The 104,191-nt window shown below is 30.7% G+C and overlaps 7 protein-coding genes across 12 annotated transcripts; 3 read left to right on the top strand and 4 right to left on the bottom strand.

Moving 5' to 3' along the window:
- The first annotated feature begins 6,270 nt into the window (after window positions 1-6,270).
- On the top strand, window positions 6,271-24,225 carry LOC126836413 (myb-like protein U). The gene is made up of 8 exons (XM_050569770.1): window positions 6,271-7,290; window positions 11,540-11,638; window positions 12,831-12,973; window positions 13,611-13,837; window positions 13,910-14,142; window positions 14,268-14,621; window positions 14,819-21,080; window positions 21,554-24,225. Exons 1-8 carry the CDS (start codon window positions 7,138-7,140, stop codon window positions 22,735-22,737), a joined length of 8,655 nt encoding a protein of 2,884 aa, XP_050425727.1. The 5' UTR covers window positions 6,271-7,137; the 3' UTR covers window positions 22,738-24,225.
- Window positions 24,226-30,010: 5,785 nt separating this feature from the next.
- Window positions 30,011-35,029, top strand: LOC126836464 (myb-like protein D). Of its 3 annotated transcripts, XM_050569916.1 has the most exons (6): window positions 30,012-30,242; window positions 30,307-30,463; window positions 30,627-30,746; window positions 30,810-30,928; window positions 32,666-32,832; window positions 33,119-34,938. In XM_050569916.1, the coding sequence occupies exons 3-6, from the start codon at window positions 30,639-30,641 to the stop codon at window positions 34,849-34,851; spliced, it is 2,127 nt and encodes a 708-aa protein (XP_050425873.1). In that variant the 5' UTR covers window positions 30,012-30,242; window positions 30,307-30,463; window positions 30,627-30,638; the 3' UTR covers window positions 34,852-34,938. The 3 variants fall into 3 exon arrangements, with proteins under 3 accessions (XP_050425874.1, XP_050425872.1, XP_050425873.1); XM_050569917.1 differs by having other exon boundaries at window positions 30,011-30,463; window positions 32,666-32,826; window positions 33,119-35,029; XM_050569915.1 differs by having other exon boundaries at window positions 30,011-30,526.
- Window positions 35,030-37,587: 2,558 nt separating this feature from the next.
- On the bottom strand, window positions 37,588-47,505 carry LOC126836827 (proton channel OtopLc-like). Its single transcript, XM_050570483.1, has 10 exons — window positions 47,327-47,505; window positions 45,039-45,185; window positions 44,152-44,271; window positions 42,283-42,397; window positions 42,109-42,214; window positions 41,814-42,035; window positions 41,452-41,612; window positions 41,018-41,198; window positions 39,512-40,032; window positions 37,588-38,908 (listed from the first exon to the last, which is right to left on the bottom strand). Exons 1-10 carry the CDS (start codon window positions 47,350-47,352, stop codon window positions 38,420-38,422), a joined length of 2,088 nt encoding a protein of 695 aa, XP_050426440.1. The 5' UTR covers window positions 47,353-47,505; the 3' UTR covers window positions 37,588-38,419.
- Window positions 47,506-48,897: 1,392 nt separating this feature from the next.
- On the bottom strand, window positions 48,898-55,752 carry LOC126836828 (cytochrome P450 4g15-like). Its single transcript, XM_050570485.1, has 12 exons — window positions 55,499-55,752; window positions 52,774-52,982; window positions 52,411-52,614; window positions 52,072-52,254; window positions 51,920-51,989; window positions 51,699-51,825; window positions 51,363-51,555; window positions 51,184-51,293; window positions 51,045-51,113; window positions 50,656-50,824; window positions 50,401-50,586; window positions 48,898-49,411 (listed from the first exon to the last, which is right to left on the bottom strand). Exons 2-12 carry the CDS (start codon window positions 52,979-52,981, stop codon window positions 49,233-49,235), a joined length of 1,698 nt encoding a protein of 565 aa, XP_050426442.1. The 5' UTR covers window position 52,982; window positions 55,499-55,752; the 3' UTR covers window positions 48,898-49,232.
- A 6,523-nt stretch (window positions 55,753-62,275) lies between these two features.
- Window positions 62,276-73,537, bottom strand: LOC126836711 (spondin-1-like). Its single transcript, XM_050570320.1, has 11 exons — window positions 73,292-73,537; window positions 71,706-71,979; window positions 71,190-71,334; window positions 70,067-70,273; window positions 69,038-69,161; window positions 68,844-68,974; window positions 64,632-64,860; window positions 64,400-64,571; window positions 63,850-64,072; window positions 63,569-63,779; window positions 62,276-62,794 (listed from the first exon to the last, which is right to left on the bottom strand). Exons 1-11 carry the CDS (start codon window positions 73,476-73,478, stop codon window positions 62,622-62,624), a joined length of 2,076 nt encoding a protein of 691 aa, XP_050426277.1. The 5' UTR covers window positions 73,479-73,537; the 3' UTR covers window positions 62,276-62,621.
- Window positions 73,538-74,831: 1,294 nt separating this feature from the next.
- LOC126836872 (codanin-1) lies at window positions 74,832-83,296 on the bottom strand. Of its 3 annotated transcripts, none has more exons than XM_050570540.1 (16): window positions 83,090-83,296; window positions 80,327-80,474; window positions 80,177-80,250; window positions 79,912-80,099; window positions 79,456-79,817; window positions 79,065-79,373; window positions 78,745-79,003; window positions 78,527-78,675; window positions 77,769-78,063; window positions 77,511-77,707; window positions 77,261-77,446; window positions 76,954-77,188; window positions 76,733-76,896; window positions 75,588-75,753; window positions 75,257-75,513; window positions 74,832-75,180 (listed from the first exon to the last, which is right to left on the bottom strand). In XM_050570540.1, exons 2-16 carry the CDS (start codon window positions 80,441-80,443, stop codon window positions 75,037-75,039), a joined length of 3,102 nt encoding a protein of 1,033 aa, XP_050426497.1. In that variant the 5' UTR covers window positions 80,444-80,474; window positions 83,090-83,296; the 3' UTR covers window positions 74,832-75,036. The 3 variants fall into 3 exon arrangements, with proteins under 3 accessions (XP_050426497.1, XP_050426496.1, XP_050426498.1); XM_050570539.1 differs by lacking the exon at window positions 83,090-83,296 and adding an exon at window positions 81,400-82,122; XM_050570541.1 differs by lacking the exon at window positions 83,090-83,296 and adding an exon at window positions 81,400-82,122 and having other exon boundaries at window positions 79,456-79,808.
- A 982-nt stretch (window positions 83,297-84,278) lies between these two features.
- LOC126836479 (uncharacterized protein KIAA2013 homolog) lies at window positions 84,279-89,361 on the top strand. Of its 2 annotated transcripts, XM_050569943.1 has the most exons (12): window positions 84,279-84,533; window positions 84,622-84,719; window positions 85,250-85,730; window positions 85,791-85,905; window positions 85,973-86,089; window positions 86,157-86,419; window positions 86,493-86,580; window positions 87,553-87,692; window positions 87,766-87,915; window positions 88,002-88,126; window positions 88,315-88,491; window positions 88,918-89,361. In XM_050569943.1, the coding sequence occupies exons 1-12, from the start codon at window positions 84,478-84,480 to the stop codon at window positions 88,959-88,961; spliced, it is 1,854 nt and encodes a 617-aa protein (XP_050425900.1). In that variant the 5' UTR covers window positions 84,279-84,477; the 3' UTR covers window positions 88,962-89,361. The 2 variants fall into 2 exon arrangements, with proteins under 2 accessions (XP_050425900.1, XP_050425901.1); XM_050569944.1 differs by lacking the exon at window positions 88,918-89,361 and having other exon boundaries at window positions 88,315-88,899.
- Window positions 89,362-104,191: the final 14,830 nt, after the last annotated feature.

Here is a 104,191-nt window from a genome sequence, read left to right as displayed (position 1 = left end):
GGCAATCGCAATCAACGTTCAACCTTACCGTGTTAAGAAGATCCAAAACAGTAAACAATTATTACTATCATTATCATCGTTGATAATAATATTATTATGTTTACCGAAAGGCAAACTTGCACTCGGCTTTTATTAGCCTCTCGCGTCAAATTTACTTGGACGATAACGAGTTTTGCGCGCAAACGTTTAAACGTGTACTCGGCAAGAAACTTTGTAGGAAATAGCAGATCTGCCCTATTTAAAATAGCCGTAAATTAACATGCAATATGTATGTATGGAGTGATAAACGCTTAAAAGTTGTCAGGGCAAGGCTGTTGCCGGTCTCCTTCGTCCGCTCAGCCCTTTAAACTTTGTTCAGTGTACAGAATGTCTATACATATATATAATATTATGAATCGTACGATGTTCACCAAACGTACTGTTTATTAGGCCAAAAGTAAAAAAAAACCTTATCTAGAAAATAAATATAATATAATATGTAGATTTTCGAATCACTTTCATTCGATATTTTCACTTGAAAGAAACTAACTAACTAACTTGAACTAAACACAAAAAAATTGTATTTTTTTTATTTTACTATATTTAAGATTTTTTAGACGGTTTGTACTTTTTTCAAGTTAGACCTTATGTATAAATCACGATGCATGGTTCAAAAACTGCTACTTGCCTTTGTTTGTTGCGACTCAGTCGATATGAGATTTCGACTCCGTTCATGTAAAACACAAGTCCAAAATTTGTTTTCTTCCAGATTATTATTATTATTATAAAGAGCAATGTGCAGGGGTGGACTTTTTAAATTTTTGTCTCAATAAAATACCTTATTGGTACAATCTCTGATCTATTGACAGGCAGTAAGAAGAAATCGGTTCAGCGGGTAAGAATACATCGGATGTTTCGGTTATCCGTATGTCTTTGTCGATTAGCTAGCGCTTTAGTTGACCCGTTACAAAGTTAATTTTCAGAACGATAGTCGCCCCTGTGCATTCGAATCATCAGTATTTAGCTTATAGCCAATGGTATGGTTTCATCCGAAAACTATCCTATTAGTATTTCATTATTCTTAAAAGTTTTAAACGTTGATTTAAATAATGGATGTTGCGGATATAAAGGGAAAGGACAAAAACCCACCACAAACTTGACGTGAATATCAATAATGTATCCTTTTTCCCTTAAAGCATTTTCTATTATACCGCTGGACCCGTACAATTCTCAATCAAATCCAATTCTAGTTAAAAGTTTTGTACCCTGGGGCTTTTAACTAACCTTTTCGCTCGGTCTTGTATTCAGTGGGTGAGTCGACTGAAGTCTAGCGTAATGTTCCATTGCCCTTCCTTTTTAGCTACCTACGTGCCTCAGTGTCTGGTATTAGCACTTATTTTGACGCACTATTGAGTTGTATTAATAATGCACCAGTCGGTTTGAAACGATTTCTCAGATTGAATATACTGTACTATGGAAGAAGTTAGATTGTACGTTTCGAACTTTACTTCTTTTGACGTCGAAAATACCGGTATAATTAGTTTCGATAAAGTTGAACTTTTCCAGGACTATGTATTAAATATAAATAAAAACATCTAATTGTAAGATGACGTCAGAGGAGTTAGCGAGGTAAAATTCTACTCGTGACAACAAATTTAATTAACTAAATAATTAGTAATTATTATGCTAACTAAAAATGAAACGAATGACTCCGGTCGATTAAGTTATGCATGACCTAAATATTGTTTAGACAATATTAACATGTTTATTTATTTTTCAGAAAACTGTTTTTTATGATAAGAGTTTTGAGGATTTCTTATTGTTGGTGTATTAATATAACAAATATTTTTTAAAATTTAACTCTCTATTAAAAACTATCTAAACTAACATAGTTTAAAAGTTAAATTGGAATTATTACCTATTGATTTAAAGATTAATGTGTGTATGCTTAGATAATATCTGTGCATTAGCTTGAAAGAGCCTATTTTACTTTTTGTAACATTTAAAAAACAAGCTTTAAAGTTTTGATTTTCTTCAAAGACTATTTTTTTTACAAAACTCTTTATAGTTTTTTAAATTTTTTGTTTTGTCAGTGACATAATTGTACACAATTTAAGAAGTGGACTAACTCGTTTTTGCCAATAATGATTGTCAATAGCCTTTGGCCTTTTCACTCCCGATGTATACAAATATATTATTATATTTTAATATTATTAGGCATAACATTATTATTTTTTGCTGTACAAAATTCTGTTATGTTAAAAAAATAAGTATAATTATATGTAAATTCTTAACTACGGTATTCATATTATACGGTTAGCCTCAAAGAGAAGCTGGAAAGTTTTTGATTTTATAATAGTTTTTTTTTTTTGTGTCTGTCCACGGTATATTTCAGAAACTACTATACCGATTTAATCTATTCCAAAAGGTACTGACGGCGGCCAAGATTAAAAAGTTCACTTTTTTCACCGTCAATAACACAAAACTCGAAAACAAATTTAGCCAGCTCCTCATATTTTATCTATATAACATATAAAACTATATACATGACTATAAAACATTTATTTTAGTATTCAAACATTCAACGATAGCCTTAAACATAATCCCCTATTCTCCTCTCAATAAAAGAGTAATGCTTTTAGGTTTTTATTTTTATTTTATAGGCAAAATTGTAAGAGCTACGAGTTGTCATTTTAAATATCATAATATGTTAAAGCTACAATTTATAATAAAATGTATATAAAAAAGTAAAATAATTTCTTTATTGCTTGTTAATTTTTTTTCTTTTTTTACCAAACCGTTAGAGTTAACGTTTGTTATTCTGTGTAGTCAAGTTTTTATGATTGAAAATTGGGTCTACAACGTTCTTTATTTTATTTTATTACTACTAATGCCTTACTAGGTATTTTAAAAATGTACTTACAAATTTTATATATCCATTTCTGTTCTATAGTCCTATAGACTTGCTACTTAAAGTAATCGGATAAGCGGTTTAAGAGATATCGTGGGTCCAGACGAAGAAATAGTATAAATAAATAAAAACACATCGTTACAAAAACAATACATTCTCAGCACCGCATCGAAGTTAAGATACCTATTGAAAACATATTTAACGATATTTTGAAATTGTTTAAATATTTTATCTGTTCGATTTCTATAGTTTTTTTTTTCATGTTGTAATTTTGGATGTTCAAAGTGCCACCCCTACTGTATATAGATAATATCGTTAAAACATATTACTTTGTAGTAGTTTTGAAAAGGTCAAAGGCTCTCGCAAAGATAGTATTACGAGTGTTTTACTCTTTTGTAGACACAGTAAAATAAAAAAGGAAGAGAAAAAACGGTCGAAATCGGAGAAACCTTAGAGAAAAACGACGAATGGTGGCAATGAAGGGCTGTCGCTGGGTCATTGACAAAGAGGGATGAAAGTCAAAACTTAAACACATAGTTATACTTAAAAATTAAGTATTCGACAAACACCGCCGTACCGTCTTAATTTTATTTTTTTAGATTATTTTGCTACTGCGCAAGACTTTTCGACTACTTAAAAACGAATACTGTGGAAACGGCAAGCCGGAGAGTAAATATCCTTGAGCTTTTGACACACTGCAGGTTGTTTAAAATTATTGTCCTCCCTCCAACACCAGACTGGCCGTTAGTTTTTTTTTTTACATAAAAAGCGGATAGCTATCTAAAACAGCCCCAAAATCCCAGAGGGCGAGTAAACTTTTTCCGTAATGTTAATAATATATTGTATAAATTAAGTCACTTTTTGTTGTACGCCGTTCATTCCACATTGTATCTAAATCTGAATAATACATTTTTTTTTAATATAATTTATATTCTACAATAACTTATCTAATTGTGTACATTAAATTAAAAAAGTCTGTGCCTGTGAAGCAAAATGAGGGTTGTGAAGGGTCGCATTAACGACCACAATTTTAAAAATAAAAATTCTGAAGGAAAAGCATGTTTTTTATTAAATTTATCCTTATTTTACTACCATATAAGAAGAGGTACAAACAGTATCTATTTTAAATTCACTTAATTTTAAAGAATTAGAAATTAGTAAAATTCGGTAGAAACTTAGTAGAATATCAAGTACTTTCAGGTCAATTCGACACAATCCTTTTTTTGAGTTCCTTGTTGAGATAAGTGTTTATGACAACATAAATAAGTTGTCTCTTACAGAAATATAATTGTACTAATGTAAAAAAGGATTCGTATAAGTAGGCTATAAGTTATTTTAAATGAACCGAGATAAAAAAAATAAAGTTATTATTTATTAAAATAAAAATAAAAAACACCTAATAGTAATTTTTAACTGGCATTTAAAAATAAAATGGTTATGTTTTTATTTATGACTTGGTATTTATCAATATCAGTTAGGCTGTATTAAATAGTATATTATTGATGATTTATGAGTTTCTCATAATGTTGTGAGGATAATACGGTTTATAATTTAAAGATATTTAAATAAATATGAATTAAAAAAAAATTAACTTTATCATGTCGAGTACCAAATTAAAAATTGATAAAAATAAGTATTTATGATCTAATCCTTCTAGAGTCATAACTGAAAATGAAAAGATAAATAATTAAACCGTATTTTATTAATAATTGATAAAATACGGGACAATTATTATAATAAGTAGTAAATTGTATATAATACAGGCAAAGTGAAGAGTTTATATTAAATATTAGTTGCATAAATTCCATTCAAAAAATGAGTAAAGATAACTGTGTTGGGATTATATGACATGGCCCAATTAATATAGTATGCTTAAGCTTATACATTTAATTTAATCAAATTAATATGAGTTAATACTCTTGCCGCGAATACAGTTTTTAAGGGGTTACGTATAGGCAATTTTTGTATAATCTTAGTTTTGAGCAAAAATTAAAGTTTTTATATATTAGTATTCAGCAAGTAATACATTGTTTTAGCAGATAGTAAGCCTAAAAGAGTTTTTTAATATTTTGCGAACTTTAGGATAGGTTATAGGTGTATATTCCGCTTAGATAACCGTTATCAATTAATATACATTTTTTTAAGGGGTTTCGTATAGGCATTTTTTCTACAAAAAATTATTTTGAGCTAAAATTGTAATGTGTACATTGTCACGCGAGTTCTAAAACCGCCCAATTCAGTTTTTACCGAGTTTAAATTGATGTATTTTTTGTGGCCGATCGAATGGTAACCATGCCGTGGTGATCGGAGCACTGGAAATGAGAAAAAAAACAACACCGACGCAATATATTTCCTAATGAAATAAATCAGTTTTTTTGTGCCTCATGTAAGTTGGGTAAATTGAGTTAAGTGGTGTTAGAACTCACATGACGATATATTTACACATACTAATGAGAATTTTTTATTGGTAGTTAATTTTATTACAGTCAAATGGTGCGACAACAAGGAAAATACATTTTTTATCTTACCTATTCCATGTTTGTTATTATTCAGTATTTACTCTTTTAAGGGATGAACTGAAACAATAATCAGTTAGAAATAGCCTTTCTCGCCAATGCCTAGCTCTGAGAATATTTTGTAACGCCGAGCATCTAGTCCAGTTTACCCAAACGACTTGTGCCTAAATACGCTGCGTTTAGCTGCTTATTTAATCGCTAACTATATTTTGGGTCTTTTAGTATAATATAAATGCTATTTTACTGTCATAAGTCCAATAGTCTTTGGCTATTTAAAAAAAATTATTCGTTATTATTATCTTTTCTTATTTTTTTTTTAGTAAATACCTAACGTGCATACCGAGGTACTAGGTACATGATATTATATAGGTATATACACGATGTAACACTGACGTTGCACTTTGCACCGACCCGGGAGCAATGCAATACGATATAATATAATATTATTATAGGCACAACACTGCAGCAGGCACCTATGGTATTCTGTGCACTATCAGTGTAACGAGACAGTGTCGCAGTTGTCCCGGGCCGACATTAGACCGCCAAGCGGTCGGTGCTATGGCATGTGCCTAACCAGCCGCCGGCCCGCAAGGGTCGTGTGAGGGTGGGCGCGCCGCCGCCGCCACCTCTGTGACCGTCAGCTGGGGGTTGAACGGCGGCGGCCCGAACAACCGAAGCCCAGGCGACGGCCACACTGCGCCGACGGAATGCAATGCAATATTCTCCACCGCCGATGTGGTCTGTACTGCAAATACCACTTATCGTCCCGTGTGCACTTCCTTTTCATTTTTTTTTTGTTGATTATACAAAAGGTTCTTTTTTCTCCCCGTCACAGTACACACACACACACAGACACACACACACACGCACACACTGCGCGCGTTGTATTATGCACCGCACGTCCTGTTATCTTTATTCGAGAAAATAATAATACTATACATATGTGTATAGGTATAGGTAATGTAATATAATATATTATATCTATCATATCTATCACTCTATGTTGCTACGTACATTACAATATTATTTTGTTTCCTTTTTATAAATTGGTTTTCTTCCCCGTGCCGTTTAATGACGCTGGCGTGTCAATGTTTATTGTGCGTTATTAAAAGCGACGAGAATCTAAAACAAAATCGCCTACTTTAGTATAACATATAAATCATTTATTGTTATTATTGTTATTGTTATCGCGCGCGGTCATGCGTTCGGTTTGTCGTGCGCGGATTATTCGGTGAAAACGTCTTCGGTCGCCCGTTATCGTTTCGTCCGCGGTCGTCGCGATATCCGTCTGTTTTGTTTCCGCGTCGTCGACGTGATAGTATTATAATATATCGTACTGCCGTGTCGACGGTGTTCTCTTCTCGTTGGTGGTAATTATTGTTCGAGTGCTTTCGTTCACCTTATTGTTTTTACAACATACTAATAATATCGGCGTACTAGTACGGTACTATTCGATCATAGTACCTATTGGGTGTGAGTTTCTGCGAGCGCGCGTGATCCTGCGGCGGTGGACTTTGAACCGCCGGACGCCGCAGATGACCACCGTCGTTTGCATAAAAGTGGCCGTAACGTCCGGTTGTCGTCGTCGTAGTCGCAGCAACACCGGCCGCCAGACCGCCGATGCCGCCGCCGCCGTAGTCATGTCGTAGTCGTGCCGCGCCGTATCCCTCGTCCAGACGTGTTTCTGAGTGACGCCTTTTGCCGGGACGATGAAGTGATAAACGCCTTCAAATGGCGTCTTCGTCCAAGCAAAACTCAAAATCGAATCGGCCGCCCAACGGCGGTTCCCTAAAACAACATCAGCAGAAGGATGTCCCAGGTCCACCGAGCTCTTCCTTGTACTGCAACTGTGGCGGCGGAAATTACCTGGGCAACATACGAACGGTGAGTGATTACAAAACATTTGCTTACTACCCGGTCACTGTCAGGCGTACTTTTGACGTGGCGGACTGTTGATAATGTAGTATAACGATTGGGTTACGATATCTTTCGACTTTCAATCGGAAGGTAGTCCGGCCTGAACTATAACTAAAACACCTAACGCTAACGACACAGTTGGATTAGGCGTTTTTTTCCACTTTAGAATTCTAAAATGTAACGCGTTTTTACATTTGAATTGTAGTTAGTTTTTTACACTTGTATTCTTAACATTTTAAGATTCATTCATTTTTTTAAGATTTTATTACAAAAATTCCATTTTAAGTGTTCTGTGGATATTTAAATCTACATTTTTTAAGGCCATTGAAAATCTGTATTTTGTATTATTGTCCTTTTTATATTTTTAAAAATTTTTAATTTCATATAACTAATGGTTCCTAGCTATGTTCTTATCAGGATTACAAAACAATTTGTGTTAGCTTGCTAATAATATAAAAATAAAAAACCTTGTTTTAAACCTTTTATTTTTTACTGAACATGAAAACTAATAACTTTTTTGATAATGCTATTAATAAAAATGTTGTAATAAAACAAATTCTCTGATCCATTATTGTCATTTGGGTGTGAATTCAGTTAAATCATGTTCAGCATTTTCTTGGTCAAATAGGTTAAAGTATTGAAAAATAAAAATGGTTTCTCTTCAATAGTATGATCTTTATACTCTCATTTGCGGTGCTTAAATGTAACATTACAATAATGTATTATTTTAGATTGTTTAGCAAGATGAATTTTGTACTCGATACAATTTTACAGATGAGTTTATTTGAAACTAGTTCATCTGTTCTTCTATTTTATATGAAAAAATACTCAAAAGCATCTACCATTCCCATTCATTGCTCCTTAAATGCTTTTAGGGCACTACAACACAACTAATTTCTATTAGGGTAAAACATTAGGGTACTTTGACGTCTTTCATGGTTATTTGCATAATCTTAAATCACTGTTAACCTATTAGTTATTTGTTTAAATGCAAATGATATGTGTAGATTATTCTGATTTGCCTTATAATTATTAGTTTAAACTTATCAATAACCATTGTTATTTATATATTTTTGTTGTCATGTGTAAAATATCTGAACTGATATATATATATAGTGTATTCTTATATTTTGTACCTGCACTGTGTCTGAATCTCAATACAAATAATAATGTTACCATGATATTGAAATGAAATAGAATTCTTTATTTTATTTGAATTTTACATTTTTGAAAATCCTGTCCAACAAATGTACAAACAATAACTTTACTATGGTCTGTTGTTAGTGCAGATGATAGGTAACATTATTGCCGAAGTGTACTATTTTTTGTGGTTAAAAGTTTTTTCAATATTTCATTATTCTGTAATCATCATCATTTAATATTATTACAGTAACTTTATTGGATATTTTATAGCTTTACTTTCTATCACAAATATAAGTCAATGTAATGTACATTGGTGTATTATATACAGATACTTGACACTATAGGCTTTAACTGAGATTAGAGCATTATTCACTAGTACATGCCATAATACATTGTTATTTTCTTATTAGATAAAAAAAATAACCTGTTGTTTTACTTGAATATTAAATGACATTTTACTTTTACACTACTAGTGTTGCAATAATATTATCTGGCATTTGTGCTTGGAATTTTCCTATTTATTTAAACTGTTCACAACTATTCTAATCATAGGTGTGCATAGTACACAATGTCCATCATGGTTTTTATTTTATTAGTTTTCAAACATATGTTTAATATCACTCTTTAGTTATCAAATTATTATGAGGTAACAACTATTATTCTTTATCATGGACTTACAGGACCTATAATTATCTATTAACCGTAGTATGGAATAAGTTAAAACCGTACTAATTTTTAATGATAATAGGTACTGTTTATTAATTATTTTGTAATTTTATACAGATTTAATAATAAAAAATACGAACTACAATATACTTGCATGTACTTATGCTTATGTATTTAGTGAATTAAAGTTTTTTTTTGGCAACTAGTGCATTAGTCTTTTACCAATTGCTATTTTGGAAAATTAAAAACAACCCTCAGGGCCTTTTAAAGAAAGGAAAAGGCAAAAAAAGTTCTGAATGTAATTTCTAGCGTAATTAATTAGAAAGTGTTATTTACTTAGTTTTGGAAAGAAATTTGATCTCATATTAAATGATATTGTTATGTCAATAATTACATAATTTATAATATATTACATTGATATAGTCATAAAGTTATACATATTTGTCAGTTTTTTTTAGTTTTAAACTTCAATGTAAAGAAAACCTTAGTTATCAGTTGTATTTGTTAAATACTATTTTTAATAATTATGATATATTTTATTATACTGATTTTTTGTGAAATATCAAAAATACCGATAGGTATGATTTTTTATTTATAAATATTCTGTTTTCACATAATATATTATTATGTTTAGGGTGGGGTGTACGTGACATTTTAAATGGAATTGTTATTTTACTTAGTTCTGGTTTTCTCGAGTTTTGGGGAAAATTTTCACGGTTAGCCATCTTTTTTTTTTTGTTATTGATCAACCTATTTTAGGGCCCATTTAATTTAAAGCACACCCCAGTCAATATGTTTCCGTATGCCTATGGTTCTAATTCTTATATTTTCAAAATTCATGTAAATAACACACCAAATTATAAAATGGGTGGTAGGTATTGAAGAAAATATTTAAAATAATTACAATTTACTTCTTAAAATTCTTCTAAGAAAAAAAGAGTACAGAATGTCTCATGGTTTATTTATATATAAATGACTTAGACAATCAAGACTTACATGTTTTGGTAGTTGTTATTTTTTCTTTTAGTTGTCAATTGTATATTTATTATGTTAAAATATAAACTACAGTACATTCTTATTATGTCTGTCATCAATAACTCAATATTTTTTTGTTCCCTTTAAAACTTTCATAACACTCAATGGTTTATTACTTCATTATATTTACTCTTGATAACTCAAGGTAAAATGTTGTGTTTTATGTTATCTTAAATGTTTTATAACATTAATAATACAACATTTAAAACATAAATAATAAGATATAACAGCAAAAATGAAAATAAAAAAACATTTTTTGAATTTAAATGAAACAAAACGCTATAAAAACAACAAAATAATCTATTTTTGTTTAAAAACATAAGATAGGCGACATAATATAGAATATAAAATTTGCTCAAATAAATTTAATGATAACAGCTAAATAATACAATTTGCATATTTTTCCGAATTTAATTCCCAACCCAAACTAATGTGAATTTTTTTTTTACATTAGCAAACTTAGCTTATTCTAATTAAATTTAATATTAAATCAACTCTTTTCTAAAGCTTAACAAAAGTGAATCTAAAAGCTTTGTATATTTGAAAAATATTTGTTTGTAAATTATTGCCTCTCTTAATACTTAGCCACTTGCAAGTCTTTTAATAAAAACCATTATATGTATACAGTAACGTCTTAGTCTTAAACAATTTGCCAATTTTATTCACCTTTTTAAAGAAAAAATTCTGTTACTCAAATTTTTTTAATATTTACTTGTATTTTCCTTGTACTATGACAATGAGAATCTACTGTAAAACAAACTGTCCTGTCGATAAAATATCTTTACTTAATGTGCATTCAAGCGAGTTTAATATAGGCAATAGGTTCACCTGTCTTTTAACATTTATCCTTCTCTAACAAACGTAAGACACTATTACTTTTTACATTATTAAGTTAGCTTGTTTGTTTGTTATAAAATAATTTACCAATATATATATATAGATTATTTTGAGTAATTGTATATTTTATTCTCAATGCTATATTTATCTATTGCTTTATTTGAGTAATCATTAACCATATGTTTATGTTTGAAAGAATTCGAGGATCCTGTAGTAACAATATTATAATATTTATTTTATAAGTGGAATGACAAAGCTTTTTATTGTGTGAATTAATTAGTGATTTAAATTACATTTGATATCGAATTTAAATTTGGCCCAATATCGCTGTAAATATTGGAAATATTGATACAAATTATCATGTATACTATATTATATTACTAAAATAATCTACTTTATATCAATTATTGCTGCAAAATTGATTATACTGTTCAATTGAATTAATTATTACTTTTATTGCTTCTTATTAAATGTGGAACTTGTAATAAAATGATAAAACAATTTGTAAACATTTTGCATTTTTATCCATTTTTAGATCTCTATATACGAATGCCATAGATCATTGGAATGCCTCAAAACTCAAACAAATACACTGATGGTATTTTTATCGCAAACTTACTATAATAAGTTGAAGGTTAGTACATATTTTTTTTGTATGTTTACTGCTTATTAATATAATTAAACAATAATTCAAATTACTGTCTATTCAAGCAATTTATCAACATTCTCTTTACCCATAAATCTCTTGCTGTTAATGTCATTAAAACGGCTTACAGTTTATTAATTTTATTTGACAGTTACTTATTACATCACAAATAAAGTATTCATATTTCATAAAAGCGCTCACTATAAATATCATTAATGTTACTAAACATAATAATTCACTAGTTTAATTTAAATTATTTTAAACTAAGTTTCACTCATTCTAAACGTTCATTTAGGTACTACAGGAGTAATATGCATGAAATATTTCTCCCCTTTTTTACTAATTAATAAGTGTCTTCCTCGGCATATCTCTCCCCTTTATATAATGCATTGCTGTTTTATTGAAAAGTTTATTTTATTGTTTTAAAATACTATTTTATTTTATATTGAGTCATTATATAATTGATTAAATCCAATATTTAAATATGTATTTTTATAAAATGCTGAAATATCAAAAAAATACACTTATAAAAATACATATAAGTACATATTTTATACAGTATATTTTATTTTTACTAATGTCAATTACAATAAAAAGCTATACATAAGAAAAATTCTAGTAACTTTCAAGGTTTAAATGCTTATTCATCAACCAATTATTTCTTTTAATTATATTTAGTCATATTATGTGGAGAAAAAAGGCAAGAATTAAAAATTAATAGCTATGTAAAACTCATTTAAGCTTTCACTTAAAAAACATAAAAATGATGTAAAGAAACAAAACAATTACACCTCATAAAACCACTGAATGAAAAATTGACCCTACCAAAAGCCACTTAATGAAATTACATTCATGTGTTAATACTTACTTGTAAAAGTAAAAAATAGGGAAAATAACCTAAAAAACATTTTTTTTTCATATTTGAACAATAATAGGTACTTAAAAATATTGTTGCATAATATTTATTAATTTTATTATTCTTTTTATTCATTTGGTGGTCAACAATAAAAAAAACAATAAAAAAGTGTTACAGATATATTGGTATAATCGTTCAGTTGTATTTAATGTTTGTCAATAAAATAATTGTAATTAATGAATAAATGTATTTTTGTTAGATTATAAAATATTGAATCATTTTCCAATTGGTTTTTTTTAACATAAAATTATTTTTATATTTTAGGCATTTGAATGTTTGACTAGAGATAAGTCGAAAAAGTATGAAAATAAAGTACTGGAACTAATATCTATATGGGAGAATTGCCGCAATATATTTTTAGATGATCCCTGTGTTGGTACTGATGCTTTTATGCAGCATGCTACTTGGTAAGATAATATTACTGCTTTTTAACTAGTCTAAGTAAAATTTAAATATTATGTAAAACTGTTAGTTATTCTAAATTAAAAAAATCTATTTATTAAAAAACGAATATATTTTAATAAATATAATACGATATCCTAAAGATCCTCAGTACATTTTTACTTTTATTTTTATATATTTTTGGAGCATTGTGGAAAAACTTAGTGTCAATTCATTTTTATTAATACATTTTGGTTAGTGAAAATAATAAAGTTTCCAATAAAGTTGGTTTTGGCATACTTGGACATCACATTTAAGTTATGATTTTTAACTTATATCAACTAATATAATATTAACATAATTTCAAGAAATTTAAACCAACTCCAAAAATATTTACTTTTCTTTAATATTTTTTAGAAACTGTGTTTTTAATTATTTCTTTCAAAAGTTAATTGAACAGAAGTATGGCACCTAAAAATAAATTTATAATAATAATTAATAATGATGATATTAAAAATTATCAGATAATTAAATGTGTTATTTATATTTCACTCTTTTTGTATATAAATTTTATCTAACTCAAATAAAGTTTAATTATTGTGAATGATTTTTAAAATCTTTAATAAATGTTTTTATTAATTTTATTTAAACCTGTTTCTCTAGTGAATCGGCATTATTGTTATTCGAACCAAAATGGGAAGATGTCTACACTAAAACAAAGAAAAACTTCATTGTTGTTTTGAATAAAATTTTGCTTAAATTACAAACTATGAAATACTGCCAGGATGCAACAAAAAATTGTCAGTGGCTGATGTCTTCTATTAATGATCCTTGGACAAACTACCATTTTCAAAGATTACTTTGCCTTGATTCATTGGAACCTGATGAAAGTACAGTGACTTTGTATAACTTAGTGTAAGTTATTAAAAACTAACATTACTCTTTTTGAAAAACATTTTTAGTGGGACGTTATCTAAATTTTGAAAACATCAAATTGTTTGCTCTACGGGTGAGGCTGCTTTGTGAGTCAAAGTGTGAAAAAGAAGCTTTGAAACTATCGTCACTGGCAATGCAGTTCTACAACCGTCAAACTATAAGCAAATTTTATAGCGGACTAAACGATATAGAACTTATTAGAGATATTTATTTTGCATGTCTTCATCGTTTGAACAAAAAGGAAGAACTCGTTAATCAGGTGTGTTTGTGTCAAAATTATTTTTAAATTAAAATAAATTCTATTTAAATTAAAGATATTTTATGTTGTCATATTGTTTTAATACTTATTATTTAAATATAAATATATCTTTATCTGTATTTCAGTTAAAAAAATTCACTCCTAAGGAGGATGGAAAAAACCTTATGGATAGATGTACCAAAAAGATTAAATACTTTGCATTTAAGAAAGAGGCCCAACCGAGAATTTGCCAACATATGGTTTATGTTTGCGAAATGGCTGCATGCATTTTGGTTGCAAAGTCTCTAGCTAATATTGATTATTTGGATGACTTCACTTGTCTTGTAAATAATTGGAGTACTATATTCATTACACTGATGAGGTCAGACTTGAAAACTGAATTAAACGATATATCATTATGCAATGTAATTCGTTACTTTATCAAATTGGCTCCAACAGCAAATCACATATACATATTATGTGATATACTTAAAAACAAAGTAAGTTACAAAATATAGAATAAGTGCTAATAATATTTAACTTTAATATTAGTCTTATGATTTAAAAAATTTGAATGAATTTAAATGAACTGTTTTTTAAGTATAACAAATTAATAATTAATTAATATTAATATTTAATTAACTAACTTTAATGTTAAAATAATAAAAGTTAAATAATTAAATGTTTTTGTTCACAGTTCGGTTCGATGTTACCCCAAGCACTCTACATAGAAATGCACGTTAAAGCGTTAGCTACAAATATAAACGAAAAAGAAAAGTACAAACAGTTAAACGAAAAGGAAAAAGCGTTAGAATCCCTGAAAAGTCTAGTCCAAGGTTATTTGAAGTTGGCTAATTTGCTTGAAAACGACTTGAGTTTATGCTGTGAATGTGTGTTAACGGCATACTCATTGATGCCTTCGAATGATCTTCTGGCCAGAATCGAATATTTGGCCGTTCAAAGTGGTAAATGGTTCCCAGAACATCCAACTAATGTTCCTGAAAATTCCTGTGATAAAAACTCAAAGACGTCGAGAGTGAATCCTAAAGGAGTCAATCGTAATACGTTTGATGTTGTAAATTCTAAATCTAAAAAGTCTGAAGAACCCAAGTCGGTTAAGTGTGCCATTAAAAAGAACAATTCAAAACTGTCTAAGAGAGTTAAAAAACCTCCACTTATATTGTCACAACATTTACACAGCGATTTAATAGCAGTCATAAACAATCCGCGTTATGAACCGTTCAAATGGAAGTTAAAATGGCCTGAGTTAAAGGCTATGTGCAAACAATATTTAGAAGACTTGGATCTTGTGTTGCTGCGTAACACTCAATATCCTAAGTTAAATTTTTTAAAGTTTGAATACGATGACTTCCATGTGCCAAAATTGGAGAACTTACCTGACAACATCGACGTCAAACAAATCTTATACTATGACACAGAATATTTGAGCGACGATGACACGGAATCAATTGAATCGAATAACTCATCGTTGGATTTCTACGTGGACATTGATATTAATGAACCTTTGGACATTGTGACACGAAATAGACGGTCATTGCAAACTTTGAAAAACAATTATGAAGAAAATGACAAATCTGCTGTCAGCTCTCTGTTAAAGAACAACGAATCACCAGATTTCCAAAGCCGATTATCTGATTACAAGTGTGATAATTCCGTTGACTCCATTTTGAAAGAGGAGATAAAAATTAATGCAAAAAAACTGGCTGGCAAACCCAAACTTCCACCTCCAAAAAGCAAAGTGAAAAGAAAAATTACCAAAAGTATTGATGATTTATGGTGCCCGAGGAAAGCGAATAGGAAGAATAGGAACAAAAATTCTTTGATAAGAAAAGTGCCCCAGAATCGTAAAACTACGTCAAGAAAAAGCAGTGACAAAAACATTGACAGTAAATTCAAAGACTCACAGAATAACAATGACATCGTTGACAAACATTCCAAAAAGAAGCATTTAAATCGCATGCTATCAGATAGATTGCCTCATTTAAACTCGTTAGATTACCTTGTACCAGGAAATACAAATCACATAGTCAATGTTGTTCAGATACAAGCCACTGCCAACAGTCTGACCAACGTATCACAATCTCCACAAACGGTACCTATTTCCAACCACTGTTCAACAAACAGTGACACAGAAAAAACAATCAGCAACAGCAACCAAACCAAGTGTACTCGTTCGCTAAACAATTTTGTTTCTGTATGCCAGTCTATAAAATCTCAACCGAACAAGGAGAAGAATTATCAAGGAGAATGTAGTTTTACTGGTAGTATGACGGTGAGCAATTCGGCCACTCAACACGAAATCAATCAACCGGATAAGATTTGCCGTGATGTGCCAATTCAAAATGTAAATTCGGGAACTATTTGTTGGGAAGACCTTCAGCTGCATCAACCCAATGATCCATCCATGAACATAAGTAACACTGTTAACCTTTCGTCATCTTCAAACGTTATAGTTCGAACTTCGGACGTGACATTGCCAATTTTTTCCACCCATACCACTGGTCAACAAATACATACCACCGACTCCAGTGGTAAAAAAACAATTTATTGTATCAAAGCAGGCAACCAATATGTCGACTTGGCTTTAGCTACGGAAAACAAGTCTCTATCGGTCAACAGTAATAATTACTCGATAAATGTGCCAGTCGAAATGGTCCCTACAACAACACAAACAACAGCGGCATCTCTGTACACCATGTCTGCTCAACCACACGTTTCTGTACGAACATCAATTTCATCTCCTATGCTGCGTAGCCTAGTGAATGCACGTTGTCATCCAACAACTATTGCTATGTCATCGGGTAATAATACCCAAGCGTACACATATGTGTCGTCATCAAATTTAAACTCTCCTGGTACGTCCAAGACCAGTGAACCGATAGTCTTGTCTTCGATCATTAACAAAGCTGCTGGTACTTCAGGAATCATAACATCAACACCAGCATCTGTGTATGGAAAACAAACTAAGTCAAACACATCTATTGCTATGGCAGCAGCAGAAAGCGAGAGAGCATTCAATGCTGCCATCTCTAGTATGCAGACCATTAATCCGACAGTATCCAGTCCTAACACTTCGGTAATTTCATTGATGATTGCAGGATCAACTCCAAATCAAATTTTAAAAAGTAACAACTCGTTGTATGTAGTCGCAGCACAAAACCCAGGGATCGCCACACAGCAACGTTCCAGCTTTATTGCACAACATTGTGACAAAACGCTGACACCTCAAATTCTTAGGCTTCAAGACGAACAGAAAAAGAATGACAATTTGAAACTAGTGAGCCAAACTTTTACAGCCACTTCTGAGGCGATACAATTTGTCACAAGTAATACCGAGAGGCTGTTACAGTGCATCGAAAAGAACAGTAATCCTTCGAACCTGACTGATTTATTGCCAAACCCCTCGGAGGGTTCATCAAACATTATTCATCCTGGCGAAAACAAAAAGTCTGCTACCACTAAACGCGGCACTTTGAAAACATACGAAAGTAAAACCAAAGCACTGAAGGAAGCTAATATATCTGATATGTTTGTGTTTGAAAAAGGAACACTTTACGCAGTCCAAGATGAAAGTGTTGGGCAATTAAACAGCTCAAAGTCACAGACAGTCGCTTCAACTAAACCAAGTGTTTCAAATAAAATGGCTCAGAACAAACGTCAAAGAGAAACAATTGAAAAACCAAAAATTTCGCCAAATGCGTCACCAAATGTTACAATTACTGGTTCTATGCTTCCAAGATTCCAACAAGCATTTGGCAAAGCAAAGTTTAGTCACAACTCTGCCGTTATCAATGATAATAAGTTCAGTAACACTTCTGTTATTATTAATGATAAGTTTAGTCACAGCACGTCCAACATTAACGACGACAACAAGTTCAGTAATAGTGCTGCTGTTATTAGCGACAACAAGCTTAGTCACAGTGCAGCTGTTGTCAAAAATAACAAGTTCAGTCACAGCGCTGCTATTGTTAATGATAACAAGTTCAGTCCCAGCGCTGCCCTTATCAATGATAACAAGTTCAGTCACAGTGCAGCTGTTGTCAACGATAACAAGTTCAGTCACAGCCCAGCCATTGTCAACGATAACAAGTTCAGCCACAATTCAGCCGCTGTCGGTGATAATTCAACATTATCTTCTACTAATCTCCAGAATAGCCTGTCTTTGAGTCCAGGGTTGATTGTGAATAAAACTCCATTGCCAGTCGCTCGGGTATATTCAACGTCAAAAGGAGTACAAACAAACACGGATTCTGAGCCATGTATCATTAGCAACATAACACCGCTGAATTCAGTAGCTAACAAAACCCAACGTGTTTCTGTTACAACGAATCAAAATAACATTTTGTCGATTGGTGGCCACAACAAAAGTAACGTCATAATGACTTGCAAAACGTCTTTGCCCATGAAAAGTATTGCTCAGCAGTTGTCGTCGTCCAGTCATCAACATCACAGTGGAAATATCATTGATTCTAATAACATTAAAAAAGAAAACGTAATCACATCCGTCGCAAAAGTTATTACGCCGTTTGCCACGACCATCAGTAATTCATCGGCAGGAACCTCTACTCCAAATGTTGTCTACACCATCCCCATACAAACGGCCAGCGACTTGAAAACTGGTCGAAGCGTAATAAGTTCCATGCAAGGGTTGGCTCACGTGCAGAGACAGTTAAAAGTGTCGCCATCAATAATCCAATCAGTGTTGCGGAAACATCCAAATCTACAGCAGAGTTTTATCCGTCATGGAAAACAAAATATTGAAGTGCAGGCTACGTCGACCGGCGAAAGACTGGTTCCAATGAGCGTTTCAAATCTGTTGAAAACTGCCATTGAAACATCAAATGCTGAAAGTAAAGTGGCCGTAAATTCCAGCAAAAGCAACGTTACCGAAGAAACGATGGAACAAGTTCGGGAATTTGAATCTGTGTTGGAAGAAGTGCGCAAGAAGTCACTGATGAACGAGATGTGCACCAGTGGCAACATGTTAACACAGATAAACCACGATCTACTGCATTCCCCCTCGGAAAATGTGGATTTGATAACAACCGAAAACAGTCAGACCCCAATGTTCTCGTTAAACAAAAACACGTTTTCGTTTCTCAATCAAACTATAGCCAACCAAACCATGATAAAAGAAGAAGACTCAGCTGACACCAACAATTGCGGCGGTGACAGACTTCAAAAAACAACGCCAATAATTGTGCGTAGCGTTACTCCAACATCTTCAACGTCTTCGGCAGCTGTATCTCCGTCATCAAGCAGTAGCACCAACAACACCACCCCAAAACCAGTTGACAGGCTCACGCAGTGTTCTAACCCAATAGCAACCATACCAAAGCCACTTCCACCGGTGGCAGTGATTAAAACACCCAATGATTCTCCAACAACTTCGACCGTAAAGATTCCAGTACTACAAAAACCAATGCCAAAGCTGCAAGAAGACGAACAAACGACACAGCGGATTTACGCCATACTTGACAAGTATGCGGAACAGTTGCGTAATTCGCCAGAGCTAAAAAACAAACCTGCGCCTAGACGCAGAACAAATCCACCTACCAATCCTAGTCCAAATGTCAAACGTAAAAAACCCAGTCAGCTAAACTTGAAAACCTCATCTCAACAAACGTCATGTTCGTCATCCGGTATGGAAATGAGTCCTACTTCTGACATGCAAGCGATCGACAGCGAAGACAGCTCAAACGCCGTTAGTCAGTTTTCACACATTATGGGTTCGCCTTCGAGGCATTCGGATGAACAGAATATGCCGACTGTTATCACTGAAACGCCGACTACAGAAAATAATCCAGTAGTGAACTTAATTGGTGATGCATCTGAGAAACAAGAAATCAAAGTTGAAAGTGATGTAAAACCGACAGTTGTGGCTCAAGCTAATCAAATTGTAGTCAATGCTGGATCCTCAGGACCATTTTTATCCTTACCAGAAGGTAGTACGGGGAACGTAAGATTACTTGTTGCGTCTAGTAAAACATCAAAAATGTACCAGTTGCATTGCCCTGTCGGTGCCCATGGCGGCCCTGTTATCTTCCAACAAATCACAGCGAAAGACCCAAAATCTACCGACCTAAAAATTACAGCTGCCAATATATTGGGACAAAATCTAAGCGAATCCAGTTTGCTATCAGCCTTGACTAACAATACCATACAAAGTAGTACTACTACACCGCTAGGTAATGAAATTTTTCTAAATACATCTCAGAGTTCTTCTTCTAAGAAAAGTAGTAAAGCTGTAGACATAATTTCCACACCGCGATTAGTGAGAAATGAGCTTATTGGTGATATTAAGAAACAAATAAAGCTTCCTGTAACGAAAAAAAGCCAAGGGTCCCAAAGTACGTTTGATGATGACATAGTAAATGCTCAACAGGGAAAACTAAAATCTGAACTGATTGACAGAGTAGCGTTACCAGAAACTCAAAATTTAGCCACTGAAAAAATTGATATTGTTAAAAATGAGGAGGTTGATATTAGCAATGAACAACAACGTCCAGTTAAAAATTCAGACGCTCTTACCACTGGCAATAATGACCAAGAAATGTTTGAAAAAGAAGATGTGCGTATGTCAGCATATTTTTCGGTCAAAACTCCTAATACATGTGCCGCAAACATTCAATATCACATAGGAAGCTCTGTTGAAGTAAAACCGGATGTAAGACAAAGTACTCCTGAAAATCCTTCTACTAATATTTTATTAGAAGATTGTAAAACTGAAGACAAATTGACAATTCAAAAGAATGACAAGCAGCCAATCAAAAACGAAGACAATTCATTAAAGTTAGAACCTGAGATTGATATCATTGATAATTCTAAAGAATTGAAGATTTCCCAAAAAGAAGAAGAAAATAAGCCAAACATAGATCAAATCAACGCTGCGGCCGCTGCAGAAATAATTTCCACTGTTAAAAAATCGAATGATGCCTGTAAGTATTAGTCAAAATGTTTATTAGAAATAACTAATTTGATATGGCTTGTGCAAGATGATTAAAAAATTGATGATTAAAGAATTAAAAAATTAATTAAATACATACATTACCATTTAAGTTTCAAAATTTGCTAACACTCTGAATTATTAATAATATAATATTAATATGTTTTTTTACTCGTAAAACTTTAGGCTATAGCTCCACTTTTTCTCAACTAGTTAAAGTATACATAATATAAATTAATAAACTTAACTGGATTTTAAGGTTTTGTTTCCTTGGTAGTTATGAATAATAAGGTAAAGTTCCAAAATTCAAACTACTATTAAAGTTTTTTAGTTAGGGTATAAATTATGCATTAAAAAAAATACTCTATATTTCTTCTAACTTTTTAGTCACAAACTTTTGAATGCCTTTACTATATAATAGTCATAGAATAATATTTATTAAGTTGTATTATTTTATTTTAACAGATAAGCAAAATAATAAAATTTTACCGAAAGATGACTGGAAAAAGGATGATGAAAATGAAAAATGTTTAAACAATACGGTTTTTGATATGTTGCACTGTCAATCCATCAGCACAAACACAAAAATTGGATCGTTGGCTTTTCGTTTAAAAAATGATGCGTCAGCTGAAAACTGGCATAAATGTTTATCAAAAGTAATACCACCGGGGACAGAAAAAATGTTAGAAGGTGAAAATCTGAAACAACTACAAAGTGTATTCCAGACAGCAAAAATAAAAACCTATAAAGATCTAAAAGTTTTCATGATCGAACAATGTAAAAAAATTGACAATAATGTGGCATCGGCTTTAAAAGAGTATAATCTGTACGATGACATTGAAGATTTAGGTGTCGATAAACCTAGTACGAGCGAATTGTTTCCCGATGTCGCTATATTGAATGATTTCGACAAATCAGTGAGTCCAACCCATAATTTGTCACAAGGAAGTACATCCAAACTGAACGACTCTAGTACTTTACAAGGTAAACGAAAGTCTGTTTTGTCGCATACAACCAATACATTAGACAACGAACAACCGACGAGCAGTGGAAGTAAAAAGAACAGGCAAAGAGTGAGTTTTCTCAAACAAGCTCTAATTAACGAAATGAATCAGGATTCCAGTGATTACGAGCACAAACTGTTATTTGTGAATGGTAACAATAAAACCAGTTTAGTCGTATCTAATCAAAATGATTTGTGCCCTGAATCGCCTTCCAACATCATGATAGCGGATTCTGAGACCTGTATGTCGGAAGATAGTACATCGACAATGAGCAGTGGCACTCCCCATTACAACTTCCGTCGAAGTAAACGTAAAAATGTCGAACAAGATGGTTTTATTGAATCCCAAGTCATTAAACGTATGTACCGAGGTCGTGTAACAGAAGACGAAGACGAACCCACCGCCAAAAATGAACCTCAGAAAAACGATGAGCCGTCTAAAACACAGTCGTCCGGACAAAAGTCAACACCTCAGAAAAAACCAAATAATAACAACAGGCGATTATCGAGTCGACTTAGGAACAGCAATACTACAAAGAAGAAGAAATCGCCTAGTAAATCTCCACAACGTGAAAAGAGCCCACCCCAAAAGCCGGTGACAACAACTCGGACTTCTCTTAGAAGAGTATCAAGGAGAACAATTTAATTTGTTAACGCGCTACCTTACTTGTCTATCATTTCTTAAATATTTTACGTTAAGTTACCATTGCCTCAGTTGGAGGCGTATATTTGTTATCTAGCACAAATGTTTTAAAAACAGTTAACTCTAAAACTGTTGTTTACTAACAATTATGATAATATTATGTACTATATATGTATAGACAATTTAAATCAAAATTTGATTGACACAAAGTATTGCCATTATTTACGCTTATATAAAGGGTTGTGGTTTTTTGTGCAAACTTTGTGTACATCGCAAATGTGCACCATGTACAAGACATTGTGCAATATAAGTCATTATTTATAATTATTTTCGATAAATAAAATTTGAATAGGAACCTTAATAATGTTATAAACCAAATGAGTATACATAAATATAACTGAACGTAAATTTGGTAAAATTAAATTTTATATTAAATCTTCCATGTTTGTAACAGATAAAAAATCTAATGTGTAATTGGAAAATAATAGTAATAATCTTCTTGATGTTCTTTTAAAGTAAACATGTTTACCTTCAATTTTTTTCTTTTTAATAAAGTCTTATATAGTTAAATAGGTCTGTTTTGTGTGTTTTTTTTTTTAATTTTGAAATGTAAATTGTACATTGTACCATGAGTACATCAATGCAATAGATGATAATATTACCATTAGGCACATAACGTGTTTTTTTTTTTAAATTTCAATATGTTCAATTTGAATTAATTGATTTAATATACTGTTGACCTTGTAACACGAATAACTGTTAAAGCAAAATTCAATTTCCAATTTAATGGATAATCAGTTGTTTAAAAGCTATCAAGGCATTTACAAACATTGAAAATAATAACGTAATCCAAGAAAACAGTCGTTTCTTAAACTATTACTCTTAAAGTATATATTCAGTGCTAAGTTTAAAAAAAATGTTTTCCTCTTGTATATGTTTCAGAAATAAGAATTTTGAAAATTTAGACAAATTTACTCAACTAAATATTTTTAATAAGTGATTTGACTCTAAACCTAACTAATATTCAAATCCGTATAAAACATTTTGTATGTATATCTCACATATGCAACAGACAAATACGATACATTTCCCTAGAAAACCGCTTATATGTTACTATTTAATATAAAATTTGATTTTCATTTTTCTTTTAGATTAAATGCTAGTTTAACTACAACATGGTTATAAAACTAAGAGTGGCGAAATGTTGCAATTCGCCAGTTTTTTTTCAACTCATAATTTTAGTTACATTTGTTTGACTTCTTAGTAGAAACAAAGATAGGATATAAATAAGGTTTGTTTTTTTTTTTTTTTGTTAAGAAATGTATGTTGAAAAATAAAATATAACTAGAATAGTTGATAAGTTAGAGATAAAAAACTAGGCTTAAATTTCAAGTCATTAATTAGTAGTGTATTGTAATACTATATAAATGTAAATATTTTTATTTTAATGCAAATTGTACAATTATTGTATAAATTACTTATTACAAGTACTTAAATAATTTTTTTGTCTAATTTGTAAATTTTGTAAAGAACTATCAAATAATTGTAGGTACTAATATTGGCGTTTAGAAAAACGTTAATTCTATTATATAGGATAATTATTTTTTTTTTCAATATTTACCAAAGAATGTAATTACTTACATGCAAATGTTTATTAAAGAGTTAAAATTTAAATGAATTGTAAAAATTACATTTTTAATTGCCAGACTTTGAGTTCAGTATAATAATAATATAATTATTATTATATTTAATTGTTCATAAAAAAAGACTTATTGTTTAAGTAAAACATAACAAAATATTTAAAAAAAAATCCCTTGTCTTTCCAATTTATAATGTAATTTTAATAACTTAATGTATACATAATAAAAGTTTTAAGTATTTATAACAAAATCATGAACTAAGTTTTAAATTAAATAACAAATTTAAATGTATACTTACAGTAAAAACTTTAAAGTAAATATGATTTAGTTAATAAATTTAAGTTGCTCCCACTCATTTATTTGTTAATTAAAAAAATTTAAAACACTTGTAATAGTACTACTAGTTGCTTCAATAATTTTTTTTACTTTTTGAATTTGTACTAAATACTTTCCCTTTTACTTTTAATTGTACACCAAAGATTTGTTCTGCAGTTTTTTCCAGCATACGTAGAAAGTGTTTACCTTTTTTATAAATAATATTATTATATAGCGTCGAATCATTTAAATGACAAGCCAAAGCTTTGTTTGTTTTATTATTTTTATTTTTTTTATTAATAGGTAAACAATTTAGGTTTTTTTTTTTATATAATGTGTTAAAATAAATCTTATTTGCTTCAGTAGATAAGTATTGTGATAGTTTTAAGGTTTAAGCAAATGCTATTCAAGTCAGAACACAAGCTGATTTTTTTTTGTCTTTGATTTGAATACACTAAATTGAATACCTATTGAATTGTTTGTTCTATATTTCTTAGTTCCATCATATACCTAATAATAATTTAATATCTATTATTCATTTTCATATGGTTTTTAATACACTAAAAACTGAATGATTTTTGGTGACTATTAGAAAAAGTGTCATTTTGGACGGTCGATGCTTAAATTATTTGAATTTTTAAAATATATTTTTTATGAATAGCCTGTTTTAAGTCAGAAAATGACAAATATAAGTATAATATATTTTCAATGGTATGGAACTACCATTATTATAAATATGTTTTTTGGAAGAAAACGCTTTTAAATAAACGCTTCGATGCGAATCCGTAGAGAGTAGAAATACAAAAATAGATGCAACCATTACATAAGCTATATAGCTATAATGTACTTAAAATTAATTTTGAGTAGGTAATAGGGAGGATATAATTGGGGCTGTTCTCTCATCTATAATACTTGTGGCCGTTGTTATACAAATATTACCTGTTGACTGTTTTTTCTCCTACACATATAGCCAAGATAACTGCATCTGGTAATATAAAAATTTAACTTAATCTTATTAATTTTTAAACGCCATGTTATACGTATAAATGCATAATTTCAAGACAGATTTTCGATTTTTTAAAGTTAATTTAATATTGCATGGCATAATATATCTATGTGTACACAATGAATTAATTTTATAATAAAAAAATATGAGTAGTTTCATGGAGACTATTGAGATAGGCATAACTTATGTGCCGTAACTATTAATTTTTTTTGTTATTAAAGAGTTATACATAATTGGTAGATTTATAGTATAAACATGTGTATAAACACAGTGGCTAACATTTTTGCCCTCAAAGAAATTAAATATTTTTTATTATAAAAATTTGGTCATTATTTTTAGCTACAAAGATGTACCAGCTACAAGATATTAAAAAATTAAGGTTTAGAAAATGGCACTGACTCAATTTTGAAAAAAGCCGAAAGTAGGTTCCTTATTGCATCCGCATCACATAATATCATAGTGTACCTATTCGTGTAGGAAACCGAAAAACTATCCTCTAGGTAATACAATATGTTCTACTGTGTAGCGTTTTTTTTATTTGCTTGATCCTTGTGTCCTTGTAAGCGTATAATACTATATACATTTTTGAAAATCGTATATTTTTCAGGACACAAGTAGGTATAATATTAACATTTAGCTTTTTTCATAATTATTTCTTGTCATCTATGATCTAAAATCGTTTGTATAATGATTATGATTCTCGTCGGCCTATTCGATATTTTTTCTTGACAGACTTGATAAAAAATTTAATTATCAAGACTATTTTTTTTTATTGGTTTGGCAACGACGAATAGTATTTTTATGATCTATGGCAAGTACCGAGTCAGCGTTTTTCTGTAGTCGCTAGTCTGTACCTGCACGTCATCGGCCATTCTGTTTCTTGTTTTATAATTTCTCGATTTGTGTCAACTTCCTTTTTTCGGAATTCATCGAAATAAGAACATTTATTTCAATAATTACAATGGCACATTAATTAATAAATTATTTTAATATGAATATTCTCACACACAATTTAAAAACCGGAAGAAATAAACAATTTTGATATTTGAGTCATTTAATGTTTGATTCATCGGAGCACCTTTATGTTGACGCAACTTGCAAGTATTACCTACCTATAATTTGCACTACAATTGTATTTAAAAATCAATATTATGTCATAAATTATTTTCAACAGTTATGATAATTATTATTACACCTAGGTATAATTTCATTTTTATTTTTACTCGTACTTAGAAATATTTAGATTTAAAAAGAACTTTGTCAATGGCGTACTTTCTTTTTGGCTTATGCTAGTATTGTACCTATGTAATATATTATACCTTCTTTGGCTTTTAATGCGCATCATGATAGGCTGACAAAGTTACTTAAATAAAACTTAAGTAAATGTGTCGCAAGTCAAGACCAAATATTATGTTTTCATATAGCTATTTTTACAGGCCTCGGTTATCTGTTAATCAATATATTATTTATTAAGATTTTTTTACTGTAATGATGTATTTGTTTTAAATCGATAAACGAAAGAATAAAATATGTAGTTTTTCATTTTTATTTTACTTAAATACAGTAGGTATTATATCATGATCGGGTTTATGTTGTCGCACCGTCTTAAAAATTCCAAAAATTATATACATATTTATTGATTACATATGTCTTAAAAAGTCAACATGTCTTTGAAGTATCCATTATTAGTATATTTCATACGAGTTACGACTTAATTTGTCAAAAATCAAAAAATTTCCATTTGAAAAAATTGATAATATTATGCTCTATAATTGGTCGATGTTTATATTTTATTACGTACAGTTAATAAAAAATATCGCACGTATTAAATAATAAATTTACTCGTCTAATAGAGAATAGTTGTATTGGTAAACCTTATAGTTAAATAATATTCTTTTTAAGAAGGCGGGCAGTACTTGGACTAGGATATGTTGAAAAAATTCCGCCCAGTACGCGCTATCTGTTTGTCAATACTTTGGTCTATTCTTGGTTAAGTACGTCGCAAGACGTGAAACCAATTAGGAAGCACACAAATCATTGCGTGGGCTCTACTTGAGTAAGAATACTGAAAGACAAGCAACCGGTAAGTACGCTATGTAAATTTGACTGTAAGTACAATTGTCTATAATGGTAGGTAGTAATTATAACCAAAATAAATAAGTGCGAAAACACTATAATTTATAATTTGATAAAATTATATAAATATCAATAAATTTGATTTAAAATTTTACAAAAAATAAAAAATGATGTGTACCTAAAGATTTTGTAAAAAATATGTATAATAGTAATATACATATGTAAAACACGATCATGATATTCATAATGTATTTAACAAGTGATTATAAATGGAGTTTTTTGTATTATTAATTATTTACATAAAAAATACGTTAACACCAATTATAACTATTGGTTATAATTAATATTATAGAATATAGATTGCACTGGCATGTATTTTTTGCTGCGCTTAAATTGTTGCTGTTGTTATGAATTATTGTTATTTTTTAATAATATGATAAGTATTTGAATATCTTGGTAAAATATAACTTAAACAGGATGCTGGGTGATCATTTTTGGTGAACCACTCAATATCTCGTATGGTTTAATAAGAAATTAAATTTTTTTTAGCATGGAACATGCTTTAGCCTTGGTCCCCCCAAACCGAAGACGACACTAAATATCGACATTAAATTGCGATACTAAAGTAGCGCGCCTACTTAAAATGTACAATCTCTATATCTCTACTTGTATAAAAGAAAAAGTCCAGACTGATACATAATCAACGCACAGCCTAAACTATGATAGCTAGCGACTTAAAATTGCCAGGGTATGTTTGTATTATTATATATGGCAAATGATGATTAAATGAACACGTCGATTCTATGTACCACTATTCTGGGGACGCTATTAAACATTTTCACGATTGGAACCGGATCTGGGACTGGGACCCTTGAATAAGAGGGACATAATCAATATAATGTAATGTATATGTGTGGATAAAAAAAAGCTATGATGGGGTATGCTAAAGCTTTACAATATACAAAATACTTTTTTTTTAATTTGTAATCATTTTACTCAGCCCTGGCAGACTAAATGCTGGGCCACGCCGGGTCGGGACAGCTTGTAACATATAAAAGCGCGTATCGACTACGCGCGGCAGCCGCGTGCGCCATGTTCGCCCGCGGCAAAACGTTCATTTGCCGCGCGAGCCAATTTACGTGAAAACTTTAATTTGAGCGCGGCAAGCGAGTCAACCCGTTCAGAACAATCCTGAATCTCGTTCAGTTTTCGCGCATCATCTATGGACGTTTCACGTGCACGAGCAGCTGTCGTTTTTATTGTGATGCATCATGTTATCCACAAAAAACCTTAACGAATAGTACAACTATAAACATTTTTTTAATAGGTATCGTACTATTTGCTTTAATCGACGCTGACTACTGCTTTAGACTTTCTGATGGGAGCGTTTTAAAAAATGCAATTAGAGCAAATTTTTTCCTATTTCAGTAACCCCTTTAAAATAGTAATCCCTGTAACAAATTAACTATTTATCCGCCTCTGCACAAAGTAACCTAGACATTTAAAACGGTCAATGCGAAATACTTTTTTTTATATAAAAAAAAAGTTGGACTCGGGTTTAGTAAATGCCTATCTAATTCCTTAGATATTCTAGATGTACATTCAGTCTAATTTTCAGACACTAATTTATAAAACTTTGCTTGAAAAAGAGAAATAAAGAAAAATGTTCCACCCTTTTTAGCCGATTTCGTCAGCTTTTTCCTATACAGATACGATTTCGCCGGCAACGGCAAAGAGCACATCATCTTACGAAGACGCGCAGTGTGACGGGACAATATTATATTAGATTTATTACAATTATTATTAATGATCCATCAATGATATAACTATGTAAGTTCAAATCACGGACGTAGGTATATACGTTCGTGGTTTGAATGTGTGGATATCACCCTCCTATCTGAAACATGATAAGGGTATATGGATCGACCATAATGGAAAACGTATACGGTACAACGTATCTACAACTGTCGCCGTGCAAACACTCGTAGGTGTTAAAAATCCAAGATCGTTCTTTAGGACTTATAATAACTCGTTTACATCCTATAAATTATTTTATCGAAACTAATTATAATATAATAAAAAAAAATAATATGTTACTTAATTTTAGACATATTTTTTCGCACACAGACAAGCGTGCACAGTTTTCGTTTTTATCAGCAGTTACCGCGCTTATCAACGCACATAAATATACGAATTATTATTATTATAATTGTAATTCGTGATTGTCGCTTATCAGTTTTTGTTTAGATGGAAATTTTAAATTTGTGTGTAAGCCTATGTTTAGTGAAAATATTAATTGATACAATACAATAATTAGTATTACTTCGGAGAAAAACGATGAAACCCTACTATCCGGAAGTCGTCTGCTGACAATCGGTGTTAGAGGTTGGCAACGCTGCGGCATTACGAACAGGCTTCTTCGGACTGGTAACTGCTGATTGTTGCGATTGTTTGGGTTTCTAAAACCGAAGGTGCCGCGTAATACGTGTCAACACTAATACACTTGCAGTTACCACCAATTTTGCTTCCAATTAGATGCCAGTCGATGTCAAAATTTCGACCGAGAACGTTGTTATTGTTGCCGCGCTTTCGCCAATCTCTCAGGCAACTGCACAGGATTAACAGACATTCTGACTTTCTAGAAACGATCCATAGCAATAGCCAAACATCATAATTGCAATGTCTTATTTTAGTGAGTAATTGCGTTTTACAATTGATTGCTACTACACTGATTACTGTCGTAACATTACCAACTGTACGTTGATGTCTTTATGTTAAAATCTATTTGTTTGTTGAAATACGGTAACAAAGTACGATCATAAATTTCTATAATGCCTTTGCAATTTGCATTATAGTTTAAAGTCTAAATGGAGAGATCCGGAATGTCGTCGAAACAAAATGATTCTGACCATGATATGAAATCGCTGACCCACTGGCATGAACTGATGGTAGAACGGATAAGTCAGCGCAAGAAAGTAAAAATAATATTGAATATTAATGTTTTTTCCCTTGGATGTTGTATAGTTTGTTTTTTATAGGTTTTCTGTGACACTCTAAAAACCAAAATGATAAATGACATTAATGCCTACATGCACAATTTAAGGTCCAATACAACATTTGATACCATCCAACAGGACCTTGTAAATATTGTTACGGGGTAGGTAATACCTTAAATAAAATGTAGAGATTATTGCGGTCTTTATTAAAACTGTTACTCGAGGAAGGTTATATTTGTACATTTGTCCTGTTCAAGTGTAATATCTTTTTATCGTTAAATGATATGATAAATTATTATAAGAAACAAAAATAGTTAAAACATATTATGCAAGGATAAATGAGAAAATGTTAACATGGTCCATTTATACTTGCCATTACTTCTTATTTGAAAATCAGTTTTAATTATATTTTATTATTGTAATTATTATAACATACTTAATATATTCTAATAAATCATTGAAATTAAAACTTTATAAAAGATTGTAAGTACCAAATGCACATAAATTACTTAAAATAAACTTTATTAAATTACTTTTTATAAGTTAAGTATATGATTTATAGACTTTGAAACAGATTCTAGCTTTAATACTTTTAAATTATTTAAACTGAACCTTTTCACCATTGAATTCAGAAAGTTATCGATTAAGTACAAGAAACAATATAGATCATATATAATTTAAAACTATATTCACTTGTATAACATAAAATTATAAAATGAATATATAAATTTCTTTATTATTTAGTGCTATAAAATGATCTCTTAAATGAATATCTTGAATACACGTTTTTAGGCTGATCTCTTTGTAAACTTCAACTTTTCTTGATAACGCTCTTCTGAAGTTTCTTTTAATAAATTTAAATCTCTTACCAGATCATTCAATTCCTCTTGATTAAACGGTTGGAGCTCTGACGACTGATCATATGGGAAATCTGGATCTGTTATGTTTTCAATTTCCATAAGATCAATGCATTTTGATGATGTTGGTGTAGCTTGTATATAACTAGCTTGTAAAAGAGGTCATTGAGCTGAGGGCAAGTTGGGATATGTCTACGGCTTTCAATTTCCAGAGTTGATGCTGTTAATATTTACGACGTAAAAATAGCAGTCGTCATGATGATTTTAAAGTCCCCGCCATAGAATCGGTGTTATGTTTAATAGTATTCCTTTTTCCATTGACCATTGCCACAGGTACACAATATGAGGCACACATTGCTTGTCTTGATTGCCCAATTTTTGTTGAAAGTATTGGAAATATGTAGTTTTAACAAAGTTTGATATAGGTTTTCAATATTTGTTAAAGACGTATGTGCCACAAATATAAAAAAAACACTATTTGGATTATGTAAACAACGTCTTTGAGCCGTGTACTACAAACATTTTATCAAGTTGAGTTGAATTTAAAAACTTAATTTGTAAATATTAAAAAACACGAGCTGTTACGAATAAACCAATGTTCAACTCAAAATCAGTGCATGCATACTAGCCCAAAACTACGTAATTGTAAGAGGAAAAAATTAAAAATTTTTTTTTTAGTTGACTAGTGTAATAGTAAGTTAATTTTTTTTATAAATGACAATTTAATGATAGATGATGGTAAAATTGCTGCCAAAATACGTATACGCTATAGAGTATTATTTTTGGGTTTAATGGTTTTTTAAATATTTTATTTCTTTAAATGCAAAATTTTTACATAAAAACAAACTTTAAAACATTAAAAAATTAATTCAGTAACATCACAAACTCAACTAAGATTGTGGTAGTATAATTTGTATTATGGAATCTCCAAGATTCACTAAAATAGTTACTGATGAATCTCAACATTTATTAAACTTAAGATATTTACAGTAACATTAAATAATTTATGTATTTTAAACAGATAATATTTTATTTTTTAAGGTATGACTATGATGTTGCATCCCAGACTTTTATTGATGGAATAATTTGTGCAGCATTTGAGTTGTTTTGTCAACTTATCGTTTTTAATTCAACCGAATTCATTGCCAAAGCTCGTACAGCTTTCACTTTTCCCTCACTTACTCGACCAACACCATCACCAAGTAAATGTAAATTACTTTTTGTTACTATCAGTGAAAAATAAGAACATACTTTTTACATTTTTACACAATATAATTATGATATTTATTCAACGTATGTCATAATAAACTGGAAAATCATGTTTTCTCAGTTGTGTCACTTTTTAGGCAGGGATGTGATATGAATAATAATAATAATACAATTGATATTTTTCTTAAGAAACATAAAATTTGTAGTTGAGATAGACATTATAAAATTCAATTTAGAAAATAATATGGATTTAATGAACTAAACCAAAGTTTTAATATGTTACAGCTCATGAAAAAGAAGTCAAAATGCCTTGTACTTCAAGCACTACGGACAATTTTATGCCAACTGCTGGTAGGAAACAAAATTTAAACCAAATAATTAGCCAATCTGTTCTATCAAACATGAGTGCCTTAAACGGGGGTATAAACTTAGGTGATGTAAGTGCATCTATAAATAAAGACATCGCATGTTCTTCTCGTAATAATGTATCTGAAAAAAGTAATTCAAATAATGGCATTGAAAACTCAACTGTTTTGACCGCTTCACAAAATGTTTCACCAAACGCCGCGTCTCAAGCTAATAGTGGTTCAATCAGTAGAGGTCAAACCTCCAATTCATTGAATTCTCCTCAAAGCCACTCACAGGACTCTGTACCTATTATTGATGAAAATATAAATACAGAATTCCCCAATGATATATCTCCCAAGGTCGATGACAAAGTTCAAATAAAATTTAGGGAAAATGTTTCAAGTAATTTTCTGGATTTCTCTCAAGTTAAGGGAGAAAATGACAGTACTGATTCATTGTTTGATACGGACGTTATGATTAGTACTGATAATTCTAATATGAACACTGGTAATACAATTTTAATGGAAGTAACAAGAGTAACTGAAGATTTAACTACAGTTAACAATACAAATACAAACAATAAGTCAATGCATAAAAATGTAGTTAAAGTTAGAATTTCAAAACCTGAAAAATGTGACAAGCACAACAGCAGTAAGAAAGGTAATAAAAAAGAAAAAAAAAAAGAAAAAACCAGAAAAAAAAAAGGTAGATCAAAGTCTAAAAGTAAAAAAGATAAATCTAACTGGGACAAAAATAAATCATTAGAATTTGATAACAAGTTAAACAAAGTATTATCGAGCGTCTCAAACTCTAGTGCAGTGGTACAGTCGGACTTGAGTAATTCAGTATCAGTAACCGATGATTTATTTACAGAATTTATTAAGAAATCGGGTGCAACTGAAAATATAAATGACAATGTTGCTTGTTCTGAAAATCCAATAACTTCAGAAATTACTGATTTTAAGATTACACATTCAGACTTAACGACCAAAGTTCAAAGTACAAAAGATACTTTTAAGCAGGCTGAATTATCTAAACAAATAGACGAGAACGAAGAAAATAAAGATGATGTTAAAAAAAAAGACAAGGTTATAGCAATAAACACTAAAAAACAGTATGAAAGAGCAAAAAAAGACTTATTTCTTCCGGATTTCGTTTTCAGTCCAATTCCAAAAAAATGTACAAATCAAGGAAATGAAAATGCAAATATTGTAAATGAAAATACAAATATTGGAAATGATAATACAAATATAGGAAATAAAAATATATCCGAGATTGTTAATAAACCAGTTACAAATAAAAAATCCAAAACCAAAAAACGCAGAAGATCGTTTTCTCTTCTCAACATAAAAAGGAAAAAAATCCAACATGAATGTAAAGTAGACGAAACTAAAATGGCAGACACACCTGAAACATGTCAACCAGAACCATTAACAAATAACAATCCCGAACATCATACCAGCTGCAATAATTCTGATGAGCAAAATATAATGTACGATTGTGAAAACAGTAACGCGACACTTACATCACAAAATGGCATAGATACTTCATTTAATAACAATATTTCATTAAACAACGATTCAATGCCTGAATGGATGAAAAAGTTGTGTGACGTTCACAACATAAAAAAATCATACGTATTACTTACAAAATTAAAAATTACAAAATAGTTTCTACAGGGCCCTTTATACATTTTGATAAATGGTTTTAAAGTTGTTGGTTACAAGTGTTTTAAATTAAATTAAAAATTGTATTATAATAATGTTTATACATTATTTACATAATTATTTATATTAATATACATTGTTATACGTTATAAGTTATAACATGTATATTATTAGATTTTATCAAAACTGTGTTCATAGTCAAAAATAAATTTTATATTTGATTTGTGTTTTTGTTAGTGTAATTATTCTAGTTGATATTATTAAGGTATTGTGAAATAATTCACTAAGTCTATATAAAATATTAAAAATTTTACAATCTATTATTTTTTAATAAGTTTTATTTAAGTTGATAATGTAGTTTACAAAATTAATCATTTTTCTGTATCCAAATTAATTTTTTAAACAAATTGTATAATATTATTGTTACATTTTTATTTTATGTTATCCAATTTTATTTTTATTTTTTACTTCAATAGAGTCTATAAAATGGAATTTTAAAAACTTGTTATTGTTTTTTTTTTTAACAATTCTTTAGCTTTTGTTAAATTATTGTTTACAAATTTCAAATTTTTTATGATTATTTAAAACTGTACGTTTCATTTTGTATTCATTGCTTGAGAATTTCTGTTGCAACCATTAGCATTTGAGTTATGGAGTTTTTTTTCTGTAAAATATTTAGAGTGCCTTTTTATAATATAATATAATAAGTGTTATAAGAGACATAAACGGCTGATATAATATTTCCCCCAAAAATCTATATTTGCCAAAAAAGAAGTGAGATTTAAAGTTTGTTTTGATTTGACCAGAAATTATTGTAAACCATTATATTTAGCAAATTCTATATTTTCATGTTTTCACATATTGGTGAATTATTTGTTATCATTTTTATTTAGTTGATTTATTGTATCATTTGTATTATTGTTCAATTTTTTAATAATAATTGCATCATTGAATATTAATTACAATTTTTATAAATACTTACAGATAAGTTTCTTGTTATGGTTTTCAAAGTTTCCAAAGACCTTAGACATTTTAAAAACAAAACGATATTAATTAAATTTTATTTATTTTACTGCTAACTAATAATATTCGTAAAACCATACATTTATCAGTCTCTAAAAATCAGCAATTAACTGAACTAGTAGTAAACCTGTAAATTTTGTTTTTATATTAAAAATTCTTGTTATCTACATGTTTTATTTTTTTAAATCGTTTAATTTTTTTATTATATCAAACTCATATTTAACAATTGTATATTTTTATACATTCTATTTTCCCAAATGACTGTTGAAATGTTGATGCTTATTATATATTTAACTTTTTTAAATTTTAAATAGTATATTATTTATAATAATTAACTAAATTTGAACATGACTACAAATACAACTTTTGCTATTATTTTTAGAACGCTCGTTTTCCAAAAAAGAATATATAATTATACTATTTATTTAATAATTGCCTACATTGTATCAAAATATCATACTTAATTTTATTAAAATGTTTAATATAGCTTATAAATAATAATATATTAAAATATGAAGTTTTAAATAAATTGAAAAGAAATTATACTTTCTGTAAATTATAAAAATTTACTTTCTTTATTTATTAATATAGATTATTTTGGATCTATTTACTATAGGCCAAGTTTTTGATCAAAATAAATTATTATCGAGTTTAAATTAAGTATTATATTTATTTAGTTAAAAATGTATTAGGCCAGGCTTGCTACCTCAATATAAATTTGTCATAAAAATCGGTTGTGCATAAAACTAAAACACGTTGGTTTTATACAATTAATATATACACAAAATACTTTTTAAATCGTGCACTGAAAAAATGTTATATTAAAATAAATAAATCAAATTTTATTGTGTTTTTAACTAGTTATTCCAAATAGTACATGATTAAGATAAAGTTAACAATTATATCATTAACATTTTAGTATAGTCGACTTTGAGTAATAATTAAATATACTTTAAGTATTTTATGTAGCTTTTTTTTGTGTGAAAATTAGAATAGATGTATTAAATGTATTTGCATTAATGAAATAATTAGACTATATTAGTTGTATATTTTTAGTTATATTGGATAGGAGAGCAATGTTTATCTAAATAAATAAAAAATAGTGTAAATATAATAAATTGTATAAAGGTGTAATATATGTAATGTGATAACAGTAATATATGTATAATTGGATATTAAAATATGTTTATTAACTAATATTATGTTAAATTTAATAGTATAATTTACCTTTAATCTAGAGGTAATCTAAACATCCCACTCCTCTATATTGATAAAAATATGAAATTTTATGGACTCTTAATTGAAAAGGTTGCTATACTAGAATAGCGTGGGAAAAAAAAAATATATATATATATATATTGTGCATATTAAATTAGATGTATATACTTACAAAACATGTTAAATAATTATAGAAAAAAAACATGAATTCATGATTTATAATAATTGTTTGTAGGGTATAATTGATTAATATTATAATTCATGTAATTCTTGTGTTTTTCGAAAAAATCCAAGGTTGTAATTCAGCGTAATGTTTTATTATGATTAATTAGTAAAATGAAGTATTGTAGATAAAAACGTTTACAGTATTTTTATTTTTATTAATAATTGTATTTATATATGTTTTATTTGAATAATAATTTTTTTTAAATTAAAGCTTTTTATAGTATTATCATAGCTATTTAATATTATACACACATATAGACCACGTGTTGTTGTATTATTAGTTACATCGTAGGACCTTATATATTTTTATCTATAACATTAATTACTTATTATTTATAACAGTACAATAAAATTTTACAGTAAAGTATACTAATTTATAAAATACTTGTTTATCGTTATTATATCAACAAAATAATATAATAATTATTTGTACTTGATTGTTGTCGACTATTAAATAGTACTTATGTGAAAATACAATGTAAAAAACTATTTTCTTCTTCTCTTGGACAGGGAATACTTCGCTTTAGGCACATACTAGTTAGTCGTGAAACATATTTTTATGTTAACTAAACTTTTATTCATATAATGGACGTCTTTAAGAGTCAACGAGTTATGTTAAACCGAGGTTTAAATAAGAGCCTATTTATAAAAATGTATCATTGTGTTTCAAAAAAACTACCGAATTTGATTTTTAAGATCATACAAGGATTTCAATATTTGTAGTTATAACCACATGGACATAGGTCCAAGTGTCAACATTTATGTTTGACCTGGGTCGTGCTACTCTAGATTGGTTCCAACATTTAAACTCTTACTGATCCAACATATTTTTTAAGTTTAGAAAATTAAAACACTTGTTGTGCTGTGGATGTGTACAGCATATGCATTCCAATATAAGTTGAATTATAAAATGTCTTAACGATAAACATACAACGTTTTAAAGCAGACATTATTGTCGATAGTGCTGGTACAGATAATTAGACATAACAACTAATAGTGTACAAACACAAACTGTATTATTTCGTTTAGGGTCACCCGAAACATTTGTTGGTTGAGCTTCAGAATAGGCCGGAGCTATATAGGGGGTTATGGTTTAATAATTACACTACATGTAAGGCGGTTTTATTTTGTAAGCCCTTTTCCATATTTCGCACAAGCACACGGTCGAGTGGAACCTGTAGAATATGGCCAGCGGCATGGAAACGTGCGTGATGATGGTCCAAGCCCACAAGCCGTAGAAGTGCAGTTGAATGGGATGAGAATCAGCTCGGGACTTCTCCAAAGTGTTGATGGCCCACATGGCTAAGTTGCTGACTAACAGGAACGTGACGATCTCCCGGCCGGGTTTCTTGCGGATCTGGTCGGGCGTGACGCAAGACCGCCTGGAGGCGTCCAATATGAACACCGTCTGGCAGAAGGTCTGCACGAGCGACGCCGAGGCCGTGATCAGCACCAGGATAGTGTTGTGCTCTTTGGTGAAATGGCCGCTGATAATGGTGAAGGTGCTGTAGATAAACGAGCCCGTCTGAGCTCCCACCAAAAGGATGTTGTCCAGTTCCAAGTTGCGCAAACCGTCGAACTTCAACTGTCGGACCTACATTACAATCGTTTCTTTAGTACCTTTTGAAAAGTTAATTTAATTCTTATAACAATCTTCTATTCCCTTGTCACTTTTACCTATATGGAGTAGGCTACCTTAGCCCTCGGCTTCCACGTTTGCATTTACTCATGTTCTCATACCATTCCCAATTACTACGTCCAATTATCTTTTGTTTAATCTTCTACCTACACCTTTCCTCTTACATTCAACTTCATTGCCGTCCTTACTGCCTCTCTCTTAACTCTCCCATAACATGCCCATTGCCAACAAACTCATATTCTTTCTCATCTACAAAGCCACCATTATTTTGCACTGCAGATGTTAAATACCCAAACCTGTTAACCTTCCCTACTACCTTGTCGCCCTTTTTCAAAATATACCTTATTTTCTGATCTTGTCCATTTCCTTCGAAGTCGTATTCTATGTACATTATACGCTGTCATGCTTCTATCAACCTTTCCTTTTCTGATACTTTCCTTAAATTCCGTCAAAAAATTTTTGAAAAAATAGGACAGGATCGTTTCCAATTCACAGATACCCATTACCGGGCCGTATGGATCCTAATTGATATTTGCAAAGGATCGATTCGGATTTTACCTGTAGCATTCCAACGATAGTGGCAAGTGTGGTCATGCCGTACAAGGACAGCTCGCATATGTTGACCTCTTTGACCGCAAACGTGATGAGCTCCGGTCGGGAAATTAGCACAAAAAACAGTATGAGCGATATAATGGTGAGCACCAGGAACAGGATGCCGACAAAAAGACCTTTGTGTGCCTGTGCGCAGTCCACCGAATAGTAGTGTGGCGATTTGCGATATTGTGTCATCTGGGCCAGGTCCTCGCAACGTTCCGCCTTCCGTTGCCGGTAGATGATGTCGGCGTGAACTCGGTTGATGTTTTTCCACATGACGTACAGTATGGCCGCACAAATTAGGCTGTACTCGATGGTGCAAGGGAACAAGAATGGGCTGGCATTCTGCACCAGCGATCCGATGATGTTGGTCCTGCGGCACTCGTATATGTGATGTGGACCCTTGTCCAGGCTTCGTGCTACCCGGGCCCCCAACGTGGACGTAATCGGTGCTTGTGTTGTGGTAGTAGTCCATTTTTTGAATACTAAAAAAAATTATTATGATACGATTTAGAACCTTATTGTTGTCGTAGTTTAAACTTGGCAAAGTAGCAAAAAACGTGAGAGTTCAGAAAACAAAGAATGATTGAGAAGGGGGAAAAGTGTATCATACGTAGAGAGCAATGATAAAAGAGATATTACAAGTTTGTAAAGCATTTGATTGCACTTCATAACAAGCCCTATGGTAAGCTTTAAAGGCAGAGAAATTGGTGGGTTATATGATGGGACCATATGATAGCAAAGTAGAGAAGTCTCTACTAGAGTACTACTTCTGTATTAACTTAGTATGTAGTTTCAACTGACACTCAGAATCATATTTAAAATATCTTATTAAAATTCGAGAAAGAACTCATTTTCAAGAGATAGTATGATTTAAGAGGGCGTTGCACCGCCCATTTTTAAGTAGAAAAGTACAGGCAATTTTTCACAAAATCTTAATTTAAAGGTTAAACTGCGATGTGTAGTTTTTAGTTCAATAACTAGGACTCTATTTTGGTAGTTAATTTATTTTTTGGACTATCACAGCATCCTTGAAAGTGATTTAAAAATATTTTTTCAGCTCTACTTGTTTAAGCAGACTGAAAATAACTCGCTTAATTTTGGATTTAGAGTAAAAGCACCCATTATAAAATTAAAAGAGAACAATATTTCGGAGGGAAAGACGGTGCGTTTTTTTCGTTATTCTAAGTATAACGCTCAATACATAGTTTAGAAATAACGACTATTTTAACATTTTTAAATGACTGTAACTTTCAAAAAATGAATTTTTAAAAAAAACGCACCGTATTGCCCTCTGGAATATTGTTCTCTTTTAATTCTATATTGGGTGCTTTTACTCTAAAACCAAAATTAAGCGAGTAATTTTCAGTCTACTTAAACATGTTTTTACCACTGAAAATCACCGGTGCGACGCCCTCTTAATGATAACATTACAAAACATCTGAAACAGATAAATCCTTTTAAACTCACTAGAAAAATGATTAGGTTGTTTGTCCACTCCAATTGAATTGTCTTCGGGATTGTAAAACGTAAGGATTTCGTGCTTGGTTTCCTGGACGAGCACGTTTAGCCACACCGACAAGTTTGTGCCAATCATATGCATCAATCCAAATTTGGCTAATATCCGATGTCGCGTAACTCTCATTTGTTGCTTAAATATCAAAAAAGTCATTCAATACATTGGTGAACGAATTAGTCAAATTAAAGTATTTTGATGCGTTTCATCAATTTCTTATAAGTATAGTATAGGCAATACGGATTATTTTAAATTCGATTTTTTTAAATGATCCATATAACCTTGTCTAATCTATGACAGCGTTCTCAAAATTATAATTTGTGACAGCCAAATTATTTTGACGGGCCAAGCAATTTTCTCAAACAATAGCTGATATTCTTTATATTACCTCATCGTTCAAAAATATGAAATACATTTGTATGAATATGAATGCCATTCGCATGGCAGGCGTCAACACCAGTAGGACATTATGGCATTTGGTCGCGGGTTCCAGCTCGAAGTACTGACCAAATTCCAATCCGGAATAAATCATGCTTCCTATGCCAAAAGCTTGGGAAAAAATTCACATTAATAACAGTACAGTAAAACGGTAAACAAAACGTGAAGACTTAGATTAAATGGTTATATCCTAATAGCACCGGTATCAGGTGGCATCCCTAAGCATATCCTCAAGGATAAACCATGTAAATATTTCAGCGACAGGGAAATTCTATTGGAGGGATAATTGAAAATTACAATTTGAGTACACACCGACAGCGCCCATTCTGAGATAGAAACTGCCGTAATGCTGAAAGGTGGACGGCAGAATCAAGTGGCTTGAATGCCTGCGGTGATGATGGTGTTCCCAAGGGTTCATGTCGACGCTCGTGGACTTGGTGTGGTTGACGATTCCGTTGGCATTTTCCCGGTAGTACTCGGAATCGCTTTGGCCGTTTCCTGAACTATCCGATGACATTTCACTGTCAGAATTGTCTGCGGACAGAAAAATGGAACGCATTCAATTGTGTGAAAGGTAAATTCATAAACCGCAAATTTGACCGCTTACCGTAGTCATCATTGACCGGCGTCATCGTGGGTTTTCCCTTCAGGAGCATCCCGTACATGTAAAACAGAAAAGCCATACTACCGAAATACAAGTACAAATAGTAGCCCTGTGTGACGATAAAATGCAATATTAGTAACAAATTTACCGGAGGGAAGTATCGAAGCAATACTTAACCTCGTAGAAAGAATGAGGGATGTGCGTGGATATCACTTCGGACATGGGAAAAGCAATGCCCATGACCACCAGTAGTTTGCCGTATAAAGCAGACAGGGTCGTAGCCAGGGCTTGTCTATATATTTGCATTAAAAAAAAAAATGGTAGTAATTTAGTCAAGAATAGTAGCCAAAAGTTATAAAATACTCTGAACTTCATGATGATTAAAACAATTATCTAATTTTTCATACACCGTAAAAGAGATAATTTTATAACAGATATTATAGGTATTTTACATACTATATATATTATAAATATTTTTTGTATAATATTATGTTTTTAGTGAGCATAATATTTTTTAAGCGAGTGCAGTATTAAGTCGAATATTTAATTTGATTGGGCGCCTTTTCAGATGCACAGAAAAATTTAGGGAAATAGCTAATAAACGAAAATACCCTCAGCTTTTGCAATTAATGTTATATAGTATATAAAATTAATTTAACTATGTATGTAAATATGTACTGTGTGCCTACTTATTTAACTAACAATACGTGAATTAAGTAAGATCTATAAGAATTAGTAGTGTATTATAGATTAAATTTTAAAAAATAACTAGTGGATAAACATTTAAAATTTGTAAATGAATTCCTATATTATTTCTGAATAATTGTATACTAAGTACAACTATGGTCCCCCACCTGTTGTTCAATATTCAGTTTCCTTAAATTATAATATAAGAGAAAGGTCAAAAATAGTAAAGACATTTAACGTTTTTTTATTTATAATTTTAAAGTTTAAGAGAAACTATGAGAACTAAGTAATTTCAAGGGAATTCGCCAAATTCCTTTCTCGAATCAACGCGTATATTTCAGGCTACCATTAGTGTTTAACTATGATATTAAACAGTATACTTGTCAAAAAACAAAAATACTAAAACTATAGACGTGGGACCGAATGCTTACCAATCATAGAAAAAAAACCGTGAACTTAAGTAGGAATAATAATAACAGTTTTGGTTACATAAGTTATAGCGGTATTTGTAAACTTAATATGTAGCAACAACAGTATTCAAATGAAAACAGATAGTGTACCTTAACCATTAGAGAAACGTATTAACGTAAAATCTTGTTTAATTGGAATTGTTGATGAAATAATCAGATCAAGTAAATTTTACCTGTGACTGATGATAACAATTTTTTTTGCTAGCATTACATATTAAATGTTCAGATCAATTAATAATAAAACATATTTCCAACTAAAACTTTTATGCAAGGTGTAATGATCAGCCAAGCTTCAGATAAATCATTTAAAATGTTAACTTTATAGTGTCTGTACCATACTTGAGAATTTTTATTTTTTTATTTCAAAACTAACGAAAATAGTAACCGTGTCTTATCGATTAATTACGGCCATATGGAAAGAATCATATTATTTTTTGAATCAAGAGAAAAAGTCGTGTTGATGGTTTAACTTCTTAAAGGTTAACAGTAAAATCAATGTAATTACAATCAAATGTATGACATATGTTTATTGCAACCACTTACAATGCATCCCATCCGATGGCTTCCCGTACCTAAATCATGCGTCAACTCAACATGATTTTTTCTCGTTATTAAAAAAAATTAAAAATGTTATAACTTTTTTCTCGATATGATCTTTATTCAATGGCACACAATTACTACCTAACTGAAAAAAAATTCCGTTGGTTCTTCATGACGGTCTGGGAAGGTCTAAGGCGGTCTTGGGAACTCAGTGGAAACTTCGATTTGTTTATACTGTTACGGATATATTCGTTAGTTTTGTGTTTAAAAAATTAAAACAAAGCTTGGGAGAACTAACAGGCTACCTGCATACTTTATATACTAAATAATATACAAGCAGTATACGTACGATCCCATTTCTCTCCAGTGTTTGTGTAGATCTTCAATGGTCGACCCTCTTTTCATTGGAGCAGGTATTTTTAGTATGGACATACTATGTACTACCGAATCCGGTACCGCCGTTGGGATCCTACGAAAAAAAAAATTGTTAACAAATATGTTTGTTAACAAACAATTAGTAAAGTTAAATTTATTCTTGACATATATACCCATACAGCGATTAAGAAACATCTAACTATTTTGTTGAGGTTTTGTGGAGACATGATAAGCATAATATTTTTTTAGGGTTTTAAAAATATTGTGTAAATCTGAATTTTTTTTTATAAGTTTTTTTGGCTATAAGCAGTATAAAACATTTTTATAACATTTGAAAAAATATAAATGTTTTTTTTTGTGGTGTATGGGATACAAACAGGTCTTAATCTTACATAATTTTTAAAAGTTCATTGTTTAATACAATCAGTTGTCTGTTCATATAATAATTTGTTAAATTGTTGAAAAGGCTAACTGGGATGCAATTGATCAATCATCGCACACCCACGTCATGAAACTCTCAAGGCCTTGGACTTCCAATTTGATTAATTTTCAGTGTTGATGGGCAGTACGTTAACGACAATTGTATACAGGGTGACTTAAGTTTTTGAAATTAAAAAAATATATTGTAAAAACAACGTGAGATCCATTTTGATTAGGTATCTGGAATTTGACTTACTATTTGATATACTCCAACTTACATGTCACCGAACTGAACACAACCCAGTGATTTAGAGTGAAATATAAGTTTTTCCCTTGAACTACGGCAATACTGTCTAATACCTAATCTATAGTTCATGGATTTTTTTTTTTGCTAAATTAACCAAGGAAAAGTTGCCGTTAGAGAAATTAACACGTGCTTACTCGGATCCTGGAGAGTTCGGCTTGAATGACATCTCATGCTTGTTGGTTGGGCATTCATTCGACAGGTTTGACGGCGAGCAGTTGTTCGGCAAAGAAGTAGCCAAACGACCGTTGCCTAGTCGCCGGTTGGACAAATCGCTAGTCCAGCTGAAATCCAATAATTGGCATATAAAAAGTGTTGAAAAAAAATATTAAAACATAGTCCTAACTCGAATCAGAACAATGAATTCATAATTAAAGTAGCACAGTAAGACATAATATGAATGGACTGGGTACTGACTACTGGGCAACTTTTCTGTTGTATTCGCCAGTTTAGAAAACACAAATATCCGACAAACAAATAGCAAGTCTATGGTGCATAAAACTAGAATAATGTTTTAGAATCAAGTGCTAATCTACAGAAATTTTGACTATTTCTAATAATGTAATCAGTAATGTACTATTCTATTAAACTGATGCTCAAGTAGAAAATTTATTGACACTTAAAATATTTAAGCACCTAACAAACCATATTATTATTATTATTATTGAGAACACGTAATATTGGTGTCTGGTGAACACTTTAAGAACCGTCACGTAATTGTAGAACTTGAATTTCCTTTTTGTTTTTTTTAGATTTTATTAATGTCGATATTTACATAGGCTCTTGAAAATCTTGTTTCAAATTTGTATTATAATTATTATTATTGTTTTGTTTAACGTAATCGAGCCACCACATTAAATTCAAATCAAACGGTTAAAAGTTCGTTAAATATTACTTAAAAGAAACGGTTGTTGTGTATTTTTTCATTAAAAATGGTCCGTTTCAGTTCCCAGACATTTTACATTGAAATTGGAATGGACAAAAATAAATTGGTTATATGTATATTTATGAACGAATAAGTAAATCAAATACATATTATGAGTTATGAGTTCATAATTATAGAAAAACCCCCATGTTTTTGACATTCCAAAATTAAATTACTCATTCTGTCTAATAACCTTTTTAATCTGATTTTAGATATACCAAACCACGCGGTCCATAATACTAATATTAACGTTAGATTTTTTAACGCCACCAAGTTGTATATTGTATGTAAAGAAAAAAAGAACAGCGTATTTTTTTTGTTAAGCCTTAATAATATGCTAATTGAGATAGAAAAGGCATTGAGAAATTAAGTTCTTCAATGTCAAGACTTTATAAAATAATGGCAGTTGACACGCCTTATGTTTAAGCGCCAAAATGTTCCGGATGCGTTTATACAACATCTAACTGGTTCTTATTCACTTGTGTATCATATTTTATAATTTGCAATTCACAGCTGTCTTATTGTTATAATATGCTTCATTCATTTAACTTGTACCATATTAATAGCCAAAGGCCAATTGTCAAATATCCTAAGGTAAGGTTTTTATTAAAATTAAAAAAAAATAAATAAAACAAGACATTTATGGAATATAATTTGAAATACTTGAAGTAATTAATTTGCGGTTAAAAATGCTCTAAAAAAAGAACTTGAAAAATGCACATTAGACCTAAACAATTATATTATTATGTTTTTAGAAAATATTCCTAATCCGAAATAGGTACCTCGAGTTTGCATAGTATCTGCTTGTTTTTAGTACCTACCTTTACCGAATAAAATATTATATTTATTAAAGTATGGTTCATGATAATAATGGCTTTGTTTTCGGTTAATAACAGTAACTAGTTTTTGTAAAAATATGATGTATTCGAAAAATAACGTCAGCGTTAACTGAAATATAATATTAAGTACAAATCTCATAGTGAACATGTTAAGCTTTACACCAAATCATCCAGGAACGACAGAATAATACTTGACCTAACTTTCCTTAAGTATTATTATTTTGTTTTTGTCGTCATCGTATTATTACAGCTATTATATCGTTATAAATATAATGATATTAAGGTTAGCCGTTTAACACGAGTAGTGTACCTAATCGTATAGTAATGTAAAATTAACGTTTTTATACTGTATGAATAGAATTGACGGGGCTAGCCGGTTTTAATGAAAATCAAGTACAACGATATTAAAAATAAATAAATACAATAACAATTGTACTAGTTTTTTAATAGTTTAGTAAAGGTATATTGTTAATGTATACACTATAACATAGTATTTGTTAATAGAATATTTGGCTTTTTTTGTTAAACGATACCATTTTTCGGCGGACGTATTTTTTTAAATTGTTACAACTATTAAAAATGTTTGTATAAAACAATCATACACCGCTTACCACTATTATTTACAATAATAATAGTATATTATGATTGTTCTATCGCTTACCTAACGGTTTCTCCGTCGACCCTCATAGTGATCAACAGCTGGCAACTCCAGTTGTAGTGTTTGCCTTACAGGATAGCCGCTGTAGCCGGGATGTGAAGAATGACACTTACCTCAACTCGATACGGTCGACAGGGCCAAGTAAAAAGTACCACACACAAATACACAAGCTAAATGGAAGTCATTCGCGTGACTAATATAACAATTTGCCAACAGGATAGGGCACCATCCTACGTGGTTTATCTGTGTATAAAACAAAAGGGGGGATCCCTGCCCGGTTGCCAGCGTTTCGTTAAAAAAAATCCTCGACGTGGCCGCGCCGGTATACGGTAATTGATGAATAGGCTAATCCTGCGCATGTATAATAAGTACACAATGACACGGTCGCCAAAATATAAAATAATAATAATAATAATAATATTAGTAATATGATTGTATATCCGTGCCATCGAACAGAAGCGACCGCTGTTTCGCACGAACACTGGGAAAAAAATACAATTTATAAATATATTAGATTATTTTTTACACTGATGATGACGAAAGCGTTCATTCAGTAGATACACGAACAAATTTTGTAAAATTATTATTAGCCCAATTTGATGGGAACTTGGATGTGCTTAGCAACATTAATTTTGAAATTAGCGAATGATGAATATCAATTTTGAGTAAGTAAATAATTTTGGAGTTATTTTGAAATACAAGTATAGGCGGTACTCTCCCCTTTGGTTAGTAATTCAAATTTATTTTATTTTAAATGGTTAAAATCTCTATAAAAACTATTTTAAAATTAAAAAAATATAACACTTTTGACAATCAACAACCAAAATTAAATCATGACACTAAGGAGGTATAGTGTAGTAGCAAGTAAAAACAAATATAGGCCAAACCGCCAAACATATAACAAAACGAGGGTCAAACTGTTTGCGTTAATGTGTACATTGTTTTAAAAATTGTTTTAACAATATGTTAAGATACAAATTATGTTTTCGGCGTTGTATGTAATAACTAATACATTTCTTCTAAAGCAAAATTCATTTTCAACTTAACAATTGATTTAAGTTAGTTTTAAGAAAAACCCTTTTTTGTACTAGTATTTTGTCAATTTCTGGTAACGTGGAAAACGCGGTCTAACGATATTTTCAATACGTTGAAGGTATTGTACATTTTTTCAGAAATGTATTTATACATGAAAGTATTCCTCTTTTTTTTAAGCTAAAGTAAAGAATTTATTATGATTATTGAACCGAGATGTTTATAATATAAGTGATTTTCAATAAAGCCAGACGTGCGAAAAATTACTATTCGGATTCAACAAACAAAATCCTAATAAATGTACTTTAGTTCATGTTTCAAAACAAAGTTTTTATTTTGTGATGAAATTATTATCAGATAAAAAAAATTTTATACTTTAATTTTTTAACTCATGTTATACATTTAACAACAGATTACAGATCTTTTTTAAATTATCCTATCAGCTCTTGATCCAACCCAATCCACCAATAAGCTTATTGAAATTAGTACCAAGGATGTCTTTTGAATACATTATGAAATAATGACAAATTTACAACGGTAGATATTAATGAAATAATGTTTTTTTGTTTGTTCTTTTATTCGTGTCTAACTATAATAATTTCCAAATTCCTTAAATTATAATAGTCTACAATTCAATTATTTTACAGGTGTCAAAAAATTACACTACATAAAAAATGTATAATATTCTAGCTATAAAATTGTTTCATGTGTCCAAGTAATTAAGTGTCTAATTAATCGATGGTTAGTTTATAAACTAAGTAAAAACGGTTAGGTAGTTAAATTTATAGTATTATTGACAAAAATCGATTATAAATACGAATCATCCACTCCATTAGAATAATACGCGTTGAGAAAATAAGTATAGCATTATATTAACTTAGGCTGTCTTAGCTAATGACTTTCTTGGTTCCAATGTGACTTTGAACCCGTCCGTCCTCTTCAATATGATATCGGCCTGGAGCTTCCAGTCCTTCTGGGGTATGGTGCTATGAACTTTGAAGTTCCGTAGGATGGTGGACAAAATAATTTTCAACTTCAGCATGGCGTACTTGCGACCTGTAAACGCGAGACCGTTCATTAGATATTCAAAAAAAGTTGACGACGGTTTATGAACACAATAATAATTTATCGTTTTGCATAAAACACAATAGACGGTTGGGATGTTCGTCGCAAAGGTTATGCGATACTGAATTAATTTATAAAACCTATTCCGACGTCTAATTGACCTGCGGTGTCAACAATCAATATTCAACTACAATAATTATGTGGGACTAAAGAAAATAATATTTTTGATTGATAATGTTCAATAAGAAAGTCCAAAGACGGAAAGCCTTTAATACATAGAACAAGCCGGTGTACCAAAGCTGATGCGAAGAGTTGTTGACATGCCACTTTATTATATCGCTTTGACACCATGTTATGGACACAGTTATGTAAACAAATTTCATATGAATTAAGGAATAGCTGCAGCACCGTGACCAGCAAGGGGATTCGAAAAGTAGGGCTTTGTAATCTAGACTAACAAAGGTCTCCATGGACCAGTTCATGCGGTAGAGATAGGCCAAGAAATAGGCAGAACAAATTTAACTTTGCTGAATTGACAATGGTAATTCAATAATCAAGTGAGTACTTATTGACAGTAGAGCCAAAAGCTTAAAGAGTAATTGCTAAGGGGGAGGTAGTCGAGGAACAAAGGAGAAGTCCAAGACATAGTTGAAAATCATGGATAGGCGTGAATCGTAACCTTATTTAATATTTGAATAGATTCTTAAAAAGAGATTTTTTAAGGAAATTAAACATCTTAAAGGATTTAGCCCTACCGACTACTCTGATCACTGTTTGTGGCTAGAGATCCACTGATTTGTTTCAGGATTGTTTAAGTATGAGAGCGCTAAGGTCTCGTTGCTTAACTATATGGCTTAAGGTCAAGTAGGATGCAGTTGGCACTTATATTTCTCCCTTCTCCCTGGGTACGTTAAGATATGCTAGGCTTGGCTATGGTGACAAAAATCTAAAAGCGCTTTCGGGTTTAATGTTGGACTCACCGACACAGCTCCTGGGTCCGGCGCTGAACGGTACGTAGGCGTAGTAATGACGGCTGGCAGACTTCTCGGGCAAGAAGTTGTCTGGGTTGAACTCATCCGGGTTGGGGTAGACTTCGGGGTTGCGGTGCATTTTGACCGTAGCAATGATAATGGATGCGCCGGCGGGCAAAACAATATCTTTGGACGCTGTTCAAAAAAAAAAAAAACCGTTAGCGGTAAAACTAACTCGATGGCGACCGCCTTTGGTGTACTTACCGAGCTTAACATTTTCATTGAGCTGACGTGAGATGATCGGTACAGGTGGGTACATGCGGAGAGTCTCCATGATGCACCTTTCTAGGTATTTCATTTGCAGAGTGTCTTGGAACGTCACGGTTCTGTCGGAATCGCCGAAAATCGAGTACAACTCCTCAACGACTTTTTCCTAGGCAAGTCGATTACGGTTACAATAGAAAACGATTTTAGGCTGTCAAAAGTGTCACAGTAGTGGGGACACAATTATGCTTAAGGTCAACTCAATAGTCCTTTGTAATTTCTATGCATAATAGAGCCCCCGATAGATAGGTTCCTAATAGTCTATTTATTGTACTGGTTAAATTAGTTTGAGGCTTAACGATTGAGCATTTGTCTATTAAGAGTTTTACCTGTACGTCCTTGTGGACGCCCATCAAGCACAAGAAGAAGCTGCTGCCAGCTGCAGTCGTGTCGTGACCCTGTTAAAACAATTTCACAAAAGTTCAAAATGGGTTCTAATAGGTATGAAGTAGAATTTTGAGTTTTCACCTCGAACATGATGGTGTCGACTTGTTCGCGGACTTCCTCGTCGGAAAGAACAACGCCGTTTTCTGCGCATTCAATTAAAAGGTCCAAGAAAGCCACCCTTTTCTTCTCGCCTAACGTTTCGAAATACTCAAAATTAACTTATAAGGTTATGATAATAGGCTAAGCGTGTCAATAGTTACCGATGCCGTCATCTTCAACGTCCAAGTCATCTTTGAGCCCGGCCGATTGCCCGAAAGAGTTGCCGTACGGCACTTCTTCTACTTCTGTGGTGGATTTGTTCTCTTCTGGTTGCTGGGTAGCGGCCGGTATGTCTGGGATCTCTTTGAGCGTAGACTTTTTCTTCAAGTATTCTTCTTTCTTCTTGGCCAACACCTACAAATTCAACAAAAGCCATTTTTATTCAACCGGATGATGTCGTATAGGTGGTTCGACGGTGTTGAGCGTATGTTTGGCACGCTAATAACACCGTTGCACACACATGGGTCAGTGTCAAGGCACTGACAAATGACACTAACGTTGTTGGTAAGACTGTGAATAAGGTCCAGAAGACCGACTTGTTGTTTGGCGTACTTGGTGAAGTTGAAAATGAAGTCGGGTTTCAACCACAAGTGCGTGTGACGCATGTGCAGGATGTCGCACATCCTATAAACAAAATAAACGCATTATTCTTATGATCTTTGATACTTATTAGATAGTAGATATTGGAGTGTGATTTCAGAGAAATTTGTTCACTTACTTCATTACGGCGGCGGCGTATTCAAAACCACTCTGCTTTTGAGTTTTTTTGCTTACTCCCATGGCGGTTTCTATGCGGAAATATTACAAAACAGTTAAAAAATGAAAAACGGTTGTCTATTTTGTTTTCTGTTTTCAAAAGCATCGGCTCACCCAATAGGATTTCTACAGTGCACTCGCTCATGTAGTCGTGTACATCGAATTCGGTTTTGCCTAATTTCTTAAGTTTGTTAACGGTTTCCCGACTATTGACGTTGAACAGGGTGACGAAAGACTTCAAAACGTTCAAGTGGAAAGTGGGTGCGATCAGTTTCCTGTGTGCTCTCCATTTGTCACCTGTGGAAATTTAGTATTAGTTCTCCAATTTTGACAGGCTGTACTATGTTTGTTTAAGTAAATTGAACTTTTTTTCGAATTTAGATTTATGCCCTACTGTCTCGGCCACTCGTTCTCTAAATGTTTATTATGCTAATATATAATATATATGCTAACCTGTGCTGATCAAAAGTCCATTTCCTAACCACGGTTCGAAGAGACGGTATTCTGGCGATTTATCTATGTACACGTTGCTGCTGAGGATCACCTCCACATCTCTGGGGTCGGTCAAGAACACCAAAAGTCTAGGTCCAATCCACATTTTGAGCGGTGCGTTCATCTTGAACTCAAAACTCCTCTCGTACATTTTTATGAAAATGTCTAAAAAACGAACGTAAACGATAAAATATGGAAGAGACGGGCCAGGAAGCGCGGGGAAGGTGTGAAACATTTTTTAATAGTTTTTCAATGAGAGGCAGGGGATGAGCCTAAAAAAAATTTATATTTTTTATGTTGAAATTTATTAAATTTAGTTCTCACTGTGAGGATCTTGCATGAAGTCGATAGCGTTGCCCAGGAAAGGCAATCCGTCGGATCCTTCGATCTTGCTGGCCAGCTCGTACAGCTGTTTGCGGGACATGCGGAAGTATATGTACCATAGTACTAGAGCTGGGGTAAGTAGATAGAAGAACAAGTTGAATGCCGAAATCATAAAAATGGGATTAACACCCTGCACGGAGGTCGTCATCCTGTAAAGAAAGAAATATCATCACATGTATAAAATAGAAGTAAAAATTGTAAAGTACATAAAAACTTAAATATAAATAAAGAAAAATTTAAAAGTGAAAAAATTGTATACCTTGGATCTGAGGTAAAAAAAATCAGTAATAACAATCTAAGGATCAATTCGGGATCGAACGACTATAATTCATCATAATTCATAAATAATTAATTAAAACAAAGTGAATAGTAATTTTGTTTTCAACCAACTGTTTAAAATGAATGGTAAATAATTTTTTCAAGTTATTATTTACATAATTAAATTCATGAGCACCATCTATTGTTCTTCTTCAGTTCTGCTCATTAATATAAATGAAATGAGCATTGATAAACGCGCTATTAACATACAATTTAACCGGCCTCGAGTGACCCGCGACCTATAAATTTAGTATTGTATATGACAATTTATATATTTCTTATTGGTTTTATTAAATCAGTAGCATTTTTCTTTAAATTTAACAAACTAGATTAATACATAGTATACCGATTGGAATACAATTATTAATTAAAAAAAGCGGGTACGGTGTGGCGCAGTGAATACCGCAGCTGCCGCAAGGCGCCTGAGGTTAAGCTGTGACCGGTACCGCTTGATCCCGGATGGGTGACCATCCGGGTTTTTAGCGGCAAACCACACCAATAGGCCGACCGGTGAGGACCAAGTTAGCTATAATCCCGGTCAATAAGTCCACACGACATTATTATTATTAATTAAAAAAAAACAAAAAATTACAGTCAAGACAAAACCATTGTATACACTAAACTAATCAAATGAATCCTTTTTTTTTTAAATTAAACCTTTTATTTTTGTGATTCATTAAACTTTTTGTACACATTGCCATTTTTTTTTAATTCATCATAAAACGTTATATGCTAATTATTTGAAATTCTTTTTTTTTTGTAATTTTTCCGCTATAGTAGTAATTTTTTGTTCAATATTATTATTGCTTATTAGATTTTTGTCCGTCATTTATTTTCTTGAGTCTTGATAGTTTTGTCGGACTAGAGAAACACCTCAACGAGCCCGGTGGTAATATTAAAATGGACCGTGATGGTCGTTTTATTTCTGTTTATTCGAAATTATAAATCTGTGTGCGCTCTTGTAAAGAACCCCGCCAAAACAGATACTGAGAATAGTTGAAAATATTACATTATAATTACTGTACACAACAAAACAATTAAACTGTGATTATTACAACACACGAGCTTACTACTAATGTGGATTCTCTACAAATGCCATGAGACAGATGGCTCTTGACCATTAATCTTCTCTCTATTTTTAATCACTCTTTTATGGCCGTTCTCATAATTTTAGTTTAACATTAAAGTACATATTAGGCTATTATTTTTAGTATTGTAAAACTATACTTAACATTTAAACTTAGCTATAGCGAACGGCTGTATACCGTTCGAATAACTACAATAATTCTATATTTTGTTGATACAAAAATTTTCACACAATTTAATTATACTGATCAGTGATCACTGTAATAATTTCCAAAATATTTTTAATCCAATATAATAAACATGTGTTTGTTTGTTTAGTTTTCTATTGTTGTGTGTAGTGTTACGACTTGAAAATAAACGATCAAAGTTTTTAAAAGCCACCGTTAAGTACAATTCATTTTTAAAATTAACTGTTGTTCATACTCTATACAATTAAGGTTAATGACAGTCTTCAGCTGCAAAAGTTAAAAAAACAGTTTATTATGGCTTTTATAATCAATTTAGTTTATTAATATACATCAACTTATTATTGCTTATTTGAGATTTTTAATATCAGTTGAATAACTCTAATGCAGTTATTTCTATTATATATTAATATATTTTTTTACAGTTTGGTAACAATCCAACACACTCATTGGGGAATTAAAAAAATATACATACAACTTTTGAATCTATTTAAACATAACTTTAAACTTAATTAAAACTAGATTATAAAATTAAGAAAATAAAAGGTTTTGATTAAATATATTTATATTTAAATGAGTAAACAGCTAAGTGTGAAATTAATATTTCAAAAATACCGTAAAAATATTTTTAAAATATTTTTGACCAAATTCAGTTTAAAAAAATTTTGAGTGACTTAAAAGCTCTTTTTAAATTTATTTTAAAAGTAAAATAAATATGATTATAATGTATGAGATGGTGTATTCTACGCTGTATATTCTGGCCTACACAATTATTTTTAATTCGGTGAATTAGCTAAGGGATGAATTTATGATGATTGTTAGAGTTGAAAAACATAATAATATAGTTTTGGGAAAAATAGTTACAAATAGCTGTCAATCTGATTCAAAAGATAAACGGAAAGGCCAAAGCCAATAATGATGAGGTCTATAGAGTTGAACGTGCCTCCACATCATTATAAACTATAATACATGAACTAATGTGGAGTAACATTTAAAACGATTAAGTTTCTTAGAATTTAAACAACAACAGCAAATAGTAAAAAAATATATATAACATAATAAGATATAATATTTACTTGTATCATACGCTGTGTCGTCCGGTTGGAGTTGTAAGACTTGATCGTAATACTAGTGGGAAAAATAAAATATTTTTATATTTAAAAATCAATTGGAGTACTCGAGGTACTTGGGCGAAGACCGGCCAAGTCTGGGACTTCAGGAAGCTTCTGTGCTACTTGTGTCCAAAATAATAAGTGCACGCGGGTAAAGTCGGTGTCGTGCAAATCGTTGCTGACCGCACTGAACACTTATAAACACACAGAACTGACGGACGCTGTCCACGGCTTATATACCCGCTCATTGCTCGAGTTTTGTGAATAATAATTACACGAGATCAAGACCTCCATTTCCATTAATATTTTCAAGCTCGGTATTTTCTTTTTTTCCTACCTAATAAATAATAATAATTTGTGTACCTATATGATTCGAGACGACGTCGGACGACCAGAGGAGATCGGACACGATTTTTAACATGATAAAAAAAAATAATATTTATAAAATATATTTTATCGTATGACGTGTCTAGTGACCGGTCTTGACAAATATCTAGGTAATAACTATCTATGTCATAACTAGATAACTAAACTATAAGATAGATAAAAGTGTTTTGAAATATATTCAATTATCGACGTCAATCAAATTGTATTTGTATACTTTGTTCTATTGTTTCATTACTATTTGGAGATTTAAGATAAAAATGGTTATTTACCGAACAATATTGTAAAAAAAAATTATGAACAAATACAGAAACTGTCATGTTTCAAGTGTAATAAAAAAACAAATGTTGTTGAAAATATTTAGCATTAATTTTCAGTATAGTTAGAATATTTCAAATACTAAAAAATATTTGTGTAGGTTAAAACGATTTTAGTATTGATTAATATCGTATGAATGCGTATCAAATATTTATTATTATATTGAATTGTATATGTTTACATATTCAATTTATAAACTACACTTAACCACTGAACACTGATCAGGTTTATCACGTTGAACTTTGAATTATAGGATACTTTTATTTTTGGTTATTTAAATAGTAAAGGGGTTAAAATGCGGGCGGTTCTTAATAAGTTTTATAAAAGTAATATTTAAGAAAAAAAGTATTATTATTTTGGTAAATACAATTTCTGATGCTGGAAACTATAATGAATTCAAATTTAGTAGGTAGAAATTACTTTTGAAAATCTATATTAAAACCTTAATTGACTAATTTGTTATCAAATTTGACGAATAACCTTGACATAATAATACTTCACAGTTTGATTTATAAATAATAATTTAATGAAAAAAAATTGAAATTTTACTGGTCAATGCCTGTGATAACCTGACAAAAAATCAGCCAATAAAGAATCCTCATTACTGCATTAATAAGTATACACCGTAGTTGAAACTCTAAATTAAAAACTTAAACTTGGTTGGCTTGGAGTACTCTTAAAACTACAACTAATACCTTGACAGCACTAATAATAACCATTATGAAAAACCTACGAGTTTATCTTAGCTGCTGAAATCATAACCGAAAGCTCTATTTTGCTAATCATATTTTCTCTGATGAATAACTAAACAAATCAGTGCTTCAATTAAATTCTGGCTTGAACATTTAGTTTGGGAAAAAAGACTAATTAAAAAAAAATAATTGAGAGAGATAGAATCCATCTATTTAGGTATATATATAGGAGATATTTTTTTTACAATAATGTGTTTGTGTCTGGCTCCAAGATAACTTTTAACCAATAGACCAATTTTATCATGTAGAAAATATATAGATCAAAAAGTTATCAAAAAGGTACTTTTAAGGTCAATTTTGAAAAAAGATCACTGTCTCCCTTTTAAAATTGCACAAAAAATCTACACATTTTTTTGGTCAATCAAACTTTGAATTACGGCACACTATAACTTTTTGAAAAATATTTGAATTGCTTTCAAATTTAAATGGGAAGTTATTTAAATGTAACACTAAAGAGATAAAAAAAACATCACCTTTTCACCCTTAAGGGGTAGTACTTTTTCTATATATTTTTTTTTAGGCAAAATGTTTAAATTATATATTTAATATAATAAAGTATACAATTGAGCTGATACAAATACAAACTGAACAATACTCGTACTAGGGAAAAATAATTGTTATGTAACACTTAAAATTGCGTAGATCAAAACAGGTTGTTTGAAATGAAAAATCAAAACAGTTCATGTTTTATTACACTGCAAGTTTGATCGCTGAACCAAGGCAGCTATTTTCTTTTAAGAAAACGTCAGAGAAAAATAATTCGTTTGTTCAAGGTCGAGAGAAACTTATCCGAAGTGGATGTTGAGATTGTATACGACCGTTAACTTTATTACACAAATATAATATTATATTATACTGTCTGTGCCTTAATGATAAGTACTTAGTCGGATGTCCAAGGTCCAGACAAAATCTAAGTCCCCCCCAAACAACCTAAGACAACCCGGATTTATAATGGTCTAATTTTTTTGGTTTGACAATTTTAAGCGTCGGATAGATTTTACTGCACATCTCGGTTTTGTTGAATCGTATCCAATTAACACGAATAACAACTGTCATTAAAACTAATTATAAATACAATTTTTCCTTATTGTTTTAATAGAGTGTTTTGTTGAACTAATAAATATACAACGCTAAAGGCTGTACATCCAATTCGTGACGTATATTTACCTCGTACACAATGTTCTACCTACTAACTCAATATAGTAATCTGAACAATTATTAGGTGGATACCTACTGCGTTTTAAAAAATAACTGCAATTATGTAGTTTTTCTTGTTAAAATATGTTTGTTCAGATATTTTACAATATTATAAAATGTCCAAATATTACATTTGTTTAGTATTTTACAGAGCTTAATCGATTTTTGAAACTTAAATGGTAAGGTATATATATTTAATTACATTTTTAAATTTATTATAGTTTGATGACAATTTTTACTAGTCAATAATTCAGTTTTGAATAATTACTTATTAAAGTTTAAAATTTAGGACGGGAGCAAGGCTTCCACTCCTCACCTCCCAACTAGGTATTGACGAGTCAAAATGTTCAACAAATTATTCTTACTTTAAAAAGTTAAATAAATACATACGTCACCAAAAATAAGATCTATAAATTTTCAGTCATTATAGGGGAAAATAAATGTCTTAATAAAACACCCTGTACAGCTGTTAACAGAGTATTCCGACATATGTAATGCCTAGAGCAAAAACGGGTATTATATAAATCAACGTACTTTTAGACAATATGTTAATTTATGTTTTTTGGTCATTCTAGATTCCGGATCTATTATAAGCCGTCTTATAAATATTCAATTTTAATAACATTAATGATGTAAAATAACAAATATACAATAAATGACTTGTGTCCTTTTATATACAAAAATATCGTGACCGTAAATCTTCTAACCAAGGTATTATTCTTTTCTAACAAACTTGTATTAAAAACATGTATTGACTTGTGCTCGTTTCCAGAATGTAGGTATTTCATTGGCAACTGCGTCGTCTAATGTCGGTACCTAGGTTATTTATATTATCTGCGTCAATGTTTTCATAATAATAATTGTTGTTAGTTGATGTTTTTCTGTTATACTCTTATTTTGTTTCGGATAAGGAAAAACACTATTATGATTTATGACCAACAATTAAATTAGTGTTAATTATTTGTATAACCTTCGCTCTCCTCCCTCAAGCGAGCAGAACTACACCAATTATCGCCAATACAGATATTCTTGTATTTTTTTTCAACACAGGTACAACAACGGTCGTTATTGTAATCGTTTCACCAAATTTATTGGAGTTGAATAAAACACTAGCGTCTTATCGTCGCTAAATTAAATTATAAATTAACCACAGACAATAGAAACAATAATGAATGGACATAATTTATTCAACTATTTACAATACACTGTCATCCGCGATGGTCTAACCTACTATATTGAGTACTAAAAAAACAACATGACATGCATAGTTATATAATAATATATAAGTGACAACCACTAAACTGTTATTGCATTAATTAACGCTATATAATAATAATAATAATAATAATAGGCTATAATAGTAAAAATGGACAAGACAACCTGTTGGCTGTCACCTTGGTAATAGGTAAAACGGGTATCAGATGTTTATTTCGAGCTGATTTGACTACTCTTTTTTTAATTTGCCAAAACAATTTCGAGTTTTGAGTTCTTGGACGATTTTCCGAATTTTTGGGTGACTCGGTTTTGAATAAATAATGTAGCTCATCATTATTTTTTTTTTTGTACACAACAAATAGAAAGCAACCTACGATTTGAGAATTCAAATGCATTTTAAAGTACATTTTAATTGACCGTTTATTAACATCAGATCACAGTAACAATTGTCCGAAATAAAAATAGGGTGAACAAAAACCAAAAGTGTAAATTTAACGTACAGCCAAAAATATGTTGTGATAGAAATGTAAAAAATCCTAACACATTTTGTAGATTGCTTAATAATATGGTATATTAAGGAAGAAAATAACTAATTAATTTAACGAGTTGAGAAAAAGCCTATGACTTGACTGGATTACAGTTTTGTTTTATCATAATAATCATAATACTCAACTAATTTAGTGGCTGGGGTGATATTTTGTAACTTCTTTCATGGTTAAATTAACGTTGAAAACTTTTGGTATATTTTGTCAATGAATGTAAATTATTTATATCTACTATGATCGACATTCAAGGGTACATTACTTAACTTCATCATCAAAACACTATTTTTTTTTTTTTATTAATTGTTGTCAGTTTTTAATTATTATTCAAAATTTGGCAGCTGTATCCAGGAAGAAGATAAAAATGTATAGTTGGCAAAGTATCAACAATAAAAATATCATATTTGAAAATAATAATTATACTCTTACTACTAATTTTATGTTTTTTATCGTTAGATAACTAGTTTTAATATATTATAACTAATTCAAAGACCACTACATTACTCTATTTTGATTTTTGTTGTTATCGATAATATAATTTAGTTGTTTGATACAAAGTACCGATTATAATTTTTTAAACTATATTTGTAGTATAATAAAATACATTTTCTTAAGCCAAAACCAGATTTTAAATCTTTACGGTTAACGATTTTTTTTAAAGGGTCTAAGCCCGCAAGACTTAGACAGGTATTATGAATTGTGCGAAAATAAAAGCGACCAAATGGCATTTTGTTATGTTTAAGAAAAACCGGAATGTACGTTTTACAAATTTGATAAAATCAATTACTGATCGTTAAAATAATTGAATTCAATTCGTTTCTTAAAAGGGTTATTATTATTAGGAAAATACTTAAATAATAAAATAAAATATATTAAAACATTAAAAAAAAAATATATTTGTAAAATAAAAATTAAAAAAAACATTTTGTGCAAACCAAAATAAATGATACAAGTGTACTGGTACCCTTTCCGTTTATTAGTGGATAAATAATAATCTATTATTTCAACATAACGCTGTGCAAAACCGAGTAGGTATTCTAATTTTTTTTTAAATTTTTACCAGTATGTTTGATAGTTGCTTAAATGGACCGATTACATTGTAGCTCAAGGCTCTATGGTACATAGTTTAAGTGCTATCGGATGGGATAGGTGTTATTCATACCCGGCAATGGGATTCACTCATCAACTCGAACGGGCTTTTAACGATATTTTAACGACAATCGATTTGTAATCACAGTTTTATTGGTATTTCAAAACACACTTAGGATTCACTGTGGAAATATGTATATAAAGGGTGATTCATTAAGGATAAAACGCTAATTTTCACGAAAAAAAATTATATATATATATAAAAAAAAAATTTATATATATATATAATTATTTTTCGTGAAAATTAGCGTTTTATTCTTAATGAAAAAAGTTAATTAAATATTTACGTTACCATTTAAATTTAAAAAGTTGAGGCCAAATTTGAATGCATCGAATACATTCTTAAAAATGGCTTTTGTCTTAATACAGTTTTGTTGCACATTGTAATCCAGTAGTACAAACTCCAATAATTAAATTGTGCGACACAACTTTACTTTGTATTTAAAACAAAAACCCAAATATATATTTAATACATTTTAAAGGATTTAAGAACTTAAATATATATCAACATGTCTGGTTTAAGCCTAGGTTATTAGAGTGTGATGTGATTAGTTTAATTTCAACAGTTATACAAAAATTTAAACAAATATTCCAATATCAAAGTTCTCTTTGGGAAAAAAATATAATATACTGTTAATTTAATTGATATAAGTATATGTTACAGCTAAATATTATTCAATATGTTATTATATAATGTGTGCAAAGGGCGCATGTAGGTAATCGGAAACGTGCCTATCATGATAGGAAACTTAAAGACATTTCCCACATTAACCTCTGGAGTTATACCGTATTAAGGAAAGGAATTGGCTTTCAGATAATTTGATATCCGCTGGCTCTTGGCCCACGCAATACTCATATTAAATTCATTTAAAATTCTGGTTTTTACAAACTTATAAGGAAATCACTCATTTCGGATATAATTTAACCCTTCACTGTATGAATTTGTTTTACCATATGCTATAAATGTACTTAATACTACTTAAAAATATAAAAATAATTTTTTTTTTTAGTTTAGGTTTTATGGAAAACGCTAATTAAAGAACTGTACCAAATATGGAACATTATGCAGTGAAGGGTTAACGATGTAATAAATCATAATATGTTCATTGTAACGATCCATCAACTAAATGAGCTGTGAAATATTTTGAGCCAATATATTGTATTCTTGTAAAAATAACTCATTTTTTTATTCAACCCATCGGTTAGTAGGTTATATATATATTGAAGTGATACAAGTATAACAAGTTTATTCGCAGGGGAAAACACAACTTATTTTGAGTATTTCTAATTAAAATTTGCATTTTACAACACAAAAATATTACATTATTGACCTAGTGCCTAAACAGAACTACCGTTGAGTCAATAAGTAGCAATAAAATAATTAATTACTAATTACCATTTACAAAGTGATAATTTGTATTTATATTGGGTACTTAAAAAGGAAAAGAAAAAAAACATAATATTTTTTATACTTATAACAATTTCATAACCGACAACGTCGTAAAGTCATAGGTTATATTTTGAATGCATTTATGTGACTTTGCGACAAACGTTGTAGCATTCGTTGGCGCTTTTAAAATTGTTTTCGTTTCCTCGACAACCGCCGTACTTAAACGGTCGGCAAGTCCTGGAGTCCTTGTCGTAGTAATACCGGATGGTATTCAGACTGCAAGCCCCCTCGTTTTTGTCTTGAGTACAAATTTCTGAAACAAAGTCACATAATTTTATTCGAGCGCAGAACAACAATGATTGTAAAACAAGGCTGAGAATCAAACCCTCAAAAAAACTAAGCAACACATAAATAACTTATATTTATTTGATGTACTGTTTAGAAGCTTTATACATCGATTATGGAAAACTATATACTGAACTATTTGACTTGAACAATAATTATAAGTACGATTTTGTACGAATTGATTAGTGCCGCGATTTCATCAAAACTATTTTCAAGAACTCAAAATTTAAGAGATAATAACATAATATCGTTATATCTGCATACGGTCGGTAATACACATTATCGCATTATTAATTAATGTAATCGGGTCAGGTTATTTGGACGTGACACTTAAGGAGTTCTGCATTTTAATCATTTTTTTTTTTGTGTAGCGTCACGTCCGAAACTCATATGAATAGAACAGATTTTTTTCTGTTCATTTTTTTTCATCACATATTTATTTGTGTTTTTACAAAAAACGATAGCCAACATTACCCCCCAAAAACAAATACAATAAGATTGAAATTCACTAGCTGACCTAAATGATAGCATTTGATGGCATGTAAAACGCAGATGCCCGATCAAACTAATTTGTGTTCTGAGAAACGTCCACTCAGTAAGTAACGCTCTGGTCAAATAACATTATACCCAGGCCACGTGCTAGCTATACTATAAGTAAGTTCGGTTTATGGAGCTTATCATTTAACGAGTCTAAGTCCGAAAATGTAGTTTAAAACTTAAAATTTAATTCTCTGACTATTACCCTTAGCCAGGGAGCTGGTAATGGCACAAGTGGGTCTGATCCCGTTGCACACCTTAGTCTCCTCTAACACGACGTTTTCGTAGCACTTAGTGAAGTTTTCTTCGGATACCAAAAGCAGTCTTGACCTGAGCGTTATGCCTTGCCCGCAGGTCACGTTGCACGGACTCCACGTGCTCCATTCGGTAACCGGACATTCACCGGTGTCGGTTCTCTGCAAGTTGAATACAATAAAAAACAAAAAATTACCTTTATTGTATTTTGACCGTCTTCTTACTTCTTACCTCGTCAACGGTTTTAGTGCAGGCCGGCATCATGCATTTCTTCTTCATCACCAGACCTATGTGACGGCATTTCTTGTAACTAGAATATTCCAAAAATTGTCTGGTTCGCATCATAAATCCAATGCCGCAAGACACCGAACACTGTGACATGGGCGTCCACTCAGTAGTATTACACCTGGCGTCGTCCAACAGCAAACTGTCGTCTTCCTGTTCCGTTTCACCACTAAAAGAAAATGAAACAACAAAAAAATAACAGTTTACTTTCCTCCAAATCACTTAATAATAATCGTTCTCGTCTGCTAACTACCCTTTGCGGTCTACTATTGGCATAAATCTCCCAAGCTTCTTTTTGTACACTCATTTCAAATTCTATCCTACTGTCCTAATCGCTCTACACGTCCATCGCAATATTCTCATTTCAGCTCCTTCCGTTCAAGTTCTATCCCTCTTGGTCAATGTCATGAGAAATCGCATACCAACTGCCCTACTATTTCTACATTAGTAGAGTGCTTATGATATTAACGTCTACTGACTATGTTTCTAGACTTACGGGCAAATAGGAACTGAAGACAAACACATTTCCTTGGAGACCAACTGTCTGTCACAACCAGCCTTCTTGGCAGCGGCCTCGTTCAAGTATTTCCGACTCCTCGACCTGAGTCCTTTACCGCATGACACGTTGCATTCGCTCCACTCAGAGTACTTAGAAACGGCACATTCCTCTATAACAAATAGATATTTTTCAATTAAAACCAAACCTGTAGAAATCGATAAGGGCTCACGTCTCGATGCGTCTTGGGTGTTCTCGGAAACGGCCAGTTCATCGATCAGGTCCGTGATGATCTTGTCCGAACACGATTTAGGTATGACATTGATCCTGTTCAGGTGGAGGCGAGCAAGTGGAGCTATTTCCCGGCCTTGCTCATCAAAAAACGGTGATGCGGGGTCGTCAGGGTAGGTGGAACTAATGCGGTATAAGCGTTCGTGAGGAAGCGTTTCCTGGTTGTGAGACTTGTAAAATAAAGAAAGGAGGAAACGTTATTTCTAACCATAAATCGGAATTAAAAATATGAGAAAATATTTTTTTTTAGCTTTGACTAATAAATATTATAGACTAATATGCAAACATATTCTTTTTCAGCATTTCAATTTCCAAGAGCCAGTCAATACTGTCTCTCCTCTAATTTCTTCGCAATTTCTTTAATTACTTCACACAAGATTTTCATGTCTATATTTTATAACATCCATTTACTTCTTCTTCGGTATACACACATCTCTTAAGTCTTAACTTTTCTAAGCTAATCTTTCTTACCCGTTTTACTATTATATTTTTCCTGCTATAGGTAAAACACCCAAACATACTCTTGTGTACTCATTCCTAATCACTTCACACATTCATCTCAATATTCTCATTTTTGCTGTTACCATAGCTTCGATTTAAAGTCAAATACTCATTTTTATAAACAACTGTTGGTCTCACTACAGTTATATAAAATTGTATTTTATTAAAAAACTAAATAGCCATTACTTACCCTCCGCCTCCCCCCCAAAAAAAAAAAAATTAAGTGTAAATTTTTTTTTATAAATTTCATAATTGGAACTTGGCCTAAATAAACTATTTTTTTATGAAAACCTGTATCTACCATGGTAATTTGAGCTAGAAAAAATGCATGTACAGATTTGTTTAATTATAAAACAAGGCCATTTGGAAACAATTAATTGTTGTTTGAACGGACACTGATATTGTTGGTTGTTTCCGGATTAGAAATTTGCGGGAACCGTTTCACACATTTCCCCTATTCTCTATACCAAAACAATGCTCTTGCTTTAGTTGGCGTAGATAAAAGAACAGAGAACGGCTGTTGCCTCTAAAAATATATTAAACCACACTTTTACTACAATTGGTTAAATTAGTATATTTAAAACGTTACCGTTAATATTAAATATTTAACTAAGCTTTATAAAGTTTAAATATTTAACAATAGCCAGAGTCTAATTTAAACATAATAATATAATTACACGTGTAAGCCATAACGCCAAATTACTTTGAGGGGGCCCTTCCCATGAATGATAAATTAAATACATACAATCACAAAAAATTAAAATAGCCGCATTTAAAATACATATTATATATTTTTAAACTTTTTAACGAAATTTTTATTGTATAATTTAAATATATTTAATAAAAATAATAAGAATAACCTTGTACACGTATTGTTGCTCTGGTGTAAGCGGAGAATTAATAACATGTAATTAAATGTAAACGTATGCAGTTGTTATAGATTTTCAAATGGTTCATTCATTGTAGTTTTATAACTTGTAGATATCAATGAGTTTTATTGTAACTATTAATGGAATTAAGTAGTAATATGATCTTTTTAAATACGAATTTCTAAACTTATATTTTCTCCATTTAAGTGTTTTTATCATAGACCTCTCACTATATTAAGTCTATGGGTTTTACACAACATGTAATGATGTAATGGATTGTGATTTGTGTTATCGTTGAACATTGTATAATTTTTATCCAAACCAGTTTTGTACTGTGTGTATTATGCTCGTGCGGTTTAGTCAAATATATTAGCATAATAGGCAACACAAGACGTCAAAGGAAACAAAAAAAAATATACTTGTATATACGTCATTATTCACCTCACAACAGTATTTAACATAATTGGTATTATAATATGACGGTTATTTGTGTGCAAAATTGAATTTAATTAAATGAAAAAAAAAATAAATTCAGATGTACCGTTTTTTATTAGAATTTTTGTTTTGAAACACAAACAACATTAATTATTTATGGAAATCATTTAATTGGAGGTTAAATATAAATTTTAATATAAACCCAATCTAAATTTTCAAACGGCAAAATAAGTATGGTATTAAGTATGGTAAAACTTAAAATTTAAAACGTACTAACTTTTGTATTATTATTAAAATTTATTTATTTTTAATTAAAATTATTTACTAGAAATAAGTGTTTAGTGTATTTAAATCATTTTTACTGTAATTGTGATTTGTATTGTTATATTTATCTGCGACACTAGTAGTGTAAGCGCCATATTGACAAAAACAAATATTGCTCTTATTAAGAATATAAATTAATTTAAAAATCAAATTAATTTGTTATTGTCTAATTAACAAATCAAAATAACCTTATAAGTGAATACTATATTTATTGAGTATATATACTCAATGCTATAATCTATACAAGAAAGTTGTTCACGCTCAATGCTACCTTCTGACTTATCACTATGTGTTTTTTAAACACCATTTTTAAATTGCATTAACACAGGTATTCTTTATAAAACGTTTAAAGAGGAAAAACGAATATTCATCACTAATATTATCGTTATTTTCATTAAATAAAATAATAAAATAGTATTATACAAATATAAAATATATAAATATTCAATTCAGTTATTAATACATAAAATAAATAAATAAATAAAACAAATATTATAATAAAATAAATATATAAGTTGAGTATTTATTTTTAAAATTAATTTAAAAAAAATGTATATACCCAAACATTTAATTTGATAAATCTATTTTCGATACTTATGTTTGATATTTATTTCGAGATTGTATTTTACTGTACTTAGAAAACTTGTTTTGTTTCGAGTTTATCAAGTTTGGTCTATTTAGTATATTATTAATAAGGAACATGTTATACAATATTTTTACGACATTATGATGCATAAAAAAAAAAGGAGCAGCATAGATCTGTTATATAATTTAGTGTAAAAAATATTTACCTAGGGTAAATTTAATGGGTAAATTTTTGCCTATTTTTGTAAACTTTTAAAGTTTGATTTAATTTCAAAAATACGCCTCTTGTGTTTCGCTTGGAAATATGAACTAATGTGCTTCTGCCAAAATTGATGCCATCATCGCAGGATGCTCGGCGGATTAATAATAATGTTGTATACTAATGCCATGCATATGCAAATGCGCTTGAACTTGCCAGACCCGGCTGTGAGGTTTTGCATTTAATTGTTATTTGTTTTAGATACCATATGTTTATAATTGACCATACAATTCGATTCCTTGATGCGTCACGTTCTTTGGGAAGACCATCGCAAATAACACATAGTTAATTTTGAAATAATACAAAGTGCAATCACAAGGTCGAATGTGAGAACGCCCTATGAATCCAAATGATATAGGCCATGCAAAAATTATTAATATTTTAAAATTCAGAGTTGAAACAACATTTAATTTATAGTCATAAAGGGTTTAAGTAACTCCAAAGACTAATATACAACAAAAAAACATCTAAAATTTTTTCTTAATGCCAACCTATATGGGGTAATTCGTTAACTATGGCCCAGTTAATAACTTAGAAGATATAAGACATTTTTAAATTATTTTTATCAAAATTGATTTGATTTAATAAAAAATATTTTTTTAAAACATTTGACAAAAATTATAATTTTGAAAATGCAGGCATTTATAAACTATTACATAATTAATAAAAAAAATTTCGGTATTCATTGGGTAGATAATTATTATCCCATGTCAAAAACGTATTACATATACCTACATAATATACAAAGATATGTAGGAGTACAGATCAATGATGAATAATTGTTATTTAATATGTTTAATTACAAAACTATGTAGAATACCTACTCAGGCATCAGATTAAATCTAACTGAAACTTGAATGGTGAATATAGACGAATTTTGTGTAATCATTGAGTATATATTGTATTATTCAATAATAAATTGTTGTAATTATAATTATTGTTATTATAATAATAGTATTATTCCTATTGTACCTTTATATAAATATCCTCTTTCAACCCCATAAAGAATCCTTCCCATCAATCGTTTTGGTACAAAAAAATTCACTACATTCACGTCGCATAGCAATCTTTTATACTTGGTCATTTTTTTTTTGTCTTTTCAAACCCATCTATTTCATAATATTGCACTGGCAGCTCAGTAACATTGCTGAGCATCACTTGTTTGTATCTGTGTACTTACCAAGTAAGACCGGCCGCTGTCGGTACCGGCGTCGTAAGCGTACAAGTCAACAGTTCTGGTCCGAGCCCACTGGCAGTCTTTTTCGCACAGGTTGTAGCCGTTAACGCCCACGAACCAATCAGGAGATGGTCCTGAAAGCATTTTTTTTACATTCAGCATGATGTTTATTAAGATATTAAAAGTAATAGAATTACCAATCATGCTGCCCATTGAAACGAAATGATGTTTCCGGTCAACCCGAAACTTAGACGTGGTGTTGGAGTTGACGCGAGGATGCCACAGGCCGGCAGCTTTGATCAGAGTCCTCAAATGTCTTTTCTGAATTTAGGACATAAAAAGCGTTAAAAATATTAACCATAAATAAAAAAAAATATTAAAAAATACCACTTAACACGTTGTTAAAACGTGGTACACGTTTACCACTTGTTAACCCAAACCCAATCAAGGTTGTGTTTGTGGCCAAACATTTTTCAAATTTTGATTTTTGCTTCTGTACTTACAGGCCACATGTGCTTAAGTTAGGGCACTGGGCAGTGTTAATCATATGTATAATTAAATAGTAATCTAGAAGGTATAATAAGTATTAAATAAAATCAGATTAGCCAATGTTCGTCGATAATGAATAATAATAATTATCTACCGTATTGTTGAATTAAATATTAATATATATTTTTCGGTGCCTAGTCAAAAGGTATCAAGTCAAAAACATTAACTTTTCTGGATTCTTCATAATAATAATTTAATTAATATTTCATCTAGATAAACTATAAGATATAATTTGTTTAAATCTAAATGAAACGCATTTTATATTTAGTTGATCGATAAATAGATTATCTAGATGAGACACTGCTTATAAGCCGAAATCATTTTTTTTTATTATGTAGAATGTAGATAGTAATAACAGAGTTATAATTAACTGAAATGGCAAACGCATAACTATTTGTATTATTTCGTAGAAAAACGGTACCAGTCATCATAATATTCAGGTAAATAATACAATCAGTACGATAAGGTAATCTATAATTTAACAATTTAATTAAAATCACTAGATTAATTATTGATTGCAAATATTATATAAAATTAATTTAGCTTAAATCGAAGCTTAAAAAAAAACTTTGTTCAGGGTTCTTAAGACATTACCAAGGCATTTGTTGCACGTTATTTTATTTTTTATTTTTGCCAGGGCTGATGGATAGTAGATTATTAAATATGAAGTTACCTACCTGTTGCCTAAGTTCGGATTCCAAAATGCCGGTGGATCCCCATTCGGCAAGCTGTCTGACCCCGTCGGTAGCCCATTGGCCTTCAGTGAAGAGCGAGAAGTTCTTGTCGTGCGACGCTCCTATAATGTCGCTGAAATGGGTCAACCACAGTGCGGTCGGAAAGTCTTTAGAGTGAGTTTTGGCCGACCAAAGTCCTTCGAATTTCATCTATAAGTATAAATTCAAAACGCGTTTCGGTGAATCACAAAGTGTGTTTTATTTAACAGCTGCTATAGAAAAAAATTCTAGAATAAAATTTCCAAGCAGAAGTTTTTCCATTCCCTCAGAATTTTTTTTTATATAAGTACTCAAAAAAAAAGTTATAGTTTTTTAAAACACATTTTAGAAAACTTTTAGAAAGTTACACCCATAATTATTCGCTGTACGGTTTAAAACTTTACAATTTACATCAACCACAAATAAAATACGACAGTATTCTTAATGTTTTAGGTGAAACTTTTAAGTCAAAGAATTTTTTTAATGTTCCTATAACTTTCATGATTGGAACTGTTTCAGACTAAGTTGATGGTATGACCCCATTTAGCTATTCAAATTATTATTTTAACATTATTTTCATTTATTATTGTTATTAAAATCACTTTCAGTTATAATTTCTGAAAACTTTTGACTCCCTCAATCCCAATATGCTCCATCCCTAGTGTGCTGGGTATTTTTTTTATCTTAAAATATTTTTTTAAGTTAAAAATAGTTTACTATTCCAAACAATAGGTAGGTATTTCAATTTTACTTACATGCACAGTATGCACAGATATACGTTTTCTGATATGTTTTATGACGTAAATCATGTATATATATATAACTTCAATTTAATTCCGTATAAACTATTGTCTATTTATAACCGACATCCGGCCAAAGACTAAGGTTAGATAAGGTTAGAGACGTACATACATAAAAAACTAACCGACGTTCAGAAGATGTTTCATAGAAAACTAACATGTTCTTAACAATATTTGTTTATAATAACAAACACTAATTCACGAATGGATAACATGAAATCATAATTGATTTTTGTATTAACCTACTTATTTCATTACAATAGTCAGTTTTTTTTTAACTTGCTTACCTCATACACGGCTTCGTCGCAAGCACAACATTTAGTGTCTTCTTCGGTCGGTCGACTCGAAGACGTTTCGACTAATTCGCACAACTCTGTGAGAAGTTCTGTTTCGTGGATTGTACCGGTCTGGTTAACTTGTGACAACAATGCTCTAAAAAAGTTACCTTTCAGCAAGAATAAGAAATGTTCACTCATACTTAAATTATGGCCAAGGCAATTCTTTGGGTGTACCTCAAAATCGAATCTCTCTTATCCGTCTTACTATTTTATTTTTCTTCATTCGTTCAACATTATCGAGCTCTAAAACAACTCAAACTGTATTTTATTTTATCTTTTCTTCTATTAATTTCCAAATTTCCTTTTAATAAGGTAACATATGTGAACATATTCCTAAAATTTGTATTTACTTTAACCTAGTCACCCCACTCGGCACTCATAAATCTCAACATTCACAACCATTTATTTCCCCCCTTAACTGTAGAAACCCTACTTTTCTTTTAAGACCGCTGTTTAAGTATTTACCTAATGTAAACACAACCGCTGCCGGATTTTGGAGCCATCCATACAAATTCGATTTTGGGCCTTTTGAGTTCTTCGACGGGTTTAGATTGCACTAATGTGTTGATACATTCAGGATGGAATGTCACGTCACCATCAGGTCCTTGTAACAGCTGTAGCGAACCTGCTCGATCAGGCGAAGCTGGATCTCCACATTCCTCTTCATCAACTTCGTCACATAACCTCTCAGCCGTCACCATAAACCAATTGAAGTCCAAGTTATCGCTGTCGACGGTTACTGTGTTAATAAATATTGTCAATAATAAGTATGATCGTTTAACTGATTCGATTTATAAAATTGTCACACCGTATCACAAACAGTAAACCAATGAGCAGAGATGGACAGGATTATTAATACCTGGTTACTGGATAATTATTTTTCAATTAATCAAAGTAATCCAGGATTACTTGGGTTAAAAATAATCCGTTATTCTAATGTTATGTTGAATTAATGGATTACAATTAATCCATTAATCCAAGATTACAGGATTACTACTTTGTTAAATTTTGAAAATAAATAAATGTTATTATTATTGCAATAAACTTTATTTTATTATAAAATAATTTTATTATTTTTTATTTGAATTAACTTCATTAACTAAATTAATAAAAATTCATGTTATAATACCATAATCGATTAAATATTTTAAATTTTTGGCCGTATAAAGTAAATTTACATGTACGATTTATGATCTTTAGACTTGCTGCATGTAGAAATCGGCTTAGCGTTAAATCGTATCCACAGTAAAAATAAAATATATTATTGTAAAAACAACAATATTTTTCAGCTCCTCGTCAAAGTAAAAAAATAATTTAAATACAACGTTTTGGACTAAAGGAATAAAAAAATAATCCATAATGTTAAATTACTGGAATAAATGTAATCCAATTTGTATTAATCCTGGATTAATAATGTAATCTGTAATCCGTAAACTAGAGATTACCTACTGATTATTAATGTATTCCGAAGTACGTAAATTAGGGCGATTACTGGATTAAATATGATCCTTAATCCAAAATCTCTGAATTATTGAAATTAATATAATCAAATTTTTTCATTAAACCCGGATTACAATTTATCCGTTTTCCTTTTGTAATAGATTACGGTGTAATCCATTTTGCCCATCTCATTGGCAATGAGAAACACCTAATATCAAAATTTTGTAACTCAAACTAGCTTTGTAAAACGTTTTATATTCAAAATTTGCCTCCTAAAAAGTAGGCTCTCCAAAAAATTCAACGCATGATACAAACCATTTAGACAAAAATTAATTGTGTCAATCCCTCTCCCCCCACCAAAGGTATTCTTATACATTCAGTATTACTAAATGCAAAAGTAAAAAAAGAACATCATTGTAAAATCGATACTTGCCTAGCTTCGAGTCTCGAGAGTTGAAGCCAAGATAAATGTATGACTACATTAAAATACAGAACCGAGGCTTGTTATTTACCATTGATTTTTAATAATGGGATTTATGGTAATTTTGTTAACTACATAGATCTGTCGATGGACGACTTATTTTGAGCAAGATAATTATTTGTGTACTCACCGCTGTAACCGGAGTGGGGTATGTACTTGTCGGGGTTACCAAAAATCGACATTTTGAAGCCATTTTGAGTAGATTTCAATTTTGCCCTGGCCGTCTCTAACGGTGCGAACCTCTCTTCGCACCCTCGACAGGTAACGAACAGTGCAAAACACAAAATTACAATATTGATTATCGTTTTTCGCCACATGGTCGACACGTCCCGTCACTGGTCTATAATCGAATGGCCCTGTGAGAGATCTAACACGAATAGTGTTTCATCATTCATTCGTAATCACAACAATAATAACAATCTGCCCGGCCCCGGCCTGAGTCAATTGGTTATCTGGTACGGGTCAACGGCGTAGATAGGTATAGGCCGCCTTTGTATGAACAACACCTATGAACGGTCTAAATTCGCATTAGGTGTAGCCTGAATTGGTATTATATTTTTATCGCGCAATACACAAAGTATAGGTATTTAATAAATGAAAAAATACCAAACAAAACGTTCTATTCGACTCAGGCAATATTCCACATAGACAACAACGGACAATAACGCCAAAAAGCCAGCACAATGGCGTCGGGGAAGTTACACGTCTTTGGGAGTCATTACAAATGAAAGTGATTAAATCATTTCAAAATAAACGCTTCGATGCTAAGTGATAGGTAGATGGTAAAAAGCGTTGAATATAAATCGTTTTTTTGCCAATAAACGTGTTTATAACCGTGTTATTTGGTTTTTATTGGGTTTACTAAAAAAAAAAATATGACTTTAAAAATGTAAAAATGATTATTAGTATCTATATTAAAAAATTATGTTTCTTAATGTAATAGGGTAGATACGATTGGGGTTGATCGCCTGTATATAACAATTTATTGTCGCCGTTACCCATATATCGTGATCAACAATTCAATGAAAATATTTTTTCTGATACCTGTTGGTTTATTCACAAATAGCCTAACCTAGAAATTGAAAACGGACAAAATGTAGTTTCCCCCCTTTTAGTTTTTCCTTAATAAGTAAAGAGTTTGACTATAGACTTTTGTGACCACTTTATAACCCTAATATACTGTCAGTATAATTTTTAGACTTTACGTAAGTTCTAAAATAACATCTAAAAGAACGAAATGAATGAAACATTTCTACCCATTCTAGATGAAAGTGTTAATAATATTTTCTCAGGGTTTCACTGTTTATCGGTAGTACTCTATCTGAAGAATATTTCATACAATGTAATTATTAAAAAAAAAAAAAATTATAGCAAGCCAAAATTTTGAAGTGAAAAATGTGTAGATTGTTGGAAGATTGAGGACATTTTTGGCCATAAAACATTTAGTTTTATATTAGTCATCGGTTTGGGATATATCGCGGGTCCACACACAAAAAACACATCATTGTAAACCTTTCTAGGTACACTATCTAACCTTTAAATAAGTCTACTGATAATCATTGAAAACAAAATAATATTAAAACGTTACTAATAAAAACCAAAAGGACTTAATTTATATTTATACAATTATAATAATAATAATTGAGAATAAATTATAAATAACAAAAAGAAAAAAATATGTAAATGGTTACAATAAAAGTATACAAAAGTAAATTCATCGCTAAAAATAATTATGCTTTCAAAGTTATCACTCAAAATCACTACATCTAATTGGATCCAAATCAGTCTTCTTGGTAAAAAAAAAAATCATCAAAATTAACATAAATTCGTGTTTTGTACTTAAAAAAATAAGTAAACTAATCTAAAGTTTATGCATTAATATCCTTCGTCATAATCTTCAATTACATCCATAAAATGAGTTAACCACAGAAACAGTTCTTGTACTTTACTGTCGTCGAATTTCTTCATGCAAACGTGATTCAAATCTTTGAAACAAATTGACAAACACTTCAGCGTGTCCTGCAAATGTAAAAAAAGAAGATATATATATATAATAAAACTCTTAAAACGATATATCACTTTTTTATTAAATTACTTCAGGCCAGGATGTTTGTAATATTGACATTACTTGATTGGTCAAGTCATCGATAGTTAAAAATTCATTTTCAATAAAATATTTAATCCATTCAGCTATTTTATCACCAGTTACAGATTTCAGTGAATTAGATTTTTCCGATAGTAAATTGATGTTACGCTCACAAAGAATTGTGGAAACGTCAAATTGTCTTTCGTTAAAATATGGATGATATACTTTGATTATGTCTGTTGTGATTAACTTGGGCGAGTGATATGCTAGAAGACAAAAAATAATAAATCTATAACTTTTGTATTCGAGTTAGTTTCTTGGAAAATAATTTTTAACTTACTTGCTAACATTAGGTTGTCCAATAGTCTCGTTAAAATAAAACGAAATACCGTTAATTCCATATTGTTTTTGTTCTCCAAGATTTCTTTGAATTCTTCTGCATAGTTAAACAAATCTTCTTTTGTTAATTTATAATCGTCGATTTCGATTATTTTTAAACTAAATATCTATCGAGGGAAAAAAAAGACATAAATCCAGTATAAATATATTAACACCACAACCAAAACTCTAGAAATGCTAGTAATAATAAATAAGTTATATGGTATCGAATATGGTATAATATTTTTTATTGTTCATTTAAATTCAAATAAATAAAGTGATTATTACATTTTTTCATAGTTTATTACAGGAAATACTATTAACTTGAGGAAATAGGTACATTTATATTATTCTAATTAAAAAAGTAGTTTGAATGTTTTATTAGCCTTCATGCGGATTTGAGACAGTATTGTTTTTACAACAATTTTGTTATATTTTTGTGTCTAGATTCACAAGCCACCAAACCGATTTCTGAAAGTGGAAAGTCTGTAGATTAGAAATCGTATTCATAAGATTCTTTCTATGGCCAATAATTTTAATAGTTCACCCATTTCCCTTTGAAAATCGAATAATACTATAAAAAACACAAAAATTCTTATAAAATTGGATATAGTTACCTATTTATTTACAGGTTGATAAATTTAACGAATAACAACTTGAACTGCCAAAAAGCGAAGACTAAGAGGCAAGGTGCGATAGTAATGAATGTAAAGCTAATCCCAGACTTATGCGAACTGATAAGATGACTGTGGTTATTAAGGCAAGGTTAGAGTACATTGAACAGGCTAAGAAATATGTATGTATGTCCCTGCATAGTGCATTGTAGCAATAAAAATGAAAAATCAGATAACCATTACTCAATAAAACATTATCACTTAGATTAATATAACGGTGTTTAAATATTTTTAAAAAACCGTAAATATAAATCCCCATAATATCGGTTAAAATACAAAACAAAAACAAATATTTTAATTGAAGGTCCCGAATTTAGCTATTTGTCAACATAACACAAATTAATACCTGTGACATAATAAAACTAACTTATGTTTGATATATACAGTAGTAAAATTAAACAAATGTTATTAGAGAAATAAAATCGGCACTCACATTTAAATTCACAATGAGGTCATTTTCTGGAATGAACAGGTTAATGTCAGACTCTTCATTTTGACTAGGTATTAATATCTTTTGTAAATTGCTTCCGTCTTCATTTATAGTGCCGTTTTTTAAATTTTGTTTCAGTTCCGTACTTATATAATCAATGAAAATACCTGTAATTGTAATTTTTTTTAAATTATTTTATTAAAAAGGCACATATAAAGGCTTACTTTTTATGTTTATATGGTTTTTAACCCATTCGGAAACTAAAGTTTTAAATTTTCTCACTGTCACGGCGATACAAAATGGTAGAGAATTAGGATTCACCGTGTTTGGATCCAATAATTCTTTTAATGAATTTGGTATGTTATTTTTGGAATAGTTGTCCACATACTGTTGAATTGTTGTGCTCATAAACATACTGCACTTGGACACGTCACTTTCGTCGATTTTAAATTCTGTCTCCTATGCAAAATGTTATTTTTAACTTCAATTTCAATTTCAATTATATTATACATGCATAGTATGTTTACTCACTACGATTGTGTTCATGTGATTCTTGAGCTTGTCACAGACAATATTGACAAAATGACTTTTAACGGCGGCCACGCCTTTATTTTGAATCATTTTGGTGCATGCAGAAGCTAATCGCTTAGCAACAAAATCAACAGTCGTCAGTACTGAAGGGGAATGGTTCTCGAAAAAATGAGATTCCAGCTCCAACTTGGAAGTTCAATAACAAATTTAAAAACATCTCAAATATATTTCTATATATCACTATATTTACCTCTACTAGTCGTTTTTGTTGTATTTCTTTTCGACTGGTAGACCTGAGTGTGGGTGATACAAATTTTTGTTTTTTACCGTTGGTCTTATTTTCCAATATTGTACGATAGTTATTTAGCTGAGGACAATAGTGGTAAAGCCGTTTTGCACATACAATCGGGTCGTTCTTCAATGCGTTGCATACATTCTCGACAAAATCTTTAAAATAAATTTTAGTAAAATGCTTGACAATAAAGTACTTTATATTAATTATATTTACTTTTTTCGCGAATTTTGATCGCATCATCAAATAACATGTGAGGTGCTATGTTAATATAATCGAACATTGAGTTGATTTGAAATCTCAAAATTAAAGCAGAACTAGAGACAACTTTGCTATTCATACAAAACGCGTAGAGCCACGTCAAAACGCTTTTGTAAAATGGTGTTGTAATCGTAATTTGATCGACTTGATATAAGTATTCGACAACCCAAAATACAGTTAACACAATCTGTCCGTGTCCATGTTTGACGGCATCACGTAGTTTGGTAAGTATGTTCAATGGTGGTAACACCTGAATCAATGGAATAAAATAAGAATAAATATATTACCAAGTTTTTAGCAGTGTTAGGTAAATTTTAAATAGAAGATAAATACATTTTCAAATAATTTCTTTTTAAACAATAAATTATAAATAATCTGTATATTAGTACATCTTTTATTATTTCTGAATAAAAATTTAATGTATTTACATATCATATCATTAATTCAGGAAATTATATCAAGGTCTCAAGGTGTGGGATCGAATATCAAATAATGAATTATTAAATAAAGGAATACTGCTTGGAATAATAGCCAACTCTGGTTGATAGACCATCACTAGAAACAAGGGCAAACTAGACCGAGTGCTGAGCCGGAGATAGTGAACGCTAAACACTGCCACTTTTACAACTCACCAAATCGTCTACCCTTGGTTTAATTTAGAGTAATAAACAAAATTAGATGTTAGAAATGTTTTATCTAAAATGTGGTATTACCTTGGAACGAATATCCCAAAGATATTCTTTTAAAGTTGGATTAATCATGTTGCAGCCATTATACGGATAATATAATGTAAAAGCGAGAAATTTGGCCAACAATCGCAATGTATCGAGATACGTAAAATAAGTCTGTTGAAAAATTCCACCTAAAATTAAAAAATACTAATGAAAATTGTAAAAATATTTTGTTAACCCCCTTAATTATTCTTCCAAACCTTCATGTAATTCAGAAGCCCACTCCATTGCATTGATCACGTCGATTCTGTGCACCAAAGTATCAATTAAATGTTTACAAAATATTCCATTCACTAACGACAACGTGATGAACTCCTTGAAAAACAATTGGACGCCAGTAAATTCATTCGAAGGATTAACATTACTCCCACTAGTGTAATCACGCTTTGTGATACGCTGATGAAGCAATTCCAACTTGGAAGCTGATAACTCTTTGAGAGTTTTGCTTTTATAAACGTTCTACGATACAAATAGATTATTAACACAATGCGTATTAATTATTTGTTAAAAAAATAATGACCTTTGACTCTTCGAACGAAGAGTTAATCAACTGCGTGACAAAGAGCCTGGTAAATTTACTCATGTTTACGGCACTATTGTGTTCGCTCAACATCTTCTGAATGTAAGCCACTTTATTTGGACTCAACTGGGTTTGATTTTCGGTTTGTTTCCAGTTTTCCAAGAGCTCGTAAAATGCGTCTCGTTGGGTTTTAAATGCGTAAAACATTTTTACGGTCGGAAAACAATCTTTCGTATCATGCTCCTCGTCAAATTTTACTGTACCTTTGGTCACGCTCGAATGAAGTAATTTTGCGTCATCACTCACGTTCTAAAAAGACAACATACAAATTAAAAATATATTTATATTTTCACAAGAAAAAATAATTAAGTTACTAATATACTATACTAACTGTGACCTTCATATTACAGTCAACAGTTTTAGCAATATCTGGTGCATACATATTGACTGCTTTCTGTTTTACGATAATATTAACAATTGGTTTTTCTAAGTGGGTAATGATTGACAATAAATTTTCAATCGATTTTGAAGCAAAATATTGACAGTCATCGCTTGATTTAAAATAAATTATAGTGTTAGAGTTAAAGCTTTCGATAGATTTTTTCTTCTCTGAATTGTTTAAGCTGAGAAGAGTGAACACGAACCCCAGCTCGTGATATAAATTACATAAAATATTAGATTCTAAAACTGCAGCGTATAAATTAGCCAGTAGGTCTAGGCATTTTCGATTTTTTTTATTAGTATCTGAAACAACTATAATGAGTAATATATATATATATAAATATATATATATATATATATATACATATAGATAAAACATATTTACAATGTCATCAGAATAACTTACCATTTGTTTTTATTTTAGATGTCTTTGGTGTCAGAGTTTGAATTTGCACTGTTTTTTTATCTTGATTTGGAACAATCTTTTTTGGCGTAGACGTTTTTGGCAATATTCTTTTAACTGTAGGTGATTCGACTTCTGGTACATTAAATACATTACCAATTTCAGTGATGTCTTCGGGTGGATTAATGAGCCTCAAAAAAAAAAATATATATATAAATAAAAAGTCAACATCCAAAATATATTAATTTACTGCCAATAATTTACTTACGGCATGGTTTTATTGTGAATAAAATCAATTACATAAACAGTGAACTCTATTTTGCCAACACCCGGACGAACATTCTATAACCAAAATTGTTAAAAAAGTAATTAAATTGAATATTAAATACAGTTGTTAAAATTGTGTTGAAATAAGTACATTTTGTTCAGCAGATTTAATCTTGTCTATGATTTCGTCCACATTTATATTTTCATTGAGCACATTGTTAATTAAACTAGCACACCGGACTTCAGATTTGGACATAGATTTCTGCATGGTTATTTTTTTGGTGTATTAATCCAAACGTCTGAAAATTTATAATTTTAGTAACTACAATTATGACAGATAAATGTTCATTAAGTGCTAACAAATCATTATTAAACTTCCAGTGGTACCCTTGGGTCCAATCAACTTTTTCCTACCAAATTATTTAAAAATATTTTGTGACAAATTTAGTTATTATACTTATTACGAAAATATAATAATTGTTGATTTATACTAAAAATAAAAAGATTACACCTACTGTCAATATTGCTTTAACAAATAATTAATCAAATTAATTATTAATAATTAATAAGTTATATTTGCTTTTGTAAATTAATTTTTAAAAACGTAAAAATATTAGAATTTACCAATCTTAAAATTGTTGTCAATAAATATATTTAGTTGGGCAATTTAGGCATAGACTAAAATTATTCAGTTGTTCAATAAGTATTTAATTAATTAGTTGATAGTAAAAGTTGCAATCCGAATATTAGAAGGTAGTAACAAATAGTTGATTTAGCCAACCACTATATTATAATTTAGTGACCTTTTTAGAGTATTCAACTGTTGTGGAGGCCGGTAATAAATTATTAAATCCAATACCATTTGATAAATTTGGTACATATTTTTTAATTAAATAATTTTTTTTGTCTTAACAAGCAACAAAATATTCTATAAATTTGTGCAAGTATATGTAACAAATAAGAATAATAAACGTTCTCAAACTCAAATCTGACAAAGAAATGAGCCAAAATTAATAGGTATATAGTAACATTTCATTAATCAAATTTATACTATTCGACTGGTTTTAAGATTTAGTTTTTATATCCGTTACCTACATACATATAAAAAAGTTGAGTACTTAATTAAAAGTACACAAAAAATCATCTAAAAACTACTAAATTTCTGCCACCAAATATTTTGTATGTAATACCAATAATAAAATCCTAATGAAAACGATTACTTACCACACACAAAATGATTGAAAATAAGAAATATCTTGCGATCTTAATGTAATGTTTTCAAAAATAGTTTTATGTAAGTCGAACATACCGAAATTTAAAAGCAATGCATTATTATTTTCCAAATTTTCTAAGAAAATCTAAATGTCGGTTGACTTTATCACTGATGAATGTGTCATTGTGATAAGATTCTTCTGTTTTGTGTTTATAATAAAGGAAATTGCCCGCCTATTTCCTTTATTATAAGCTCTTTGGTTTAACTGGCTCTTATCAGTCATCAATTATATTATAATTTATGTCATTCAAATTCCAATTTCCATATCCATTTTTCATTTAATTAAATGAAAACTTACTATTAGACGATTTTTTACCTTTTTGTAGGCATCTCATAACATACTGTACTTACTTATGCTATAGCCTATAATATAGTATAAATATAATATTATAATAATATGACTGCGTATAACTGTCGGCTGCTACTATCTGCTTTCATAATTTTTGTTATGTTAGAATATTTTAATTTTTTTGATTAGCAATAAAAAAAATTATAAATCCAACATGACATTTTTCTAGTTAGTACCTAATACCTATTGGTTCTTTTGCTGGACAACATTTAAATCAAGTTCAATCCCCGCCAATAAAAATAATAATTCACAATAGTTACAGATTACATTAAATTAAAGAATTAGGTTTGTATAAATGTTTGGTAAATTATGTAAAGCCTTAACCAAATTTGTAATTCAAAAATTGTTCCTTAAGCTAAATTATTTTCCTTTAAAACTAATGTTAAGCGAAAAGAATAATACTAAACACTACAATACTTCATAGCAAAATTATTGTATCTACTATATTTTTAATTTATGATTTAAATTTAAATTAAATGATAATGTGTTATAAAAAAACTGTGTTTACTGTTTAGTATAAAAGTGAATTAAACCCTTTGTTTTTTATTTTATAAAAATAAAAAAAGGAACTAAATCTTTTATAGAAGGAACGTTGGGCGTAACAGACAACACTGAGTAAACAATAGATAAAAATTTAGCATCTTAAAATCACATCTTTGCCTTTGTTGAGACCCTGCTTCGTAGACTTTTGATTGGTAAGGCACGTATGAAGTGGTGTTAAGACCATCGTTGGCAGGCCTTTGAATATTAAAGGCACTTGTTTAATGATCTTGATACACATCGTGGTTGATACATGTTTTGGGTGATCATTTAATTAAATTATACACAAGATACTTGGTAATAAATTGTAGAGTTTAGTTTTAGTTTTAGTTAGTTAACGGGTGGGCCCAGAATGGGCCCATGCACTCAGACCTACAGGTCCATTGTGCACACCCTCTCACCGTAGTCCTGTTTCACATTGTCATGCCCATGTCCTGCTCAGTTAATAACCTTCTAAGTTGAATAGTCCTGATTCCTTTATAAATCTCAGTAACTCTTTAATCCCAGTATCCTTGATTTCATCCTGTCCAGGAAAAGGTCTACCAAAGATACTTTGCCTTAGGGTAGCAAGGGAGTTACATTCACACATGATGTGGTATGACGTCTCCTCCTCTTCTCCACATTAATTGTAGAGTTATAATAAACACAAGATGAAATAATATTCACATTAAATAATTTTAAGTAGTTACGTTAAGACTTTATTTTTTTAAAAGGATAATGAATCAGATTACTGTCTCCCAAGCCGGGATTACCTGTGCGTGAACGGTCTCACTACTATGGATGTCCAGTGGTAACTGGTAATGGTACCATCGGTTGTCGCCTGTGGAACATTTATTTAGCATGCTCATTCGCCGTCTACGGAATAAGTGAAATATGTATTGCGTTGCAGACGGCGCATAGATCACTCATCACATTCATGTCACGTTTGACCATCTCCGGACGTGGTAGAGGTCTGAGGGCTTTTTGTATTCCTTAATACAACACACACACACATGTCGTATCCGGCGGAAACAATATAGTATATTGAATATACATACGATATTTTTATGATTTCAGAATCTCACGCGCATAGTGCGTCGTAAAAGGGTCACAGCGTTAGTTTTAGACTATTTTATTGAAACTTTATGTACTCGTATTAATATATATATATATATATATATATATAGTTTAAATGTTTATTCGCGCGTGTACTTAGCCTTGGGAATTCATGAGGAACGTGTGCTTACAAAAAGAATCTGGTTATTTGCTTGACAATTAACTATGCATTTTGTATCATTAGGGATGTGGAAACAGCAATATTATTAATTATACCAAGTATATATTATAAATATCAAATATATTATTATGTGCATGTAAACATATATGTTTGTATGTTAAGCCAATATGGCAAGACTCTTAACACCTTCATATACATTGATTATCCAAAACTGCCAGGATTTTTAAGCTAGAGGGACGGCCCAAGGCAATTTTGTTTTTTCTGGAACAAGTGTAGTCTACCCACCTTTATTAAAAAACAAATTAAAAATGTATTTCTATATACATTGGTTCAGAAAAATAATAAAATATAAAAGTGAACAACCCATAACAACCATACGGTATGATATTTAATGCGTGAATATTTCAGAATTATTAAAAAATATGTACAGTCAATAGGCAATGTACCAATAGCACAACTCACAAGTCAGTAAACTCATAATTAATGTATAAATATTGTTGTGCACAATAAAGCGTTACTATTTGTATGCACATTGACTATTGTATTTTATATATGTATATATTTTTTTTATTGATATTTTTTATCTACACCATTGATTAAACGTATTTAATATATGTATACATTTACAATTACTACCAGCCCTTTCCCCACCGTCTCCAAACCCACAGTAAAACTTTTCCACATAAACAACGCTCATTGATAACAATTATTATCAAAAATAGCCGGATTGCGATTGTCAGATTATTGTGGCTTTACTGTGTTAGACATTTTAGTTAGGTATAAAAAGTAATGTTCATTGTTTATTTCTATCTTTGGCATAATAACTTTTTTCACGGGTTATTCTCTTTATATTCATTAAAAATGTAAGTTTATCGTGAACATTTGATTTGAAATATACATTTATTTTTTCGACTTACCTCAACAATGAGTCCACGAGATTTAATTTATCGACTGAAAAGAAGCTTGGAAAAAATTAAAATGTAAATACTTATCAAACACATCTTACAAGTTGTTTAAATTTTATTAGGTATTTAAAATTTTTTTTTTTTTTTACTTTTATTTACTCAGATCGAAGAAGATAGGAATTATCATTTTTATTGTTGTCGTTTTCTTGTATTATCTCAGTCCGTACATGCGATCATCCAGCACCATCAATTCAAAATATGGTATGTGACTATTTTTTTGTATGATACTCGTAGTTATTATTTATTTGCAGAATTAAATTGTCATGTCGTAACGTACATATTCACTTTATCCTTCATTATACTAATAATCAGTTTTCAATATTATGTTGTTTACTAGGCAATGTAATTATAATATAAAGCGTATTTTTTGCTAGATATTTCTTTTGTTCTTTAATTTAAACCTTTAACTTTTGGTGGCTTGAGTTATATTTATTCAATGTATACTAACTTAACCGTACAAATAATATTGTAAATAAATAATTATTGGAATTTGGGGATTTTAATCACAAACTATAACAAGTTAACTTAAACCAAAAAAAATGCTGAAATTACATTTTAGACGTGTCAATTTCTTAAATTAATTTTAAATAACCATTTACACGTATGTTGTAGTACTTAATCAATGTCTTGTTTTTTTTACGTAAGTTACGTTATTTCATTTATGTAACTTGTTAAAAAAAAAAAATTTCTCATTAATAGTGTTATTTTTTATGTTTATTTTATACTTGTAGACAGCGAAGCATTCATGAAAAATCGTTTATTAGAACTTCTGATATACCCTAGAGATGCCTCAATTAACTTTAACGCCAATATCAAACACGAACCTCCATATCCTGATGAAAACCCCTTTAAAGAATTTGTGGGAAATGGTTACATCGGTATGACACTAGACAACGATTCTCCAATCTATATAAAAAATGACAGAGCACTGTCCGTACCTGTTTACTGGTTTCCAATAGTAGAGCTGATTGTTGAAGGGCCATCGGTATCGGCAACTGTGGTCAACTACAAAACTGGTATATCAAATCGATACAAAGTCTTTGGAAACAAATTGCGGAGTAATGTTAAATATTATGCGTATCGCGCATTGCCGTCGGTTATTGTTCAGGATATAGAAATATCTAACCCAACAGATTTCCCATTGTTCGCTAAACTAAAACAGCAACCATACAAAAATCACGCCTGGTCCATGTACAATACACGGACAATCAAGTGAGTCAAACATATTATTTTATTATAATTTTTTTGGATTGCAAATAATTTATGTTATAGAATTGCAGATTATAATGAGAATTTCTCAATAACTTCTGGCATAAGTACTTCGACTTCTAAGAATCCTATTTACGGTGTTTCGATAGTGTGCTCTAAGTATCCCTCCGAAGTCAAGGTTAATTCAACATTGTTTTTGTATCTTTATTTTACAAAATGTTAACGTTTTAATATATTTTTTCTAGATATCGCCACATGGAATTTATCAATTACGTGTCCTAATATCAGTCGAGTATTCAGTTTTAAAACAAACATCGGAGTTTACTATTGCCAAGCCATTGTTGGAAAGCAAATCAATTGAAGTAAGAACAACACCCTTTTATTCTGTCTTTTTTATTGATTTGCTTACTAATATTTTTTTACTCACAGCATATGATGAACATTTTACACTATGATGTAGAAAAAACTCACATAAATATTTGGGAAAAACTTTGGAACACTGGATTTTCTATAAGCACTTCTAAAGCAGCTGACGTCTTAAATGGAGACCTAATCAATGCGACAATGTACTATGTTCTATCCAGCATCAGAGCACCAACGTACGAAATATCGACACCTCCTGCTATTCTTTCTCAAGTCTCAAACAGTCTATCTTATGTGGAAGGGTGTTACGGTGCTAATTATGACACCCTGTAAGTGTTGGAACAGTTATAGGAATAATAAAAATAATTAATAAATCCATGACTTTTTCGTATGGTTTTTTAGGCAAGCCCAGGCTTTATGGCCAAAACCTTACAGCCTAAATGACATAAATAATGCTGTGGCTCTTTGGATTTTGACTTTAGAAAAACAGGTGAAAATAGTTTATTGAATTACATTTTTTGTAAAATCAAATACTGAAACAGATATAAATAATTGTGTAAACCTATTAATTTATTTAAATTTTTCTGTTTTCAATATTCAATTACAAATTTCTTTTTAAATATCTGTAATAACTCAAGTAAATTAAAACGTTAACATTTTTTACGGAATTCCGTTTCCTATTCTACATACAATACTGTAATAATTAGAAAATCATAATTTTAGACTTGCGTTTTTTCTAGTCCTGAGGAAGATACAGATAAATAGACTACAAAACTATAAATTATTAAAAAATATATACCATCAGCAATATTTGTTATTGATAATGGGGTCACATTTTATTATAAAAAATACCATCAATTTTGGAATAAAAACTACAATAAGTTCATTTTTTTGTTGAATACAAATTTGGTTACAAATATTTTTTATTTACTCATTTATTTGATTTTTTAAAAGGGTCACTAAAATTATCACTGTTTTGTGTCATTTTCAGTATAATCTGTACCTATGTTTTATTATCTTTTTAAATCTGTTTTCTTTGCTGAATTCAAAACAAGTATACTAATCTTAAGTATAATAACCTTAATAACTGTACAACACATTTCAATCAGTCATTTGAGAAAGAACATAAGTCACGAATTTGACAAAGTGAGATTATGGCAGATTTCCATTTTCTGGTGATAGATATTTTTAAAAGTTCATAAATTTTTACCTTTTTAGGTAGTCTATGAAGTTTTTACTTTTTTAAAAAAAATTTGGTATCCCTTTCTCGAATGATTGATTCATTTGTAATTGTATTTGTGACAAATCCTAAATATATACATTTTTTAGCCACTTTTCAAAAATTGTGCTTTATAATTATGTATAGTGGAGTACTATTTTAGTATTTTAGTCATCATAATTTATGAGTGTACACACATATTCAGGAATATTGGTTAGTAATTAGAAATTTTTATTTTTTTAGGGTTGTCATAATTTAGTTAAAGCTGGCGCTTCAGGTGTGGCTCAAGCTATGGTATTGAGCTTTGGCAATTTTCGTTTCAGCAACCAACATCTAGAATTCAACATGCATCCCAAATTTTTACACAGGGATTATTACTTCAGGTATTATAAGAATGAAAAAGTTACCGCCTGATCATAATTTTTTAACAATAATATTATTTGGTAATCTTGTAAGGCGTTTGAATTATGGGAATATGACGCACATTAATGTCACAGTCATTGTTCAAGAAGACAATAAAGCTGTGATATCGGTGGCCATGGACCGTAGCGACAAAAACTATTATGCCTGCGATGGCGGTTGTTTAGATGATCCGGTGTTATTGGGGTGTGTAAACGAGATGATTATTATTACTGTGTTGTAGCAGTTGCTTAAAAATAAATTATTAGTATAATTTTCTAATGTTTTTTTAGACCCGAATACAAGACATTCCCCGTAAAAATCACCGATCCGGTAACAGCAATATTGTATATCACTTACGACAGGAAGCACATGGAAGATTTAAGGCACGCGATTCACGTTAAAGAAGTTTTGGAAGGTAACTATTATTACGATTAAATAGAACTGGGCAATTTGTAATTAAATAACAAAAAGCCAGTGCAGTGGGTTTGGTGCATAGTGAAGACAGAGAAGTAACAAGGCATTCAAAATTATTACAACAGAACTTGTTTGTAATTGAAAAATATTATTATGATGATTTATAGATAATTTGTGAACATTTTTCAGCTCCAGCCCACGAACACCATGTAATTGCACTACACAAGCATGGCCATCATCTTGGAGGGCTGCCTACATTTTTCTGGGTAGCGATTGGTTTTCTGATTGTTATTTTTCATCTATTCCTCATAAAATTGATATACAATGAATATTTCATTTGGCAAGAGAAATCCAAAGTGAAATACGGTAAACTAGCATACAGATAAATATATTTTAAAACAGTATTATTTAATAATATTTTGACTATTAAGTTTACTTAACTTAAAACCCGCACGAGTGGTAAATTTCGAGCTGTTAATTATAATTCTGTAAATCAATTTATACAAATTGTTTATTTTTTGTTCCGTGTATTTTATATGTTTGTTCACATACATTTTACACTTTTATAGTAACGGTTAAAATTCAATGAAAGTTTAAGATCTCTTATTTATTGTGAATATTATTATTCTCTATATGTTTTTTTTAATCAAACTAATTAAAAGCAACAGTTTGAAATAACATTCAAGTTATACTACTAATAAAAATTATTACGTTTATCAATAAGTTTATCATATTATAATAGGCACATCTACGCTAAAAAAAAATGTTAAAATGACGTTAATATATTTATAGGTGACTTGACTGAAAACCAAATTAATAGAACCATTGTTTTCTAATCCTAATATTTCCAGAAACAATTTAAATGAAAATGTTTGAATATAATATACTGTGATATACAACCTTACAAAAGTGTACTACCTTTATTTAATTTATTTTTGTTTGCTTGTAAAATATACAAGTATTATATATTATCATAGCCCATAGTGGTAGCGGTTTAGTCTCGATAGTACACTGCAATATTGATTTGCAATAAATAGATTAATAAAAGTTACCAATCTCGATTGATTAAGAATTAGAAAATTTTGACTATGACTATCAAAGTTAAAATTAAGAATTTTATTTATTATTTTTGCCATGTTTAAAATGTTACTAAATAGTATTATATTTATATTTAAATTATATGAGTGACGTTATCTATCATTATTTTCTTCACTTTCATATTTTGTAGTTTAAAATTATATTTTAACTAGAACGATGTTAATAATAAGTAACAATTCTATTTATTTAATAATTAAGACTTAACAGCATTGTTCTTGTATTGTATAGTCGATTCCTTTCAATAGTAACTATTAAGATGTATTGTGTGGAAAAAACTAAATAAAATATATATATTATACAGCTTTATTAATTTTTATTTTTACGTTAATTTAGTAAATTGATTATCGTTCAATATTTTATGTTTGATAACAAAATGAGTACCCATTTATGATATGTGCAAGATAAATGTTAACTGTTTATATAGACATTTTATAATTAAAACATAAATGTGCAAAGGTTGTTTTTTTTATTTAACTGAATAATCATTGTTGTTTTGTTTGGATTCGAGCTAGGCTTATGCGTGAACGGAGCAATCTAATTTGAAAATATTGACAATAATTAACTGAACAGTATAGAAATTAGTAATAGGAATCAACAATTGTTTTCTAGTTTTTAAACCAAAATTTTCGATTCTATTAAGTAGGAATAAAAAAAAAACAAAAGAAAAAAATTACAAAAATTACAAAAATGTTTAAGTAAGTTTATGTTTTAATTTGTTATCAACGTGCGTTCATTTGATCAATTTGTGTTTGTTAAATTCCTTTTTACAATATTTTATTTAAGTTTAATCAACTGTATAACGCGATTTTGGAACAATAACCATAATTACGTTATTTTTTTGGCTTGGTCCGAATCCGACTTCTGATTTTATTATTTTAAATTGCCTGTGAAGCTGTTAAAAACCCATATTTATGGTAATATTAGCATGTTTCATACGTTTGAATGATTTTCTTAAATTGATTTCAAATAAAGTCCAATTTTTGGTTCCAAATAAAAGGCGAAGTTTTCTTTCCAAAAAATCCAGACAGAGAGTTAATGTAGAATTTGAAGGTTCATTTATAATAAATAACATTCTGATATTTGTTTTATATAACTTGAAGACATTTTTACTATTAAAAAAATTGTCGAGGCGACACAGATAAAGTTCTAAACTTTCATAATATGATGTAAGTATCTTTCCTGTAGGAACATTTTTGGAAGAGTACCTGCTTGTTTAGTTGGCTAATCTAAGCAAAGCGGCCATCGATAGGGTTATATAAATGAATTATTATTACAGAAATATTATTATAATAATAATTCCAAGGTATATATATATATATATATATATATATATACTTAATAAATTTTCGAGACGATCATGGCTCAAGCCGGTCTTTTAATTATATTCTATGTACACGCCTGGTTAGGTCTTTCGAAGAAAAACAATAATAAACACTGACACGGCAACAGGGCACATACCTGAGAACCGGCCGGTAGACTATACAGAGTAGGAGTTCATAGTAGTAACACTATTATAACAGGTAGATATATATTTTTATTTTATAGGTACAACATATTACTGTCGCGACGCCTCAAACTGCAAGCACTATAAAAGTAATAAAATTAAATGCACACAGTACACACAATGTATGTAAGCATTACCTACAATAGATTATGTATGGTAGTCTCTATTTGAATGTAGAATCTTAAGCACTGTTAATAGAAACGAGCATTGGAATGAATGCCAATTTTTGTTCTATTTAATAGGAATAAACACCTTGTTTTTTAAATTATTACTTTTAGATGTAAATGTATATATGCATATGGTCTCGGTACCTCTATTTTTTAGAGAAATTACAAATTTCCATTTCGTACTAGCAAGTAGGAAATCCATTAAATCATTACAAATTGGATATAGACATTTTTTTATTTAAGAGAACACTACCCAACAATTTATTAAAAAGTATAGGCAATTTTTCGAACAATCCTTATTAAAAGTCAAGTATTAGAGTAATAAACTAAAATAAAATATTTTGAAATTTTAAAAAGTATTTTTTTTACCCCAAACAAATGTTTATATAATTAAAACTTGCGAAAAAATAAATTAGTTGTTTTTAACTTTAGTGGAAAAAAACATAATATACCTAAAGCAATAAACCATGCCCCTGGCGGCTAAAACTAATAAAAAACATATTATGTCTTTGTCGCTTTTGTTTAAAAGAATAAACCTATCAACATTACATCATCTATATTCATTATTATTATTATATAGCATGTACTTATTCATATTTGGTTTATAATATTTCAAGCTTACTCTGCTAGTACAAGCTTATCCAATAAGGAGTAAAAGGGCGTTTGTAATTTGAATAAATACTGAAACAATGGATATAAGGGTCAAAACACCAAGTATGGACAAACGTTTTGACCAACCCCTCACCGATTTTTTGAAAATTGTACTGCATGTCTGTTACAATGACAAGAATGTTCTTAAATCTTTTTGGATTTTTTTTCGACTATTTTGGCTATGATTGTAACAAGCAATTTGGGTTTTTGTCATGACACCTCATTTTAATAGTATCTTAGGCCACCAAAATACAATTATTAAAAATCAGTTTCTTATGTAAAATAATCTCATCTTTCTGAAAAAAAAATTTTTTTTCGCGTAGCAGAATAACATTAAAATTTAATTTATAACCTAAAAAGTTATTTTTTATGTTGCCTAAAATTTGTGAATTGTTCTTATGTTTGAAAGCTGAGAAAATTGTACGTAAAATGTGTAAATTTCAAATTGGGATCTCAATTAAAAAAAAAAAAAAAAAAGAGGTAAAAATTCATAGAAATGTAGGAAAAACGACCACAGTATTTAGAATAGTTAAAATAATTATGTGTAAAAATAAGATAATTTTCAGTTTTTTCAACACAAAATCATATATTTAGAGAGCCAACATTTAACAAGTACCTATACTTTTTTCATTTATATTCTCCTCCCGCATGCCCTCTGAAGTAAGCAGTTGTAATTTTAATATTATTCACTTCCACTTTCTATGAAGGCTAGTGTTTTTATTTTAGTTTTGGAACCATTATAATCACTGAAAAAAAGTGATATGCGTGTGTTTTAAACCGTATTATAATACCCGAATTCAGTTCACCGACATAAAAATCAGAGACCATTCTTTTATTTTTCAATCGCTCTCCACTGGTCGTTCACAAGGGGACGCCCGCGCCACGCTATCAAGAAAACGCTCTGGGCGTTAAATATATGTATTATATTATTATTAGTATTATCAGTAGTGTTCATTGTCAGGGTCTGCGAGCCAGTCGAACAAAGAAACTCACCGAATATAACAGATTATACATCAGGAGAAGGGGTAGTCAACGACAAAGGACCATGGCGCAGCACCAACACCACCCCTTCGTGTTCGACCCTCGGTCGTGAGTACCCTTATACCGTCGTCACGTCTGTGTGGGGGTTGTATATTATACTACTGCACTGGTGTACAGGCTCCATTTGTTTATTTTTGTTACCGTTTTATGTGTTTGCCATTGCTGCTAGAACCGGAGTTCACAACAAAATATTTCAAAAATATCACAATATACAACTTTGTGATAGTCTACAACGAACTCCATTGTACATACAGCAATAGCTGCCAGTACTCGGTCTATTATAATTAGTCGTATTGATCATAATAATAATATTCTTCCGGACCTAGGACCGCCCAATCTCTACAGCTATGGTCCCGTCCCCAATGAACTGAATTTGTTTGGTTCAATTGTTATTAAGCGAGTTATACTTAAAAACAGTATATTACAATGAATTAACAAAATTCAAATGCAACTAAAAAAATTAATAATAAAAAAATTTGTTTATATGTTTTAAGGCACCAAGCAGGCAATAATGAGAATTATTACCATAATGTATAATTATACCTATACCTTTTACGTAGAGAAAATAATCGTAACTAATTCCTTGGTGTCAGACAAACGTTAATCTTAGCCGTAATACTATACTATATTTTGTGCCATGTACAAGCTATACGGTTATATGTGGCCGTAAGGATACATTATAGTATATGTGCAGCAAGCAACACAAAGGAATTATATTGCCCACAGGCCGTGGGTATACCGCTGGAGTGCCCCTACCTGCACCTTATACGCGTAGGCACGCCAGCACAATATAATTTATATTATTTCCATCCAGTATACGTGAATTCGTGTGTTTAGAAATTTGTATTAATACTATTTTTTTTTGGCACACGATTTCTATTACCATCGATTTTACTAGTCCCCGCACAACATTCACGGTAGGTACATCTTTTTTTTAACTCTATTGTAATAAAACTTACAGGTACCTACACAGTTTCTCATTATTTGTACTATGGGTAAGCCAAGTCGGATTATGTCAGTTATCTATCCGGCATTGCCACGGTACAACATAATAGTTTTTACTAGTATACCGTTTAGAGTAAGTAACCCTTTTTCACTGAGTTTCCTGGACGAGAAAACGATCACGGCCAAGGTCGTGTCTAATTGTGTGTATTTTGACCGTTTGCCAAGGCCGTAGCTCGACAACATTTTCGGATAGAGTCTGAAATTTGTAAAATGCATTGTTAACAAAAAAAAACCGTGTCTTACTCATATTAATAGGCATAAACAAATTTTAGAAAGCATTTCGATTAAATCCCCCCTCAATCTCAAATCAATGCCTTGACAGTCTGTCGGTGAAATCAAGTTACCTATCACGCATGTTGTCATTTTTATTTTGGAATACGTCATACGAGTCAACATAACAATTTTCACTTACCTATATTTTACATTTCATGAAACTTTTTTGTAAACACTAAAAAACGTATAAAGATAATACGTATATAACCTTTGAGTAAGCTGTGTAAATACAATATATACTCAAAGGCGTAATATAAATATATTTTACTTTATTTCATCAATTTATGATGACTTGTAAAAACGTCGCTATTATTCAGTCGTATTACTCGCCCAAAACAAAAATCCTAGATCCGAGCCTGGATAGTTTGGCTTACACACATAGATACTATAATATTATTTCCAGGATCGATTGCCCCTTGTGTAAGGCTATTTTAAAATTAAAAAGGAACCTGTTTGTTCGACGGTGACGTGTTATCTCTTAAACATTTTTGAACTGTCACAAACCAGTTTCCTGTGATTATACTCATCGTACAATGGGGTTGAATCATGACAATATTCTAACCAGATTCTCAATACAACTGACAACTGTTCACCAAGTAGTATACAATCACCCTTTAAAAAATATAATGTACCTAAATGGACATTTGAGTATCACTCGGAGATCCAAAAAAATATTAATAGCAACTTCTGTTTAGCCAACTATATTAGCTCAAACTTTGTTAATATTCATTTAGTCCACAAAATAATGTAGTCTTGGAAAAATTGTAGTCTCCTTAAAACAAAGTACATTGGCTCTATAGTCGACATCGTTGTGAGATTTATCGGTTTTATTAACGTTAAGTGATAATAACGCAATTATATGTCATTTTTAACTTATTTCAATATACATTACATATTATGTGTACGTTTGATACACGAATGAGAGATAAACAAGTAAATACTACTTATGTTGTTTGCAATCTAGTTTAGTGTCTACATTAAATATGAAGTACCATATGCATAGTACACTAATAAAATATTATAGGCAATAAGCTAAAATCATACGTGTAGTATTTCTGTTGTAAGTATCAAATTAAAAACTAGCAACATATATTTTTATGCTTTCGATTACTCCTCACCATTTATAAGATCCATGATAATGCACTAATAATATTACCAAATGTCCTCGGGAAACTCTTTTTTAGAATTTTTATCTTTATTTTCTGATAATTTTGACTGAAAATAAATAATGCTGTTGTTGACGGTTATGAGTTATCAAGATGGAATCACTTTAGTCAGTAGATTATAAGAGCTAAACTAAATACATCTGACTTCTAAGGTTGTCAAGTGAACTGGATTGCCACAAAGAGACATCAGCGTTTCTTGACATTAAACTTGCGGGCAAGTAAATAATTGGGTTTGGAATTGTAACTGCCATAACAAGTGGTCAATGGACAAATTCTACGACCAACTATACAACAACAGGTGGTCGAAGTCAATGCTCCATTGCTGGTTATTAGCCTGCAATATGAGAATAACATAACAGGAACACTCTCCCACATTGGAGGCATCTGTCCGAAAACGAAAGGCCTGCTTAATATATTTTGTAATTTTTTTTCAAACGCGAGCTTGGCAAAATACGTTTGTCTGTTACCAAATACATTACACTTGGAATTGTACATTTTTATTTTTACAGTTTATTATTATTTCAATTTTATTATTGATAATTGGATTTTATCGAGCGAAGTCGATGAATAAGGGAAATTATTTATGACTTTCACACTGGACACAAATTTTTAAAGATTTCGGTCACCTGTCACTTGTATTTTAGTTTGGCCCTTATACTAAAATACACGTTCTTCGTACATTTGCGCACAGAAGTGGAAATCCACTCTACAAGCCACCGTGTCTCTTTTTATACCATCCGCCCTGTTTTTCTTTATCGGCCTGCCGTTTCGTCTTTGTTCTGTATTACAGTATAATATGTATATACGGCTGTAGGTGAGTTGCGGCCCGAGGTGTTGTTTACAATGTTGGAGACCGGTGAATTGCGGCCCGGAAATTTTCGATGGACGTACGAGTTGCGGCCCGGCAGTTTTCGATGGACGTATGAGTTGCGGCCCGTGCAACCTTTTTTATCTTAAAACTTTTATCGCCAATTTAGTTACACAGGATGATTTTTTTAAAGAGATCCACTCAATATCTTATAGGATTTAATTAGTTTAACTACATTTCACCAGACGCGACGTTTCCCCCAATATTTGGGCATAGTTTACTGCCAGCTACAACCGTACCACAAACAGCTGTGAAAGTTTTCATTTAAAATTAAACGGTTCATTCTATACTAGCCATCCAAATATTTATAACTTCTTTGATATGCTACTTGAAATTCAATCTGAAACGTATATAAAATGTAGAAGTAAATTATTAAGAAACTGTGCGAGAAAGAAGCGTTTATTAGAAAACAAATGTCAAAGCTAGAAAACAAAGAGATCGGACAGTTTGAATTAGTCAAAATTTTAAGTTTTAAATTCTCTCAATAATATAAAAAAAACTAAAATAACAACGACGAAACGCTCATTGGCAAATAAAATGACCAAACTTGACCTTAACTTGACCAAAAGACAGATTTTTCGGAGACAACTCAGCCAACCTCCCTGTAGTGTCTCTTGGGTAACGCTAATAGGCTGATATAAAGTGGTAATTATTATGTGGCCGCAACTCATACGTCCCTCTCATAAACCCGGGCCGCAACTCGTACTTAATTTAGGGGTTGGGCCGCAACTCACCAACACCGGTATATACAAAGTAACCGTCTTACAAATCGCGATAGCGGTAGCCAACGACAATATCGTGCCTAAAGGTCTAGATACAAAATATTATGAAAATTTATGAAATAATAATATTTGACCTAAAAAAAAAAAAGAAGAAAATCAGATTGTACAGTTAAAAACTATAAAATATTTTTTACAAAAAATGGACTGCACGCGCACGGGTTTTTTATGTTTACCTACTGCTATAATAATTCAAAATAAAAAAAAACAACCCTAATACCCCTGCAGAGGTAAACGCCATGTCGGGGGATATATGGACGGTTCCCAAACAAAGGCCTAGTCATTATGCGAATTTCCAGGTGTTCCAAAGGTATACCGCGACCTCAATTGTCGACCAATGTTGTAGGCTCACTTCTACTGCAGGTATTTCCAGTTTTTACATCTCTTCGAACACCTGGTCGCAGTATTCGCGCGTGTGGCATGAACCCTCATACCGTAGGCTCCACGGGGAGGGTGATTCACCCTAATTCCTATTTCAACATAGTTTTTGTTATTCGGCGCTTTCCCGCTTTTTTTTTACAAAAGATCCTGCGTGCTTTCGTTTTACATAAATAGTCAAAGGTTCAATGGTGTATCAACTATAGTTAGGAGACATTTTTATGGGGTTTTAGACATCCCACTCAATTGTTTTTTTCAGCTTACCATCAAGTTTCATACTGTGACGGTACTGAAAAAAATGTTATTCAAGTTAAAAGGTAATTTTCACAACTGTTCGTAAAATATGTTAGATAATAGATTAGGTTTAAGTATTGTAATATTTAATGTCTATTTTCTAACATATTTTATCCTTTTTACAGACTTTCACTATATACGAGTTAAGTCGATAGAAATATTATTCCAACATAACATTAGGGCTGCCAACTATTAAGTAAAAAAAAAGTTGTATTCTAGTTGTAATGTTGATATCATAAAAACTCTTGGTTGGCTGGATTGTGGGAAGCGGTTTTCGGGGATATCTGTACATCGAATGCGTTTAAGGTACAAGTCTAGTTTTCGCGAAATTAATTACAAAATAATAATTTTGCCTAATGCCTAATTTCCTAAGCCCTCTTGCGATGGTTAAATAGTTTTCACTCGAGAGGGACAGGTAATGAAAAAAGAAACCACTAAGCCGAAGAAGTACCGTAGGGACCCCAAAAACTTGGATAAGCAAGACGACGTTATTGAGGCGTTCTACGAGCCTCCAAACTTGTGAGGATGAAAATGGTCATCATAATGTATGTTCGCAATAAAAATAAACACTTGACAGTTGACAGTATACTGCTTATATATAAGTAAAAATTATATTTTGCACTGCGCATTATGAGTGTGCAACATCAGCATCATAATTTTTAATATATTGTAAGTTCGCATAGCAGTTCTGGCTCGCGGCGATAAAGTCGGCGACAAGTTTTGGCATTGTCTCTTAGTGTAAATACGAAACTATATTATTATTAAACTTTATTTGTGTGCCGAGGAAAACTTGTATGAGTACATAATGTATAGTCGCTCAGTCTTAACTCATACATTTCAAATATTTAGTTTTAATTTTCAATATCCACACCGGAAGATTACCTGATAAAACTCTGCCACAAAAACTTTTTCAAACTTAAACAGAATACCTAATATTTTTTATATTATCATAATATCGACGATTCAGCTACAAAACAAAATGAAAAACAGACAATACACATAACAACATTTTTTTTGGGTAAATAATCTCTGTAAGACGTTGGGGTTTAATTCACTATTGCTAAGATTTTTATAATTTGAAATATTGTTGATTACCTGGCTAGAGAAAGTTAAAAAGATGTCTGAAAAAGTTAAATGGGGATAAGACTATGAGAAAAACCCCACCAAAGATGGTGTAATACAATAGCAAGAGATAACAAGAATCAATCAAGCAATAGCATATTTAAACTAGGTTTTTTTTTCAAATTACTATTGAAAGACTAAAAGTGTAGTGATAACTAAACTGGAACAGAACAATTACAATTCATCCTGGTCAATCAAAGAACATTTTTAACCAAATCTCAAAAATTAAATTTTCTTGATTGCTTAAAATTGGTAAATTGGTATTTATCAATATTATAACTAATGTCAAAACATGTTTTCCTACCACTTAAGTTAGCAGTATTTTTTAAATATATTTAAACTTTATCACTGAAACGAAGTCTGATCTTGGATTTAATGCATCAAGCCTAATTTTATAATCATCTCTAAAGTCTAAAAGGCTTTAGTAAGACGGGGTTTTTTTTTTTTTACTATTTTAGGTGAGTTTTCTATGTGTTCTTAAAATAAAATACAATTTCGGCTGAATTTTGAATTGGTCCTAATAAAAGGTAAAGTAATAATATATTATTTATATTTTTTTCTTTAAAAGAAAATATAAATTCTGGTTGTAATTATGTAAGACCGTGACATAATGCTTTCTGATACAAGAAAAACAGCAGGGTATTTGAGAGTTCATCTTAGAGAAGGAGTATATACATTTTTTGCCTGGAAAAAACAATAATATTTTCTGCTACAGAAAAAAAAATTTGCAGATGGACGACGGTATTTATAACTTGAGAAAGTTTAACAAATTAAATACTATTATATAATTTTAACCGTGACTTGTTCTGCGTCATTTCGTTGACGTTTACCGTTCGAGTTTAGAATTTTCAGTGTAAAAATAAGTACAAACAACAATAACATTTTCTGTCTTTATGGTGATATTTTATAAAAGAAACTTGATATTAAAAAATGCCTAAGACAATAAAGTATTCTTCGAATCCATCCGAGAAATCTGACAACTGTCGGAAACACTGTTTTATTAAGGCCACTGTGAATTATTATTGTTCTTGTTACTTGGAGTTAGGCAACTCGAAATTTCGGCGAAATGGAATAATATTAACTCGAATGGAGACTGGTATTGAGTGGGGTCGTTTTGTCTTTTGCACGAGTATTTTCTTATAGTGCTAATATATTTCAGACATTCGGAATAAGCAAAGTTTGCTTAAAGTGCGAGTCAAACACATTGTCGACATTCGATATGACTTCTGAGTATATTGTGCGAACTCATCTACAACAACAAACTGTCAAATCTTAATACGTACAACGAAGACTATATAAGTATAAATTTTACGAAGGTTTAATTTATTTTTGTACCGTTCCTACAGTACCCTCGAAGAGTTCTCATATTTCTTAATAGTCCTCACACAAACAGACATTATCTTCCTGCCGCAGTTGTACTGACTGTATAAATATATTTTTGGGAGTATTGCGGTCGTACCAAGTTTGTTTGGCTGGTTGGTTTTAGTTTTCGATGGGCAAAAGTTTTGTTTGCTATGTGTTTCGCCCTATATGTAAGTTTTGGCCGTAACACCCTATGGGCCTTTCCGGGAATATTCAATTTCTCATGGGATTCCTCTGAAATTGGCACAATAAAGGTAATAACCTATTACGATAATCTCATTACAATCTGAGATAACCCCAATCACTTCAACTTTAAAAGGTATTATACGATTTGAGCTTCAGTTATCAAATTGGGGTGGTCGAGGGAAAGGCAAGGGGTTAAACAATAGAGAAACGAGCTCCTCTAAAATGATTTATCTCATAGCAACGCAAAAGTCAAAATTCCAAGGCATGATATTCCCTCGTGAGTATTATAGCTATACAACATCAGCGTCTACACATGTATTGTTTATTATTTTATTATGCTAAAATGCAGAATTTTAGATTTATGATGTTTTAAGTCACTAAGATGTTTGCATCCTTTAAATTTAATACTAACTATAAAGTTCAAGCACTATCGTCTATCTTGCAAAAAAACAGCAGCAGAACATAACCTGATCACGTAGAACATAACAACCACAGGAAATATAAGACAAATTTCATCCAAACTAATAGACCTTCGAACGAAAATTACATATACTTACAAAAAATAAGCTTAAGAAGTCGATTCAAATATCTATAAATAAACTTCAGCAACACTTGTGGTTATAAGTAGTTGGGCAAGAAATATTTTAACTCTAAAATAGCTAAAATTTTAAGCTGTTAAAAAATAGGTCACATTTGGTTATTACTTAAATATTTCATATTTGAATGATTTAACTTAAATATCCACTTTAGAGTATTCGAGCTGTATGTCAAACTCTTACGTAAAAACGTATAAAACTCAATTGTATTTTATTTCAAATCTGTTATTACTTTCCAAGACCAGCATTGTGTACTGATAGTAGTTACAGGACTTTGCACAACAAATATTAAGACGGGGGTTGGTGTTCAAGTACATGCATCGAATTCCTCAACTTCGTTTCCGTCTAACGAACACAGTCTGGTATGCTTTTGCAAGATCAAACATTTAAGACAGGCACCAGGAAGCCCTCTTCCCTCACCAGGGAGCAGAGGGGTCGATAGGAACTTCAGTCTCCAGACACTCTTTAAGAAATTCGATGGTAAAGAATAAAAATCCTGAATTGGATTTTAAAGGATTTAAATTTCTATAGATTCCTCTCACAACCAAAATAATCCACGCCTGTTTAATTACCACAAAACTCTACACATACTCCGGTCGTTTTCTAGGGGAGGGAGGGGGTTAAATATGTGTTTTTACTTTTGGTGTTTTTGATATTGCCGCTTCGTTGGAAGGGAGAATTTATGCGGTCTGTCATAATATATTATATTACACACGAACATCTGGTCGAGTAGGATAAACGAACAAAAATATACACTTATATAGCATGTGTGTATGTATATACACATTACATTACCTATATTGCGCAGTTGGGTCTCATCCGGCAACGCCGACTCCCGCACTTAAAATCCATACCAAAGAAAACAACAAGACAAAACAACAAACGGTATGTGTGTGCATGAAATAATTATTGTTTTTAGAAGTACATATTATGTTTGACCGTGCCCGTATTTGGAATTAAATAATGGTAAAATAAAACACACCCAGCTATTGCGCAGTAACATGGCCAAACCCCGTCATAAAGAGCCGCCGTTTCAAAAACGGTACATTTTTACTGCCCCCACGCACACACTGATCGCTCTCACAGCTCTTCCAAGGGGATGATCTGTCATGGTTGACTAGGTTACTCAACTGGAACCAGTAGATGTAGACCTACTATACAGAATACAGTACACAGAATGTTCCAAAAATTTGTCGGATATCACTCAAAAACTGTATTTATTTGAAAAAAAATTTCAAATAAAATCTTTATAGTACTAAATTATTGAAAACTGTTTTGTTCAAACGATTTTTTTGTGGGTAATTTAGATAGTCAAGTGGCTATCTAACCTACCTACATTTTTAATTTAATTATTTAAACAATATTGATCAAATTAATCACTGATAAAGAAATATACGTTGTGTTATTAGTATTTTAGCATTTAAGTTAGGCATTTGGAAACGTATGAAAATAATGCAAATAATAATAAATAGGCCACACTAGATTTTCTCGAGACACAAAAAGGGCCTGAAATGTGCGGAACACGTGGGGAAATGCTCACAATTAAACAGATATTATTTCATTTCCATAGTCATCATAGCCGGTGTAAGAGCCCAACTTCAAATCTCAGACAACTTAATCCTTAGGTTCACCCGAAAAAAAATATTAAAAACATACTCACATACTTCAAATAAGGTAACACGTACAACTTAGAATGTAAAAAAAATGTACATTATTACCTATTATTCATTATTTAGCTCACTTCGCAATATGCTGGTCCCCCAGACCAAATCTTAGGATCTAAACAAATTATATTTACGCCATGAAATACACACATTGGCATACATCACATTAACGTAAGCCGGATTACAATTTTAGGTGAATGTCGATTTTATTATACATATATACATGTATAATATAGTTGGAAATAAAACGGTTCTGCACTACTGAAACGAAGATCCTGCTACTAATACAAGTATAATAATAGTATCAAAGATAGAATGGATAGCTAATTGGAATAACATCTTCACATAGCTCAAAGCACCGATAAGTCTGACCGCAACTATTCGGTTTATATGTAAATTAGTTTGCCGGTGAAAGTCAGGTGTTAAAATGGGCGGTTCGAGTAACACCGATTTTCTAAACCAAGTACGATTTATGGAAATAACAAAAGAAAAATAAGACTAAATCAAAATATCAATATTTAGTGAAAAGGTATGTAATAATATATATTATAGTTTTTAACCAATCTACGCTGTAAACATTTAATTGGGTCCAGCGACCACCCTACGTTCTGGATTTCTTTCCTTATAGGTTAACCAGATGTTTTACCTGTTGGATTGTGGAAGCTAAGGCGCCGCTCAGGTAAATCTAAACGGTTTCAGACAACAATAACGCCCTTGAGCTGTGAGTGAAGATATTCCCTAAACGGCTGACAACAAATCGTTTTTTTAGTAAAACAAAAAAAGGACAGAGTTAGTCCAGTCAATGTTATAATGGTTTGATGTTTCTAAAAGAAAACATGTTATAAATACAAAACCGTTGAACAGATTCGATTTAAATTCAATCAGTTCACTGCCACACATCACTAGAAATTAGAAATAGCATTTAAGATGTAGACATTATATTATACATTTTTATTTAAATACAAATTTAATTGCATTTCTTGAAAACAAAACTCATTGGTTGTAAAATTTGCATAATGCGAGTGATAAAAAAAGGTAATTCAATATTATCAAATCAATATTAAAATGACATTTGCCTAGGTCTAGTTTTTTATCGTATATTTGTTATACAATAGGTTGTATGTCAAATAAATATTACGGTCTAAATTCAAAGCTCCAAGTGATGTTATTGGAAATAGGATCACACAGTATGGTCATAACTCATAAGCTAAGAATGTGAGTAAAAAACAATTTATTTTTTATTCAAAATGTTAGGCTATACACATATTAAGAAATCACAATTGAGGGTAGGTGAGGCTAGTCTGAGGCAGTTTTTTTTTATTTTAGAGGTCGTATCTTTTTTTATAATTCTTCTTTTAAAAAAAAATAACAAATGTTTTCTAACGTAAAATTAAATTTTATTTTAAGTCAACTAAGCATAGGTTTAAACCGGATTAGGTAACGATGGTAGTTGTCAGGCTTTAAACAAAATGTTAATTTATTAGCTTAACTCTTTGAGAAGCGGTGGTTAGTATATTAACCACTTTTGTTATGGCCTTTTAGGGATGGTGGTTAAAGTAGATAATCACTCATATATATATTTTTTTTTTCGTTGATTTAAAGTGATGATCACATAAAATAGTCAACTACAATGAAATTTAACTTTAATGAAGGTAAGTGTCCAATCACGCTTAAAATTATCATGAACATTTTCTATCATTAAAGTTGAGTTTGGAAAAATACAAAAGTATTATTTTAAACATATAAAAACTACAGTTTTGAAGATAAGAAAAACATTTTTTTTTGTCTCAAAGACAATAATAACTTATTACGTTGGATACATCTTTCGTATAATAATTTTTGTTTGTTAAAAAAATCATTATAACTAATAAACGTTTTATAATATAATTTTATGTGTTGACGTCCCAGTTGT

The sequence above is a fragment of the Adelges cooleyi genome, unplaced genomic scaffold (assembly GCF_023614345.1).
Source record: "Adelges cooleyi isolate 19-005CV unplaced genomic scaffold, UGA_ACOO_1.1 ACOO_flye_CR_arks_rails_tigmint_CR_PRNA_247, whole genome shotgun sequence".
Classification (NCBI taxonomy): domain Eukaryota; kingdom Metazoa; phylum Arthropoda; class Insecta; order Hemiptera; family Adelgidae; genus Adelges; species Adelges cooleyi.
This window is presented reverse-complemented; position numbering and strand designations above follow the sequence as displayed.

Bases quoted from the DNA above. Each gene is read 5' to 3' on its own strand.
- LOC126836479 (XM_050569943.1), top strand. From the start codon at position 84,478: ATGAGTCCACGAGATTTAATTTATCGACTGAAAAGAAGCTTGGAAAAA. The intron at 85,731-85,790 runs GTGAGTCAAACA...TTTATGTTATAG, and splicing joins TACAATACACGGACAATCAA to AATTGCAGATTATAATGAGA. The intron at 85,906-85,972 runs GTTAATTCAACA...TATTTTTTCTAG, and splicing joins AGTATCCCTCCGAAGTCAAG to ATATCGCCACATGGAATTTA.
- LOC126836828 (XM_050570485.1), bottom strand. From the start codon at position 52,981: ATGACGACCTCCGTGCAGGGTGTTAATCCCATTTTTATGATTTCGGCA. The intron at 52,255-52,410 runs GTTAGCATATAT...AAATTTCCACAG, and splicing joins TGGACTTTTGATCAGCACAG to GTGACAAATGGAGAGCACAC. The intron at 51,114-51,183 runs GTGAAAACTCAA...TTGTTTTAACAG, and splicing joins TCGACACCATCATGTTCGAG to GGTCACGACACGACTGCAGC.
- LOC126836413 (XM_050569770.1), top strand. From the start codon at position 7,138: ATGGCGTCTTCGTCCAAGCAAAACTCAAAATCGAATCGGCCGCCCAAC. The intron at 7,291-11,539 runs GTGAGTGATTAC...ATCCATTTTTAG, and splicing joins ACCTGGGCAACATACGAACG to ATCTCTATATACGAATGCCA. The intron at 21,081-21,553 runs GTAAGTATTAGT...TTATTTTAACAG, and splicing joins TAAAAAATCGAATGATGCCT to ATAAGCAAAATAATAAAATT.
- LOC126836711 (XM_050570320.1), bottom strand. From the start codon at position 73,478: ATGTGGCGAAAAACGATAATCAATATTGTAATTTTGTGTTTTGCACTG. The intron at 71,335-71,705 runs GTAAATACTTAA...TAACTTTTTTAG, and splicing joins AGCGGTTGTGTTTACATTAG to AGCATTGTTGTCACAAGTTA. The intron at 68,975-69,037 runs GTAATTCTATTA...AAATGCTTTCAG, and splicing joins TTCAATGGGCAGCATGATTG to GACCATCTCCTGATTGGTTC.
- LOC126836827 (XM_050570483.1), bottom strand. From the start codon at position 47,352: ATGAGGGTCGACGGAGAAACCGTTAG. The intron at 42,036-42,108 runs GTAAGCGGTCAA...TTCTGTCCGCAG, and splicing joins GCCGGTCAATGATGACTACG to ACAATTCTGACAGTGAAATG. The intron at 41,199-41,451 runs GTAATATAAAGA...TTGATATTTAAG, and splicing joins TCATATTTTTGAACGATGAG to CAACAAATGAGAGTTACGCG.
- LOC126836872 (XM_050570540.1), bottom strand. From the start codon at position 80,443: ATGCAGAAATCTATGTCCAAATCTGAAGTCCGGTGTGCTAGTTTAATT. The intron at 77,189-77,260 runs GTGAGTAAACAT...CATTTTGCATAG, and splicing joins ATCACATGAACACAATCGTA to GAGACAGAATTTAAAATCGA. The intron at 75,181-75,256 runs GTAATTTAATAA...TTACATTTGCAG, and splicing joins TACAAACATCCTGGCCTGAA to GACACGCTGAAGTGTTTGTC.
- LOC126836464 (XM_050569915.1), top strand. From the start codon at position 30,639: ATGGAGAGATCCGGAATGTCGTCGAAACAAAATGATTCTGACCATGAT. The intron at 30,747-30,809 runs GTAAAAATAATA...TGTTTTTTATAG, and splicing joins GGATAAGTCAGCGCAAGAAA to GTTTTCTGTGACACTCTAAA. The intron at 30,929-32,665 runs GTAGGTAATACC...TTATTTTTTAAG, and splicing joins CTTGTAAATATTGTTACGGG to GTATGACTATGATGTTGCAT.